At 52.1% G+C, this 139046-nt stretch overlaps 4 protein-coding genes across 5 annotated transcripts; 2 read left to right on the forward strand and 2 right to left on the reverse strand.

The window, feature by feature from the left end:
• Positions 1–1318: 1318 nt before the first annotated feature.
• GM2A (ganglioside GM2 activator) lies at positions 1319–7135 on the forward strand. Its single transcript, XM_054842184.1, has 4 exons — positions 1319–1678; positions 3742–3894; positions 5194–5376; positions 5498–7135. Exons 1-4 carry the CDS (start codon positions 1562–1564, stop codon positions 5651–5653), a joined length of 609 nt encoding a protein of 202 aa, XP_054698159.1. The 5' UTR covers positions 1319–1561; the 3' UTR covers positions 5654–7135.
• Positions 7136–7769: 634 nt separating this feature from the next.
• On the forward strand, positions 7770–31035 carry LOC129212931 (proton-coupled amino acid transporter 1-like). 2 transcript variants are annotated; one of them, XM_054842160.1, is made up of 11 exons: positions 7770–7850; positions 11505–11652; positions 12379–12469; positions 13647–13735; positions 13950–14045; positions 14754–14838; positions 16679–16897; positions 17137–17235; positions 18645–18811; positions 24877–25046; positions 27923–31035. In XM_054842160.1, the coding sequence occupies exons 2-11, from the start codon at positions 11510–11512 to the stop codon at positions 28189–28191; spliced, it is 1428 nt and encodes a 475-aa protein (XP_054698135.1). In that variant the 5' UTR covers positions 7770–7850; positions 11505–11509; the 3' UTR covers positions 28192–31035. The 2 variants fall into 2 exon arrangements, 1 of the variants encoding a protein (XP_054698135.1); XR_008579321.1 differs by lacking the exon at positions 7770–7850 and having other exon boundaries at positions 11491–11652; positions 27923–28752; positions 28975–31035.
• Positions 31036–35055: 4020 nt separating this feature from the next.
• FAT2 (FAT atypical cadherin 2) lies at positions 35056–93392 on the reverse strand. The gene is made up of 24 exons (XM_054842247.1): positions 93267–93392; positions 77731–81016; positions 76967–77281; positions 69963–70024; positions 68811–69122; positions 67945–68155; positions 65371–65528; positions 63336–63611; positions 62671–62881; positions 57638–61690; positions 55220–55416; positions 54437–54590; positions 53452–53685; positions 52260–52649; positions 50701–50915; positions 49942–50079; positions 49138–49281; positions 48231–48428; positions 46311–47118; positions 45309–45454; positions 41519–41960; positions 38908–39061; positions 36396–36988; positions 35056–35588 (listed from the first exon to the last, which is right to left on the reverse strand). The coding sequence occupies exons 2-24, from the start codon at positions 80993–80995 to the stop codon at positions 35056–35058; spliced, it is 13209 nt and encodes a 4402-aa protein (XP_054698222.1). The 5' UTR covers positions 80996–81016; positions 93267–93392.
• A 30317-nt stretch (positions 93393–123709) lies between these two features.
• Positions 123710–134521, reverse strand: SPARC (secreted protein acidic and cysteine rich). The gene is made up of 10 exons (XM_054841586.1): positions 134208–134521; positions 128119–128187; positions 127849–127899; positions 127590–127674; positions 127044–127165; positions 126700–126820; positions 126401–126534; positions 126087–126235; positions 125232–125380; positions 123710–125013 (listed from the first exon to the last, which is right to left on the reverse strand). Exons 2-10 carry the CDS (start codon positions 128173–128175, stop codon positions 124985–124987), a joined length of 897 nt encoding a protein of 298 aa, XP_054697561.1. The 5' UTR covers positions 128176–128187; positions 134208–134521; the 3' UTR covers positions 123710–124984.
• Positions 134522–139046: the final 4525 nt, after the last annotated feature.

The following is a 139046-nucleotide window of genomic DNA, read 5'->3' on the forward strand; positions in this document are numbered from 1 at the left end:
TTGTGAGAAGCAGGAAAGCACGTGGTGCCGGGACCTTGAGGCAAGGGGCTGTGCTCCCCTCCCAGCCCCAAACATGATGCTCTGGCCATGCCCGTGCCTCTCCCCGCACATCCATGTCCCCATCCCCATTTCCCGGCTGCTCCAGGGCCTCAAAGTGAAAACTAATCCCGGGGATAACTTTCCACCCCACTCTCGGGTGGGAGGAACAGGGCTATTTATTCCTTGCCCTTAAGCCTCCGCAGCGGATCAGCGATGCAGTTGTCGCTGTTGATGTGGGGTGAGCAGCAGCACCCATCACAGCCCCTGCCCGCTCCTGCTCCTGCGTCCTGCCTGCCTGCTCCCAGTCGGCCTCGCTGCTAAATAAGGATGAAATGCTAAAAATAGAGCTGAGGCAGGGGTTTGGACAAGCCAGGCAACCCTTCCCAGGGCCGGGAGCGATACAGGGAGCCGGCCAGCGTCAGTGTGTGCGGGAGAGCCAAGCTGCCTGCGGGGAAGGGTCTCACACATGGGTCCTAACTATGCAGTGGGTGGGGGAAGAGGGGAGGGTAAGGTCTGAGACCTGCCACACTCATGTCCTGTGTGCTCAGTTGGCTCAGGCCTTTCCAGCTTTCCACAGGAAAAAAACCACCAAACTTCTGTTCACCAAAATATGTGGGAAAACCCACGCTCCTGTGCCATCCGTGATGGTGGGGTACCGAGGGGCCATTCCAGTGTGATGGGGGGGCCTGGGGCAGCTCTGGCTGGAAGGGTGGAAGAGGGGACATTAAATCTGAAATGTTGGGTGGTAGGAAGTGGGGTGCTGCAAACAGCCCAGCTGGGGACTGCCCAACACGCGAGTGTCCGGTCCCGTGTCCGTGTCCCCCCCCGCCCCCCAGCACACACGGCATCGGGTTCAGGGTCTCAAATTATCTCTGCTCTCCAGCTGCTGCCTGCGCTGTGCCGAGCAAAGGGGGGCGCGGGGGGGGGCGCGGGTGTACCGACCCTTTGCAAGCCCGCAGACCCCTCGGCCAGCAGCCCTGGGGGGCGGCGGGCAGGCGGTGGGGAGATGGTCTGGTCTTACCCACCGAAGCTGGGTGGTGTGGGTGCCCTGCCGTGGTGGGTGCACCTCGGCATCCCGCCCCGGTGCCCCCCTCGCCCCCGCTCCCCGTGCCGGCAGACGGCAGGCCCTGGGTGCCTGGGAAAGCGCAGCTTCCCGTCCCGGCATCCCTGCGACTCCAGTCCTGCGCTTGGAAACAAAACCGGGGAGGTGGGGAGAGAAAAGAGAAAAAAAAAAAAAAAAAAAAAAAATGAGGTTGGGGAAGCCTCCGAGCGTACACACCGAGAGGGAGGGGAATCGGGAGCTGGGCCGGGCGCGCAGCTGCAGGGTGCAGTCCCACCGCACAGCGCGTCCCGGTCTCGCCGCTGCCAGCCCCGTCCCGGCGGGCGCCGCGCTGCGGGAAGCCTCGCTCAGGAAGGCACCGGCTGCCTCCCGCCGGCCTCGCTTCTCGCTTGTCTCTCCCCGGCGCTTTTCTCCGCCGGCCGTCCCGGTTTTCTGCACCGATCCTGCCTGGCTGCCGGAGGGATGCTGGGAGCGGGGCTGGCGCTGGCGCTCTGCGCCCTGCAGCTCTGCCCGGCCGCGCTCGGCGGGTCGCACCCGCAGCTGCTGGTGGAGCGGAGCGGCTCCCGGAGGCTGAGCAAGGTGAGGGGCTCCAAACCCGGCACACCGCTCCCCTTTGGGCAGGGAAAGGGGGCCGAGGAGGCTGCCTGGGGCGGGGGGGGGGGGGGGGGGTGGGGGGCTGGCGGCTCGGCGGAGGGAGCAGCCCGAGCGGTGCTGGCTGTAGGAACGCTTTCGCCATCCTGCTGGGTTTTGTAAGAGATCAAAGCATTTTCTCTCCCAGGAGGACGAATCTTATTCTGGGTGCGTGTCTGCGGCTGGGCTGGGGGGTGAGGTGGGATCCCACAAACCTGACTGCTTCGGGGGAGCACGGCTGCAGGTTTGGGTTCAACCTCCGAGCAGGAGGGGATTTCAGTTTTGACAAACTGTTCTGGACCGAGGAGCCCAGCGGCCTCTCTTCCTTCGGCTGAGCTTTCTCTGCAGCCTCCCAGCGCCTCGGCTTTCATTCCTCCTGTTCATGAGCGTTTTCCAGCTCAGGCTGCTGCCTCTTCGTTCCCACACAGTGCTGGGCCGGGCTCATCAACATGCGCTGATTAAGATACAGCTGATTAAGATGCATGACTCTCACGTGGTGCTGAGGGGAATATCTCTATTTATTTTCCAGGAACACTGATGTTGTCCTGGGCAAGGGGGAGCCAGTTAGGAAGGCCAGAGGGGGCTTTGCAGGGCAGCAGGAGGGTCTACAGCACATAGGCAGCTGACATTTACCTCCCATGGAGCCTCTTTGCCTGCAGACCTGCGAGCGAGGGGCTCCCAGCTCTTGCTAAATGTTGGGGCGCAGCCTGCCCCTTGCCCTGGCTTGCCCTGAGCCCCACGTCCTGCCCTGGGCCACTCCCGGCTGGCGAGCGGGACGGCGGGATGGGCAGCTTGCCTGCGTGGGCAGCGCTGCCCGCTGGGGCTGCCGGCTGGCACCAGGTAATAACAGCCTCCACCGGTTCTGTGGCTGCTGAGCAGGCAGGGAGAGCCCTGCACCCGTGGCATGGGGACACGGGCCGTCCCAGCCAAACCTGCTTGGGGTGCGCAGCCCAGGCATCCTCCCACCTCCCCCCCTGGGAAAAGACCTGCAATTAGGCTGGAGCCTGCTTGGGGAAGGAGCCGGGGCTGGGCTCTCGCCACCAGCTTGTGGCGGGGTCAGGGGTGGCTGTTGCAGGCGAGTGCTGCCATTCCCCTGGCTTTGAACTTGGGATGTGGGAGCAAAGGGCTCCAACGCCATTGCCAGCTCGTGGCTTTGCTGGTGGTGGCTAGGGAGGCTGGTGGGACTCAGAGGAAACATGGGAGATCTCCCAGCATGGCTCCCAGCCCAGCCAGGACACACGAGCGATTTCACCCCCGTCTTGGTGACATCCCCTGCGTGTAGATTTTCATTATCGCGTGGGACAACACTGCTTCCCTGGCTCATTTGAACTGAACCAGCTCAGCATCAGGCCCTTGGGGTGTATCAGCCAGGGGATGAGCCCCGATTGTCTGCCCCTCAAGCATCAGAGGAGATGGAAATGTTAAACTGTGTTTAAAATGCAAAAAGTGAACACGATTCCTGCTCCTGCGTGGGACCTCCAGTGGCCAGAGCCAGCAGATGAGGGCTTGCAGTGGCCAGGCTGGTCATGGCCAAGCCAGGATGCTCTGTTGGCCCCACAGCCCCCCCAGGGCACAGCATCCCCCTGGCCAGTGCGGCCAGTGCAGCCACCGCCACCCTGCTCCAGTCCCTGCTTGCTCTCTCACCTTAGCTCTCACACACCTTGCTCAGTGCTGTTGGCACTGGTGTGAAGGATGCTTCTCACCTTGCTCACGTGCAAAGCGTTCGGAGGCTGAGCTGAGGCAGGTTTGGAAATTGCAGCCTGGGAACCCTCTTTGGGTGAGACGTACATGAAAGGGGGTTATGGCAGTTGCTGTTGGACGGAGAGTTTCTGCAATGTCCTCAGGCTTGGAGAGCTGGAAGTGCGAGGATTGCTGAGGGAAATATTTATTTGGCATTTGAGGGGAGGCTGAAGGTCATTTTCTGTCTGTGTTTGTGAGAAGACGTGTTGCAGGGGAAACCTCCTGCAAACCCAGGGCAAAGCTCGCCATGGCTCTAACTCCTCCCGTTGCAGGTTGGTGGCTTTTCCTGGGAGAACTGCGGTGATGGGAGTGACCCCGTGGTGCTGCAGAGCCTCTCCGTGGCACCCGACCCCATCACCATCCCGGGGAGCCTGCGTGTCAGCGCGGCCGTCAGCGGCAGCAAGGCCATGGTCTCCCCTCTGAAGGTATGTGCTGGAGATGCCTCCATGGGATGAGGGAGGGCAGAGCTTCCCAAAACCACTGGCAGCTGGGAAATGCCCAGCAGTGGGTATGGGAACAGGTAGCCGTTGGGGAATGAGGCACGGAGCGGTGTGGGGCTGAGCGCACCAGGCTCTGTCAGCTAGGATGTGGTGATGGGCACCACCTCCCGCGGTGGGAGCAGACAGCCCAGTGGGAGCCTCCCAACCCTGTCCCAGTGGGAGAAACCACCTGAGCTGTGTCATGTCCTGAGGACGTAATGACTCAGGGAGGGAAATGAAACCGCAAATGCCCTGGGTGTTGCCGGTGGTTCCATTTGCTCTAGTACTTGGTTTTCAGCAGCCAGACCCGGCTGCTCCCTCCAGGGACATGCCACAACACTGCTGCAGGAGCCCTGGGCTGGCCTGGCCATTCTGCACCACTTTTGGGGGACTTTTTGGGATGAGACCAAATGCATCTCTCTGCCCAAGGTGCATGGGCAATGCACGGTGCCTGTTTGGGGCTGGGGCTGCGGAGAGCGTGCCGGGGGAGTGTGGAGGCAGAGCTGCGGGACAGGAGCTGCCGGGCAGTTTTGAGACAGGACACTGAGGAGAGGGAAAGGAATGGGTGTGTGGGGTGCTGGGAGGTGTTTGCTCAAGGGGTCAAGTTCAGGTTGGAGGAAGAGAAACCTGCAGGCAGAGAGGAACCGAAAGCAGGAGGGGTACATGGGAGAACGTGCAGTGGCCTCATGCACCCCAAAGACTTGCATGAGCAGGAACCAAGGGAGGTGATTCAAGGGCTGGAGCACCTCTCCTATGAAGACAGGCTGAGAGAGTTGGGGTTGTTCAGTCTGGAGAAGAGAAAGCTCTGGGGAGACCTTAGAGCACCTTCCAGTACCTAAAGGGGCTACAAGAAAGCTGGAGGGGGGCTGTTTACAAAGGCATGGAGTGACAGGGCAAGGGGGAATGGCCTTAAGCTGAAGGAGGGTAGAGTTAGATATTAGGTAGGAATTCTTAACTGTGAGGGTGGTGAGGCACTGGCACAGGTTGCCCAGAGAAGCTGTGGCTGCCCCTGGATCCCTGGAAGTGTTCGATGCCAGGTTGGATGGGGCTTTGGGCAACCTGGGCTAGTGGAGGGTGTCCCTGCCCATGGCAGTGGGGTTGGAATGAGATGAGCTTTAAGGTCCCTTCCAACCCGAACCATTCTATGATTCTATGAGATGGCTGGGGAGGGTGGTGTGTGGGACAGGCTGGAGGAGCCGTGGGCATCCGTGCCAGCTGTACCAGTGCTTGACACCTTCCCTTCAGGCAGTGCTGGTAGTGGAGAAGGCACTGGGTGACCTCTGGATCCAGCTGCCCTGCATTGACCAGTTGGGCAGCTGCACCTACAATGATGTCTGCACCATCCTTGACAACCTCATCCCGCCCGGCACGACCTGCCCGGAGCCCCTGCTCACCTATGGCATCCCCTGCCACTGCCCCTTCAAAGCGGTACGCCTGGAACCCCTGGCCGGTGTGATGCCGGCAGTGCCGCTGGGTACCACTGTGCCCTTCGGTGCAGGGCTGGAGGGGTTTGGCTGGCATCTTACCAACATGTCCCCTCTCTCCACAGGGCTCCTACTCCCTGCCAGCCAGCGACTTCATCCTGCCCGATGTGGAGCTGCCTTCCTGGATGACCAACGGCAACTACCGTGTCCAGGCAGCCGTCAGCAATGGCGGGGAGGAGCTCGCCTGCGTCAAGCTGGCTTTCTCCCTACAGTCCCAGTGAGGGGCAGGGGACTGTCCCTCCTCTCCCCACCGCCTTGGTCCCCATCCCATGCAGCTGTACCCCCATCCCAACCTGTCCCCGCGAGGTGTATCGGTCCCGCTGCCTGGAGGAGGCAGCCCCTGTACCCCTGCTTGGTACCCACACCCCACACCCCCACTCTCTGCTACACACAGAAAAGCCCCTCTGGCTGTCCTGATGTCCCCAACCCCTTGACCGGAGTGTCCCCTGCCCCAGACAGGGTGACTTTGGAGCCTAACCCCAGGCTTTCAGCGCGACCTGGGGATAGTTATTTTTTACCCAGTTTCTCTTTTTTTTTTTTTTTTTCTTAATCCCATCAGGGTAATTTTAGACAAAAACATTCCAGGGAAAAGCAATATTTCTTGGAGCAGTCCATGGGGAAGAGGCAGTGTTTGGGAGGGCTGGGGGCAGGCTGGAGGGATGCCGAGTTAGCTGTGGAGGGTGTCCCCACTTGCCTCCACCACCTCTGGTCAGATCATGGGGCTATTTTGCAGAAGTGTCCCCAAAGTGGCCACAGGAGACCTGTCCCCCCATGGCAGCTCTGTGTCTGCCTTTAGTGCATCCCTTCCTGTGCGTGGGACCAGCTTGGCGACAGGAGGCACCTGCGAGGGCACCTCCCCGTGCCCTTCCTGTGACAAACGTCACAGGTACAACAGGACTGAGACCGCCCAAACCCCCAATGGACATTCCCACTCACAAGGGACCAAGCGGCTGATGCTGCTCCCAGCAGCAGGAGAGGTGGCCGGACACCGGCTGTGCTCAGTCTGGGGGGACACACGGCTGTGACGGGCAGCTGGGGCACAGCCTGGCCGAGGACAAGTCCCACTCATCTCATTTTGCCACTGGGACTGAGACGAGGCAGGACACTGCACTGGGACCATCCCTGCTGTGCACTGGCAGAAACACCCCACAACATAAAGCAGCATCCTGGAGATGGGATGGACTGGGAGATGGCCATGAAGACCAGCAGCCCGGGTCCTGTTTGGGGGCCCTGCAGCCCATCTCCAGGTTATGGCTGGGGGCCAAGGCGTGGGCAGGCAGCATCCTTCCTGCCTGCAGCTCTGGGCAGGGCATTTGTCTGACATCACCTGCCTAGGCCCGGTCCTCGAAGGGCAGAGGTGCAGGTGACCCAGCAGCCACCCGCATCCCCTGCTCCCTTGCTGCCCCTGCCTGCTTGCGTTATTTAGCCCTCCGTAGGGCTGGTCTTCCTCCAAGCACTTTATACGCCTTAACTACTGCCGGGCTGCCCCAGCGGGAGGTCCTCTGCTGTGCAGATGTGCTCCCATCACCTTTCTGTGCCCTCGACTTGCTCCTGCTGCTGGGTCTGACTCGGGTTTGTTTTGCCTGGAGAAGCACTAACCCTCTCTACGCTCCCCGCCGCCACGCAGTGCCTGTGCTAGGGCGGCATCCTCCTTTTGAGCAGGTACTGCAGGTTCTTAATAAATCTTTTTACCAGGAAGCAGAGCTGGTGCCTCTTGGTGCTGGGGGTGACCTGGGGGTGGCTTTTGTTTCCCTCGAAATAGCAGAGACGTGGTTTTGAGCTGGGGGAAACGAAAGTGGTGGTGGAGCTGGGGTGGAGGCAGTGGTGGAGGATGCTGCGGCCAGAAGAGCTGAGTGTGAGCAGCCCCGAGGCCGGCTCCTGTGCAAGGGGCACAGCGAGGATCTGCAGGCGCTGCTTTCGCAGAAAGGGACACACCACCACCCCCCCCCCGGGGGGGCACAGCCCACGCCGGGGGTCTCTGGGGGTGTCGCTCGTCCCAGCGACTATCTAACTCCCTGACACCTGCCAGCCTGCCTTGCTCTGAAGGCCTTGCCCAAGGAATAGCCCCGCTGGGGGGGATGCTCCTCGTTGCCCACGGGTGGAGGGGTTCAGGGCTCAGCCGTGCCCGCCTTTGCCCCACTCGTGGCAGCAGGAGTTCCCCGCCCCTCCCTCCCCGCAGGCCGCCCGCGGACACCACCGCGTCCGCCAGGTGGCGCCGCAGTGCCGCGCCTCGCCTGCCCCGCCCCTCCGTCTGCCTCGCCCTATTGTTCCTCGCCCCGCCCCACTGCGCTTCGCTCCGCCCCGCGCCTTCACCGCTCTCCGTGCGCAGGCGCGGGCGCCGCCGTCAGCTGAGCTGGCTGTCACGTGACGGCGCGGCCGAGGGAGCGGGCCCGGCGGGGCCGGGCGGCGCGGGGCGAGGTGCGGGGCCGGGGGTGCCGGGGGGCTGGCGGCCCGCGGGGGTGCGGGAGGGGGCTGGCAGCCGGCTGGCAACGTGCGGGGGTGCTCAGGGCTGCCCCGGGATGCCGGCAGCCCGGCGGGGTGAGCGGGGTCCCGGGGATGCTGGCAGCTCGCTGGGGTGACTGGCGGTGCTGTCATCTGAGGGGGGTGCTTAGGGCTGCAGGAGTGTGCTGGCAGCCCGCGTGGGTGCTCGGGGGGGGCGCTGACGGGACTCGGGGGTCCAAGGGGTCGCTAGCAGCCCACGTATGTAGCCGGGTGTGTGGGGGAGCGCTCAAAGCGGGGGGGGTACTGGCAGCTTGCGTCGGTGCCCAGAGGTCCCTGGGGTGCTGGCAACACTGAGGGGTGCCTAGGGGTCCCTGGGGGTCCTGAGAGCCTGCAGCCGTGCCTCAGGGTGCCCAGAGTCCGAGTGAGTGTGTGGGTCTGCCTAGACCCTGCATGGGCACCCAGGGGTGCGTGCTGGTGCTGCCCCGCAGGGGTGCTGGCAGCCCGTGGGGGCCCTGTCACAGTGTTGGGGGTGCAGCTTGCTCCCGTGTGCATCAGGGTGTGAGGCGCTGGTAAGGGTGCGGGGTGCTGTGTGGTGCTGCAAGGAGGGCGAGCTGGGGGGGGGGTAGGGACCCCTGCACTCTGTGGGGTGCAGCTGTGTGGTTGTGTTGGGGTGCAGAGTGGAGGGGGAACGGGGCAGCGTGGCTTGGGGGGAGCTGTGGGGACTGGGGGGGGTTTGTGCTAAGCAGCCTCCCTGTGGGGACAAGCCGGGCAGGGGGGACCAGGCCATGCTGCAAAGCGCTAGGAAGGTGAGTCTGGGGGTGACTGGGGCCGCGGGAGCACCCGCTCCTACAGGGATGAGAGACCCGATGCTCTGGGGATGCAGCCCGTGCGGCTGTTGTGTCTGGGAGGTGTCGTGCCAGTGTGGGCATGGCGGCCGGGGGAGGGGGCTTGGCCGCAGCCTCCCTGCGAGCAGGGGAGTGGGGCAAGGCGAGAGGGGGGTCTGGCAGCGCTGGCTCTCCCTTGTGCTGCGCTGAGATAGGTTACAAGCAGCGCTTTTGAAATAAAGGATTCAACACTCGTGATGGGAAGCGGTGGTGAGTTTTGCTGTGTAGCTCACTTTTCCGGAAGATTTCGTGTTACCCATTCTGCACGTGGCCCCTGCCCAGCTGGGGAGAGCTGTTGGGGTCAGCAGCAAGTTGCATCTTGCTTTTGACTTCTGGCGTGGGGTTGTCACTCTAAAAGACAAATTGCTGTCACACCCCCCCTCCCTACACCCCCCCTCACTCCTCAGCTTTCCTAGGCACTTTGTTCACCGCGATGAAATTGCTTGTGTGCGTAGGGGGGAAAAAGAAATGCACATGAAAGTGGCCGAGGAGTTGGGTTTAAAGTGGAAACCGAATGCGGCTGTTCCTGTCTTTGCTCTTTGTAGTGACGAGGAAATGATGTGAGGTTTTGCTTCGGTTTGAAATATTCATTGTGTGGATGAGACAAGTTTTGCAGCTTCTTGTTGATTGCGGGGGAGTTGAGTGCTTGCTCCCTGCTGCTATGCAACCTTTAATCCAGACACAAAGACGACAAGTCACGATGAACGCATTTCCCTGGCTCTTCAAAGCAAAAAGCAGCTGGGCCTGCTCGGGGAAAACAAATTAAAAAAATCACAGGGAGCAATCAGGCAGACTAATGTAACCGTGTTGTTTTATCTGGAGGACATCACTGTTGGGTACTTCAGATAACGTGCAGGCCATCTTTGGGGAGGGGTATCCATGCGTGGCACCCGCTCTGCCTGCTGTCCTTGCCCACTACCAGCCCTTGGAGCTTGGCAAAGCCTCCTGAGTCTCTCCCCTGCCCCTCAAGTCTGTCACCAATGACAAATAGCTTCTAACGCTTTCCTTGTGTAAACTAATGCCACCGCTCTTCCCAATCCCTGCCCCGCCGGATTGCCCTGCTTGTGACGGAGCCAGTTCAGGGCACGATTACGTGGCCGGGCATGAGTGATGCCTGCGCTGCCTTCAGCCCTGGAGCACCCGTCTGCATCCCAGCTAACCTGGGCTGGGCTCGCCGCTGCTCTGGAGGCTGGTATTGCGCAGGATGGACTTGCCCTGCTTTCTGCTGCTGGTGTTGCCTGGTGCTGCAGGAAATAAAGCAGCGTTGTTGCGGTCTGGGTAACTGCTCCCGAGCAGCCGGGATCTGGAGCAAGCATCCAGAGTTGAGCAAAGTTCTGTACTCCATGCTTCCCTTCTGGTTGCAAGACTGGACCCTACCAGTGATTGCAGCTCTTGGGTTTTTTTTGCACGTAGCAGCCAGGTTTGCAGAGAGTGGTGCTGGAGGGGGGGATGCCTGTGGGGTCTGGGGATGGAGCAGGACCCAAGCAACCTGGGTTGAGCTTTCCCTGCACAACCAAATGTTTAGGTCTGTGCCGGGGCCGCATCCTGTGGGTGCTCGTGTGACCTGGCGGGTGCCCAAGGAGCCCTCTGGCAGGAAACTAGCCTGTTTGCGGTAGCGATATTTCTCTGCTACTTCTGCTCAGCCCCAGGCCGGCTCCCCACCAGCACTGGGGGACAGGATGGGGAGGACTGGGACTGCTGGGTGGGGGTGATGCCTGGGGCAGTGACACCCCAGAGGAGCCTTGGGGCAGGGACTGAATCACCAGGCTGTGTGGCAAGAGCCTGATAGATAATTTCCCTGCCTCTGGTGCTCCTTCCCAACGGGTAGTCAGGGCGCTGGGTGCAGCCGGGGGGCTGGAGGAAGCAAAGGATTTTTTTGGGAAGGGAGTGGCAGGCTGTGCAGAAGCAGCAGGAGCACGTGTGGGAATTAAACCAGCCGACTGCTTTTCAGCTGAAAGCAGGAGGCATGTGTCCTTGTTGAGGACTTGTGCCCATGCTCCTGGCTCGCAGGACCCTGCTGGGGTTTTTGCTGGAGCAAGAGCTCTGGGTGGTGCAGGTGCCTCATCCTGGGAAGCCCCAGGATGAGCCCTGGTCCCTTAGGCACCTTCGTGGGTGTGAAACCTCTGGGGCGGGTGGTTTGCTGTCAGCATGTGGGCTGTGCTCCTGCCTGATGGAGTATAATCAATTTTTTCTTTTATTCTTTTTAATAAAAGGTCTTCAATTTTAAAAAAAAAAAAAAAAAGAGAAGTTAGGAAACTTTCCCTTCCCTGGCAAGAGCACGGTGCTCCCTTGCAGCAAACTGCATGGGATAAAAGCAGTTGCTCTTTCCTGACCATCCTTTCGGCAGCCCCAGTCCCGAGCACCAGGGCTGGGGACATTCCCAGTGTCTGGCTGTGGTGCCACACTTGCCGCCCTCAAGCAGAGATGCACGGGTCCTTCACCCAGCACGAAGTAGGTCACATCCAGGCTCTGCCTGGGGTTCCCGAGCCTGTCCAACCTGGGCGTGCCCGAAACGGGCACCCAAGCCTGCAGGAAGAGGTGGTGGGAATGTGCTGTGCCATGCACCTTTGACCTTAGGACATGCCAGCTCCTTGATTGCTTGGGCGGGAGTGCGCAGCTGTATAAAAACTCTGGAAGAGACCTTGCTCCGGCAGTACGAGACGGTCTCTTTGCATGATGGCTGACCCCACAGAGCCCGAGAGCGGGGGTGTCGAGCTGAGCACCCCTGACACTGCTCCCTCCACAGGGACCATGTCCACCCAGCGCCTCCACAGTGAGGACTACAACGACTACAGCTCCACAGATGTCACGCCAGAGGGGAGCCCGCCCGGCGGCATGAACGGCTTTGCCCACCCCGAGTCCTACCAGCGCTTTGGGGAGTCCAATGGGACAACGTGAGTGACACTTCCCTCCCTCCCGGGCTGACCCAACACCTGGGGAGGGTGGAGGAAGTAACGGTGGCTCCCTGCCGGCTTTGCCGGAGGATAGTGGAGCTGTGGTTTTATGGGGAATCCCTCCTGGGGGTGGTGAGGCCGGAGCTGTGGCCCTGTCTCTGGAGGGTGCTGGCACCAAGTGGTCAGCTGCCCCAGTATGGTTCTCTGCACTCCGGTGAAGCTGGGCTTGCCAGCAGCGGGTGATGTTTTATGCTTTTCCCAATATTCTCCTGCTCCAGCTTGGCTTGATGGAGAGCTGTGGTGAGCAAACAGCATGTCCAGCTTAAGAGGATACGTGGGCACGTTGCAGCCATGCCCTTCCTAGTGCCTTATTCACCCAGGTGGGCAGAGGATGCTGTCCCTGCCTGAGGGAGACCCATCCCTTCAACTCAGAGACTTTCTTGTTGTGCAGCCCCTTGGTGCTGATCTGTGCTCACGCTAGGTTTTGCCTTGAAGATGGTTTTGCAAATGCCTACCCAAAATCTGTTTGTTTGAGTCTTTGCCTCCAGTCCTTCCTCGGTCCCACTGGACTGAGCGTTCAGTGGATGGGGTCCAGACCTCTGTGCCGCTCCGCAGAAGCTCAGAGCAGCGCCTGGACCCTGAGCAGGATGAGCCGAGGGCTGAGACTGTGCGTGGTGTGGGTGCGGGCGTCTGCCAACGGTCATCTCTGCATCTTCTGTCCATCAGGTGGTACCAGACCCTGATCCACCTCCTGAAGGGGAATATTGGCACGGGGCTGCTGGGGCTGCCTCTGGCTGTGAAGAACGCCGGCATCCTGGTAAGGCAGCTCTCAGCCCTGCGGTGGGTGGGCTCGTGGGGCAGAGTGGCTTCAGGGCGTTGGGCAGCTTGCATGGACAGTGTTAGGGCTCCACTCCCTGCTGAGATGCCTCTCAGTGGCTTGCAAGCTTTCGCGCCCTAGGCTCTGTGGTTTGCTTTGCTTGCTGCTGAGACTGTTCTTGCTGCTCCTGCGTTGTGCTGGCTGGTCTCGAGGAGTTCAGAGTGTGAGTCAGGGCTGCAGTTTCCTCTGCTGGGGTCAGGCAGGGTGCTGGGTCTCTGCCTCTGCACCCAGCTGGGTGTTACCTCCCTGGCCCCTGCAGCATCGGCCCCTGCGACATCAGCCCCTTTCTCCCAAAATGCTCTGTGCTGTGCTTGGTGGCATCTCCCCACCCTGGTCATGGCAGGTTCACCACAGCCTTGGTTTGTCCCAGCTGGTCCATGCTGCGTGCCTCCTGAGGGTCCTACGAGCCCAGCACGTGTGTAACGAGCCCCATCGGTCAGCAGTTAAGGCTGGTGACAGGAGACGGCGGCATGCTTCCCTCTGTGGGGTTTCACGTGGGCCGGCCCAGCCTCACAGCTCTGGCCGTATCGAGATCAGTGGATGTGATGCAGCTCTGCTGCCTGAGGGCTGAGGTCACGCTTGGAGGTCCAACAGCAGCCTCTGGCCACTGTCACGTCTCTCCCCCACTTCTGTGCCAATGCTCAGCTCCTCTGTGTATCATGCCCCAGCATCTGCCATCTGTGTGAGAGGTGGGGGCGCCTCGCTGCTCTGCTCTGGGTTTCCTCGCCTAGCAATGCAGTGTTTCCCGTTGCTCAGATTGAAAAATAAAAATAATTGAAAAAGAAAACTAACTTCCTTTGTCCAGACCATGACCTCTTTGTCACTTGTGTAATAGGGATGTGTGAGGTAGTTTGAAAAACAGTCCTGGAAGCGCTTTGCTACGCCCAAACTGCCCTGACTTGTTTCTTTTGCATCATTCCTGCCAAGCTCGTGGCTCTCTGTGGGGTTATTCAGTCCTGGGGGGCTGGTTCCCGGGAGCAGCACCCAAGCTCCGGTTCAGCCTCCAGCAGTGCTTTGGCTTCACCGAGCCCGTGGGGTTTTGTCTGGAAGTAAAACCCATCGTGCAGCGCTGCCTTTGGCCATCAGAGTGCAGCCTTCCCCCTCTCTTCCCCTGCAGCTGGGTCCTCTGAGCCTGCTGGTGATGGGAGTCGTGGCTGTGCACTGCATGGGCATCCTGGTGAAATGTGCCCATCACTTCTGCTACAGGTAAGGAGCGACTCCCCTTCTCGGCACTGTTGCTCCTACGGTTCTTTCTTTTTTCCCAAGCCTCCCAGCAGCAAGTTGCCCGTGTCACGGCCTCATTTGGGAGCTGCTTCTGGGCTTTTTCACAGGACCTGTTTTGCCATTAATGTCATCATTTGCCTTGGGAACCAGTAGACAGGGCTGATGTGATGTCCCTTCTCTCTTCTTCTCTGGACAGGTTCCAGAAGCAGTTTGTGGACTATGGGGGTGCAGTGATGTACGGGTTGGAGTCGACTCCCAGCGCGTGGCTGCGGACACATGCTGTCTGGGGAAGGTACCTCCTCCCCCTTCTGGGCAGGGGACTTGCCCAGCGAATGCTGCCACTGGGACAGAAGAACTGGCTGGTCTCTGAGCTCTGTTGGCAGATGAGCACAAGTGACATAAAATGTTATTTGGCTCACTTACCCTGAGTGCTCGATGTCCCTGGGGCGGGTAATGTCTGGGTCTTTGACCTGGTCCTGTCCCCAACCAATGTGGCTTATACTAATGGGATGGGAGAAGTAAGTCGGTGCAGCATAACAGAGTGGTAAATAAGATGTACTACAGCGCTGGCCCATCTTGCTAGACACCGAGCATGTCTGATGGCTGCTCCCACATCACATAGATGTTGCCCACAGATCACATAGCACATCAGATGCTGGGAACATCCACCTGTTCCTGTGTCTGGGGAGTGTTGTCTCCAGCTGCGACGATTCAACAGCAGATTGGAGATGCTAAACCCAAGGGGGTGACTTTCCTTCTGAGGCTGGTCCTGACCCTATGGAGGGAATGGGAGGGGGAGATCAGAGAGCCTGAGGTCTGCGAGGTTAGATGGAGGTACAGTCCTCTTCCCGTTGAGAAGCGAGCTGGGTGTGCTCTGACCTGCACATCTTAACCCCTGGGGAGAGCAGCGTGGCTGCAGCATTTGAGTGCAGCCCCAAGCAACCCGAGCGGGCTCATTTCTGTATGGCCTGGCTAACAAATGGTCTTTTTTCTTTTCTAGGCGTGTAGTGGGACTCTTCCTGATCATCACTCAGCTGGGTTTCTGCTGTGTGTACTTCGTCTTTTTAGCTGACAATCTGAAACAGGTTAGACTTACTCCCTCCTTCATGAGCAAGGGGAAGGCGAGAGGGGGTGTGGAGACACTTAGGTTGCTCTAAGCTTCTGTGTCACGGCCCTGTTCTCCACCAAAGGTCTGGTTTCCGTAGCTGATGCTGCTCAGGAAGGTACTGCTTCTCTGCCCAGGTATTTTGGAGGATTAGTTTTCCTGTTCAAACAGGGCAGGTTTTTCTGAGAGTCCCTGTGAGTTTGCTCTGCGTGAAGAGGCGCTGGAGCCATCTGTATCACCCAAGGGAAGCGGGAGCTGTTCCTAGTGAGGGAAGGCAGGTGACAGCAGAGGGACTGTACCTTTCGTGTCCTGCCCATCTCGGTTAGTAGGTTTATTGATACTCTGCGTAGATGGTAATGTATAAGGTACTGAGACCTGCCATGAGCTTCTCTTCTCCCTTTCTTGGACCTGTTTGCATTCCAGTTTCTTGCCTCATCCCATGGCTCTGGAGCTTAATTACATCTTTAGGGAAAGAGTTTCCTTCTGCCAGGTGTCAGGAGGAAATAAACAGAAACCCTGAACCACTTGGCTGGCTCCTGCGCCGTAAGAAACTGGGAATAACGAGTCCCTGTTCCCAGCCTCCACCAGGCAACAGCTCCGAGAGCAGGAGCGAGCAGGGTGCGTGCACGGGGCCGGGCTGCTGCTGGCCCCCTGCTCCCCGTGAACAGCCCCTTGCTGCTGTTTCAAGATGGGCTTCTTTCTGCTCAGCCCCTCGCAGTGGAGACTGAAGGCTGGCTCAAGCCGCAAGGAAAATTTTCAAAAACCTGCAAATTCAACCCATTTTAGGCCGCAGCTGGGAAATCCCTTGGCTTCAGTTTTGGAATTCTTTGGGTGGGGAGAGGGCAGTTTTGGTTGTTTCTTTTTTGTGGTGGGGAATAGCATGTTCGATGGGGAGTGATGGTGCAGGTGGTACCTCGGGTGAGGTGCTGCAGCACAGGGCAGAGCTTTGGTTTGGAAAATGGCTTTGTAGCAAGCCGTGGAGAGGAGGCGCAGGCTGGGGCTCGGAGGAACACTGCCCTTGCAAGTGTATGGCTCTGCACATCCCATGGAGGATGCTGATTTGCGCAGAAGCTCTTTAGCCTGTCCTCTGGGGCAGGACTTGCTCTGGAGCAGGTTCAATTAGTTTGCAGGCAGCCCTTTGCTGCCGCGGCAGATGGCACCTGGTACCCAAACTAGCTTGGTTGTGGTTGTACTGGTGCTCCACAGTGTGTCTGTGCTCTTGAGTGGGATGGCTCAGCCACCTGGTTCCTAGGGCAGAACTGTCTCTAGAGGTGAGCACGTGGCCTGGTGTGCCTTTGGGATGAAAGACCTCAAGGAAAGGATGGCTTCCTCTGAAGAAAGTGAAGTTGGGGGCCAGCAGTAGCTTCCAGATGTCCTTGCATGGGACCAGGGCACTGGGTGACTGAAGGGGTGTCTGACGTTGAGTGCTGCATGGTGCAGCAAGGGGAAAATGACCTTTGAGGAAATAGCACTTAAGGCCTCTTTCCTCTCTTCTCAACTGGCCGTGTGGCCAGCGCAAACCAACCTCTGCCCTTGGTGTGCTCAGCTGCTGGGTTTACGTGCTCAGCGCGCCTGGGCTCGGGCAGGTTTTGCTGTCTCAGCTGAGATGCTGTAGCTATCCCACCTCTGCTCCGAGCAAGGTAACAGGGATTTGCTTCAAAACTACCTGAAAGCCTGTGCTGCTTTGATTTTAATCAACTAGCTGTGTTTGAAAGTGAGCTGATGGGGTGGTATTGTGACCCACCTGGGATGGGCTGTTGAGATCCATGGCTGTCAGACCCATGCAATGGGGTTCATCAAGCCTTCCTTTGCCTCCCCAGGTCATATCTGCAGCAAACGGGACCACCAATGACTGCAACTCGAACAGGACGGTGGCAATGACCCCCACCATGGACTCCCGGCTATACATGCTTTCCCTGCTGCCTTTCGTGGTGCTGCTCACGTTCATCCAGAATCTCAAGGTCCTGTCCGTCTTCTCCATGCTGGCCAACGTGGCCATGCTCGTCAGTCTTGTCATGATCTACCAGTACATCGTCAGGGTATGTGTGTACAGCTCCCCTCCGTCGCTTCTGTGATGTCCCATGCTTTGGTGGGTGGGGGGAGCTCAGTGGTGGGATGTTCACATGCTGTGAGGTGCTGCTCACTCCCGTGGCACAGTGGTTACCCTCTGCTCCGCAGGGCTTTCCCTGTGGCGTGGGGCTGCGACAGGGAGCGGTGGGAAAAGGCCAGGTCCTCCCCATCCTCCCGGCATCTGAACTCTGTGTGGGCTTTTTTCCAGGACATTCCTGATCCCAGTGCCCTGCCTCTAGCAGCAGCCTGGAAGACCTACCCTCTGTTTTTTGGCACAGCGATCTTTGCTTTCGAAGGCATCGGGGTGGTAAGTCGGTGTGTGGCAGCGGGGCTGCCTGCACGGGAGGCTCAGCCTGTGCTCGGGCTTGCTGCAGCACCTGCTTGGTGTTGCAGCTGTATTTGCAGGTGAACTTCTCTGACGGTAGCCCAAATTCTGGATGATGCTGTTAGCTTTAGCCTCCAGGCTATCTCCTGGGTCAAACCCTGTCGCTTCCATCTGAGGCTGGAGCAGCACATGCTCCAAACCTCAGGAGGTTGGTTACTGCTTTGAAGGTGGCTGTATCTGGCAGTGGATTGGGTTCTGCTGGGAATTGCATTGGCAGCTGCCTTTGGCTCTGCTGGCTGACCTGCGGATGAGGAATTGTCCTGACTCTTGTTACCAGGCTGGTTCCTGAATTTGCCTAAGTGGGAGGCCAAAAAACATGACACAAAAAAAAAAAAAAGTGATCCGTTCCTTCCCACTCTGCTGGGGAGGCACCGAGATCTCCCTCCGGCAGCCGCATGGCCCCAGCCTGCTGTGGGGCTGGATTTGCATGTGCCTCTCGTATGGGATGCTGTAAATAGACCAACTGTGTCTGTGGAAGAAGGTGGGTGGGTGGAAAGCTTAATGGCTCGCTAAGATGCTGTGGGTTGTTTCCAGGAGCTCCCTTCAAAGGAGGAAAAAATGTTTTCATCTCTTAATATAAGCTGGCTGTGTAAACACAGGGCTGGAGAAGGCCAAATCCATTACAGCAGTGTTTATTGAGTGCTCTTCCCAGGGCAGAGGGCTCTTGCTGGCACGAAGGCACAAATGCTCTCCTTCTTGCACGACTTGGAGGTGGGGAAGCAAATAAAATCTTTTCTGGTCCTGCCTCTCCACCAACCCTGCCACTATATATCTGTCTTTGAAATCCCTGCCACCCAAGGATGGCTATAAAAATGTTTGCTGAAGTTTTATATTTAAAAGCAAGTGTTAGTAGTATAGAGGTGAGGGACTTGCCTCTGTCCTTCCTATTTTTTTATTGTCCTGCGTGGTTGAAATCTGTCTGGACAAACTTGATGGGACAGGAGAAAGTATCTTGGTCTTTCCAGAGTCTGCTTGGGAAAATAAGATAATGTGTCATGATGGGCTTGTCCCAGTGGGCATGGTCGTGTTTCTTCGGGGTGCAGACTGCAATGCAACCAATGTATGGGTGTGCACCATCACCCCAAGAGGCCAGGCTCTGATGGGCACGATTCCTGCCAAGGGGAGGGAGCGGGTCTCTTCATTAAGGCAAGGGCATGAGTGACCCTGCCAGGGACTTGCCATGCCAAGCCCAAAGGTCTCAAATGGGAGCATCCCCCTGCCATGGGGGGCTGTGCTTGGCCATGGGACTGCCCCTCCTGCTGCTGGGGGGGTATAGAAGAATGGGGGCAACCTGCTGCTCTGTCATCCTCTTCCTCCTCCTCCTTTCCTAGGTGCTGCCTCTGGAAAACAAGATGAAGAACCCCCAGCAGTTCCCAGTCATCCTCTATGTGGGGATGACAATCGTCACCATCTTGTACATCAGCCTGAGCGTCCTGGGGTACCTGCGCTTTGGGGCGGACATTCAGGCCAGCATAACACTCAACCTGCCCAACTGCTGGTGAGTCCCAGGGGCGAGGGAGGAGGGTCCCGGCCAGGGATGCAGGAGAGGGGGCAGCGAGGAACATTGCTCCTAGGAGAACTAATCTGGGTGAGCTTGGGGAAGGATCAACCATGCTGTAGACCAAACGGTCCAAAGGAGCTTGTCAAGTGTTGTCTGATGTTCAGGGTGGAGAGAGGCTCGTTGCTGTGGTGTCAGAGCTTCGTCTCGGCTCTGCAGCTCAGGGCTGTTTCCTCAGGGTCCCCAGTGGTCCCTGCCTGGGCGCGTGCTGCTCCTGCCTCTTTCTTGAAGCCTTGCGGCTGCTTTTTGGGGACTAAGCAGTGCTCTGGCTGGCAGTACCTGTGGCTTGTGGCCACGAGATGTTGAACACAACCCCTGTGTGGCAGTATCGGAAGGTCATTGAACAGCACAAACCCGCTTCTCTTCCGCAGATGAAGCACACAGAAAACTAACCCAAAGCTGGGATCTCCCAGAGGGGGTGAGATGTGACGTCTCCGCATGTGGGCTGTGTTCCTTGTTTGGAGCCCTGGAGCTCAAACTCCCACTCGTGGGCTACGCGTTTTGCTTGGATGCGGCTCGTCTCGAGCCGGTGCTTTGCCTGTGAGCGCTGATGCCATGAGGATACCCCTTCCTTCCCATGGGGGCTGAGCTCTGCAGCTCCCCACACCTGTCTGTCCTCTTCTGGGATCTGGCGAGGCCTCTTGAGACGCTGTGGTCGCTGGCTGGAGCCCTGTGGAAATGTGCGTGGCCTGATGCTGTACCTGCTTACCCGGAGGGGTTATTTCTCCTCTTGCCGGGGCTGGTGGCTGTTGCAGCATGCTGGTCTGTCCTGGGGGTGAGTGGTTGCTCACTGTCATGGCTCCATATTCATCCCAAAGGAGAAATGCAAGCAGTTTCTCTTGCCTTTGAGACAAGAAGTGTGGAGCATGCAAATATTGAGAACAAATGCCTTTTCCAGCTTGCTGCACTTGAGGTTATTTGAGGAAGTCCTGAAAAACCCATCTCTGTTGCTTCTTAAGACACACTGCTTTGGGGTGTCTGTGTGGCAGGACGTGGTGCTGACAGGTGAGGAGGAGCTGGAGAGAAGCTCTGCTCTGTGTGCCACAGAGGTACCTATCACACAGCAGCATCTCCTGTGTCTTGGTATGGAGCTGGGGCTGAGGGCTTTGATGCCACCAGGCTTCTTGGAAAGTTGTGCTGTGGCAACACAGTTTATCTGTGTTTGCCTGGGAGCACTCTGGAGTTCAACAGTTTCTCTTTGATGTCTCTGCTGGCTTAAAATCCTGCAAGACACCAGAGTGAGAATTGGAGCTGGGGGTGCCTGTCCCCCTCCCCAACCCATCCTCTCTGCTCTTAGCAGCTACCCAACACTGTGCAGCATGACTTGCTGCCTCTTCCCCACTGTTGAAGTGGATTTGGGCAGGACTCAAATTCTGAGTCCCTGGTGGGCTTCCACATGCTGACCTTGTAGAGCTGTGCAGCTGAGGCTCTGGAGAAAGCCAAAAACCAGAGCCTGTTTTTGCTGTAATTATTGCTATGTGGGTTTCTTTCAATTTGAGTGCATGGACTTTCTTTCACACTGGATCTGTGTAGTGACTGAATTGCTGGATGTTGGCATTGGTGTGGCAGAAGGTCCTGCTTCTGCTAAGAGCCTTATCTTGTCCTCTGCAGGGGCCGGGAGCTCTGCCAGGTCCTTGCTCTCAGCAAGGAGGAACAGGGCTGGTGGAAAAATGTGTCTCTATTGTATTGAGGTTTGAATCCCTCTGTGTGGAGCGCAGTAGGTGTGAATCCCATCTGCTCAGCAAACTAAAGTGAGGTGTGGAGGGGGTGAAATGCTGCTGCTCCTGAAGGTGGAAAGCAGATCAGACCCAGGTCTTGGGCTCTGCAGGGCACCAGGTCATGCCACAGCCTGTAACGATGGCTGCTGACCTGTGACACTGCCCAGGGGCTTCTGCGGGAAATCTCAGCTTTGTTTGCTCTAAAGGATGATGTTCCCTTAGAAGAAGGTAACGGGATTTCTGTGACTCACTAGGATACAGAAATATCCTATTTCAAATGCACGTTTCTAGGAGTATCCACGCTTTCTGTCAAAGTACTTTTCTGGAAAAAAAGCTGTAGGGTTTTTCAGAGAGGGAGAAGAGAGTAGCTGTGTGGAAGCAGTGCCTGGGGAAGCCTGGGCACGTGGCAGGGCTCCCGCAGGCTGCCTCTGGGAAAGGCGTGCTGTGGTCGTTGTGACTCAGCTCGCAAAGTGCTTAGATGTTTGTGCATGTTTCTTCCTGGCAGAACATTCAATGGAAGCTGTAAATATTGGCCTTGGAAATGGGCTATCTAAAGTAAGGGCTGGGATACTTGGGCTAAAGTCTTGACCGCTCTGTTCCCATGCATTAAACTGTAGGTGATGGGTGACGACTTGCTCTTAAAATGAGTGTTTTGCCCATCCTGCTTTGTTTGCAGGTTTTCTCCCCAGCAGTAAAAGGCATTGGGCTGCAGAAGCTGGTCATAAGGGCTGTGGGTGAGAAGTCATGGGGTTTGCCTGCAGTGTGGGAGACAAGGCAAGGGTTGTGGTGGAGATGCTGCATCCTTCCTTGGCTGTAGTCATCACCCAGTGGTCTCTAGAACAGATTCGATGAACGTGTCGGGAATCGTTGAGTTACAAGATGACTAAGGACTTCTCCAGCCTCATTTCTCTATAACCACAGCTTCCTCAAATGAGGAGTGTGTCGGTTCCCAGCGCTCAGGTCTAACCACAGCCTCTGAAATACCGCACTGCTATGCAGAAATCCCTCCTCGCATCCTCGGAAGGGTTGCTTCACCCCACCGTCTGAAGAGTGAAGAAATGCTGTAGTGAGGGGGAAGATGTTTGGTTGCTTATGGCTGGTTGGAGGCAGGGAACGACAGACCTTATGGTCAAAGGAGGGTATACCATTTCTTGCAGCTTGTTAGGATGGCCTGGCATGGCCCTCTGGGTTAAGTAGGTCGTTCCTGTGGTGGCAGAGCAATGCCTCTCCAGGGTCCTGTGTGGACCCATGTTTTCTGTGGGTTAAGGCTCGCGCTTGAGCTCTTCCTCTTCTTGATATTTAAAATGCCCTTTGAACTTATTGTCCTGGTTCCTGACCTGTAAAAGATTGCTACTCAACCTTATTCTGTACTTTTTTTAGTAACATCTCTTAATCATGGATTGCCTTGGAGCACTTTATGGCTTTACAGCATCACTTAACTGAAAATACAGTGATAAGATATGCAGGCCATGGCGTAGGTGGCTTAAGGCTGCCATGCACTGAAGTCACATGTGGATGAGTGGGCACACTCTGGACTCTGTGATAACTTTGTCTTTAGTTTGCCTTTGGAATCACAGGATAATTTAGGTTGGAGAGGGCATCATGAGATTATCAGGTCCACCCACCTGCTTGAAGCAGGGCCAGCTTAAATTTTGAGTATCAGTAAGGAGGGAGGTTTCCCCACCTCTCCAGGCCCTTGTTCTGGTGCTTAACTACCCTTTTCGGATGCAGCTCTGTCCCGTTGCCCCTGCTTCTTCTGCTGTGCAATTCCAAGAAGAGCCTGTCCGTGTCTTCTCCATGCCCTCCTATTAGGTAGCTGTAGACAGTAATCACATCCCCCTTAATCTTCTCTTAATGCTGAACAAGCCCAGGTCTCACAGCGTCTCCTTGTATGTCGTATGCTCCAGCCCCAACTATCTTAGTAGCCTCCTCTCAGCTTGCTCTGGTAGGTCAATGTCTGTCTCGTCCTGGGAGCCCCAGATTGGACACAATATTCAAGATGCAGCTTCACAAGCCCCAAACAGGGGAATAATCCCTACCCTTAACCTGCTGGCCATGGTTTTGCTAACAGAGCCCAGTATGTGATTGACCTTAATCAGTGCAAGGTCCTGCTGCTGGCTCACGCTCAGTTTCCTGCCCACCAAGACCTTCAGGTCTTGTTCTCCCGGTCAAATGGAAAGCCGGCCCTCAGCCCTTCCCATGTTGTGGGATTTTGTGTTTGCATTTTAACTTTGTCTGTGCTACCACGTTGTTTAGGTCCTGCTCCAAGGCATGTCAACCATTCTCTCCAATTTGGTCTTGTGAACTTGCTGCTAGTGTGCTGTGGGTCGCTGAGAGCTCATCCAGGTCACCATTGAGGATATTTCCATGACTGGCCCTTGGCAAATCCTGCTGGCTGTTCACCCTGTCCAACGTGTGCCTGGAAATGGATGTCAGGAGGACTTAGCTCATACTTTTTTGGGGATCGAGGTGAGGCTAATTAGCCTCTAGCTTCCCTCATCCTTGAAGGTGGATATGATTCTTCTTTCCAGGCAGTGGGACCTCTCCCTGATCACCCTGCTTTTTTAAAGATGATAAAGTGGCTTCAGGCTGATGTTGGCCACAACCTTGAATACATCTGATCTGGTCCCGTGCACTTGCATAACGTCCCATTCACTAAGCTAATTCTGACTCCATCCTCTGCTATTGTGGGAAGTGTTTGACTCCACCAGACTCTGCCACTAGTGTTCAAAGTTGTCTTGCATGTGAATACTTGGACTTCCCTGGTTTGAGACTGTTGTAGCAGTTGGATGCTGAGAGCCAACATACAGGGGACACTGGCTCGGGCTCAAAGAAGGTAAACATGTATAGGAAGGTTGGAGGAGCCAGATACCTTCCTCAGCTTGGATCTACTTCTTATTTACCCAAGTGGTGTGGCCAGGACCCATGTTTCCTGCTTGGTCAGCATGTCTCGAGTTGGGGAATGGGTAGGACCATATGTGATGTAACGATATCGCTTCTCTTTGAGAGGCTTGTTCTGCTGTGAGGGAGCTCAGGACAGAGACAGGGATGGGAAGTGGCTTTTTGGCCACCTGCAACAGGCGCTCTCCTTGCCACGCTGCTGCATTGCTGTAGGATCTGGGATGTGGTGAGATCTGACTCGGGGTCAGCCTAAGGTGCCATTTGCAGTCTGTCTGTGCTCTGCCTTCCTTCTGCATAGCTCAAAATAGCTGGTCTTTTTTGTTGCACAGAGGAGGTTGAGTTGCAGTGAGGTTGACGGTGACGTTTGCATCGCATTTGCTTTGTAAGCCCAGATTTATCCCAGTGGTGCTGTCCTCTTGCCCCTCCTCAGAAGCCAAATAGTAATCCAAATCTGAAATATTCATGGCTGCAGCTGATAAGCCTCTTTGAAGCTATTCTTCATCTCCTCTTTCAAGATGGAGAGTATAATCCAGCTGATTACAAATAGGAGAAAAGGAGGTTTGGTTTGGGGTTTTTTTTTTTCCTCCTTCAGCTCAGAGGCTGGATTTCATTGTGAAGGTCAAGGTGAGGAACCTCTGGGATGGGTGATGGATGCAACTTCATTCTGGGTCACTGGCTAAAAGTCAGGATTGCAAGCTTCTGGCAGTACCAGTGCTAGTAGATACTTTGGTGTTGTCTGTTGGGGGCAATCGTGAAGAAGGCCACCCTGTGTCACTGCAGACCTTGCAGAGTCCAGCCTGGTCAAGCGGAGAGGGTAGTAGAGAGTGTCACTCTGTAGGCAGCGAGGTGCCTGGAGGACTTGTTACTTTGTGCGGCCGAGGGCAGCGTGATACACGTGAGCATCTAGAAATGTAGGGAGGTGCCTTGGATTGTTGAGAACAAGTCAGTCTCCTTGGCTAAGGACATCTCAGTTTTCATTCAGGTGCCCCTGAATGAGTGAGGATCAGGACAGTATTTTTTTTTTTCCAAATAGCTCTCAATATTTGTGCCCAAGAGGTTTCCCAAATGGAAGCAGCACTTGAGAAGCTGCTGGTCCAACTTCTGGCCTGATGATTCCTTACCCAAAGCCAGGACTAAAGCCCCTGATTAGGAGTGGGTTGCCCCAGCTTGGAGGTTGCATTGTCTCCTTGCTATCTCTTGCCCAAGAAAGGTCTCTGTGAATTGAGTGCATCATCCCTAATTTTATAGGAGAGCGTTCAGGAGGGTATACTGTTGGGACACAGAAGTCCTTCTTGGCAGAGTGTTCCCCTTCTGCTTTCTGCCATTGCTGCTGCGGGGGCTGGAGCAAGGATGTGTCTCACTGGGTCTCCTCCTTCTCGTTTGCAGGTTGTACCAAGCCGTCAAGCTGCTCTTCTCCATCGGGATTTTCTTCACGTACGCCGTGCAGTTCTATGTGCCCGCTGAGATCGTCATCCCTCCCCTCGTTGCCCGGGTGTCGGAGCGCTGGGGCTTGCTGGTCAACCTGCTCCTTAGGGTGGCCCTGGTCAGCGTGACCTGTGAGTAGAAAGCAGTGTGTCAGAGTTCCCCTATGAGGACATGGCACCCCTATTCCTGCTGTGGGCCAGTGGTGCTGAGACCCTTCGCCCCTCGCTTGCTGCCTCACCCTGCTACTAAAGCCCTTGCAGTAGGGAGTCTGGAGTCCTGTTTTCCACAGACAGTGTGCAGCCAGGCTCCTCCGTGATGGGGCAATGACTGCAAAGGGGTCCCTGACTGCAATGGAACGGGTGTCCTTGTACACACACATTCATTGCAGTGTGTAGCACAGCGGAAGACAACTGACAGTGGTACACGACTCATAACCAAAGCCCCGGGGTGTCTGTGGCCACAGGGCAGGTCTAGCTGGATCAGCCCCAAGTGGTCCCTTTCCCTTGACGGTGTTCGGTGAGGCTCTGGTGGAGCAGGGTGCCAGGCTCAAGCCTGGGGGACCTTCAGGAAAGGTGTGGAGCAAATCAGGTGCAGGAATATCTGATTTTGGCTGGCTTTGGTTCCTGAAGACTAAATCCTTGCTGTTGTCAGCACAACTGAGACGCTTGACTGAGGTCCCAGGCATCATCTGCTGAAAAAGAGCTTTTCTTCATGGCTTGACGCTGCTGATGCACTAGAGTTGAGCATCAGGGACCTGGCCCTGCGTCAGAGCTGGCTTTGGTTTGTGCCTGAGGAGCGTGGTGCTAACTCAAGGGTGGTGGAGCTGACTGAGCGCGGAGCGCTGTCGGTTTCTGGGCTGTGGTTAATGGTGAGCCAGAAATGCTGCGTTAATGCAGGTGGGCGAAGCCTCATCTCCTCCGTGCTGAGTTCCTGACACATGTTCTGCCTTGATGCCCGCAGCTGGAGGGACAGCACAGGGATGAAATCCTGCTGTGTTGGACCGTGTGCTCTGCCCACCTGGGTGCTGTGGTCGGGCTTGGAGCCTGCCTGCAGGATGGGAACCTCTTCCGGAGGGCGTTGGGGTGTGCCTGGCCAGGGCGGCGAAGGCTTGGAGTGGTGGGATGGCTTTAGGTGCCGGCAGTGGCTGTACCCTTCCGTTCGGGGTTAGGGAGGCAGCAGAGGTGTTGGTGGAAGGATGCTGCTTCCTTTGTACCTCCTCCCCTTACCCCTCCACGTAAGAGATCGCTGTGGCTGTTGGCAAGGAAAAAAGCGATTGGAGGGGTGCATGAATATTCATCAGCTGATTGTGTGGCTGCAGAACAAGCCGCATCATGGCTTTGTCTTCCAAAGAGAGGATGCAATTTGGTTTATGGGTGTCTTTTAAGCTTAGACTTCAAAACCAGCACACTTAAAACCCCTTTGAATTAATACCTGTGGAAAGCACAACCGTGTCCCCTGGAGGCTGAGGACTGCAGCTGGTGCTTCAGTTCTGCTTGGTTTAGAGGGGGGTTGATAATTTTGTTTACTTTGAGTCCAAAGAGCAGTGTGGGGTGGGCTGAGGATGCTGTTGGTGGTCGGCTGCTCTGCTCTCCCCACAGGCTGCCAGAACGGGGATTCTGCTTGCAGCAGAGACCTGGCAGAGCGCTCCTTTGGCTCTGTGCAGGGCTGAGCACAGGATAAACTTCCTCCACATCAGCTCAGTGGGGACCTTTGCTGCTGTTCCCCATGGTGGAGGGATGGTTCATCTCTAGTCTTATCCAGATCACAGCAGGGCTGGAGTGGCGGTGATGTGCAGGAGCATCTCCGGTTTGTGTCTTTGCCTGCTGTGAGTCTCCCAAGCCTTCCATCTCCTGCAGTGCTGCGGGTGGTCTTCGGCTCAGGGAGGCTCCAACAGCCTCTCTTGCCTGTAGCTGATTGCCAGGAAGTGAACAAATCCCCCCCAGTAAGGAGCTCTGAGTCATCCCTTCTCCACCGAGGCTGTAGCTGCCTCAGTTCTAGTTGTCTCCTATTTCTAAGCAGAGCTTTCAAGGCAATAAACCAATAGATTTCTCTTGATTGCTTTGATTAAGCGCTGAAGTCTGCTTTGCTTGCAGAGGATGCTCTTCTGTCATACAAAGCTCTGATTGCCTTTTCCTCAGGCTTTGTTTGACCAAAAAGCAGCAGCGATGCTCTCGAGCTAAGGCTGCCGCGGATGGGGAGCTTGCTCAGTGTGTGAGCCTGCTGCAGGGCACTGCTGGGTGCAGAACGGGACCTTGATGATCCTTTATTTTAAATCTGCTCCCCAAACACCGACACTGTGGTGCCTCAAGAGGAGCCCAGAGGCTGTGGCAGCTGTGGGCTGGTTGGAAGGAGAAGGCAGCATCCCTCCATCCTCCACTGGTCCCGAGCAGGAGGAGGGGGAGCAGGAATAAGCCAGAGTTTGCAGCCGCTAAGTGTGAGCTGTCAGAAGTCTCCCAGGGGGATTTTCCTTGGCTGCAGTTTTTACCTAACAAATGTTCTCCCCCGGGCTGTGCTGTAGGTGCTCTGCTGCTGGAGCAGCTCTAAACGCATGCAAACCACACGGATTTATTCAGGGTGGGGGGAAATTGCTTTTTCTTCTTGCTTTTATGGGGTTTCTGAGGCTTTACGGCTCCCCAGGTGTGGGGAGCAGGGGTGCTAGCTCTTGCGGGGGTGCCGGCAGCCGCTCTTGCCAGCGGCGTCTGTTTGCTGCGGCTGAGTCCTGCTCAGCCCTGGAGCTCGCTGCGGCGGTGCCCAGGGTGACAGAAGGGGTTTGATCTGCGTGCTGCGCTTTCTTAACTCAATGCAACGGCTTAATTGCTTGTTGGGGGGAAGTTGCTGGAAAACACGCAGCAACGTCTTCAAAGCTCTTGTGTCAGGGAAAAGGGCAGAGGTATGATTCAAGCAGATGGCTTCCCTGCCGTGGGTTTTTGCTTGGTTTGACTCAGGGGAGGGGGTCTCTGCTGTCCGGGAGCCGGCAGCACTAACGTCGTGTCCGCTCCTTCTCCAGGTGTGCTGGCCATCCTCATCCCGCGCCTGGACATCGTCATCTCACTGGTGGGCTCCGTCAGCAGCAGCGCCCTGGCTCTCATCTTCCCCCCGCTGCTGGAGATTGCCACCTACTACACAGAGGGCATGCACCCCCTCGTCATCGCCAAGGACATCGCCATCAGCCTCTTCGGCTTCGTGGGTTTTGTGGTGGGGACGTACGAGGCGCTGGTGGAGCTGGCTGCGCCCGCTGCCGCTGTGGTGAACACCACCAGTACCATGATGCAGTGACGGTCCCGCTGCCCCGCTGGCTCCTCCGGATGCTGTGCTGGGGGCACACGGGCACTGGGCGCTGCTGGTGACCTGGGGACGGTCTGCCCTCTCCTCCTGGGAAACATGGTGGGTTTGGTCTGCGAGAGGATGGGGCTGCCCCGCGTCATGGCCACCCATCTCTGGATGCAGCAAGGTCCTGTGCTGGGCTCCGGCCGGGGAGGTGGGATCCGGCCCAGGGGTGGGGCAGTGCCTTCCTCGGGGGCTTTTTGGGCAGGTGACACAGCAAAACAGCCCCCCTGGGCACCTCTGTAAATAGTCACGTGGAGAGGTAAGGAATCCTGGAGATGTAGATTTTAATTTAATTTTATTTTTTTTAAATCCCAACCTTTCCATATTTCCCCCTGTCCCTTCAGTCAGGGCGGGGAACAGGACTGCTCTTTTTTGTGCCAGTTTCCGCGCCCCCCCCCCCCCCCCCCCAGCACTTTATTTTTACAGCAACAGAGAAACCTCAGCTCAGGTTGGAGAGCGTGGAGCTGCCTCCTCACCCCAGCCCTGCGGGGATGGCGGATGGAGCCCAAGGTGTGGAGCATCCCGGGGCCCCCCAGCTCTCCTGCGGTGGGATCCCCGGACATGGGCATTGGCTCCTGCTGGGCTCCGGCTGTTTCCAGCCACCTTGGGGGCTGAGCAGGGCCCGGAGCTGGGTACCGGGCATGGCACCTCCTTGCCCTGGGAGGGTTTGCTGAACCCTGGCCCATGCTTTTAGTAGTGACACTTTTTTTTTTTTTTTTTACCCCCATCTAGCGCACATACTGAACGCGTGGCTTTCAGAAGCATTAGGAACCGAGGCGTGCGGATAGCAAATGGGCTCTGCCACACTGAGGGTCTGAGCTGGATGCCTTCAGCTGGGAGCCTCTCCCTGCACGGGACGGGATGTCCCGGGGGTCACCACGTGCTACCCACATGCTGCAAAAATACATCACCGTGTTTACAGTGCCTGAGCTGGCCCTGGCACGCTCCGGCTGCATCTGCAGGCCATTACTGAATGTCAAATCACACAAAAACCCCATAATATTTTTTTTTTACCCTTTCTCTCCTGGTCCCACCAGCTCCTCATCCCCTGGTGGGAGGCAGCTCTCTGGTGCTTCTCCCTGTGCTACTGCTGCTGTTTGCGTTGTGGCTGGTGCATGCCTGGTGGGGACGGTCCCTGCCATGCTGCTGCTTTCCTTCCTCTCGGTGAGCTCAGCTTCCTCCCTGGAGAGTTCCCTTCACTTTCTGCTGGATTCATTTTTTTTAATTTTTTTTTTTAAGATGAGAGCAAATGCATCCTCCATGGGATGTCTTTTCCTAGCGATGTAAAAGCCACCCCTCTGCAACCCCCTGTCTGGGCCGAACTCCTCCCTGCTAACACAGCATCTCCCAAACGCCCGGCAGCACAGTGGCTTCCTTTGGAGAGCCGTTATCCCCGCATCCCGCCGCAGCCGTGTCTCCCTGGGGATGGGCAAAGGCTGCTGGTGGTGGTGGGAAAGGAGCGTGACTATAGTGCTGGTGGGCTGCGTTCCCATCTTTGATGGAGGATGTGTGAGGCTTGGGGTTACTTTTGGTGTTTGACCCGCTTCTGGGAGGAGGAGGCCGTGCAGAGCGGTGTCCCTGCAGTCTGCCTCCTCGATGTGTGGTGTTTCAGTGTCTTGCACTATGTCCCCTTTTCTGGCTCTGCTTTGGGTGCCCCGTGCCACGGCCAGGTGTGGGGTGGGTCTGTGCCACGTCGCTGTTCCTTTCCAGCCCCTCGCCTTCTCACTGCATCCTTGGAGCTCACCTCGTCTCCAACAAGTCTGTGCTGGTGAAGGTTTCAGCATGCTCTGGCATTGCTTGCTTATGGGCAGAGCAAAGCTTTAAGTCATATCCTCCATCTGGAGGACACCGTGGGGGTAGAGAGCAAACACCCGGGTCTGCGAGGGGGAGCAGGCTGGGAGGGGGCTCCAGGGCACTCCGCAGATGGGAAAAGTGCAATATTCACGTCCATCGCTGTGTACTGACCCCAGTGTGGCCCTTGAGCATTGAGTTTGAGTGCAGAAATGTCACCCTTGGCAGAGGAGGGCATGCTGTGAGGAGCAGAGGACATCTGATGCTTGCCCCCAGTTCTGTCAGTACCCAGTGAGAAGGCCGGCCACATTTTGGGGGACAGCTGTGTCCCAGGGCATGTCCCCAGCCTGGTACTGGGCATCAGTGGGTTTGCTGGTGGGGCTCCTGGCATCCAAACTCACTTCACAGTCTGCGGTGAAGACCTCATTTCCAAGGAGCTTGGGATATCACAGCAGCATTAAACGTTTTTTTTTGCAGTTCTTCACTTTATCTGGGTGAGCAGGGGGTGTTTGGAGATGGGGCCAGGCGTGCCGGTGGGGCACACAGCAGGAGGACCTGACAGAGGACCGGGATGGACACAAAAACTTGACACTCGTATATTGTAGGCTGCTCTGTAACCATGGAAATTGTCTGTGTAAATATAGGAATGATTACTGTACACGTCTTGTGCCTATGGATGTTGTCAGCGTACAGCATGTGTAGCTGCCTGGTGGAAGAGCTGGTGTGCTGCACATGAATCATGTATCTTTAATCAATAAATGCGATCTATTTTTTATGTGAAAAGGCTCTGGGGGGTGATGGGACGTTAATGCCAGTGGACATGCTACAACTTTTGGGACTTGTCTCTTTGGGTTTTTTTAAATTTATTCCCCCCCCCCTTTTTTTTTCTTTTTTACATCCAGGTTGGATGGGGCTTTGAGCAACCTGGTCTAGTGGAGCGTGTCCCTGCCCATGGCAGGGGCGTTGGAACTAGATGGTCTTTAAGGTCCCTTTTCCCACCCCTGTAGCAGCGTACATGACCCCCCCCCCGAAGGTTTCAAATAAAAGTGTTTCAGCTTTGCTGCTCTGAAAATTATAATTTTTTTCTTCTGAATGCATTTGTGCAAGTAGGTTGTGGCAGAGCCTTTATTGGCTGGCTGGGCTTGGCTGTCCTCTCTGCCCCACCAAAGCTCCTCCTTGGCTGTGTCTCGGGACCCAGCAGCCTGGTTTATGCCGGCAGTGGGGCTGCAGCTGAAAAAAGAGCCCGGTGTGTGCCGATGGCAGCGGTGCAGTGGATGCCGAGCTGCTGCTGATCCACCCGAGAGATCAAAGGAGCAAAGGCCAGCCCACGCTTGGAGACAGCTGGGCGCCACGCCAGCATCGCTGCTGCTCGCCTTATCCTCACGCCACTGAATAATTCATGCCATTGTGGGGTGTCATTAGCAGGGCTGTTTGGGAAATCAGTGCTAAAAAAAGTTAATCTCTTGAAACGGCAGCAGAAAAGTCTCCTTAAAGTAGGAGTGATGGGGAGCGTGGTTCCTGGAGGGGGAGCCGAGGTCACTTGAAGCCCAGGGCGGGAGGAGCGGCTGAGCACAGGCAGCTCCTGGGGGTCGGGGTATTTCTGACCATGGAGAGTCACCATGGCCGGATCCACGGCCATCCTTTGGTCCAAGGACTGAGCGCTGCAGGGCTGCACCTATTCTGTGAAATGGCTTTGCTGAGGCTGCCTCTTCCCAGGTGTCACGTAGCAAAGCATCGTCTCTGTTGCCCTTGCCCTCCCCTGCGGCTGCCAGCCAAGGCAATCTCAGGGAGTTAAAAGTCAAAAAACCTAAAGGAAAATATTGTCGCTGTTATTTGCGCTGCTTCTGATGCTGGGAAGAATAATTTGGGTTTGCCTTATGGGAAAAGGCAGTGCATGTTGCTGAGAAACTGTGGCACTCTTGGAGCCAGGGTGGGAAGCTGGCAGGGTGACAGCCTGCCCAGACCCCGAGCCAGCAGCAGTGGTGTGTCCTGCTGCGGTACCACTTGTGCCAGGGCTCGTGCCATCCCGCTCTGCTGGAAATGTTGGAGAGTGAAGGCAGAAACTGCGGTTTATGAGCAGGAAACAGGGGCAGAGCAGGTGAACCCCATCTTTTCCTTTGGCCATAAGAAAATGCTGCTCCCCCAGCAAGCCCAGGGGTGGCAACCTGCTCTTCACACCATCCCGTCAGCGTGCGGGGGGATGAGGCTGACAGTGGGGCCTGGCTGCATTTAGGGTTCTGTTAAAAATAGCTGCAGGGAACCGCAAAGCTCGCAAGCCCATCCCAGCAGAGGAAAGCCAAGCTGGGGGCCTGCACAGGTGCAGCCAAGTGGTCCCTCCCCTGGCTTTAATTTGGGATTAACCCCAGCTGGGGTGGGAGGTTTGCCCTCACCAGGTGATATTTGTGCTGCAGTGGGTGATTTGGATAGGTTGTTGTGTTGTCCTCTTCTTGGTCCCTGTGTGATGAGCCCGTCCTCGAGCCAGCAGGTAGGGTGCTGCGGTACCCCTAGGGTGTTTTGGGGAGTGGGGTGAGTCCCTGGCTTGGGACATGGAGCTGGTGGTGAGATTTGCAGCCTGAGGTGCTGGGGCAGCGTCAATGTTGTGTGGTCAGACTTGGGGTTTGGAGCAGCGTGCTGTGAGCATGAGGCCTTGTGTTGTGCTGTGGGCTGCAATAGCAACGGGACAGCAAAGAGGGTTGGGGCAGGTTATCCAGGAGTCAAAACACCTTGTTCCATCTCTGAAAATGGATTTTGTGCTTACAAGCTCCTGTTTCCTTGTGACTGTGCAGGAGGGTCCCTGCCTGTGTCCCAGGGCAGTCCCTGGCTAGCCGAGCTCTGCCACAGTCAGCGGGAGCTCAGTGTTTCTGCGCTGGGGGCAGTTCATTTGCTTTGGGAGCATCTGCTAAACCAGTGCCCTTCACCTGTGGCATCAGGCCTTGCAAAGTGCCCTTCTGCCTCGGCGTGGGGCTTGTCCTGAGGGATCCCTTTTGGGGGTGTGGGTTGCAGAGCCAGGGGCTGCTGGAGCAGCAGCCTGTGGCTGGGGTCCTGCCTTTCCCCCAGGCAGGGGACCCTGAGGCACTGCCATGGGCTGGAACCGTGTCCCCTCCTGCGTCACTGTTGGGGTCAGTTGGCCCTTGGAGGCACTGCTCCCTGGGTCCTGCCTTTGCCGTCGTCGTGGTGATAGCTGATGACATCACTGCTACTCAAAGCTTTAGTGGTGTCATCAGCTGTTGCTGGGGAAACCGAGATGGATCCTGTTGACAGCCAGCCCTTCCAGAGGCGGCTGCCCAGTGTCCTTGGGAAGTGACAGCGGTGACGAGCCTGGGGTTCTTGGTAACAAAAAGTTGTCAAAGTGCATGAGAGCTTTGAGAGGTAGAGCAGGCAGTGCTTCGGGGGCTGGTGGCTGCTGGAGGAGTGGCAAGTGGCCCTGATGCCCAGGGGATGCTCGGGCAGGGGAGTGGGGCTGCGGATATGGTTCATGGGTGCTGGGGCTGGCTGCTGTGTCCCACAGAGCCTCTGCTGGGTATTTTGGGGACCCCTCTGCAGGTACACTCGAGTCAGGTGTGTTTTCCAGGTTAACTGGGTGATAGTCATCTCCTTGGGGGCTGTGGCTTTCAGAAATAAGATGAATTTCTGTTTTCCCAAGTGTGTTTGCTTGGGGAAGGGATTCAAGGCCAGGCTTGGATTTGGGCCTTTCAACCCCCTTGCTCCTGAGCTAACAGTTGTGGGAGGCTCACGCGTTCCCAAAGCGAGGTGGGCTACCGTGAGTCTGCCTCCTTCCTCTGGCCCTTACGGGATCATCAAAGGTGCGTTGAACTTCTCTGCAGGCTCAAGAGGCTGGTGACTAAAACAAGCTGTTATTCCCTGGGCTGCCCTTGGCTGGAGCTAGGCAGGGATGTCCTATTTACAAGGGAATCCCTGACTTATCAAATAAAATCATAATAGTAAAAAAATCCAAACTCTTTTAATACTTTCCAAAAATCAACAACAAAAAAAGTTACATCAAACAACCAACCAAAGAAAACCTCTCACGAAGAAACGATACATTTCCAAGCACAAGGACATACAGGCAAACCCACGCTCGACAGCCTCGCTGCCCCGTCCCGGGTAGGAGATGCCACGCAGTGCTGGCCAGACTTTCTGGGATACAGCGAGGAGCCCCAGCTGCGTGGCAGCACCACGTACTGCTGCGTTCAGCATGGACCATGACAGCCACGGGGACACGGCTGTGCTCGCGTCCTTGGGGCAGGGTCTCCCTTAATCCCAGGAGCGCAGCCCGACTGGGCAGGGGTCTTGCTTTGCTGCTAGCTGCACTGGTTTGAGTCTGTGGGCGGTTCCTGGTGCGATGAAGCTTGTTGCTTGGTTTTTCTACAGAAATGATCTTTTTTTTTTTTTCTTGGACTTTTGTTAGCCAAGTGAGGGACGTGCCGATGGAACCAGCTGCATTCCCTCATCTCTCTCCCTGCATCGGGGAGCAGACATGGAAGAGGGTTTGCACCAGCTGATCCATTCCACCAGGCAAACTATTGGCTTGATGCAAGCCCTCGGAGCCAGAGCTGGGAGCAGGGAGCCTCTGCTATCCCACCTGGGGCACTCCTAGGCTGTGCATTGGTAGTCCTTTCACACCTTCTCCACCACGACTGCTGCCACACCTGCAGCGCTTGCCCTCCTCCTCCTCCTCCCTGTGCCCAGGGAGCCCGGGGTGGGAGGAGGTGGCACGCTGCGGTCCTGCGCAGTGTCGGAGGAAGCCCCCTTGGCAGGGAGGCAGGTTAGTCATTGGCATCCCAGGAGCATCCTCCGTGTCCTGGCAGTGGCTGGAGCATTTCCCCTCTGTTTGCAGCAGGAGCACCGTGGAGGGCAACAGGGGGAAAGACCCAGCCAAATTACAGCCCAGATGTGCAGGGGGAGATGCTGCAAACTGGGACACGCACACATAAGCTTCCCTTCGGTGGCATGTGCCAGCCCCCTGCACACTGTTCTGCGTGGAGATACGCTTCTCTTCTCATCTCAAGGACGAGTCCCCCGCTAAAACATCACCTCCTCGCAACTCCCGTAGTCACTCTCCACCATGTCGGAGCCCTCATAGTTGGGGGGTGGAAGGGGTTGGGCTCGGATGCTGGGCTGGTGGCCCACCTCACAGTCTGCGTAGGAGGGCTGGGCCACACTCAGGCGCATGCTCACCCGCTTGTAGCCGGGGTCGGGCTGGTACGGGATGCCCTCGCCCTGCACCAGCTGGGCTGGGTAGTAGCTGATGGCCGTATATTCGTTCTGGCACTGGGAGGCCCCCATGTCCGCGGGGCTGAGTGGCAAGAAGTCCTCCAGGTTCTGGTTGCTGTAGCGGGGCGGGATGGGGGCCCGCTTGTTGCTCTGGTCCAGCGGGAAGGGAAAGCCCCCGTAAAGAGCGACCGGCTCTGTGTCCACCGGTGGAGGGGGTGGCAGGGGGAGAGGGGGGTGGGAGGAGGACGCAGGGGGGCCTTGAATGACTTCATAGTGGGAATATTCCTGGACGTCTGATGACAGGTACCGGGGGGGCCAGTAGGTTGTTTCTGCTGGGTAGACTGGAATAAAACAGAGTTGTGTTAGCTGCAGTTCAAGCTGTTGTTCTCCCCCTCTTGCCCTCCCGCTGATTCCTTCTGTAGACTCTGAGCCCGCAGGAGATGCAGCAGACCAGGGAGGAGGGGAGACGTGAGGGTAGGGGAGTTGTGGTTGCTGCTTTGGGAATTGAGGGGACCCAAGGGCACCCCTGGCTGTGCTGGGGCAGTGTTCCCACTGGCACATGCCCTCCTCTAGCACCCAAAAGACATGCTTCATCATGCCATTCGGATGCAAGAAGCTTGCACGATGAAGGGATGGGGCAGAGCAAGCGATCTACTGGATCTCTCCCTTACTTTCTCTTGTGAAGTCTCTTCTAACAGTGTACTTTGGTGATAAGAGAAAGCAGTAACCTTCCTGTCCGGAGCCATGCAAGGTGTTTCCCTGAGGGTGTGATCCCTCTGCCTAGGAGCATTAATGCAAATGCCTCCACTAAAACTCATGCTGATTTTTAGGTTCTTGATTTTTTTTTTTTCCCCTTAGCTTCATTATTCTCTTTTACAGGGTCTTTTGACCCAGGATGTGTGGGAATCCAGGCTATGCATTAATGGTTTCCCTGCTGATTGCGTACAAGACTGAGCAGGTTAAAGCTGAAAACTGGGATGTATTGGTGAGCAGGGAGGGAACAGCCAATAAAGGACCTATAGCAGGGATTGGGCAGCATTCGCTTGGCTTTAACCAAAGTTGTTGGACCTTCGAGTTTGCAAACCTTTGATCTGCTTCACAGGGGGAAGAGGGATGTGTAAGAGAAAGAAAAAGCTGTGGCTACTGACCCATCTCCTCCCTGGCCCAGGTGCACTTGATGAAGGACTCATTATCAGAGTTGGAGGGGGGTGCAGCGGGGGGCAGGTTGGGTGCCACGCTGCACACGATGGTGCCCCGGTGCTTTGGAGCATTGGCTGAGTTGAAGGTGATGAACTCGGGGGTGCTGGTGGGTTTGCGCTGCTCTGGCGTGGCTCGGTCCAGGTTGTTGTGTGCAGCATCACTGAGGATGTTGAGTTCGATGGGTGGCACGGCTTGGGTGCCCACACCCACGCTCTTGGAGAACTCGCTCTTGGAGAGCAGGTCAGGGTCCTCCCGGGCCACAGGCTTGTGTGCCTTGGCCCGCTGTCGGTAGCGCTTGCGGATGAGCACAAAGGCCACAGCCAGAATGGCCACCCCCAGCACGCCGGCTACAATCTCCGCGATCTCCTCGGGGCCCACCGCCCATTGTGTGGGCACAATGGCGGGGGTGATGATGGGCTGTGTGCAGTAGTCCCCCTGGTAATCCGATGGGCAGATGCAGTGGATGGAGCCCTGGTTGCTCACGCAGCGCCCGGCATTTCGGCACGGGTTGTCTTGGCACTCCTCAGCCAGCTTCTCGCACCTGTGGGGAGCAAAGGATGGAGACAACCACCATCAGCCTGGGGATGCAGCTAAAACTGCATCATCCTGTTCAGGGCTCTGACTTACACCAGCCAAGGATGCTCCATCATGGTCTGCTCTCCCTCCCTTGCTAGACTCGTGCTACCTGCCTCTCCTGGCAAAGGACCATGATCCTTGAGTATAAAATTATGCTTTTCAGGAAACTGCGTGTTATAGGATGGTCCTATTTTTTGGTCCTATGCAACAAATTAAAATGGGGGGCTTCCTGCCTCAGAGAAGTATTTGGAATTTCTAGGACTAACACTGCATAGAGAGATGCTTCCACCCTGTTAAATTAGGGAGCCCAGGGTCGCTCCGAGATGTGTTAACCTCTTATGAAGTCTCATATGTCCTCCAGGCTCTGTGGGGTCTCAGGATGATCTGTGCATGTCTGCAGGTTGCAGCAAACATTTGGGGAACATCTAGCCTGAGAAGTGGTGAATGGGCATCCTTGTTGAAGAGGCTTTTTTTGGCATTTTATGGAGCATCTGCAGAACTGAGACAGAATTTCTGATTCTCTGTCCTGCTCCACCCCACACAACCTAAATGTTCCCCAACAGTACAAGGGACCTTTCCTTCCAACAGTAATGATCTCCTCATGCTAGGTAGAATATGCAAGGCTTTGTTGGCTTTCCTTCCTTTTTTTTTTTCTTGTTACTGAACAAGCTCTGAGGTTTGGGTACCTCTTGTTTCTTAGTCAGTGTTTTAGGATGTGTGAGCTGGTGCATGCAATGCACACCCACAGGCTCCGGCAGGACGACCGGTGATTTCAGATATTACACTGCCACCTAATGCTCAGCTACTTACTTTTATTCCAAGACCTGCGGAAATAATTTCTGCCTCTGCATTGATTCAAAAGACCAGTGTTCATCCTGGCTAAATGACTACGGCAGAAGGATGAAATGGGTGTGATGCTGCTTGAGCCTGTGCTGGGCATCTCTCATCAGGCTGGGCTGGAGACAGGGCAAGGGTCTGAGCGGAGGTGCGTGGCTGTGGTGGGTAACGCCGAGCAGCCTCTGGGCCTGGGTTAATTCTCCAGCTGCAGATATTTGGCAAACGTGCACTGACGTTTCATATATGGGAAATGTATCCGAGCTGCAACACTGATGGTGACAACTTCAAAGTGATATGAACCACAGGGTTCATGGCCAAAGCCAAATGCTCTGACTGCTTGCGATGATGGGGATCGGTAAGTTATCTGACAGGAGAAGGGGAATGGCATCCTGCACCTGCTTTTCAGCGTAGCCCGCTATCCTGAGCTGAGCTTTGAATTGGATGAATCGTGGCTGTGACCTGGGCCACAAATTCCCCTTGGATGAGCCCTGCAGAGCTGGGCCTGGGCAGAAACAGCCCCTTTAGCACCCAGGGTGGGTGTTCCAGCTACTGAAGGAGAATGCAGCTTGCAACTGTGCTAGCCAGCCTCCCCCCAGCCTCAGGGCACGCTCTTGCCACCCAGCGCAGCGCCTACCTGCGCCCTGCTGCCAGGGTGCCCATCACAGCCAAGCTCAGTGCACACCGTGGGGATGAGCAGCCTGTGGGGACAGACTCTCCCCTTGCAAGGAGAAGCTTTGAACCTGCAACAGGCAGAACGTCTGCAGACATTCAAATCATCTGTGAGGAAAGGAGATTTTTTAAAAAATTTCCTTCCTGCTCAGAGGAGATGGGCACAGAGGGGCAACGACCACGTGATGGCAGAGCTATTTATGCCCCTCCTGCCTTCGGACACTTCCCTGCTGCAATGCTCAGGCACGTGCAATTTGCAATTGATCCCAGAGTGTCTGGATCTGGTGAGCTCCAGAAATGTGCAATGTTTGTTGGTAGAGATCATATTTTCAGCCCAGCAAGGGAGATCACCCGGCTCAAAGCCTTCCCGGACCATACCTTTCGCCCAGGTACCAGTCAGGGCAGTGGCAGGAGTAGCCGGTGGCGGAAAGGGTGCAGGTTCCCCCATGCAGGCAGGGCTTGGACTCGCAGGGACTGTCCCCTAGCTCACAGCGTTCACCAGAAAACAGCCCAGGGCAGATGCAGGTATAACCTGGAGAGGATGAGAGAGTGCCATACAGAGACCGTATCCACGTGGAAGAACTAGGAAGGAGCAGTACCTGATGGCACACAGAGGGCTGGGTATGGCTACCTAAGCACAGGTACTTGCTGCTGCTGCTGGACGTGCTGTGGGGCACCCGAGCCATCCATGGAGGGCTGGTGGGTTGTTACAGGACCTGGAGCAGTTGCTGGAAGCTGGGTGGCCACTCTGGGGCAATGCAATGGCACTAGAGAGCTTTTTAAGCAACAAGCTGAGCCTGTCCTCTCCTGACACAGACCCTCTCCTGGCAGGGACGCATTCGAGGCACAGCTTTATTGCATAGAGAAGCTGGGGAACAAATTCAGGATAAAGGAAGGGGAGCCTGGCTGGCTGATTCACAGCCTCTGACTCTGCTAAGTGCAATCCTCTGTAACTTGTTTTCTGAAATCTTTGGTCCTGCAAGTTCTCGTGGTATGAAGCGCCTGTCTCGACACGTTGGGTTTCTCTTGCCTACAGGAGGTGTCTGGTCGTAGCCAGAGAGAAACCTGGCACACCCGGGGACTCGGAGGGGGCTGCTGCTGTTTGCGTTTTTGGCTGCTCTTTAGTGTAGCCCTAAGCGTGGGAATGTCCCTGGCTGTGCTGAACTCCTGCTAGTCACTTGGCTGGTGGTGCCATGCGGGAAGTTCAGAGTTTCCACCTTGCAGCACGTTTGAAAAGTTTTTGCTACTTGTCCACAAGCTAAACATCCCTGCTTTAGAGCACAGAGGGAACAAACGCAGACCTGTTTCCACATGCGTGTTAGTGGTTGTACAACAAGGATGTGCTGACGCTCGTGCAGCAGGTGCTGGACATTGCCTGTAGGGCTACGTGTGCCCAAACACACATGTTCCTGGATGCAGGGGTTCACATGTGTTTGCACCTGTGGTCCTGAGCACTGCGGTTGATGTGGTGCCTGGTCTGGCTTTGACCCTTTCCACACAGATGCGTTCTCACGCAGCCACGTGGCTTACCCAGGCTCGCTTGCACGGACGTGTCTTTGCCTGTGCACGTAATCCCACGCCTGATATCCATGGGCAGAGCTTTGCATAAACTCGTGCTGCATGCCCGTGGTCTCCAGAACTGAGCCCACAATGCTCAAGGAAGCCAAACCCCCAGGATAACCTCACAAACTACACATCCCTTGAGCAACCCCTGCACCACGGCAGCGTTCTGTGTTTCTGTATGGGACCGTGTCCCACAGGCTTTTTCCTGGGCAGTTGGGCCATTTGTAGGGGAAGTTCATCGCCTTGGAAGGAAACTATGAGAAGGGCACTGGATGATTATTAACGAGGGAGTGACTGTTTTTTCCCCTCCTTTGGAAAAGCAAGCAGGTGACACTTTTGCTTAGACTAGAAATGAGTTTTCACCTCTTGGGTTTCGAGCCCCTTCCAGACCAGCCAGAGGGGTTTTCTGTGCAGAGGGCCTCAAGAGTAAGGCTGAGGCGTGAGTGCCAGCCAGGCTAACTGTTTGGTACAAATGCACCTTGTGTCAAATAAGTTCACCTGAACCAGGCAGCTGCTGAGTCGACAGGGCTGGGAATCTTGCTCCCAGAGGCTGTGGGCAGGGCAGGAGGAGGTCCTTGCTTGCCGGGCAGGGTGTGGGCTTTGGCAACAGCCCCAAAGAGCACAGAGCTGCGGAAGGAGCTCCTGCCCCATGCAGCACCCCTCTGCCCCAAGGAAGGGCCAAAGCGTAGATGGTATCTGTCTTGGTAGATGGGGTATTATGGGGAGCAGCCCCACCGTGCTGGGAGCTGGGACATGGATGCAGGGCAGTGACATAAGGGTGGACGTTGCTTGGAGTGGCTCTTTCCCTCGAGGCCACTGCAAACTAGCCCTGTCCCCGTGATACAGCTCGCTGTGGGGAGACCCTGTGATGGGAGGAACGGGGCAGTGGTGAGACTGTCTTTGGCAAAGTCTGGTACCAAACTTCTGTCAAGCGCACACACCCCATGTTAGCCTGAGTCTCTTGGATTTGAGTTGATGGTTTTCCCATATCCCTTCCCATAGCCTCAGGGAGTCACCGACTGCAGTGGGAATAGACTAAGATCTTGGCTTGTTTCTGCCCAGATACCATCGCTGCATGATCCCATCTTGCCTGATTCTAGTCTTGCTAATAGCTCGTTAAGCAAAGAGGATGCAGAGGGGTGGGTGGAATTTCTATTTGCATTTGAGATTTTGGCAAAGCTGTGCTCTCCTAGGTCATGCTCGCTCCTTAGAAACACCCTCCCACCCTGCTGGCCATGGTCTGCTGGTGAGAGCCAGGATGATGATGTCATACCCCCCCCAGCTGCTGCTGCACTGAGTCAGCTATCACCTGAGGTCCCTTGAGACAGGGGACTTCTGATTCTGCTCTGGTGTAGCTCCTTACATAGGGATGAATGAAGAGGTTCCCTCCCCTCCCTTTATTGCCCTGCGTGGGATATTCACGTACCTCCTCCATGAGTTTCGGAGCACATCCCATTGTTGAGGCATGGGTTGCTGCTGCAGGCACCGGTGGGGGAGCAACACTGCTTTATCCCCACCTCCTCCATGACTTCCTTTGATTGCCCTTTCCCGGGCAGGAGAACCACTTCTCTGCCGTTGATTGCAACCACATCCAGGCAGCCTCTGAACCCCCGCATGACTCTCTGGGACTGGAGCGACTGCCGGAGGCCCCCAAAAAGCAGATCTCGTCTGCCCTGGGAGATGCTACAGGTCGCTGGCAGCTGGAGAGAGGCATTTCCCAGTCCGTCAATGAGCAGGCGGACAGATGTGTTCTTCACCTCCAGGAAGACTGAGTGCCACTCACCATCGCTCACAAAACGTGAGGAGGAGAGGTTCCCAGTGTAGTTTCCCCGGCAGCTGTACCCAAGTTGAGGCACTCCATTAACCATCTGCAAAACACGTCCCAGAAGTCACGGTTAGCTGTTATATAGGTGGCTGCTGTTCATGGAGACTTTCAACACTTCTGCTGCTTGTTCCCCTCTCTCCTTGCCTAATCATTGAGAGTCAAGATACATCCCAGCTTTCAGACTCCAAGAATTACCAGCTAGGCAAATGCGGCCCCTTTCACCCATGTTAAGCTTTGCATGGACCAATTAAAGCCTGTTTAACTGACTGCAACCTCCTTTATTTTGCAAAACACCATCATCTCTCGCACAACTTCCTTCACCCGTGATCCCTCCCTGCAGCCTTTGACCAGCGTGCAGGGAGGGAAGCTCACTGTTCCACACAACAGGGTGCAGAGCCATGTGACTGTACTCCTGCAGCTGCTCATCCCTTCTCCCCGCTTCCTGAGCCTAAAGAGAGCCCTGGCATTCAGACTATCCATAACTCCATCACCAGTCACAGATGGACTCTTGTTCTGTGCCACATGGCCTTTACTCTGTTCTCACTGTGTCCTTAGTGGTGGGGAAGGTGCTGGAGCAGTTCCCCCCTTTGGCATGGGTGAGGGTGGCCAAAGGACCTCAGTGAGGAGAAGCACTGGCAGCTTTCTCTGGAGCAGGCAAGGAAGAGTTGGGAGGCAGAGAAAGGCATTACTGTTGTACCCAGCTCCTAACCAGTGTGCTGGAAAGCCAGGCCAAAGCTGCTGATAGGTGTTGCAATACAGTCCTTGGTCTCTAGCTGATGGAAGGGGGACAAGTTATTGAGCTTCTAAAAGTGAACTATACCAGTGTCTTCTGCATTAAACTAGGATGTCAGAAAAGCCTATTTGTGGCCCAAAGTTCATCTTTAAAATCATATGGAGGAAGGAGAAATGAAAGGTTAGCTGTGTTGTTTCAGGGTGAAGTCAGGGGTAAAGCTCTCTTTCACCTTTTCTCCCCAGTTCTTTGTTGATAAAACCTCTCTCTCATAGAAGCCAAGAGCATATGGAGAAGGAAAAAAGAGATGGAACAGAAAACCTGCAGAGCTTGCTACGTAACACCAGGCAATTCATCCCAGGTAAAAGAGATCTCATGGGGAACATCAGAGACAGTGAGGAGTGGTGATGCTTGGAAGAGGCTAGAAGAGGAGTAATTATAAGTGATACACTGAACTCTAGAGGAACATAAATATAATGTGATGGGGCTACTCTGCAGGGGACAAAAGCAGAGCAGGACAACAGTTGAGTCTTAGAAGTTCATGGTATAAATAAATCCCAGTGGGAGGAGAGAGCAACTGCTGAAGGAAGGAAGAACTAGATGCAGCTGGCACACACTATAGAAGGGCCTCAAGGCAACATGTGTGTAAATCCCTTTGCACAATTGGCAAGTGCACCAGAGAACTTTGTCACTTCATTTTATCTGGAGGAACATGATTTCACTTCAGATGGGTCTGTAGATTTGGCTTATCAATTTCTGGGGCTGGGAGAGAGCTGAGAACTTGATTCCCTGGAGCAAGAGCTGACAGACTGCCAAGTCTTTCCCAGCTTGCTTGGTTTGCCATCCTCTTGCTGCACCCTATTTCTGAACATCAGGAGAGATTAGTAATTGGAAGGGTGATGATATGCGTGCCCTTGGGAGAGCTCATCCTCTTTACCAAATCTGCAAACTATCAGTTATGATTCTTTCAAAGCTTTGGTTCATACCCAGAGTACTGCAGTCCACAAATCTTAAAATCTTGAGGGATTCCTTCATTTTTTCAGGCCAGATGGTCTAGAAAAGGTTTGATCCCTGAGGTATTGTTAATAAAGTGAGTCATGGAAGAAATGGTTCACAGGCAACTTTATGGTGGAGGCTTTATGACTGTTCCCTATTGAAAAGCTTTGGAGACATCTGGGTGCAGGAGGCCATGGGCACATTGAGCTCCATCAATAATGAGTCTTTTCTCCCTTGACTTTGTGTGTTAGGCCTGGCTCAGTAAAGCTTCCCGCCATCTCATCCTTTCTGAGCACCGTCTGGAGTGCTGGACTTCTGCTGAACTACTTGGTGACTCTCCTTCCCAGAGGCAGAGCAGAAAGCTAAAAACCCTTCTTGAGAAGTTTTTCTCATCAACCCTTTACAATGCAGCTTAAAGTCACTCTCTGAGATGGGTACAGGACATAGGGATGATGGTTCTCTGCTTTTTCTTTTAAGCAGCGGTGACTGTGGCAGCAGGAGCTTGCAAGATGTACTATGGGCAGGTCTCTGGGTGTTGACTGCTGTGCCAACCCCCTGTCTGTGTGGGTCTTTTATAACAGCAGAAAGAAAAGTATTTCAAAATAGGAAGATGGGGTTGTGAAACCATGAGAAGGGATGAGGGAGTTCAGGGACAGGATGAACACTTCCAGGTAGGTTTACAGTGTGTAGATCTCAATGCGATTAGTCTCAGGGACACACCTCTGTAAGCTGGTAAGGATGTCCTATGATCTCAGTCTCTAATTAGTCTGAATTTAATTGATGAGGAATATACAAAGCTCCCTATTGTTTAATTATCTGCTGCTTTCCTTCTGTTGCCAAAGTGGAAAAGGGAGATGATCTTTGAATGCTGGATAGATTCAGTGTGCAGCCAGAGGGAGGAGACCCATCAGACTGAAATGTCGCTGGGTCTGCAGGTGTCTTGAACAGTGAAACCACCTGAAGAAAGTGGTTGAAAAGAGTCGGGGGCTAAGAAACAGTATTTAAGACTCTTGTTTTGTCTGTTTTGTCCATTACTGTGAAGGACCTTTAACTGAGGTCCACTTCAGCAGATGTGTGACCTAACTGACATACACTCTGACGCAGGTAAAGGCTGGTGATATCATTCCTAACCTCAGAGCTCACCTGTGCCTTCTTCATCTCTACCCCGTTTCCCCAACCCTCTATAGAGGAGGTGGATGCCTCCTCTGTGTTGGACTGAGCCATAACGTGGTCTGGCAGATGGTTTGTGTGGTCAGTGGGAGTCTGGCTCCACTCCTAAGGGCTGGCGGAAAGTTTGCCCTTTGTTACAGTGGAAGAAGACTGGTCTGGGGAAAATTCCACCTGGTAAATTCTTGGTCCTGAGAGGTGTGATGCAAGAGAGGGAGAAGCAAGCTGTAAGGAAAGTAGATGATGTAGATCTATGATATGGGGGTGTGCTGCCTTCGCACCAGTGACTAGCACATGCATTCACAGACATAAAAAGCTGATTCACTAGTTGTGGCTGCAAGCTGTGCTCGGCTCTCACTTGGTCTTCCCACCTCTTGTATTTTAGCTAGATGAATGACTAAGGGTACATATTATTGCATCTTCTTTCTGTGATTCCTTCCCCAAAAGAGTGAGGTTTTTTTACACTGGAAAGAAATCCCTGTGTGTTGCAATACGTACCTCCAAAGTGGCACGGTCAGTCCCGTTAGCGTAGAACACAACAGCATGCAGCTGGTGGGTCTTCAGGCGAAAGTGCATGTGCCAGGAGCCGATCTGTGAGTGCTGGTACCAAATGTAGCTGTGGCCTCCAAACCTCACAGCTGTTCCTGAAAGGAGAATGTGCAAAAGGTCTCATCTTTGTCATGCTTTGAGACTATGGACTGTATCAAGCCTTGCCTCTTCTCCCAGCGTGACACTGTGCCTGTCCAGGGACTGTCCTATCCACGGCAACCCATGTACCGCTGCACTGCATCTCCCACAGCTCCCATTTGGAGCTCTGAGTATTTCTTCTACATACTCAACTGTAAAACAATCCTGCAATAGCAGCCTGGCTATTTCTGTCTTATAGCACTTTCAAGGTGCCCTTGGTGTGGTCTGCAACACAACAACCTTGAATTTCCTCATCCTTAGAAGTCTTTATTCTATGGTATCCCTCACTATTCCTGCTTAAGTGATGCTAAACTGTATCCCTGCTCTCTCCGTTTATTTCTTGAAGTATTCTAGAGCGAGTATAACAGATAAGCTTTATTTGGCTTTCCTCAAATTTATCAGTTTGTGCTTTGCTGAGTTCAGGATCAAATACAGGAGCTCAGAGATCAAAATTCTGATCACTGAGCTTCATTACCTGTTAGACATGAGTGACTTTTCCCAATGAGATAGATAGATGTTGCTGCTATTAGATGTTACGGGAGATTCATTTAAAAAAAACCCAAAAACCAAAAACCAAAAAAACCCCCAAAAAACCCAAACAAAAAAACCAAAACCCCAAAAACTCTAAAGGAAACAACTATGTGAAACTTTTAAGCTCTAAGAGCCTAGACTTGGCTTTGAAATTGCAGGCAGAGTTGTTGGTCATTGGGCAACCTAATTCCATGGAAAGTCCAAGTGCTTTACAGTATACTGAAGGAAAACACAATATGCCCAGGTTTATAGAGCAGGACACTACCAGGAAGGATTGCTCACCATTGCAAGAACAGATTTGCTCCAAGCTGTGCCGTGGGGTGAGGACGCTGAGTCGGGCAGTGCTGTAAGTAGACATCATGCCTGGATCCAGCTGAATGGTTTCCTTACAGACACGGTGGACACAATCTGACCCATGACATGGCACGTGAATTGCTTTCTTCATCCGGAGACCGACGAGTTGGTCCATCTCCCCAGCTGAAACAGTGATCTTATTTGCGAGGACCCGAGGCTCATACAAGGAGCCGTGTGGCTCTCCAACAGCCAAGAGCAGGTCCACTCCATCAGAAGTAGCTGCAGGCTGTAAGCTGGCCATATGGATGTTTTGGCGCTGGGTGACAAGGATGTTTCCCAGAAATCTCTGCAAGTTGCGCCAATGGTCCCCCACAAATTCCTCAGGGGAGAGGTGGCGAAAGTGTAGCACTACTGCCTTGTCCAGGGCGTCCTGCGTGAAGCACCATACGTGGACATTGACGCTGGTGGTGGCTGTGAACGTACCATCGCTGACTGTCACATTCAGAAGATAGTGGCCATGGGGAAGCTTGTTCCCAGCAATGATCTTCCCGTCGGCAGCTCCAACAGAGAAAAGCCCCTCCTGGGGCACTTGTGCCACCAAAGTGTACACCAGCGTGTCATGGGGGTCTCGGTCTGTGGCATGGATCTTGCCCAGAACACCACCTCGGAAGGCTTCCTCATTGGTGGTGATGAATATTTCCAGGGGAAGGGCTGAGGGGGCATACTGGCTCTGCTCAGTCACTTGGATATTTATAAATGCAGATGAGGACAAGGGAGGGATCCCGCTATCGGAGACCTGTCAAGGAAAACAGAAGGATCTGTTATAGCCACATGTTGACTTACTGTCACCTCACCTGACTGGATGGGCTGATCAGGTCTTGCAAAGGAATGCGCCTGCAGGTAGCAATAGGTGAAAGCTGTCAGGCAGCGGGTTGGGAATGAAGAAGGAATGGGGAAAAATTGGCAGCCGTGTTGGACCTCTGCCTGGAGATGGCCTCAGGGAAATGGCAGCATGCCTTCCAGCATGGAGACTGATGGAGACCTTCTGTTAGCGGTGGGGTCGCACTCATTTCCGTGTGCGCCCATCGGCAGCTGAGGCACACCTGAGTGGCTCTGATTTCCTGAGGATTAATCATCTTTAGAGATGTTGCCAATCTTTGTGGTTCCATGTGTAACTGAGTGTACAAAGATATAAAGCAGTTATGCACATCGACACATTTGCTCATCTTCCGGACTATTTAAGCCCGTGCCCCACCTCTGATAATGCCTGTCTAGTATGAGTCAAGGAACCTCAAAATAGAAAAATGTGAATAATCAGATTATAGTGTAAGTTTCTCCCTAATCTTAGGCAGTTGTGGTTGAGGTTTATAGTTTAATACTACCTAGCTTTTAGAACAACTACCATTACTGAAGAAGTATGTACTTTACATGTTGTTATCCTTTTGTTTGTAACGGACTATCCTTACTGATAACATTGGAAATTAATTAATTCACTCTGCAGCAATAGAAATCCTCTTTGAAGAGGAATTTAAACCACTTCTTAAAGTGGTTTTTCTCCAAGGATACTTGGAGAAGGTTTGTAGGACCAGATCCAGGTCTCACTCTAAACTGGAAGTCACTAGAATGATCCTGGGAAAAGCATCTGTCTAAGGAAACTGCTGACAGAGTATTTCTCATCATCTTATTATCTGATTTTTATCAACGCAGAAGCTGGACCCTAGCTTCTTGTGGGCAGGTGGTGTGGGGAAATGAGCTCTGGAGCTGGCTCCAAGATGCACAATTTGTGCCTGGATTGGATTTCTCCAAAGCCAGAGATGTTTCCATGCAGCTGTGCCATCCTAATCTCATTTTGTTGCTACTTAATCTGGCTGGGGAATTCAGATACCAGGACAGTAAGGCAGCCTCTACCTGGACTTGTAATAGGTACTGTTCTTTCATTCTTCTGTTCAGGATGGATGATGTTACCAGCAGACCATTCTGGGTGACATCAAAAGCCTTCCCATCATTGCCCTGGATGATATGGAATGAATACGGTGGTCCATTTTCTGGGGAGTCTCTGTCGCTCATAATCAGTTCCAGGACGCTTGTACCCACGGGAGCGTTCTCCTGAAATGGGGAAAGATGCTAGTGGAGAAAGGCAAGCAAAGAGAAAAGGCGCAGGGGAACCCACACTGCCCCTAGAACTGCTGGATGAGGAACAGGGAAACAAATCCCACACCCCACGTGTATCTCTTGTACACACAGACTGAGACTCTTGCCAGCAATGGCAGAGACCCAGGGGTAGCAAGGGCCTCCCTTTCATGGCATTACACATGTGGTAGCTAAGCGCAGACAGTTGAGCTGATGCTGTTGCTTTCCCCTTGAGTCATGTCAGCACAAGAGCGGATGAAAGCATGTTTTGTGTATGTTTCTTTCCGAGTACCTCTAGGTGTTATGAGTCCAAGTGATAACTGGGCTGCACCCAGCAGACATGACAATGCTTGACCATGTGCTTGGGTCTGCTCTTTATGTTGTGGTGTAGACATGGACAATTGCAAGGGAGAAAGTGGCTGCAAGTCAGGCTTGGAAAGAGTGAAAAGCTCGGCACTCCCTGCACTGAAAGGACAGGAGGTGCCTGAAGATATTGGAAGGAGAAAATGGCATCTGTTGGCAGACTATCTGCCCCTGCAGATGCTACCAGTTCTTTGTGGAAATGAGCAAAAAAAACAACAGCATGCTTCATCACTGTCTCATCCTTCTGCTCCAACAGCAGCCCATGTATGAGTACCCTAGCACCCTGAGATGGACTGGGAGAACAAACTGCCTCCTGGCTTACCTGCACCACCACGCTGTAGTTGAGCTGGAAGAACCGAGGAGGGTTGTCATTGACATCAGACACATGGACACGCACAGCGACATCACTGAACTGAGCAGGGTGACCGTTGTCTGTGGCTCGAACTGTCAGGGAATAGCTGGGGATCTGGAGGATTTATAGTGCATGATTACTTGGAAAAATGGAGGAATGGTGGCTTTTTCACATTGATATTTTACTCTGCTGCAGCTTGTTAAAATGCTTGAGGCCATGCATTGCACCATAGCAACAGCTTTGCTGTTGGCTAAGACTCTCCATCCATAAAGCTCAAAGCACATTGCTAAAGAAAATTAGCCTCACAATAGTTGAAGAGAAGGGAAACAACTTGCCAAAGAGATCAAGCTGGGCAAACATCTGTTGATAGTGGTTTGAGCTGCTAGTGCTTTATGAATGAGGGATTGTCCAGATGACATTTCCATCTCCTTCCCATACCTGTTTTCTATAATGCTCTGATGCAAAGAAGCAAAAACCAACCATGCTGGTCACCAGTTTGGGGCTGACTCTCACCCAGCCAGTTTGAAGCACCAGTGGAGCAGACTGCAGCCCAGAGTTGGAACCACTGAAGGCTATATTGCCCTCCCTAAAGCCCAGACTTTCTACAGCAGTATCTGTGAGTCTAGAAAACGACTGAATGAAAGATTTACCTTCTGCTTACAGGATTATGAGTAGATCACTCAGAAAACAGGAGGCAGCTGAATATACTGCTCTCCTTCAGTCTTTTGGGGCACATCTGTTTTAGCCTTCCTGTTCCCATTTTCTTGAACTTACCTCCTCCCTGTCCAGATGCTTGGCAATGCTGATCTGTCCACTTTTGGGCTGAATGGCGAAGTGTCCCAGCGGGTTCCCTCCCACGATTGAATATGTGATCTGATTGTTCATTGCTCCATCCAAGTCATCAGCTGACACCTGTTAGGAGAAAAAAAAGCTAGATCCCTGTGCCAAAAAGGCCTTGTCGTGGAGGAATGGGGGCAGGACCTCCTTGTCGTTTAAGGATATTGGTTTGAGCTTGCCTTAAATGAGGAAGGTGGTTTACTTAAGTGTTATCCTTTAGTCTTTTCAAGACAAAACTCAGCAAAGCTACAAGAATGGCTTTCTCCTTGTCTCTTTCCTGACTTTACCACCCCTGTGATGGTAACACTGGCTGGGCAGGAAACTCCACATCGGAATACCTTGGGCTCCACTATTCTGCCCAGGGAAGTGTCTGCCTTCCCCAGGTCACAAGGGTGTTGGCCTTCTGCAGGCATTTTAAGTCTTTTGGGAGGTCCTCAAAGATCCTGAGCCCCTGTTAGGTATCTCAAGCTTTCACTTAAAGATATCTTCTAAGGCAAAGTGTTCTCCCTGTCTATGGACTGTCAGGAATTCTGGCAATCATCCTTTTTTAAGTCATGCCTAAATCTTAGGTGTTGAATGCCACAAACCCACTGAGGTGGCTATGTCTAAGGAAGAGTAAAGTGCAAAGGAAGAATAAATAATGCATAGCACAAGTAAGAGAATAGGTAAAGACAGCTGAGTGGCTCATAATCATACCGTGAGGATGATTTCTCCAACTGCAGCATCCTCCCGGATATCAGCGAAGTAAGGGTCTTGAATGAACTCTGGTGCATGGTCATTGATGTCGGTTATATTGATCACCACCATGGTGACATCGCTGAGGGAAGCTGAGCCCTTCCTTGTGCCTTCAATGGATAAGTAATACTCATGACTTGCTTCAAAGTCCAAGCTCCCATTTATGTATAAGGCGCCTGCATTGGCAGATGGATAGAAAAGGACAGAAGATACTTTGAATGAATGGCTCACGACTTTTCTTGGAATACTGGAGATGTGCTGAGATAATTGCCAAACTACCAGCTGAAAAGGTGCTGTTGACCTAGCTCTGACCTGCTCTGATTAAATCAGAATAATGAAAGTCATGGCATCACATAAAATATAATTGAACTGATTCTGCCATAACCTGCCTCATTCTGGTACCAGGTGTTTGAAGAGATGGAATAAACTCTCATTCTGGAAGGTCTCCAGGAATCTTGATTGGAGGAGATCTGGGACAAAATAGAATGAGAGTCTAACAATGCTATTGAAAGCTGTGACTAAGGCAGTAGTAGAGCATTGCTGAACTGTGTCATAGGCAGGATGAAAAGGTGTGAGATGTAGATGCAGAGTTGTACAGGAGAAAAAGGTGTGTGGCAAGATGCTGTGATTTGTAAGCGAGGCTTGGGATGCAATGTATAAAGAAGGAAGAGGCTGTTAATCTAAAAAAAAAAAAAAGTGCATGAGGAACAGGAACTAAAAGCATAAAGTGAAAGCAAAAGACAAGGGACAGAATGTGCCTGTGTGCTTCAGTGCTTTCCTGGCTTCAGCACTGAAATTGTCACAAAATTACTCCCTGGAAATGACACTGTTCTGTGTCTTTTAAGACATGGAAACTCATAAGAACATTGGTGTGGAAAAATTAGCAAGAGCCTTGAGGATAGAAAAGCTGCGGAAGGAACTGTGGATGAGGATGTTACAGCCAACGGCAGAAGGCCATTGATGACGCAGCCAAGGACTTGTTTCAGGGAGTTAACATTGCCCTTCCAATAACAGCTCTTATCAGATCGCTGTGCAAACAGAGTAGTGCTTTATTTGGCTGGTAAACCTGGCTCAACACCTGCTCATGGTTAATAGATTGGTATTATCCACATTCATTGAATGCTACTAAATAAAGCTGCCTGCTACCCTGGGCTAAAGGTCCCCTGTGGGATGAGGATGGAGATACTTTTTTAAATGAAACCAACTTCTCCTGTGTTTTGAAGTGGAAAAATTCCGAGTTTTATTCTTCATGTATTCCTCATTCCCATGGATCCATCTCAGGTCCCAGACATAACATGAATCTTTCCATTAATTTCAGTAAGATTTGGATCACTCTTTAAGTGACTTGGCTGGCAAAATTTAGAGTGGAAGAGAAGACTCTGTTGGCTACCCTTGTGCTGGCTAAAGATAGAGGAGAGCAGAAGTGCAAGCCAAAAGGAGAAGAACTAGAGAAGATGCATACAAGGTCAGCCTTTGATGTTGGGTCAACCTGGACCTGCTTGGGCACAAGACTATCTTACCTGTGTTTGAATTGAGCTGAAATTTCCCGTGGTCATTGCCATTCACAATTTCATACTTGATCTCTGTGTTTTCTGCATTGTCCCTTGTCAACGCTGACAAGTTGAGGACCTCTGTACCCACAGCCACATCTTCTTTTACCATGGCTACGTATTCAGGGGCCAGGAAAACAGGCAGATATTCATTCAGATCCACAACAGAGACAGTGACAGTGCCAAGAGCAGAGAGGGACTCTGGGGTGCCCCGGTCGGAAGCACAGACTGTCAGCTCAAATGCTGAATGCTGCGAATCCTTCAGAGGCTTTTCCAGACGGATCACCCCTGTGGTTTCCTCAATTGAAAAGTGTCCATTGGCAGAGTCAGAGAGAGAATAGACCACCTCGGCATTGAGACCTGGAAGGATAAGGGGCAGGCTGTATTAATTCATGGGCAGGAATGCTGCTGGGTTTATTCTATTTTTAATCCACTAGGATTATGTGTACCTAAATGCCCTTAAATTTCCAGGGAAAACAGAGGCTATATGAACATCAAGTGTGCTCGTGTCCACCTGCAGGTTCAGACATCTAGCCACCCTCGCCATCATCCATCAGCATCACCTGCTTGTATTTACTAGTGCTTTCCATTTTTAATTCCCTTGTTTTTAAACATAATTTCCCTTCATGTCTGTTTCCAAAACAGACAAATGTGGTCTTGCCCCTCTGTCATTGTAAATTCAGTCTCTGCTGGAGAGGTTTATTGAAAGCTCTTTTCTAAGGAGCCTTACCTATATTTTTGAGAACATTTGTGTCTCCAGAAGCACTTCTCCATCCAAGGCATGTACCCCATCCAGAGCTAAACCTCCTTTTTTCCTTATTATGCTCATTCTTGATCTCTATCTTTGGTAAAATTTCTGTCCAGTTTGGATCCCAGACAAACTGTGTGTCACAGTTTGTGCTGTGCATCATGGTTACAGTTAATGAGCGTGTCCTCAAAGTCTGTCTTTGCATGTTTCTACAGATATTGCACTTCCTACAGGGTCACAAAAATGCTGATGCCAGCCTGCTAGTCAAGAACATGTCAGCGATGAGATCCAGGCACATCTTCGCCAAGATTCAATCATCTATGCCCATCGCTGCAGCCCTTCCCTAGGTTTCAAAGGTTTCTATTCAGGATGAAAGATGAACTCTACTAAAAAGTAAATCCCATTCTGACTCACCTTCATCAAGGTCCCTGGCAGCAACCACGGCAATGGGTGTCTTTGTGGTGGTGTTGTCAAAAACGGCCACGGCGCAGTGGCTGGGGAAGAATCTTGGTGCGTTGTCATTTCTGTCCTCTACGATCAATGTTATATCTGCCTGGCAGGAACGGCCTCCGCCATCAGTTGCTTTGGCAACGAGATGGTACGTAGGTTTCTGTTCGCGATCGAGAGGTGCAGATGTGGTCAGTTCCCCTGTTGGAAAGAATGGGAGATGATCTTGTCTTCTGCAACTACAGCCTCGAAATGCTCAAAGGGGTTCAAGCACGCTGCCTTCCTGGATGAACCGTGGGAGACAACAGACTGGGTTTGAACACCGTTTGTAATCCAGCTAATAGCGGTGATGTGTCCACACCACATTGCTTAGGGCTATTCTCAGATGACTGCCAGCCAGTGCCCTGGCAAGCTTGGCATGGAGAGTCCTGCAAGTTGGGCTGAACTTCATGAGAGGGATGCCGTCATGGGATAGAAGTGCTCATAAATAAATTGTACTTTTAAACACCTTCATAAACCCTGCTGCATTAAGCTTTCTGCAATGTAATGAACCCCAAGTGATCTCTAGAATGATCATCGCATCTGGGCAAAAGTATTGCCCAAGACCCAGTAAGACATTTTTTAGAGTTTAGAAGTTGGGTCTTTGGCCCAAGCCAAATACTTGAGACCTAGCTGTTAGCAATAGTGTCTGCCCTTCATTTTAACAATGCTAATGCCAGTATTTGTAAAGGAGTATTTGTAATTTTTAGCAGGAAGATGCAGAGCTCGCTCTCCTCTATACCATATTGCAATAAGCCTGCCTGTTTGCCATTCCCTCCTAGCTTGGGAGAGGTGGAATGAAAAGTCCTTTCGTTTGCTCAAGACAAGTTAAGTGTTGAGCCGTGCTGGGAGCTGACATTTCTCGGGGGTGGGTGAGGAAGAGGATAAAAGCATCCCATTGCCCAGCTCTCACCTGTATGTGGGCCCAGCCGGAACTCCTCTGCCCCAGGGCCGTGGAGGCTGTACGTTATCTGGGCGTTGCTGCCAACATCGGGGTCAGTTGCTGTTATTTTCAAAATGAAAAGACCTGGCAGAGCATCTTCAGAGACTCTCCCAGTGTAGTATATCTGGCAAGGACAGAAGATGTCACTGGCAACTGAGCAGCCTCCAAAATACCTTCGCTTCGTATGGGGAGGAACGGACTAGCGGAAGCTTCACAGAGAAGGATAAACCATGTGGTTTATAGGGGAACACAGTGTGCCTCACATTGCCAGCTGCTGGGGTGTGGACTGGGACCAGTGAGCTCATTTCACGCAAGCCTTTGAATCTTCTTTGGGAAGCAACCACCTCTGTTCTTTCTCACCATGGGTAACATCCATACCAGCGATCAGCTCTCTACAGTAACAAGCCTCTTGATGGGAATCTCTCAGCTTAGCAGGATATGAGACTCGATAATTTACATGCCTCTACCCAGGAGGCTTCCTGGCATTGTTTATCTCCAAAAATTATCCTGCATAATGCTTAGGTGCTCACTTACTGCTGGCAAACATGCTTGGAGGCTAGATTTAATGTTCTTGCTTGACATGCAGCTTAATTAAAATTGCTAAGCATAATCAAAGCAACAGGATCGTGTGAGAAGAATTATGACAAGCCAAACCCTCTTAACATGCTCTTTCTGTTCTTTCTTCCTTGCTATTGTGTTCACCTTCCCAGACACTCCCCTCGTGCCCCCGATATCCCAGGACAGACTTCTTACCTGGCCGCACTCAGGGCTGTTGTCATTGATATCCAAAACAAAAATTTCCACTTCAGTGGTAGCCTGAAATTTCCCATCAGAAGCCATAACCTTGAGGAGATATTTCTCTGTATCTTCTCTGTCCAAGGGCTTCTTGGAAGAAATAGTCCATTCTCCCTCGATTTGGTTAACTGTGAACTGTCCTAGTACGTCTCCTTCTAGAAGAGGGCAGGAGGCAAGGGAAAAAGGCATTCACTGAGTGCTGAAAATCAGAAGTGATAAGGGAAGGGGATATAGGTGCGTCCAGTGCTGGTCCCTTAGGAACGCTGAAGGACTTGCAGTGGTGATGCAGAGAGGGCACTGGTGTTGTATCAGGCAGGTGAGGAGCATCTGGTCTGCCTCACTGCACAACTGAGAAATACCTTGCCTGTTTCTCTTATGCACTGTCTGCATGTTACACCTGAAGGAGGAAACAACTCCTGATTGCAAAAATGTCTCAGTCATGTTCTGCAGATGTGCATATTCATTGCCTCAAACCCACGTTTTCTCACCTTTCTGAAGTGTGTCAGTCTTTCTTGGTACATGTTGCTAAAGGGATCTGAGAATTGCAAATACCCTGCAGACATTGGTTGGATCTTATAGTTACAGTACCATGTATAATTTCCTTTTAACCTATAGATGTATTTAATATATAGTTGCACTTTCTGGGGCTACTTTTTGATTCTGTAAGCATCAAATGATGAGAGACAGGTAAATCCAGACTAGGCAGGCTCTGCTGTCCACCAGATTCATGTCGTTCCTGCTGATGTTCCACAGAGTAGATTTTAAATGGTGTGGATCATGCCCCTGGAGAATCCCTCTCTTCTGGCAAGGGGCTGAACCCATGCTGTTGGGCAGGAGGAGGGAGAACTTTAGGTAACGGGAGGCAATGAAGAGAGCTGGCTGCAGGGCTTGTTTGCGTTAGACTCTGAAGGGCCTCGCACAGCCGGGTAAATTAAATTCACTCTCTCTCTGTTTTTGTGTGCTCTGCAGTGATGAGGTTGTGAATCTGGAGGCACGAGGCCTCTTCTACCCCTTCTTCTGATGCTGGAAGACTCCAGTCCATGCTCAGATTTAGTTTCTGTGTGTTTGAAATCAATTTGCATGTGAACAACGAGAAGCTGAGCTCTGTGTTCACCTCCTCCTTTCTTTAACTGCAGCACTATACTGCGGTTGTGTTTATATGTTTATGGGTAGAGTTTGACTCGTGCTCGTAAGTACAAGCAGAGAGAACATACGTATTCCCCATTAACATAAGTGTGCATTCTCTCTGGTTTAAAGTAGCTGGAAGTTACTACTACCTTTAAGATGGCAGAAATGCAAATACATAAATGGATTTAATCTTTCCTGCCAAAGGCTTGCAAATACCCAGGCATGCCATAAACCAGTTGATAGTACCTGCATTCCTCCCCTGTTTTGGATGGTTGCAATAATAGGTAACAGGCTGCAGCATGATCTGGCTGAATGTTTTGACCCTGAAGGGTCCTCATTTGAGTTCGAACAAACATTTTAATTTTCCAGGTCTGAGAAAGACCCTTTGGGGTCAAAAAGTACCGTAAAATCAAGTTTCTACATGTGCAGATGCACAACAAACATTCCTGTACAACTTTTTTTGTTGTTTTACAGCAGTGGTTAATTTTAGTTGGCACAACTGATGTTTCAGGGATGCAAGACTCATCTTTCGTGTTTCTCGTTAGCCAAAACCCTCCCTGAGATTGATATGACAGTCTCAAATATCCACCAAAGTGGTTAACTGCAGCCTTGTGAGGTCTAATTATTTGATAAGTCAAAGTGGCTTCATAGCAAACACATTTAATACCAGGAAGTTATACGCATCTTATGTGCATATATATAGTTATTAAAAGGCTAGTCTTATGCGTGATGTATAAACTGAATGCACTGTTTGCAGGAAGAAAAACTGGGTCAAGGACCTTAAATACAGATCACAGTATCTACGTGAGAAAAACCTTCCTTCCTGCTGTACCTCTATTTCTGTCCTTCCAGCAGATATTATAATTACACTGTCCGAATTATTTCTCTATTAAGAAAGTGTAAATAAATATATCTACAGTACTGTATAATTACTTATATATATATAAAATATTATTTCCAAATAATATTTATTTCCAAATAAATTGGACGAATCAGTGGTGAGATAATTGTTATAATCACAATTCCACCCACTGCAGTTAGTTACTAAAGAGTTTTGGATACCCCAGCCTTATTTAACTGAAGAATCCAGCTCATGACGGAGCTCAGGATTCATCTCCTGCCTCTGATAGGACCGCCAGTATAACGCTATTTCTGTATTAGTATTCTATAGGACAAGGTATCAAATCCTCACTTTGAGACGACAGTCTGTTCTTGCCCACTGAAGATTTAAAGTCAGGAGAAACTCACCAGTTATGTAGCATGTGACTCGCCGGTTCTGCTCAGAGATGTCTGCATCGATGGTACTCAGTGTGACAACAACCTGCCCTGGCTCTGCGTTCTCAATTACCGATCCTTTATAGAAATCTGAGGTGAACTGTGGAGCATTATCATTTTCATCAGAGACAGTGACCTCCACCAGGGTTTGGGAAGAGAGCTGGACTTTCCTGCCATGGTCAGTGGCCACCACATAAAACCGATAGATCTCCTGAGATTCGCAGTCCAGCTCTTTTAATGTGGTGATCCACCCACTCTCACCATCAATGGTGAAGAGTCCTCGGAGGTTGCCAGATTCTGCTTCCAGACTGTAGGTCACCTGCCCATCACTTCCTGTGTCCTGGTCGTTTGCTGTCACTTGAATGACTGTGGTTCCTGATGGCATGTTCTCCATGACAAAAGCTTTGTAGGGATCTGCCTCAAAAACAGGTCTGTTGTCATTTACGTCCTGCACTTGGATGTTCACAGAGACCAGGGAGACCAGCTCAGTCTCCTGATGTGAGCAGTGAGCCATAACATCTATCTGGTACCACTTGGTGGTCTCATGATCCACAGCCTTTTTGATTTTCAAAGCCCCTGTTTGTTCATCCAGTGTGAACACTTCGTCCTTGTTACTTTCTGTAGTGGTTCCCTTCACCAGGCTGTATATGATGGGATCCTCTGCAAAAGCTTTGACCGACCCTATTTCTGATCCCTCTGGAAGATCCTCAGATGCAGAGAATGTATAAAGGGGCTCAGAAAATCTTGGCAATGTCACCTCCCTTGGAACAATCTGAAGATTCACTGGGACAAGGGAGTTCCAGTGAGGGGGTCTGCCATCTTCAGCTTTCACCTTGAAGTTAAAGGCTCTGTTTTCTAAACCAACAAGGCTCTCTTTGACCTTAACAACCCCAGTGGCAGCATTGATCTCAACAAGATCTTCTGCCACATCTTCCACAGAGTCAACGGAGTAAATCACATCTGCATTTGCACCTTCATCAGCATCATAAGCCAGTACCTGGATGACAGGGGAGCCTTTGCTTACATTGGACTGGATGGATAGTGTGTATTCAGAGGCTTTGAACTGAGGTGGGTTGTCGTTCTCATCTGTAAGAATTATTTTGACAGTGCAGAACGCAACCTTCCCGCCCCCGTCCTTGGCCATGACTTTAATGGCAATGACTCTCTCTGTTGAATTTTCCCTGTCCAGTTTTTGCAGTGTGGCAATACGGCCTTTATTGTCTATGGAGAACTTCTCATGGGCGAGTTTATTTATGATGGTATAGTCTATGGTGCCATATGGGCCACTGTCTGGGTCAATAGCCAGCAGCTCAATCACTTTGGTACCTATCTCAGCATTTTCTGCCAGCTCTGCCTCGTACATGTTCTGCCGAAAAGAGGGGCTGTATTTGTTGGCATTGGTGGTATTGATATACACAGGCACAGTGCTCTTGAAAACTCCGTCTGAAGCAGAAACTCTGAGATTGTAAGATGACTCCAAGTCCTTTTGGCAGCGGTTGAACATGGATATTATTCCAGAAGTGCTGTTGATAGCGAAATGCCTGTTGTCATTGCCTGAGAGTATTACATATTCCAGTCGGGTGGTGTCTCCGCTATCGGGGTCCAGGGCTTGGACTTTTATCACAATGTGCCCACACGTAGCCATTTCGCTTATCTTGGCTTCATACTGAAGCTGGCTGAACTCAGGGGGATTGTCATTGATGTCTGTCACATCCACAATTACCAGGGCATCGCTGCTAAGCGGAGGCATCCCATGATCTGCAGCTCTTACTTTCATGCGAAACTGTTGATTTTTTTCATAATCAAGTGCTTGAGCCGTTGTTATTTGCCCTGTGCTGGCATCAATATTAAAGAACTTGGTAGCATCTGAACCATCATCCAAGATCTGATAGGAGACCACTTTGTTTCTGCCTGAATCCTTATCAGAAGCAGAGAGCTGGACAACGGGGGTCTGTGCTGGCAAACTCTCCGAGACAGATGCCATATAGATCATCTGAGAAAATATGGGGGGATTGTCGTTAATGTCCTCTACCTCCACCTCTACTCTGGCTTCTGAAAAGGATCCTAGTGCTGTGTCTGTGGCTCTAACAGTAAACGCGTGTTTTGTCTCTACCTCATAGTCCAGCTGGCCTGTGACAGTAAGGACACCAGTTTTGAAGTCGGTGCTGAACAGCTTCAGGGAGTCTTCTTCCACAATGTTGTAGATGAGGCGCAAGCCTTCAGGGCTGCGTGCCTGTATGTGGAGGATAGATGTGTACAGGGGGATGTTTTCTGGCACCTTCACTCGGTAATACAAACTTTGGAACAGAGGGTTGGATTTGTTCCTCACACTGATCACAACCTCCTCTTCAGCACGGAGGGGAGGCTCGCCTTTGTCCTTAGCAATGACTCGGAGGTTGTATTTATTTAAAGCTTGGTGATCGAGAGGCTTCTTAAGTGAGATGTCTCCTAGGTAGGGGTCAATCCAAAAATATTTGTAGTCCTCTGCAAATGAGTACGTAATGGCTCCGTTATCCCCTATGTCTTTGTCTGTTGCTGACACCTGGAAAAGTACGTCACCTGGCTCTGTGCCGTCCTGCACCGAGGTGTAATATGGCACGTTCTCAAACTGCGGTGGATTGTCATTGACATCCTCTACATAAACCTTCACTGTGGCTTGAGACACTCTTGGTGGTTTCCTATTGTCCTTCACTTCCACAGCTACCTCATGCATGTCTTGTGTTTCACGGTCGAATTTCACACCCTTGGTCTGGAGTACTCCAGATGCCTGGATCATTTTGAATCTTTCCTTTCCATTCAAAAGTGAATAGAAAAGTGGTTCATTTAGCTGATATCCTTTGACACCAAGAACAATGAGAGTCTTCTCATCTGTAGAGTTCTCCACCACAGTTGCTGTATACACGTCTTGATCAAATTTTAAGCCAGTTCCTTGTGCTTGAGTTAAATTTAGCTTAACCAGAGCAGTACTCTTATATAAGCCATCACCAGCTCTGACCGTGAGTTCACGATATCTTCCCAGGCCAGTAGCATTAAGAATGGAGATGAGACCTGTGAGTGGATGAATACAGAAAGCATTATCAAGGTTCCCTTCCACAATGCTGTAGGTCACCTCCGAATCCGCATCTTTTGCCTGCACTGACACAAGCTCCATCCCTGGGTGGGCAGGCAGCAAGACAGAAAGTTCGTAAGTGTCTTTGAAAAAGACTGGAGGTGAATCATTCACGTCTTTAACATGGATTGTGACCTTGGCTGGCTTGGATGCAAATAAGCTGGGACTTCCACTGTCACGCGCATGTACACTGAAGTGGAAAACTGGGGTGAGCTCATAGTCTATATCGGCACGACTGGTAAGCGTCCCTGTGCTGGGATCTACTGTAAAATATTTCAGTGCCTCCGGTTCCAAAATCTCATAGACCAGCAGACCATTGGAGTCTTGATCAGCATCTGTTGCATGGGTCACGAGGGGAGCATTGCTTTCATCCAGAACCATGCTTTGTGATGGAGCATTCTCCATGATCCAGCCAACGAAGGAAGGTTTAACAAAGATGGGCACATTGTCATTCTCATCTATGACATAGATTAGTACCATTGTGTCCATAAATACTCCAGCCATGTTGGTGCCACGAACTTTCAACTGGTAAAAAGATACCTGCTCAAAATCTAAGCTCTTCTGAGTGGAAATAAGGCCTGATTGATAGTTCATGGAGAACACACCATCTCCATTTCCATCTTTTATTTCATAGCTGACTGGAGACACACTTGTGGCTGAAACCTGGATCAGAGGAGAGCCAACAGCAGTGGATTCACTGATTTCCGTGATGTATTCAGCCTCTGGAAATTTTGGAGGCGTTCGATCAGAGGGTCTAATGCGGACGTGTACTGTAGCGGAATCTTTAAGCTGGGGGAACCCCTGATCTTCTACCTTTACAATAAGAGTAAATCGCTCCTGTCTGGATGGGTCCAGCTTCTGGGCAACTGTAATAATTCCAGAATATGGGTCGATGCTGAAGAAACCTTCCCCATTACCTGCAAGAAGAAAAATTACAAAGTGAAGAATGCAGACACCCTATTGGTTTTGGTTTTCTTATCCTCTTTTCCATAGATGCCCCTGATTTCAGACCTAACTAACATCTGTTTCTTTCACTGGGAGACAACAATCTTCATTAATTTCTAAACAATTTTCATTCTGAGAACAATGAACCCATTGAAATCTACAAGCTAACTTTTAAATCAATCAAAATTTAAATTAGAGATAAATACCCTTCTAATTTGAGCATATTTAGTGGTGGCAGAGCATCTGCTTGAAGCTTTTGCCTCGTGTGCAGAACATGGTAGCACAGACTGTACTAGTTGCTTCAAGCCCTGTCATGCTTATAATTACCAATACTTCAGGAGCAATTAAATTCCTCAGTCCTTGATCTAAATTGCAGTCAGAAAGATGGAGCAAAGGATGGCTTGACTCCTGCAAAGAATTTACCAGCTTAATAGGTGATGTGGCACAGCCATAAATATTTGTTTTACCCTTTAAAGTGAATTATAAAATATTTGACCACTGAGGTTGTATGATCCAAAAAGACTGTCAACCAAAGCTGAGAGTGTGTTCACCTTTCCTCAAAGATGTATTTCTTGGTGGAACTGGTGGAAGTGATGATGACTGCTGTGGGAATGGGAGTACTTTTGCCTAACAACTGGACAGGGATTCCTCACGCAGTTCCCATAGACGGGAAGAGCAGATTTTAAGTTGATCTAACTTGTCCAATCACATTTTTTCTTAGAACTGACATTGAACTGTCTTCCTCAGGAAGGATGCCTTTTCAATAGTATGGAAATTTTCATAATATCGAAATTACCTGCTTGCTCTAGATTTTCTCTGGATTTTAGCAATGTGCAGCCTTTACTGTTCTTTGCAACAGCTAGAGAAAGCTGGTCAACTGTTTGGCCACCAGCTAGAGAGTGGAAATACAGGCATGTTCATAGCCAAAACCACCTTGTTGCATGGCTCTCACCTGCCTGAAGGGAATAGTGGATTTCAGCATTGGCTCCTTGGTCCTGATCAAGGGCTCTGACTTGCATAACTTCTGTGCTCACTGCTGCTGAGTCCAGCACTTCTGCTTCATAATGGATGCTGCTGAACTGTGGAGGGTGAAGGTTGCAGTTCTCCACATGAATGATGACCCGAACAAAGTTTCTCTTGATGGGGACCTCCTGGTCCCGTACCTGAATGACAGAGGAAGAGCAAGTATGGTCACATCAGGGAGTAGGCAGCTTTTCCTGCACCAGGCTTCCAGTAGCTCACCAGGACTCTTACAGAGTCTGTTTCAGTGGTACCAACCCCTTGGGTGGGAATGAGCCTGTAAGTTTCAGCACCAAAGCTCAGCCTTGGACTTGAAACTAAACATTAATAATTAATAACTGTGCTTTCTTGTATAAGAATCCAGTGGCCCTCCAATGAAATGAGCAGGTGACGGGCTCAGCACATGGTTAGAAGAAAGTAGGGTGTTACCTAGATTTATCCAGGATGGTTATATAGGAAAGGTTAACACCCTGCTTTCTTCTTCCCTGTTGTTCTAGACAAACCCTCCCTCAAAGACTAGAACCAGTCTGAATTTCTCCAGTGACCCATATATCCCAGAGAAGCTGATGGACTCAGCAGGGTTTGGCTAGGACTCACCATTACTGTTAGGGTGTGTTGTGGCATGGGCTGGGAGCTGAAGCCTTCAGCTGTTGTGAGGACCCCACTGCTTGGATCCAACTGGAAAAGTCTTGTGCTTTTGGGGTCCACACTGCCATGGATGGTGTAGATGAGCCCCTTGCCTTTGTCCTTGTCTGTTGCGCTGACTTGAAGGATTTCCCTCCCCGAGGGGGTATCTTCAGGAATCCTCACCTCATAATGGCTCTCCAGGAACTGGGGACGGTGCTGGTTGATATCAATCACATGGATAAAAGCCTGTGGGGGAGACAGCACAGTGAGTGCAGCAGAGATGTGGGAGCAACCTGCCTTATGCAGCCATGTAAAATCTCAGCTATGAACCCCTCTTGGGTGTATCAATGCTCTTAGCCTGTAACCCGCACAGCTCTTCAACTCTTGGGGCTTTGCCATTCATGGTGACTGGCAGCCCTTTTGTCCTTCTCCTTGAGGAACTCCTGCTGTGCCTTCCCTTAGTGATTTTCAGTTTGCTTCCTCTCATTTTTTTTTAATCTCTCCAATCTGGCAAGCCATTCAGACCGAATGTGCCTGCACTTGGCACATGGGAAACCGTCAGAGCCTGCTGTGAAAAGCAGCAGTTGCTCAGCTGTGGTGCCAGCTTCGCTGGCTGGTGCCTCCATACCAGCACTCATTAATTACACACCAGAAAGCTGACAGAGAGAGGATGTTTGGTAAAGGAAGGGAGGGGCTGGCCTATCTCAAGACCAACACATGTATGGAGAAGGTATGCAGAAGCAAAGCTTGTGGTCTACGCTTTTTAGACAAATCTCCTCTGCATTTAAAGGCAAACCCCTGTGAATGGCCTGCCTGAACCCTGCCTGCAAAGTCACCTAGTTTCTTCTGTTTGGACTCCTACCCTGACCATCCTGACCCCCCTACTGATGTGTTGACTGCATCTTAGGAAGTCCCAACCAAGTGTAATGATTTGCTTCCTTTAGCAAACCTGAACATGCCACGGGGGTTTTGCACAAGCAGGTTTTTTTGACATCTGCTAGCAGACTTGAGTGCCAAAATAAATGTAGGGATGAGATGCAAGGTGGCAGAGAATGCACACCAGGCAAGGTGGGGCTTTGTTTGTTTATTTGGAACAATACTTGAAGATAGTTGAGATAGCCGTCTATTAGCATTTTGTTTCACAGGAATGGTAGTGTTCCTCAGCCATCATCCCCCGCAAACCTCCGCAGTGAATTTCCCACGATAAGCGTCACTGACGGGTGACTCACATTCTAGGTCTTCCTGTGCAGTGAGGGCTGGATTTTTGGCTGCTTCTTATGTGCGGAGAAAACAGTTGGTTAAAGACCAAGCCCTGAATGCCCCTCCTGAGGGTAGGTAAGGATGGGCAAATCTCATCAGCCATTTTAACTGGGGCTCAGGGACATGCCTGAGAGCAAAGTGCCTCCTTTCACCAGCGCTTGCTTTTCATGTGGCAACTCAGAGGACACAGCATCTCGGCAGCTGCCCCACTCAGTCCCCTGGACCTCAGTGCTGATACATTATCAATGCTCCACACCCTTGGAGCAGCACAGGGCAGGGCCTGACCTCACCTCTTGCAGATGCATCTGTGGTGGCTTTACATAGGCTAGCAAGTCCCAGGAACACCTTGACATGGTACCATGGACCCAAGCCTGATCTAACGGCATATGCATGTCCCTTATGTCTTAGCTCGTTGTCCCAGCCATGTTGTAGCTCAGCCTGAGCAGCTGAGAGCAAGCTGGGGTCTGAGAGTGTGAACTGCCACCCCACCTTGGCTGGTGGTGTAGATGTGTCCTTGTGTGCTGGCTGTGATCAACAGGAGAGGTCTGGGCTTTCCTAGACCATTTGTGTTTCTAACAACATAAAAAAAAAAATCTTAGCTTGGTACTTAGGAGAGACTTGGGTCACTGTGTAATGTAAGATCACAGTGTAAGGAGATTCTTGTGCCTGGCACCTGATCCAGAGTTCAGTGGAGTCAGAAGAAAGATTCTCTTTGGCATACACTCACTCTAGATGGGGTGTCTACTAAAGAAAACAGCATTACCTGGGTTTTGATGGTAGTGGACCCATCAGTGACTTCTACTGTCAGGTTATAGCTTGACTTCTTCCTTGCATCAAGGGCTCTTGCTATGACCATGCTGCCTGTACTCTTTTCAATGTCAAAATCCATGTCATCATCGCCGCCTGGAGTAAGGGAGAGATGAGAAAAGGAAATGAGGGGGCAGTTACAGTTAGATTTTTGTCTGGAGCAAGCTGCAGGTGCCAGCAGCCTCTGCATGGGAAGGAATTCTAGGAGCTGCCTGAAGATCCAAAGGATCTGCTGTCCAGACAGCATACACAAACTGCACAAGGAGCTCGTGCCCAGCCACAGATACGTGGCATGCCAGGCAATATACCTCGAATGGGGATTGTAGGCATTCACTCTAGCTGTACCTCTTTGATCACAGCTAGGTTGGGGACAGTGCCACAGGTGAGGTTTCCTCTGAATCTGGAAACTAAATACAAAATGTGATAGATGGAGACAGGAGACAGGGAGGACATGGAGAAGCTGGACAAAAAGGTAGTCACAGATGGTGGCAAAGGAGTGTGAGAGGGAAGATGAGGGGAATTAGAGAAAATGAAGGGGAGAAGGGGAAAGGGGAAAGGATGCACATATGCAGTCACATTTGAGCACTGATTTATTTGCACAAGGTCTCCAGCTATGCAGCGTCATAGGCTTAGCATGGATCAGGGACCTGCAGGGCCGAACCATGTTCCTGCTGGCTTCCAATTCAAGGTCACGCTGTGGGTATATCAGCGATGGTCTTCATTGCCACGGTTGGGAGCCTGTGAGCTACCTGAAGAAGCCCAATACTTGAACAGTTGGGGAGGCAGACGGTGCTTCCAGGGTGAGCAGAGCCTGTTGCCTCCAACCCAGATGGCTGCATAGTGCAGGGAACCGCAGGCCTGAGCAGCTCAGCAGCAGAAGGCTGTCCCTCATGCTGTTGATGTTCAGCCCTGGCGTAGCAGCTCCTTTCTCATGCCTCACTTGCTGGTGGCCTGTTAGTTCTCTAAAGCATGTGAAATGCTGCTATGTTGTTCTGAGATATGGACAGGCAGAAGCAGTTTTCTGCAATTTGTCCCAGTTCTCAACTTCTCCCTTCCCAGCTACTGGATGCTATGGATTCTGCTTTATTCTCTTACCAGCTGGGAAAATCTTGGCTGGTGGTTAAATTACACATCATCCCTTGTGGCAGAAATGACAGCCATCTGGACACCACTTTCCTGCTGGGACGGAGAAAGAAGCAGAGACAGAGGAAAAGAGAGACCCATGGATGCTTTTGCCTGAGAAAAGAGAGACGAGCTCCCTTTGCACAGTACCAAAGGGAAAGAGGAAGCCCAGGAAAGGAAAGAGATGAAGAAAGATGCTGCTTTGTCAGAGGTTTTGCAGACACCATGAACCCCAGTGATGGAGCCTTTGTGAACTGGGAAAGGTGAGTTTTTGAATGAGGTGCTGAAGGCTCCTGGATCTCTGCATCACCTGCTTGGTTGCCAGCTACTGTGATGCTTTGTTTCCGTAGCAGTGAACATGAAATCCTGTCCTCTTCCACCAGTAGAGAAACCAAGAGAGTCCTGAGTAGCATTTGGTGCTCTAGAAACTGGTAAAGATGAGGTCAAGCACACAGGGAAGCTCTCAGCAGGGAAATGATTCGGAGGAATATACCGTTAATTCTGCAAAGCCAAGCAGGCACTACTAACGACAGAAAAGCCTTGCACTGATATTGTCTGCTCCTTGTAGCGTTATATCTCTTGTTGCTTAATTGTATTTATACACCATTATCCCTGCCCTAACATAGTAACAGGAAAAACTATTCACTCTCCCAATTAAGGCTTTGTCTGACGAGGGCAAGCCCTGCAGGCGTGTCAGGGAAAGGCTGTGCAAGGCAGATGGGAGCACCACTTCAAAACACCAAATTACATGAGCACAATTGGCCCTTCTTTGTAGGACCAGTTCTGCACACGCGCTGCCTGACAAGTCCCCTGGGGTGACAGCCCACATCCCCTCTGCCCTGCCATCATGTGTCTTAGAGGAGGCCCTAGAGCTTCTTCATGTTTCATGTCTAAGTCATCCCCGGGATGCGTCGAGGTGGAAGGGAGAGCCCCACCAGTTAGGTCAGACCAGCGCTTTGAGGAATCTTTCCCTCTCGGCTCCCTGCCGGGACGATGGGCTCAGCAGAGAGGGACAGACGGGGGTTGTCTGCAAGACCCAGCCTGACACCTGGATCCTCGCAGGCTTTTTTACCACAACCAACAGTGCAACTCGATTCCCAAGAGGAGCTGGTGTTGGCATGCCCTGCCTTTCACGCGACATCGGAGAACACCTCAAACACTGGCAAGTCCCAGAATGTCATTAAAAAAGTGTGTTTGATAATTGCACTTGGCACCGGAGCCCTTGGACTGGCAGCTTTGCCTATTGCTGTTTAAGCCTTTTGGTGTCTGTAGCTCACCTACACCTAAAGCAAACAACTTCATTAGCTCAGGCATGCAAGTACTGAAAGCCAAGGGAGCTGGGGCAAGTGCTCCCAGACATCGCTGCCCTGGTTTAATGTCTGTGTCTCACCTGTGATATTAAACCACACTTGGCTGGGGCCCATTTCGATGCTGATCACTCCCACCATATGGTTTACAGGATCTGTTTCCATCACGGCAAAGTTAAAATGGGGTTCATCGAAAGCTAGTGGCTCCGAGGAAGGGCCAGGCCGGGTGACCCAGCTGATGTGAAGCCGCACATGAGAGGAAAGTGGTGGGCTGCCGCCGTCTGTTGCCTTGACCTGCCGGGAAATGCATGTGCAGTCAGGGAGAAGGCTGGTTTAGCCCATGGGAGCCCCATGGGAAGCTGCTTCTCCCACCCAACAGGAGTTTCAGGTCCGAGTGCACCCAAAATCCCACAAAACAAATCTTGACCGAGTGGTCCGTGCTCAAGCTGCTTACAAGGTAGAGCTGTGCAACCCAAATTCCTCTTGACCATCAAGCAAATCTGCCTAGCTCAATCCACAGCAGAGACCTGGATCACAAGCCTTGTTGCAAGGACACACATAGTGTGGGAGAGCTTTAAATCTGTATCCAAGCCCCATGGTCTGATCAGACTGCCAAGTGGAGGCACTGCTGAAACCCAAAGAATGTTCAGGTTCAGGTCCACACCCATATGGGATAGTGGATCACTGTGTTTGTCTCTGAGAGTGGGTTGGACAGTTAATTTTAAATTTATCCTCCATTTTTAATAGCTTCTTACCTTCTGCATTTCCCATCATTCCCTCCCAGTTTCTCCCCTGTAACCTAAGTGTGTCTCATTCAAGCTCTCCTCCCACTGCTGCATTCCCTCCATCTCTTTCCTTCTTTTATCTTTTCTGTTTCTGCAGCCTTTCCTCTCTTTCCCTCTCCACTCATCCCTTCCCGTCGGCTGTCTCAGTTTCCCTCTCCTCTCACCGTGAGTATGTTGTATTCGGAGGCAGGAAAAGCCTTCCTGGAGAACACCATGCCAGTTGTGGGGTTGATGGTGAATATCCCTTCCTCCTCCTCCTCGATGGTGTAGGTGATCTGGCTGTTCTGGCCCTGGTCACGGTCCGAAGCGATCAGCCTGTAGACTGGTAGCGGCGTCTCCGAGGCCTCTCTCTCGGGGAGCTGCACCATGAAGAGCTTGTGGGGAAAAGTGGGAGGACTGTCGTTGGCATCCAGGACTTGTATCACGACTCTGCTGGTGGACTTCAGGGCTGGCTCTCCGTTGTCAGAAACAGCCACCTGCCAGCAAGCAAAAGGAGTAGGTGACAGAGCTGCTTGTCGTGACCCAAGACACAAGCAGCCAGCGTTCATCCTGATGGGCAATGCGTAAACCAGGCTTTTCGTGTGGATCTGCATTTGTAGCTCAACATCTTTAGAGACATTGCTCCTCTCTGTAGGGTAAAATCTGGTGGCTGTAGCTGGCACTGGGCAAGGCTTGTGCAGGCACAGGGAGACATGCCTCCAGGGCTTCTGCTTGCAGTTGCTCAGGGCAGTGGGTGAGATCAGTGGCTAGATCAGACTGTTGGTCATTTGGGGTCACACAACTGAAAACATTTCTATTGTAATGGCTTAGCAAGACCCATCCTCACTTCGCTGTGCCTGTGCGTGCTCGCAGTGTGTTGCATTTCAGAAAGAAATGTATTATCCTCCATCACCCTGATAGACTGCAACACCTCAAGATCCCTCTAATATAAACATGCATAGCTCGGAGCAGCTAAGGATGAGGGCGACACAGCAGTGTCTGATACAACGAGATAAATGAGGGTGGATTTCTCTGGCTTGCTCTTTCCCCCATAAGTTATTATCCATCCTGCTAGCGGACAATTCCAGTCCTCTTCCTGCATTCCCACAGCTTCCAGAACAGGACTTTTGCTCCAGTCTTCAGTAAGGAAATAATAAACCCCGCAGTACTGCTGCAGCTGTCTCTTAGGGCAACACACACGATTTAATTAAGTTTCCCAGCAGTTGGGAGCTGATGGGATGAGATTCTTTCTCTATGCTCCAACTTGCAAGGAAAGCTCTTTGAGGACTTAATACACTTGTAGGTAAATAAAGCTAATTGCAATCATCATTACCCACCTCTAGGATATGTTCAGCCTTGTATTCTCGATCCAGCTGCCGTGAAGTCGTAGAAATCAGACCTGCCAAGACAGAAACCCTTTGAGCTCCAAGACTCAGCGTCCAAGGAAAGCCAGAGCTGATCAGATCCTTGTGTCCCACATCAGCCTGCCCGCCCATCTTGTTTCAGGTTCCCTTTGTGATCGGAGGAGAAAGACAGATACCTCCAGGGAGCAAGTTGTCCACTTTCAGTGTAAATCCCTGTGCAGAGGTGCTGCTCTCACTCCTCTGATTACAGAGACCACGGATGAAGGGGGACACCTACCAGATGCCTACCTCAGTTGAGGGTTGTCCAAGCCATGCGGCAAGGCATTTGATGAGAAAGGCTGCAGGACCGCGAAAACAAAACTTTTCTTATGCATCTAAGTAAGAAACATTCTGCATGTGCTGGCACAAGTTTGGCCTCTTAGCAAGTCTCAACTCTTATTTTCCCTGTGTTGAACCTTGCTCTTTATAATTTACAGTGTTTTGACAAAAGTTTTGTCTTCTGACTTGGGAAATACCCTCTATTCTACCGCTAGAAGAAATGCATTCAGGCTAAAAATAAGGTACCCAGTTGATAATAATGTTGGCTTGCTGAGAGACAGGGTGAATCCTCTAACAATTGCAAGATTTGAGGGATTTCTAAAAAATACACACTAGTTTAACCACAGGGAATAGGTTGGATGCAGGAAGGAGGAATTGTGGCTATAGTAAACTACAGTTTAAACAAAATCATCATAATTGCCTCTTTTTGGCCTGTCAATGACTAAGCTGATGTGCAAGTGTGGAAAGGATGGAGTTGAGGCTTGTGTTTCCATGTCTGGTTTGATAATAGTCCTCATCAAGTGCCTTGACTCTTCACCTTTGGGGAAAAGCAGCTCTAGATCATTTTCACAACTGCTTTACAGATGATGGAAATTGTATATATAATGCATGATTTTCTGGCAGTCTCAAGTCTGAGGGAGTCTGTGAGTGGTTTTGTCTGTTCCCTGCATCTCCTGCTCCCAGCAGTCACTGTTATCATGGTGTTTATTCCTCGTGAAGGGAATTCCCTCTTCCTCACGCAAATGAAAGCAGGGTGAATTTTCCTGACCACCACAAGCAGTGATACAGGCTTGTGCTACTCTGGGAAATGCTTTGCATGGGAGGCAGTGTGCATTTGCAGTGGTGTGAGCACGTGCACTTGTGCATCCTGAAAGACTTGTAAATCAGTGTTGCGTGAACCCATCTCAACTCTCCTCTCTGGTCCAAAGCCAAAAAGTTTTAATTAACAGTATTGTTTTCAGTTGTATCATACCACTTTGGTGGATTGCTGTCTGAGCATGACAGGCAGGAGAAAATTTGAAATGGCTGCAGGAAACACTGGGCAGCTGAAGGAGGGAGTGCAGAGCAGCTGCTTGGAACAAGACTATTGTTAACCGTTTCCACTTGTTCTCTGGGATTATTCATATTTGGCACCAGCCGCTGCACTAAACATTTATTTGATGCCTTTACAATCATAAATTAACACTCCTTAATGTGTTATGACAAGATGATTTGGAAGACTCTGCATATATGTCATGGATTTTTTTTTTTTCTTTCTCCCTAATCTTCCTTTTGACATCTCGGCAGGTGAAGAGGACTCAGCAGTGGCCTGAGAGCACACCAGCTGAGGAGCTTTTGAATCCCTCCCAGGCTCATGGGAGGCTGTAGGGCTCCAACAGCAGCAGAACTCTTGATATGCATGGAAATACTCTCTTAATGGGGGCCTAAAGAAGGAATTGCAGCTGTGGTTCACTGAGATCTCTGATGCGCCTGTCCACATTGCCAATAGGCTGGATAGGACAGGGGAGCAAAGCCTAAAACTTCAGCTACCTCAGGGGATGGTTCATAATTTCATCTTAACAAGCCTATAGGACACATAGCTAGATATTGACAGTGGAGTCACGCAATACCTGTGTGCACACTGGGGATATTTCTAGTCTGCAGATTGCAAAATTCAGTTGCAACAGACTAATACCTTCTTTGCACTTGGTTACTGCGTGCCAGCTGATGGAAGGTAGCTTAAACCACTCTGAAGTGATTATCTGGATTTGCCTGGCCACACCCTGAAATTCTTTCATGACCTAATGGTAAAAATGCAAGAAAACAGGATCATAGCTGAGCTTTCTAGAGCTGGAGAAGGAGGACTCTAGTGAAGGCAGATGAACTGGAACTTAATGACTGTCTCGAATGTCTGTGCCACAGAAGATGCTCAGATCTCCTGGGGAGTAAGAGCTGACTCTTACAGATCACAGGGATCACAGACCTGTACCGTATCCCAGCTGAGAGTCTTAACAGATGGCATTTTTGGGTTTAGCTTCATATCTGTGAGTCACAAGTCAAAGGGTTGGCTTCTCCTCCTGACCCCAGGCAAACTCCCTCTGTCCCTTACCCTGTGCTCAATCACGGCTCCCAGTTCCCCTCTCCAAAGCCAGTTACCACTCTGCCTTGAGATCAGAAAACTCTCGTGGTTAACGGTTAATTACTGTAATTCCCGTACGGAGCCGTGGTGCTGTGCGGCTGCCAAGATGCACAAACTGCCAGCAGTGTTCACACGGCAGCTGAGCACCCAGAGACAGGGAGACGGGGATCGGACGTGGTGCTCGAGAGAAGCCAGCTGGAATTAATGCATATTTTTATTTGTTGCTACTTGGTTATACACCCTGTGAAGCCAGAGGGCTAAAATAGAAGTGGAAACTGTTATTAAAGGGGAATTGCCATCAGCTTTTGTGGCCTAGGGAAACAGTTCCTCGGTTCTTTCTGCTGCCCCCTACAAGGACCTGGGAAGTGCATGCTTAGTTTTTAACGAGAGTGTTTTGTGTGTGTGTGTGCATGTGTGTGAATTATCAGTCCAGTTCCCATCTCTCTGGATAACACCAGCCAGCCCATCCCACGGGACTTGCGATCGAGTGGGTGTCTTTTATTTGTCTACTTGTATGTGGCCCTGAAGTTTTCTGCCAAGCCCTACAGAGACTGAACAAAACTGTCAAATACCCTAATTGCACTTGGCCTGTTAGCCAAGATCTGCATTCACCTGAAGGTCCAGGAATAATCCCTTCTGTTCCTTGCACACAGACAGGCACAAGCTCTGCTCTTGCAGCCTATCTACGCACAGCAATGGGAAAGGATTGTCTGTAACTCTCCTGCTTGCTGCCTGGAAAGGGGAGAGAGGAAAGCTGGTCGTGTTGCAACAGGAGCAGCAAAATTAACAGCGCATTGTTGTCAGGGAACAAAAAATAATAATAACTTCTGCTGGCAAGAGCAGGGCTGGGGTGGAGGTAGCTGGCCCCCTGCCCTTGCTGCAGGGAGGAAAATCTAAGATAGTTAAAGTAGCCAGAATCAGGTTTGCAGGCACTGGGGCTTTCAAAAGAGCCTGAGAAGGGAAAAGATTGTTCTCTTGAAGTCCTCTTTCTGTTGTTCCACTGTTGCTTCCATTTCATCTTCTCTTTTCTTCTCCTCCCCTCTTGATCTGACCCTGCTTTGCACTACTCCATGCTCAGCTGGAGCTGGTGGTACATTGGCTCGGGGAGCAGCAGTGCAACCATCCCTCAGATCTAAAAAACAGGCTGTGTCTGGATGTCCTTCCATGCAGAGAAATGCAGGGAACCACAAGCATCCTGGGGAAGCCCATGGACACTGACACAGCAGGAGAAGCACCAGAAGAACAAGCACTAGATAAGAGCTGGAGATGAACAGTCCAAGACAAAAGGATTCTCCCAACAGCCTTTCAGCAGGATGAATGGCTTCATCCTGACTCTTCCTGCCACAGCCTCCCAATTCCTCCTGGTCCTGTCTGGACTGGAACCCACTTCACATCAGGGATGGTAATCCCTGCACAAAACCAGCCAAAAACCTTTCCAGAAAAAGAATACCCCAAACCCTACCATCTCCCCATCTCCCCATGTATCTATCTATCTATCTATCTATCTCTCTGTCTCCCACAAACACTGCTCTGCACCAGCTGCCAGGCTGGGCTGGAGAGATTCCATTGCCGATGGCAGAAAGCTTTCATCTCACTGCACAGTTTTATTCCCTCTTCTCATTAGTCTTTCATTTATTTTCCCTCTTTTTTTCTCCACCCTCTTTAGGGAACTGAGAGCTGGAAGAGCTTAGAGATCTTCTGTGGTAGTTTGGGGATGCTGGAGGAGCCAAGTCCTGCTGAGGGACACTTATCATGGCCATTCCTGTCTCCTTGCAAGGCTTCAGGAGGAGAAGTCAAGGGGCCTTGCTGGGTGTCTCCACTGGCCAACCCACCCTTGTGTCAAAATACTGGATCAAACACAGAACAAGCTCGCTCCAGAACCAGAACCAGGTTACTTGCAATAGTGTGGCACTGTGCCCTGAATAATCATCCAGGGCTATTCTGCAGGGTTATTCTGGGTGTAGATGTGCCTGTTGTAACAGTAAATCAGGACCTTAATTCCCAATGAATGAGAACAAGCTTCCTCCTCCTCTCCCTCTGCCAAGGGGCTCCTACCAGGAGTGCCCTGCATAGGAGAGACCCGGGGAGCTCACCACAGACCTCTGGCCCTCTTGTGCTCTGGCTTATTTTAGTGCCGATATGACTTATGTGTCCTTTGATGACAGTGTGGGATGGGCGATGAGGTCTTAATCACAGTCTTCTCCGCATGTAGAAGCCTGACACATGCGGATTATCCTGTCCTTTGCTCAAATCATGCGACTAAGAGCAGCAGCCTCTGTGGCTGCAGGGTGGCAATCTGGATCATATAGATCTCTGGCATTTCAAGAACTGAAATGTTTCGGGGTCTTTTTGTGATCAGTTCCTCTAGGTAGTGAAAGAAGAGATGCAATTATTGCATTTGAAAAACAAAGGACATGTCCTAACTAAAAATCCGGAATAAACATCAGTGGTCTAGTAGCACTATAGTGCTCAGATACTTGCAGTGTTTTCTCTCTTCTCCTGTTCAAATGTAAGAAATTTAATTTACTCTGCACTGGGATAACCCTTTTTTTGAATACAACCCTGCAGTGATGTGAAAACTGAAACCCTGCAGGAACTGGAAGACCAGCAGTTCATCTTCCAATGCTGCACTACCAGGCTGAGACCAAAGATTATATTTTTATTCTACTTAATGGAGCAACTAGCATGCCCTTGTCTGCAGAGTGAAAATATCACAGCGTTTCCAATAAGCTGCCTACAGCCCTGAAATTTAGACAAGCTGTGATATTCTTTCTGGCAGTAGTAACAGATGACTACTCTTTAGATAGTGTAAGCATGAGGATATAAACTGCTCAGTTTATGCCAATGTTTGCAGGTAATTATTTGCTCTTTTGGGTTACATGCAAGTAAAACAATGGGTAACTGAATCCTCATCAGGCTTTGAAACAGGTCCTTAAATGAACTCCAAGCTCAGGGTTTAAAGAGGAGACCTCCAGCAACTGTCCAAGAGATAAGATCAGCTCATTGGTTTCTTACAGGACTGACAAACTTATCACTCTTCACATGCAAATTACCTGACTGTAGAGAGAGATGGATAGCAGATGACTCATACCTGAGAGAGCTTTTTTTGTCTAAGATGGGAATTAAAGGGTTGGCTTAGAGGCGAGGTGTCTCATTAGCAAACGATCAGATTTTGCCAGTGTTGCTTATTTTGCCATAAAACATGACAGCCTTGGAGCATGGCTTTCTAGGGCTGCAGCCACACTGGGGTGAAAGTTTTGCCTGCTGCCTGCGGCATAGAGAAGGCTGAATTTCCTGCAGGGTGCATGGGTGCAAGCTGGAGCTCAGCAGATTGAGGGGAGCTAGCCTGGTGTCCAGATAGCCGTTTCTGGTCCACATCCCATGGAAAAGGCAGTGGTCTTCTAAAATAGGGTCTCTGAGGGTACCTCTCCCTGGAACCCAGCATTTGTGCAAGCTGTCTGTGGGGCTGAGTTGTGCACATATGATTGGACTACGTGGGAAAGTTGGATGCAGAGCAATGCCCTGACGTGGCTAAAAACCTTCTGACAGTGGAGATATAGCTACAACTGGGGGTAGCAGTTAGCTGACATCTCCAGGTGTATCTACATGGTACCACATAGAGGCACCCTAGGAATCTGTTGCAACCAGGATTTCGGTGTTCAGCACAACAATTTCTTCCTAAACGTCCCGCTCCTAGCCACTGTAGAGGACTGCCAGAGAGCCATTACACCACAGGCAACACGTAACTGAGAGCTGCACTAGCCTTTTTCAATACATCCAGCTCCTTTCTCATCTGAGCGCAGGCTTCTATCCCGCTGCAGTAGGTGAACTGCTTTTATCATCCGCAGGAGATCAAAGTCATGCAATTAATCCTCTCCCATATTCAAGCTCTGTGCCCTCCCTTCCCTCTTCTCCCAGGAGCTGATGGCGTGAAGGGCTCGGCACAGCTCTCCTTGCCAGGCTGGCCCAATGTCAGCTCTGCTGGGATAGTTTGAGGAAGCTGTTTACACAAAACATCAGCGGGTTTTTGATGGCTCTGAAACATCTGGTAATTAATCCTCAGATGAAAGATACAGTCTAGGAAGATGGCAGAAGAGGCTTACTACACTTACTACATTAATAGTGCCGGAGAACGGGTGGAGCCTTTAAATGCAGTGGGATTCATTTTTATTAATCCTGCCTTGGTCTGTCTCAGGAACAGATAGTCACCTCCAGAAGGGTGTTTCCTGGCTCAGGCTGTGCAATAGGGCAGTTGTTTATAAGGGGGAAGATTAAAAGCAACTGCTTAGTTGCCCTTAGTTTAGGGCTTTGAAAGAAGCACATTTGTGTCATTCTAAGAGGCATCTGGATGCAAATAGCAGCCCTCAGGTTTAGGGTTTCAACCCTTTGCCTCCCCACACAGTTTGTTTGGAGACTGGGACTTCTGCTGCAGAAGGATGGTGTAACAAAGGCAGCTGTGTGGGCTGTTTATATTGAATATGTAACATCCTCTGGGCACTTGGAAGCTTCAAAAACAGATGCTGAGTTGGGTCACTCTTACCTGTAATGAGGTTAATGGTGAAGAGTCCTTGAGGATTTCCAGTTAGGATGTGAAAAGTCAGTTTTCCCTCTGAGCTAGAGTCTGGATCTAAGGCATCAAGCTGAAGGACAGATGTGTTTGGTGGGGAATTCTCCATCACAGAGGCATAGAAGACAGGCCTGGACATCTGAGGTGGGTTGTCATTGGTGTCGGTGACTTCAAGATAAATTTCAGTCACAGAAGACAGAGGAATTGTTCCCAGGTCAAGAGCTAGCACTGTCAGCCAGTAGTGAGATGTTCCTTCTCGGTCGAGTGGTCCTATGGTCCGGATGGTGCCTAGAAGAATCACAGAAAGTGCTTGTGAGGGATTTAAGGAACTCAGACCACTTTGTCCTTAATGCCAGACCAGTTTGTGTCTCTAGTCTGCTTCCTGGTCTTTGCTGGAGATATAAACTCTGGCACCAACCTTGTATGGCTGTGAGATTGTGTGGAAGGTGAGGGCTTGCTTGTGCTGAGGGTAACTTGGTACACAAGTGAAAGGGAAGACCTCGGTACTTTTTGGGGGGACAGACATTGATTTTCCTTTATTCTAAGGAGACAAACCCTACTTGCTCCTCCCCAGATACAGGGATGCACACTGTACATCACTGCACAAGCAAGAAAGATTTGAATGCATGGAACTTTGCAAATAGAATATAGAAATGTCCTGTTGGGTCAAAAAGTCAGGCCAAACGCATCGTGTAGTTTAAGCCTGTAAGGTACACTATTAACTAAGCTGTCATTACCTGTGTCCTTTTCAATGCGGAAGACAGACAGGCCAGTGCCCTCTCGGAGGAAATATTGAACCTCTCCATCTTTCCCCTTATCGATATCTTTTGCTGTGACCATCATCACTGATGTGCCCTCAGGGCTGTTCTCCTGCACCCAGCCTTTGAAGACAAAGGAGGCAAAGCGTGGTGGGTGCAAGTTCTCGTTGACATCAAGGATGTTCACTTCTAGGTGGCAGAGGGAAGAGCGAGAGAAGGGCTTCCCACCGTCACTGACCTGCACGGTTAGATTGTAAGAGTCCTTCTTCTCATAGTCCAGCTCCTTCTCCAACCGGAGTGCCCCGGTCAGCTTATCCACATGAAACATCATCTCCTCGTCATTAATGAGGCTGTACCTCACCTCACCTCCAGAGCCAGAGTCTGGGTCAAAAGCCTCCAGAAACAGGAGGATGGTTCCCACGGGCAGGTCCTCTGGGACCTTCACACTGTTGAGGGCTGGGAGGCATTGTGGGGTGTTGTCATTTACATCCTCCAGAGTCACAACGAGATCTGTAACAGAGAACAGCTGGTAGCCTGTTTTGGGCTGGTCCCTAGCTTCTATTTTCAGCACATAGCAAGGCCACAATTCTCTATCCAGGGCACCTGTAACTGTCACTTCTCCAGTGACACTGTTAATGGCAAACTTATCGGTGGGGGTTAGGAGAGAATATTTTACTCTCCCATTGTCATCTGTATCAGCATCTTCTGCTTTCAGTTGAGCTATTGTTGTCCCTGTTGCTACATGTTCTGGTATCGCCACCCAGTAGGCACCTTGTGGGAATTTAGGAGTGTTATCATTGGTATCCAACACATTCACAGCCAAGAGTTTCCAAGATGATTTTTGTGGTGTGCCAAGGTCGTACACAGTAATGTTAAGAATGTAGAAGCTGGTTCGTTCATGATCTAGAGGAGAAAGGACTTGAAGGAGACCCAGTTCCAGGTCAATCGTAAAGCAACTGTCATCATTTCCATCTGAGATCACATAGACCAATTTTCCATTAAAACCAGTATCAGGATCAATAGCTGAAAGGTCAGCGACAGTTGAGTTGATGGGAACAGTCTCTATGATATCAATAGATCGTGGAAAGCTGTCATCAAACTTTGGAGCGTTATGGTTTATAAGGTGCAAGTTCAAAGACGTTTCATCATCCTGCCCGTGGCCTTGAGACTGAGACTCAATGGAGTGTATGATAGTTTCTGTCAGTTGTTTCAAGACTCCTGTTTCCTCACACTGCATTTTGACGGGGAGACCTTGGCTGACCACAGTGATATTTACAGATGTTGGCAAAGCGTAGTTCTCTCCATCTGTTGCAGTTATTTTCAAAGAGTAGAAAAGTGGCTGCTCAGAAGGAAGATCTCGCAGAGATATTCTAAGGGATATTACTCCAGAGATGGGATTCAGTTCAAAATGCCGTAACTCATTGCCAGACTTGATTTCGTATTTGATATGCTGCAGCTCATCACTGTCAATTGCAGAGACCGTGGCCACAGGGTTCCCAACAGGAAAGTCCCGTGGGATGGTGCCACTGCAGCTTGCCTTCTCAAACACAGGAGCATTGTCATTGACATTGCTCAGCATGAGGGAGACGTACACCTCCGTTTCATGGCGGAAGGGCGAGCCCCAATCTGATGCCCACACTCGCAGATGATACCATCTCTGCATCAGCTCATAGTCCATTGACTTGGAGGTGGAAATGATGCCAGAATAGGGGTCAATGACAAAGGGAACCGATTTCTGGTTGGCTATGGTGTAGGTGACAAAGCCATTGTCTCCTTCATCTTCATCTGTAGCCCTTACTGTTAAGACACTGGTACCAGGAGGAACATTTTCATCAAAGGCCCCGCGGTATGAAGACTGACTAAAACTTGGAGCGTGATTGTTGCAGTCAGTGATGTCAATGACAACAGTTGTGGATGTGTGACTGTTAATGGTTGTAACTTCAAGTTCAAAATGAGACTGCTCATGGAAGTCCATTGCTCTGACTGTAGTTATCAGTCCAGTGTGAGGATTGATTTTAAAGCTTGTGCTGTCAGGAGTAGGTCTTAAAATATATTTGAGATTTGGGAAGACTGGTGTGATCTTCACCATAACAACTTGGCTTCCAGCTGGGGAAAATTCACTGAGCTGGACCTGGTACACTTCTTTCTCAAACCTGGCAGAGACATACTTGGAAGGAGGTACATGGATAACTCTAACAGGAGAGAACAGTGGCGGCTTGCTCTTGTCCTTGGCTTGCAGACTGAGGTTGAAACCAAATGGGTAAAGTAGCCAGTTGATCTCTTTGGTTGACACAATCATGAATTCAGTGCTCCCAAAGTAGGATTTGATCGCTTTGAAATGTCTTCCTGGATCTCCATCCACAAAATCAACTGAATCTATCCCTGCTTCCGAGTCACCACTTTCTACAGACAGAGTTGCGTAGAGAAAGTCTTCGGCTGAGTCAGGTGGTGTCACCTTCACTGAGGAGATAGAGGGGGGGTTCCTGGCAGATGGCTCCACTTGGATCATGAGATTAGCCAGGTTCCCAAAGCCATTCCCCTCCACGATCTTTCTCATTCTGTCCACAGCCAAAACCTGCAGATGGTGCCTGCCTCGATGGGTGCTGTTCAGCCTACCTGTGGTCATAACTGCTCCTGTGGTGGGGTGGACAGTGAATAGGTCAGACTTGGTGTTGAGGGCGTAGTAGAACTCGGCGTTCTGGCCAGCATCAGCATCAGTGGCACTGAGTGTGCTGACCACCGTTTTCAGAGGAGTGTCTTCTCTGATGGACACTTTGTAGGAGGGGGGTGAAAAGAGAGGTTTCAAGTCATTTCTGTCCAGAATGTGGATCAAGACTTTGGCCCAGGCTTCGTAGGCAAAGGCGCTCTCTGTGGCCTTGATTATTAACATATAACTGTCTTTGACCTCCCGGTTTAAAAGTGCTGTGTTGCTGCTCCTGGTTCTTATTCTCAAGAAGCAGAAATCCCCAATCACGTGCTCCTCTGTTTTAAAGAGACCAGTGGTGTCTCCAGAGGCTATTCTGTATCTGATGTCCCACTCGGGGTCTGTCTTGTAAATACCCATTTTGACATAGCTCTCCACATAGGTCTTGGGGGCTGAATTCTCATAGATGGTGGCATTGTAGAAGTAGTGGGTGAAGTGCAGGGGAGAAGTGTTGCCTTTCTCGCAGCTCGCCTTGCGGACCACACAGTGCATCAGGAAAACAGCAAAACTCAGGAAGTGCCTCTTGATAGTGACTTCCATGGTGTGGTGTCTCCTTGGGTCCTACAGGTGTCAAAGGAAGAACATTGGTAATTTTTATTAAGGCCAGTGTGTTAAAGTCCCCATGGGCTCAGCCTCACCTCCCTTCTCTCTCTACCCTGACCTTTGCTAATGTGGTTGTGAGCTCAGCTCTTCTTCCTTCTGTCCCAGTGAGAGACCTGTCCTCCCACATCCCCATGCTGGCTCAGATCCATTCACTTTCTCTTCTTCAGTTTTTGCCCTTGTAGAGGGCAAAATGTGAAAAGCCATGTAAAATGCTGTGATCAGGCTGACTTCCTACTCTGCAAACTATCTCTCCCTCCCTTCATTCTGCATTCTTCTTTGTCAAACAGCGTATTTGAATTCTCCACCCACAATCCAAACCTCACTTCTGTTTTGTTTCTCCATCCTCCCTTCTCCATCTTAACTTCTCTCTCCATACAAATTGTGGCAAAGTATTTTTAAAAGCCAATATACAAACTGGGATTTGATGTGTCTCCTCTCCCCCTCCTACAGTAATCCGTTCTCCTTCCCCACCAGAGATGCCCTGTTATGTTGTGCAAATTCCTTCTGAATGGCCAGCTCTACAATGTGGCCTTTTTGACAGCTTTAGCTAAGGTCCTAGTCAAGTTGTATCTCAGTTACCACAAAGCTCTTCGAATTTGCAGGTCTGACCCTGGCTGCCTCCTCTGCATTGCTTGAAAGAGTAGATTCCTAGCAGGACACTTTGACCATGTCACCCTCATCCATTGAGTAATGTCTCTGGTTCCTCCCTTCTCACGGCAAAGCCCCAGGGTCAGGATTCTTGTGGAGGATCTGACATCCATGACCACCCGCCATCAACTTCCTTCTCCAACGACTCCTGCACATTTGCGGCTCAGTGATTTATCCCTGTGAACAAGGTGTATCAAAGAAGGAACTGGGGAGCACATATGTGATTAACAAGGATGTAACTTTATTAGTGAGCTTTGCGGAGCTTGTTAAAGGATCAAGGCCTGCTCTTTTCAAAAGCTAAGTGCGTGCTGCTGTGTGCACATTTAGAGGTTGAAACCAGGGATAAGCTAAATATAGGTGCATATATTTCCCCTAGATACCCCGGGAGATCTTTATCTAGAACTGTTTCTTCCTCTTTTAAATTTAAATTATATATCAAGTACCTGCCAGTCATTTGGCACATTCCTAATTTAAACAGGGAAGACTTGTTTTTCCAGACACTTTTTCAAGACTCATCTCTTTAAAAGCCAGAACTAGTTCAATTTATAAGTCAAGTTGAATGTTAGGAACAAATTATCGGAGCCTAACTAACAACATGTGTCATATTCTCTCACTAAGATACCTAATTACTGGTAAATACAAAGCTGTAAATTTGACACTTCCTTCAAATCCCTTTTCCTTGGTAAATAGATGCTGATAATCCAGCAATCTCCCCACTGTGGTCATTCTTTTTTGAAACTAATGGTCTAAAGAGAGATGTCACTAGGAAGTGAAGCTACCAGAATTTACAGAGAAGCCAACACAATTTGAATTTGCCATAACTGACAAAATTCAGATTAATTTTTTTATTACATCATTTCACTTCTAGGAAATATAGCATAGTCCCAAATGCACAGCAAATGAAAGAAAATTTTGAAGGACAGGGCTAGGTGATCCAGAAAGGCATGCGGTTCCTTCTCAGAAGTTGAAAACCACGTTCTTAAAAGCTCTGCTTGTTACTTAACAGCACTAAAGAGTTTTGCAGCATGTAAGGACTTGCCTAGAGCTGCTCCCTTCCAACATTTTCAACTGCTGAACCTGGAAAGAAAATGTATGCATGCTGCATGCCGTGTGTCTATGAGGACTGTGGAGCAGGAAAAGTCACATACAATTGAGTAGAAGAAGACAGCACAATAAACCAACAGCAAACACTAGTGCTGTTCCATGAACAGCAGAATTAATGAAGACAATCGCTTTGTATCTGGGCTAATTGACTTTTTAATTGAATTGTACTGAAATGGCAATGTGAACTCATCTCTTATAAGACATCAGAGAGCCCACAAAGCAGAGACGTTATGAACTCCACAACCACAAGAAAAGCTGGAGCTAGAGCACATGCCTTCTCGGGCACCAACAATTCAATATGGGAGGATAACCTTGAGCAAGGAGTGGGTTTTCTGGCGTTTAGCAAGATGCACACTTTCTTCTGAATCCCTCCTGTAATGTCCTTAATCTCACTCTTGCCTGTAGATTTCCTGACATCTAAGAAGAGCTTCACTTAGATTGGTGTTTTTTCCTCTGTGGGGGCATTAGTAGGGTTTTACTCCTGTGTCCAGCTAATTATTTTGCAAAACCTGTCATGACCTCATATTTCTGAGAGCTTTGCTCTCAATTACAAGCTGGGCTGAAAGCAATCAATGGCTTCAGCAGTTATTATGAGGGATGGAGTGTAACTACACACACGGGGCACGAGGCAGAAGCCTCATTTCCACTGGAAATGATCTGAAACATTGAAAGGCACAGCCAAAACTTAAGGATAATTTTCTAGGAGGCATCACTATCAGATTAGGAAGTTTAATAGCTTCTCTTTGGGGCAGGACCCATGCCCAAAGCCCCAACATTAGTAGAGAGCCTGTCATGTCCCCTGACAGCAACTGCCTGTGCTCTGAGATGTGCTATTTCATCACCTTTATTACTGCACGTGCGTCTGCTAGGACAATTTCTATACCAGTATTGCTGGGAAATCCCATCACTGTTTGAGCAGTTCCACACAGGCCCATGTTTGCCCTCTCTTAGTTTATCCTTTGGTAATAAATGAGATGGAGAGGGCTGGTGACACTAGTGTCCTTCAAGAGTTGGTCTATTCCAGTTGAGGCTGGGGCTCCCAGGACAGCTCACAACTTCCCACCCTGGCACAGGAAACCATCACCTACTACATGTAGCCTGGAGTTTCTTCTTCAGTAGGTTGCACTGTGAAACAATGACACACTGGATGTAATTTCTCTTTCTCCAGCATGGTTTTAATGTAATTTGAAGAGTAATAGATCTCCCAGGAGATAACTGTGCAGCCCCTGCTCTGTCTCCTGCTTCTAGGGCCATTTACACTGCATTCACAATGGAAGACCATCCAGAAGTGGGACCGGGATGTTTCCAAAGGCTGTGGTGAAGCTCAACAGAAAAATGTGGCACAGTGCTCTGAACAGAGGGCAAATGTGGCTAACTACTGCCTTGGCTCAGCTCCAGGGAAAGCCCCATTGGAACTGTCCCTGGAAGGTGTCAGTAACGAAGCAGCAGAAACGAGGTGGGTTTCTGTGACTCTTGTACTGTGGGTGGGAAAGCTGTGTATAACATGAAAATGGCATGCAGGCAATTTGCTAGCCCTTAAAATCCCAGATGTAGGTGGCTGCCAAGGAGGGGCAGGGCTACCAAGCTCAAGGGTCCTTGCAACAGAGTTCAAGGATCTCCATGTTGAAACCAGGCGAAATAAACCGCACCTGCAACAGATTTTCCTGTAGATTAGGAAAAACATTTTTCCTGTTTTTCTGAGCTGTGCTACACCATGTCCTTGTGCTCACAGGAATTAGTGCATGATCCATGGGACCCATGGCAAAGGACCTATCCACTTCAGGGCTGCCAGATCAGCTGCAAGCACTAAACACTTAAACAACCTCACCTGCCTCTGGTCCCTCATCTCATGGGATCAGTTATTTCTACTCCTGAAAGCTCTGTTTCTCTCTTTTATGGCTCCCCTGGGCACAGAGGCCCTCCTGGAGCCGGCTGAACATGGCAAAGCAGATGTGTTGGAGAAAGACCATCGGTGGGATGGAGTGAGGAAGCTAAAGCATGCTCCTGACTGAGGGAAATACCAGGGCATCATTATGTGGTGATTCAGCCTCTTCTCCTAATCACCAGACAAGGATCAGAGAGCCTCAAGGGGCTTCACCCTCAGCCCTGTAGATGCAAACTCCCTGCAGAGCGAGTAAACACTCGGTGTATCTCTAATCAGAGCCTGAGCGTGCGTCTAAATTTAACATCCAAATTGTGATCCTCTGTCAAAGGCATGCCCAAATCTGTTGGTTTGAAATGAAGGAACAAACACAGCACTGAGGTTCAAAGTGCATGCGTGGGGAGGCTGTGGAGATGGGTGATTTGGGGGGATCTGTGCAGGGCACAGCTACTCTGGGTGGCTGGGGCATGGCTGGGGGGGTGTCCTCAGGGGGGTTCTCCCAGGGGTCTCCTGCGATGTGCAGGCTGCTGTGTTTGTTGGCCATATTGCAGAGAAGTGCCGCAGACTGCCAGGAAGCAGGTGTGGCCCCAGCCCCACCTTTTGATTCCCTTCAAGAGGAGCATTTAAAAGCAATAAAAACCCAAAACACAAAACAAGGCGAGTGCTGAGTGCACCAAGAGCAGCATTCCCCTCGCTAGCTGTGGTGGGGGCTTGGCCCAGAGTTTTGAGATCAGACGATTAGAGAAAAATCATCCTTTTCATGGGAAACTAAGGACAACTCTTTCATTATTGCTCTTTTGCCAGCACGTATCCCAAACTCCCTTTCTTCCTCTTTCTCTCTTGCTTTCCTTCTACTCCCCTGCCCCATTTCCCATTTTCTCTCCCTTTTTTCCTTCACTACAGGAAACAGTCTCTCCCCCAGCATAGGTACTGATCAAAACCATCCCCAAGCACATCAAGGTCTTTGTTGGAGGCTACGAGCACTAAGAGCTGGAGAGGACAAGGGAGATGCACTTGGTTGGTGAAATAATCAATGATGGAGCAGTTTAATGGTGGGTCTGGATTTCAATGGTCACTGGGGAATAGAGAGAGCGAGCAAAGGAAGTAAATCATATAAGATGGTGGGTACGAGGCTTTGGGAAAATGAATAGGAGTTGGGACTCATCTTCTCCTGGCCTGGGGGGTAGCTGAGCAGAAGGGGTCCAGCTACAGTTGGGGCAACATCCTTCCAGCTGTCTGCCAAATAGGATTGACCAGAAAGCAGTCCTTGGATTTTGAACGTTGGAAAGTCACAGATTAAAAACTATGCTTCTACCCTGCGCGGGGGCTGGGCTGCTTGGTTAATATTTGCCCTCTCCTCTGCCGCAGCAATGCTGATGGGAATTAGATCCTTTTCCATTTGGTGCCTTGCTGAGTTTGGGTGAGTTCCCTGCCGGTCGCTCACAAAGCTGGGCCTGTGGGGTTTCAGTTCTGCGAGGAGACAGGTATTTTTGGACTGTTTTCTCTGACTTTGAAAAACAAACCAACCCATCCCTTCCCAAGCCATGGCATGGAGCCATGATCTCATCAGTGTTTCTCTGAATGGGATGTTGAATCCAGGCTAGCGGCTGGTGCTGTCCTTAGAGATCCTGCTCCTGCATTCAGTTGTGAGGTCTCTGCTTGGTTTCGCAGCAAAGCAGAAGACCTACATCCTGGAGGTACTACACAAAGCCAGAAAACTAATGAAAAGAGCCCTTGAAGTTATGGTGTTTCCTTCCTCAATGTATCTCAGGGTTTTTCAGTGCCTGTGGATGGCTTTCTTAGGGCTGGTGTTTGCAGAACTGTGTTTTGCACCAGTCTGTTTGGGGGCTGTGTTAGTATGGGTACACCTTTTTGCTGGACTTGCAGATTCCACCAGGGCACAATTGGGCTATTCCTTCCTCATCTTGACTTTCCAATCTCTGAATAGCTTGGATAGACCTTTGGAAATTGTTTTCAGACTGCTAGACAGCCTGGAGCAAGGCGGCTGATCATTTAAAACCTGCTGCACATGCCTTTTACAGCCGAGGTCTGCCCTTGCTCGGAGTGACCTGTGAAACGCTGCTTCTGTTGTGCAGCGAGTGGCCCGTGGGCAGTGCCCGGACCCTGTGCTGTAACAATTTCATGGTTCAGCTCTGTTCCTGGTGGTAAAGTGGCTGTGTGCTGATGGGGTGGGCTGTACTGGGGGCTTCTCAGCTGCAGAGCCACAGAAAGCCATGGGATTAACGAGTGTCATGCTGGTGTGCAGAGCGCTGATTCTTGCTTGGACTGCTCAGCATGGCGGAGGGGTTGCACACAAGTCCCTGAGCAGAACAGATACAGTCCTACAAGCACCATGGAGATGTTCTTCCCATCATCTGCTGGCTGGGCCAGGAGGGTGCTTTTACCCTGGGGAGTTTGGGTACCCTGTGGAGTTTGGACTGGCAGCCTCTAAGGGGTACTGGAGGAACAGAGACTCTCTTGAAGGAATTTTGGGGAAGCTTGTGAGTCATTGACCTGCGTGGGGCAATCTGAGCCCCAGGTTGGTAGACCTAGCATGGTGCTGGGACACCTTTTTCCTCTAGCCAGGCTGCATTGCTGCGGGGGTTGGTAAAAAATGCTTTGTTCTGAGACAGCGCTGCCTTCCCTGGCTCTAGTCTGCTGCAGCCAGTGGACCTGCCAGGGGTCCTGCTGGGATCATCGTTCTGGGCTGACAGCAGGAACGTGGTGGGATGCTGTCCCTGGAGCAGTGAAGGCAGATGTGCAAGATGGGTTAGTTGTGCAGGAGAGGAGAGAGCAGGATGGTCTCCACATGGGAAGGGTGGCTGGGAAGTGTTTGGTTACTCTGATGTCCAACACCTCCTGCCCCCATAGAGCTGAATGCCTTTGCCACCTTTGTCACCATGCCAGTTGTTCACAAGTTGGATGCTCAGATCCAGACTGGCTCTAAAGACACCTTCCTCCATGACATCTTACTGTGACCTCCTCCAGCCAGCCGCTCACCCTCTCCCCCCTTGGACATCTCACCCATTGCCCCATCCCTGTGGCTTCGGCTGTGCCCTGCTGCTCTACCTGCTGCCCTGGTTTGCTCCTCCACTGGAGCAAGCAGGAAATATGTGTCTGTGCATCCAGGCCATCCTCTGTCCATGGACAAGGCACCACCCTGTACGTGAAGCCAAAGGCTTTCTCTTGCCACCTTTCCACCTGCAATGAGCATTTCTGTCCAATGCTCTGTGAGGAACCCAGGGAGAGCCTGACTTTGTACTGCTGCCAACACCTAAGCCTGGCTCAGATACGTCACATAGCTGAGGTTTCTTCGTCATTGTCGTAAGCCTCCAGGAGCTCATCCGTTAGGCACAGGAGAATCTGAACAGGGTTGAACTCCCGATAGAGTTATAAGGGTCAGTGATCTTTATCTGTCTCGGCATCACAACATCATTCTAGAGCAAGAGTTAATCATGCAGCTCCAGAGCTGTGGAGCCCTCAGTGGGGGTCTGGGGTCACTGGGGGAACCTTGCAGTGCCAACTGCTTTGCTGATGGCTCCTGTCCCAGAGAAAACGTGACATCAGGGAGGTCGGCTTGCTTGTGCCAAGGGCAGGGGGAAGCATCCTTATGCATTATTCCTAATCCCCTTCCTCTGCTCTCCCCCGAAAAGATCAGCTGGTTTTCCCTCCTCACTGCTCACTTCCTGCCCTTCCCAGTTACTGGCAGCAGGGGGGTAAATCCTGCCTGTGGTCCAGAAGCTGTCATTGCACAGATAACCAAGTGGGTGTTGGGGATGGTGCCTGTCTCCTTGGCCAAGAATGGCAGCTGGGACAGCCAGGAGACAGGGAGGAAACAGCAGATCCCGCTGGTGGCTTTGATGGGAACGGGGTACCTGTTGCCTATGAAAAGAAACAGCCCTGGGGGCTGGAGACGTGCCGTGCCGGTGGGAAGGGGGCTCGGTGGGAGCTGCTCACCAGGCAGGGCGTGAGGGGCCCAGGGGCTGGGCACTGTGGGGCAGCAGCCCAAACGTGTTGGCACAAGAGCCAGCTGCAGCATGCCAGCTATTCGCGTGAGTGTGCCCCAGCTCTGCTGCTGCTGGGACTGTGCACCTTCCTCTCCAGGATTCAGCTCCCATGGAGGCTGTTAGTGCCAAGGGCCACATACCTCCATCACTGCAAACCAGCTGGCCCAGCAGGCATGCCGTGACCATCAGCATAAGCTGCGAGAGCCCACAAGGGATCCTGGGCTCTTTCTTGATTGCTTTCTCCTTCCAAAACTCATACTGAGCCTTTCACATTTTCTTCATGTTTGGGATGCAAATTATCTTGCACTGATAATCATTCCTGTGTCTGCAGACTGCTGAGGGAAGTGGGTGTGTGGGACCACATTGTCAGTCCTCCCTTCTACTTTTTGGATCCACTGGCCAGTTTCAGCCAAATTTAACTGGATAGGTAAAGACTTGAAAGGCATTAGGTTTGCACAAGCTTGTGAAAAGCAGCAGGAGAGAGGAGAGAAATCCAAATTAGGACTCCCAGCTGGAAGAAAAGGCTCTAATGTGAGCCCAACCTGATTATTAGACATCAGAGAATCCACACAAGAGAGAGCGCCCCAGGCAACCAAGCTTCATGAATTCTGCTGCTCACAAAACAGCTGTTTATTTAGGTGCTGCAAAGCCTGTGAGATCCTTTCTGCGATCCCATCACGCAACTCCCATCTGACCCACCAGAGCTGTGAAGCCAGGCTGGGCTCGGCTCCCACCCCAGCCCAGAGAGAGGAGGAGCTCTGCCCAGTGTTTGAAGGGACTCTAACCCTGAGCTGTTTGACCCTGTGAGTCCTCATCCGCACCTTAACTCAACCTGAATGTTTGCAACGAGGACACTGGCTACATCACCCGAGTGCCGGTAGTCCTCCCATGCCCTTTCTGTGATTCCCTGTGGGGAACATACAAGTTATTTGATGATCAGTAAAATTTGTTGGGAAGGAGTCCAAGAGCATCTTGGCATGAAGAGCTAGGCGAGGGACCATGTGCTCCACTGGATGCAGGTGAGGAGCCCCAGCGCTTGGCGGGATGTGGACTGCTCGACTCGTCTCTGCCCTGCAGCACAGCCCTGGCCACCGTGCCTCCTCCCTCACCTTTTTCTCTCCTACCAGGCAATTCTCATTCACCCACAGGCCTGTCCCTGCACAGATATGAAGATCTTCTCATTCTCCTGTCCAGAACCCTGCCGGTCTTTCCCTTCTGCTGCCTGAAGGTGAGCACGGAGAGCAGCTTTCCGCTCTGCCTGCAGCCTCTTTCACTCTGTTGCCATCTGTCTGCCTTGTGCTGCTCCTTCCCATCCCTCTCCTGTGTTCGGAGGCAGCGTAAGGACACAGAGGACAGAGAATGAATGAGATGATCAGGGCATGATCCTCCCTCTTAAAAGGATGGCTGGCCAGGATACCGGTAGCTGTGTTGCAGAAATTCCCTGCAGCAGACATTTATTGACTGCAAGGAGATACCTGCAAGCTGATAGAAAACTTTCAGCTCCCAGACCTGCCTGCCCTGGGGAAACCTGCCTGCAGCAGCCCCCCTCCTCTCCTGTATCCACAGTGCTGCACAAGCTGATGCAAAGCCAACCCACAGCCTGGGGAGCTCAGGGTTTCACCCAGGAAAAGATTAACCCCTGAGACAGGCATGTTTGCCCAGGCTAGCCTCATTGCCACAGCGTGTCCTTGTCAGGGTGCTACCTCCCACTCTGGACTGTCTGCTGGAAACAGATTTCTGAAAGCTCTTGCCATTGCAACACCTTTGCGGAGCAGGCAGCCGTGTGTGGATGCTGCTCGCGGCACCTGTGACAACCCGATACCAGGCTGGGCACACAGTGTCCCTGTCAACCTGAGCCATATGGAGCATCTATTCATGGCATAACCAGCCCATCCTGGGTCACAGCATCTATCCAAGTACAACCTGGTCAGTGCGATACAGTCCCACAACATAAGAACACGTAGATAGCCACACTTGGCCATCTCTCTAATATCTCTCCCAAAATGGCCAGATTTGATTGCTTAGCGGAGGAGCACAAGAAACAAGGCAGATGTAACATGCTCCTTCTCCTGCTTTCCAGCACCAGTGCAAGTACGTGGTTGCTCTTGGGCTGTTGCGTTTAATAACCTCCACTAGAGCTATCCATCCCAAATGGATCGAAACCTTGTTTAAAGCCAAGTACACTTTTGGCCTCTGCAATATCCTGTGGCAATGTGTTCCAGAATTTAATTATGACTTCTGTGTGGAAAAACAAAACAAAACTTCCTTTGGTTTGTTTCAAACTTGCTGCTTGTTCATTTCTGAGCTACAAACCTTCCTAACAGCCCTTTCAGCCTGCCCCTCCCTGGAGCTCCTTCTTCCAAGAATTAGGAAAGAAAGTTTCTTTGCTAATAAACCAGTACCTGCCCCATTGCCAAGGAAAAAGTGTGGTTGAGAAAAAAATTGCTTGCTCAGCAAATCAGCTTGCTAATAGACAATGGAGCATCGGTGTTGCCAACCCATTTAAAAAAAAAAAAAAAGGCCGAGGGTATTTAATCCTCTTATGCTTGTGCATGATACAGAAGAAAGCCCACTACTGCTCAAGGTGCAGCTGCACTTGCATACTCCACATGTGGCAAAAAACAAAGCAAGGTGCACAGAGCAGGGAATGCCATTTCTGCAGCATGGAGGTAGCTGGAACAATCCTCTAGGACTTGCCTTGGAGCAGTTGGCAGGAGCGTAGGATGCAAAATGCATTAGCTTCTAACAGATGTTTGATTCCAGGTGTTAACGCCTCCTTTGAACTCTCCCTTCGTACATGAATGATGCTTGTTTGTTTGGAGGGCTGGGAGACACACTGGTTTCTGAGAGCATTAGGATTTGAAATACATTCATGGTGCAAGCTGTAGCTAAGGGAAAGGCTCAGAAGAGGAGCAGACTTCCCCTCCGTGCAGTTTGGCTCACTTCTGCAGTTACAGAGTACATTAAAGCACAACAAGCAGACAGGGAGAAGCAGAGACCGAAGCCCCTGGCTGGGTTAGAAACCTCTTGCCTGCTCAGTCCCTCAGGAACCCCCAACCACTTATCAGACAGGCGGATGTCCCTGAACTGCTCCTGATAAGGTGAGGTGCACTGCATATTAGGAGATGATAAGGGCGCACAATACCAAGCCCGGTGATTTTGCCTCCCCGAATACCGAGACAGCCCAACCTTCCTCAGGAGCCTGATACAGCCTATTTGCTTTCCGTCCTGAGGCTCCGATAACCTCCCAGGTCTCTCTAGCTGACAGCCTGGAGAGCCGTGGCAGCTCCCTATGCTTCCCATGCCCGCTCTTTGTCCCCACGAGTGCCAGGGCAGAGGACGCAGCAGGTTCCATGCCCTCCTGCCTGGATCTGGGGCACCCTGGATGAAGCAGGAGCCCATCGGCCGCAGCCCTGCCTGCCCTGGCAAAGCCACCCAGCCCTGGCCACCGCACAGCCCGAGTTTCCACAGCGTCCTGGGAGCTCTCAGCCCTTTGCAGCAGCAGACCCAAGTGAGCACCAGCTTTTTTAAGAGTTTTGTCCGAAGCAACCCCTGTCGTGTGACAGCCCATCTTTGCCCCTCTGGAGTGCTGCACTCCACCAAGTGTGCCTTTAATTCCCCCAGAGGCTGATCAGCCGATAACTGCTGTTTGCCTCAAGCGCCAGGGCCTCCCTCCCTGTATTTTCACCTCTTTTCTCAGCACTGCACATGTACAGGCGAAAAAATTCCTGCATGTCCTGAACAGGGACCGGATTTGCTCTGAGATTTCATCTCATTGTGCCATCAGGCACCTGATAGTGAACAAAGCTGCATCAATGCGAACATGCACACATTAACATACGCGCTCCCGTGCGAAGCAGGGACAGTGGCTCTCGCTTCAGGTCCCCGGCTCTGCTGCCTGTCGTGGAGGAGGACCAGGGCAAGCAAGGAGCTCTTGCCCGGCCGTACGGGGAGGCAGGGCTAGGAAACGCCAGCGCCACATCTACTTACAGGGATACCCAAGGCACAGCTGATTTTGAGCTGACAATGGAAGTGGCTTAATGGCGAACACGGAGCCAGAGATTGATGTGGTACCACCTTGCCCCGGTTAGCGAGGTTATATACAGCCAACAAGCGAGCCTGCAGCAGCACATCCATTTATTCCAGCACAAGCATGCTCCTTGCAGGAATCCTGCCCTGTGCAGACACCTGGAGTGCTTCTCTGTTCAGTCCCTCCTCGCCTGCTTAGCTCAGCAGCGTGGTATTGGCATTTGCTACCCAGAGCCCACCTGCTTGCACTGGCTGCAGTGTGATTAAGTTTCCCTGCTAAGACCAGATACAAACTCCACGCAAACACAGCTGAAGCTTCTCCTGGCTCCTTGCATAACCCCCCATGCTAGGGCAAAAAGATGAAAGGCATCCCCAAACCCTATCTTTAGGGTAAGGCTGTTTCCAGCAAAAGTTACTCACATGCAAAAGCAGTTTCATAACTAAATCTCTCCATCCTCCATGCCTTCCTCCATCCATGCTGTACAGGCTGCTCCCTGAGTCATTTCAACTTCCCACACCAGCAAGCAGCGTGCCTTACCTGTTGCAACAGGAGAGAGACCTCTCCTGAAGTTTACTGCCTCTCTGCTCTCACCGCTGAAAATCCTCTCCAGCAGCAGCACCTCGCTGGCTGCCGGGGGTCCATGGTGCTTGCAAATCAGATGAGAGGGCTCAGAGAAATTCCTGCAAGAAGGGCTTTTGCTGGCTGAAACTCCGGCAGCACAGGTTGAGAGCAGCAAGGGAGAAAGTTGCAGGAGGTGGAACTCTCTCGCTGAAGAGCCAGCCCTTCCGTGACGGACTGGAGGAGGAGGAAGAGGAGAGGCATCGCCCGCTCCCTCGCTGGAGAAGTGAACTTGTGTGTGTGTGTGTATGTCAGAGCTGGGCAAGGACCCAAGCCTTAGAGCCAAATAATTGCAGAGCTTTTTACTGTTAGATTAACTAGTATTGCCATGAAATCCAGGACCTCAACTGCAATGGGGGGGGATGAGTGGGGGGTGTACAGAATATGTCAGGTAAATCCCTCCAACACACCTGAAAAACCCAAAGATTGTTTTTAACTAGCTGCCAGGTGGGTGTTGCAAGGAGAGATGGGGAGAAGAGGGTGGGGGAAACCTGAATCTGCCCTCAGAGCAGCTGCATGTGGAGAGGCGCTTTGAAGGTTGTTGTTGTTTGTGTTGGGGGAGCCCCCAGAAACCCCAGCTGCCGCCAATAAGCCCCAGGGTGTTCGGCACTGTATAAGCAGAGGATGAAAAGATGGTCCCTGTCCTGAAAAGGCAGAGAAAAGAGAGGGAGGTAGTGAGGATAGACAGCAGCACAGGGAGACCAAACATCATACCAGAGCTTTGGGGGATTTTTCTTGGCAAAGAAAGAGCATCCCAACTCCAGGGATGTTGTTCAGGGCTGCACTGAGGGGAAGGGGTGCAGACTCTTCTGTGGGTGTTCTTTGTCAGATTGGCTAGAGCATGGGCTGGCTGTGGGCAGCTTCAGTCCTCTTTGTCCTAGTGCCCCCCCCCCGTAAGTACTAATGTACCCCCTTTAGATTGCAACGGGGCTTGAACAGATACAGGGGTAAGTCTCAATGGGGGAAGTCAATGTTCAAGTTTAGGTGAAGTTTTTCCCCCCTGTGGTGCTTTTGCAGAGGAAATTACCGGAAAGCTTTCTTTACAGTTTTAGGAAAACAAAAACAAATAAAGAATATGAAAACTGGACAAGTTTAAATTTAAACAGTCTAAATAGGTACCTAACTGCTCCTTTTGAGGCTTCGTGCAGAGGACAATGATGGAAGTGAGCACAGAAGTGGGTAGAGAGACAGACCCTGTTAGCATCCCGCTTGAGGAGGAGCAGTTGGTGCAAACTTGCACCTTACTAGTCACCAGCAAATCCCCCAGGATAGCAGGTCATGAATCCTCCCGCCACATATACAGCTTTGACTGTAACTTGTCTCAAACTACACACTGTCGAATTAAATCACGGGACACCAATCCATGGAAAAATCCATGTGATTTCATGGTGCAAATCTAAAAAGATGTGAAGAGGTTGACCTGTGATATATTGGACTATTTGGGGTTGTCAGTGGAGGTGGGTGAGGGTAATCTGGTAAATTCATCAGAAAATGAAGTTTTGAGGGAAATAAAATTGTTCAGCATTTTAGGCTAAATCTAGACCAGATTTGGACCAAGTATGAGAGAGGAAATTTGCTCGGCATGGTGAGACTGAGTGATCTCCCTAGGCTCACCCTGGGTCGGTGCTGAGTTGGGAACTGATTTGTTAGCTTTTGTGCTACAAATGTTCATGTTGGGTGCTCTCCTCGCAGCATTCACTGTGTGGACTCTGATTTCAAGCTCATCATGGCCTTTCAGAAATAGTTTGCACTGAATGAGAAGAGGGTATACATCCAGTTGGATTTACATGTGCAGCTTGTCCATTTTTCCAGCTGTTTTAGTCAGATTACTTGTAGGGGAAATTGCAGGGAAGTTTTGAGGAACATAAAAGTGATAGTAGAAGTAATAGTACCTTGAAATTGCAAATCAGGTCCTCTTTAAGATGTCTCATGAGAGGAGGCCAGGTGATGAGTAATGGCAATGGGAGGTGCATTTGGGAGGAATGAAAGGAAAAGTTCCTTCACGCAGCTGCATCTCTCACAGCCGTGGAAGGCGAGAAAATCAGGTATTGGTGGCTGGATTTCAATGGGGCTGAGGCAGGGCTCAGAACAATACTTGCATTATATTTAGACATACCAAGATACAAGTGAGCAAACCTCTGGCTTCAGGGCATCAGCTGATTGCTATAAGAACCAGCGTTTCCCTGTGTTTGGAGCCTTTCACAACTGGCCAGGTGCCTTGCTCCTTTCGCCTGCATCTGGAGCAGGGGGTAACCCTGGAGACATTGGACCTGGGGACTTGGTCTCATCTAGCGTAGCAAGGTGTGAACTGTCAGCTAGCAGAGCTAGCAGTGCTGATCTTCAGCAAGGCAAGAGACTATCATGCCACCAAGACAGCTCTTCTTTTTGCACCGTCTCATTGCTCTTCCAGGTGGTCACAGAGGCCATCTTCAGTCCCTTTCCTGTGCCGTGCTTTGCTGATGAAATGCTGTTTGAGGAAGCTGGTGCTCATGGAAGAGCCATGTATCAGGCAGACCCTGCAGAAAGGCTGGGCATACACTAGGAGTTTTTTATTACCTGATCTCCTTACAAAACACGTAAAAATGCCCAGTGAGTGCAAAAGTAGCTGACAACTCCACCTTATTGCCAGCAGATTGGTGACACCAGGTCTTCCTTTCCACAGCAGTGGCAGAGCATGGTACCAGTCTTGTTGGGTGCAGGGGGCTGCAGGGGACTTAGTTTCAGTTCTCAGAGAAGACTTTTCTCCCTGGCTATGGAGCAGAGAAACATCATATTAGCCAAACAGGTGTAGTTGGAAAAAAAAAATAGACAGGCTTTTTGGGGAGACGAGTGAAGGAGGACTTGATTGTCCAAAAGTCTGTCTATTTTTCAAAATGTACCAAATGGTTTAATAAGAAATATTGCCTTTCCTAGTTAAATCACGGCATCAGGGTGAGCAGCACTCTAGCTATGGAGAAGACACCCCAAAATCCTCAGATTATAGTTGGCTAGGGCACTAAGATGAACTCTTGCCTTCCATACAAAGGCAAACATGGGCTGTTAGAGCCCATTTGGATCGGTTACCATGCCAGTGATCCAGGAAGGGAAAGGAGCACAGGAGAACTTCTCCTACGGTCCAGCTGTTAATTCTCTATCAGTGGTGGGTGAGAGCCTGGGACTGGTGAAAACTGTCTGGCTCTGCCTTCTCAGCTCTCCTATTCGTCTTGAAGTCAGGTGGGGTTGGGAAGAAAAGTGTTATGTTTGTCCCAAGGAGCAACTCCTGCTCCTGCGGAAAGGAGTGAGTTGCAGAATTACCTGTGGTTGCAAACAGAGAGGATTGGCCTGGCTGGGGGAGCTGCGCCAGGACAAAGAAAGAAGGAAGATAGAGCCGTGCATGATGCCTGGCTTTGCCCTGAGTGCTGCTTCACACCACTCGGATAGTCAATCAAACAAGCCAACAAAAGCTCCATAAACTGGTGTCAACATTGCATGCGGCCACGTCCCGCTGCGGGGATCTCGCCCTGTCAGATGCAACGGGCCCTTTTTCAGGGCGTGGGGAACGTCAGAGCTCCATCGCTTGGCTGGCAAAGACGCTCCTTTCTCCCTAATCACGGGGAGAGATTTCATTTCCTGGTTCCGCCCAAGATCTCCATTTGATAAAGCCAAGACGTTCTGCTGTGGGTTAGCTGAACGCAGAGTTTTGCAGAGAAGCAGCATGTTCTGGCTAGGGTAGGGAAATCACACGAGCCTCTCTGGACTGACAAGAAACACTTATAGGGGCCTTGCTGCCAATGGCTATACCTACTCACTGCCCTGGGGACCAGACCTGCCTGCCTCAACGCATGCCTGCAGGCCCATCTTCCAGCTCATCCTCCTAAACATGTTCCCTTCCTGGCCAACCCTTGCAACTGTCCCCACCGGAGCACTGCCTCCATGGATCTGGAGGTCAGGGCAGTGCTGTTGAGATGTGGCACTGGGGTGTTTCTCCAAACCCTCCTGCCCTCAGAAATAGATATGGTGGTGCAAGACCCTTTATCGTCCCTGCTGAGGGTCTGGCACTCTTTAAGCGAGCTGGCCCAGCTGGGGACTGAAATGCTCCAGCTGCTGTGGGGAGGGTGGGCAGCCGGTCTCGTGGCGGGCACTTCCCAAACAGTCCCAGCTCCTGTTGCTCTCCCATGATGCCTGACCTGATTTATCAGGGCACTTCCAAATCTACAGCAAATGTCCGCTCACTGGCGTGCCGGGATCTGACGGGCCCTGAGGCAGAGCCGAGGCAGACAGAGAGTTACCTCCCCGAGGGACAAACAACTTTTGTTTCCCCTTTGCAAAAAGGAGAGCTGGTCTGTGGGTCTGGCCTTTGAGCCTCAGCTTCTGCTGTGCTGAAATGCTCTGTGGGTATGTTTGCACTGGAGCGTGCAGGGACTTGCAAGGGAAGGGGCGATTATCTGCCTGGAACAACAGCAGCATTTTCCCCAACAAGCGGGAGCGTGTGTGCTGGGGGAGGGGAGGATCCAGCCCTGCGCAGGAACCGGCTCCCTGTGCTTGTGCGTGCAAGGTAACCTCGTTGACCAGCGCTGATAATAACCCTCCATCAAGCTGCTCTGATGAGTCAGGATCGTTCCCGTGGAGCTGCAAACCACCGTGCAGCTCCCAGCCGGTCAGAGCATGCCGGGGAGTAACCTGGGTGCTGGTGGGTGCTGGCTGCAGAGAGGGACAGGCAGGTTGCATCTCTCTCATCTTCTTGAAGCCTCCCAAGGGGCACAGGGTGGATCCATCTCTCCCTTTGCAGCGGACCCTCCAAGTGGTAACCAAAGGCCCTGAACCACATCTCTGTGTGCAAGCCTGATTCTCACTCTGAGACTCACCCTTTCTACCCAATAGAAATTTGAACTGGGATTTCCTTAGAGCAGGTCCAGGTTATCCTGGCCTGAGGTCCAAGAGGAATCCATTGATGGGTGGGTTTGAGGCTGGTGCACTGCAAACCACTCTTTCTGGTCTCCCCAGCATCCTGTGCAGGCTCTACTAAGACATCTTTAGCTTTTGAGGCTGAATGCTGAGTAGTTGCTGCCATTACATGCGCAGGAGGACATCACCACAGAGCGCATGCCGGAATCAGGCCCCCTGCTCTCTATGGTGTTCACAAGGCTATTGGAACAAACAGTGGATTGCTAAGGGTGAAGGACACAACGTTGTTGACAGCGTTGGACTGGAATCCAATTCTCTTTGGGCCCTTTGTGGGGTCATAACCACTACTGTGCTATGCTCCCCTCGTTGGCTTCCCCACCGAGGATGATGCACACTGATTCCTACAGGGCACTGCTGACAGATCCCTCGCCCCTTTAAAAGAGATGAAGTCATCTGCCTTCGAAGCCATCTGGCACCAGGACATAGAGTCAGAAGCTCAGCACAACAGAAGGCTGGGATGCCAGCCTGCAGAGGGGATGTCATCGCTCTACAGACAGATGGGACCCTGATGGGATGGGGCGAGACGCTGTGCAAGACCCCGGGAGAAGGTTTGGTGTTGCAGGGAAGGCAAGAAAGACCTGCTGGCAGGGAGTATCGGGATGTGCCACAGCCCTGCTTCCATTGTCCGTGTGGAGTGGAGCCCCATCGGGAGGCGGGAGCTGCGCACTGTCCTCCTGGGACAGCACGGGCTGGACCACGGCTCTCGTCATGGGATGAGCTAGCGAGTCAGCGTGTCTCCTCCTCCCCCTCCATCCGTCGGCGCGGAGCAGGCATTAGCTCATCTCAAGCCAATCGGTCTCCACCGCGTGCCGGATGGCTGATCTCATCGTTGGCTGGGGTGGCGGTGACTGTATCCGGAGCGGCGTGTGACTGCAGTCTCCACGGGGCGGCCGTCGGGGCAGCGCGGGGAGAGGAGCCACCGTGTCCCTGCGAGGCACGGGGAAGTGACCTCAAGCAAAACTGTCCACCAGACCTGAGTGGGTGATTTCATCAGAGCGTGCTGGGGAACAAGGCGAAGTCCTTGCTGGCGTGCCCAGGGAACAGCCTCTCACTTCCAGGTCTGGCAGGAGGTTTCTCTCTCAGTTTCTGAGGTAGTATCACTGCCCTTACATTCCCAGACTGCCTACACAGCCAGTGTCTCTTGTATCATGGACTCAACCCTCCTAGCTTAATTAGTTAAGGAGCTGACGCTCTTCACTGGGTTGTGCCATCAGCCACCAGGAATGTCCCAGGCCACCATAAGTCTTTCTGAAGTTACTGCACTGGAGCCCCTTCTCCCCACCAGGCACTGCCGGGCATGGTGCCCTCCGGCCAAGGCAGGGCCCCAGCAAGTCCCGCCTCATGGCCCCGTGGCTCAGGAAGGAACTGGGGCTGTGGTGGATGGATTAATGCAGACATGCCTTTGCATCGTCCTGGCTGAGAAACCAAGCTTCAGCTTGGTGTTTGTGCAGAAGAAAGAGGTTGGTGGGGGTGGCACTGAAGAAGGGTGGAGGGGAGACCATGGGAAATGGGTTTTTACTGGGGAGTGGGGAAAGAGGACGGCAAGTTAATTTATCTGAAGGGCAGAGCAGGGATGAGACGTTAAATTACGACCCCAGAAGTTCAGGTGTCTGTCCAGGGGGAATGAGCTGTTCCCAGGAGATGCCTCTCTCCCCTCACTGGCCCCACACAACTGGCTTAGACTGGATGTTTAACTTTTAGTCCAGTGCACTGGAGCACATGTTGGGGATTGCACAGGCACCGGGAGATCAGGCACGGGCAGAGCAGGGACTGCCCGCTCTCTTGCTTCACTCAGAGGTCTCCTTTTTGCCCTGCTCAAGCAGAAATCCTTTCAAAGCGGAGGTTAACTTTCAAGTAGGGAAATAACTTGTGTTTGTTTTGTTCTGGTCTGGCCTGAAAAATCCTGGACCACTAATTCTTTCCCTAGGAAAGACCACTCCTCTCCCGCTTTGTCTTGCTTTGGGAAAAAAATTCTGTTCTACTCCAGCCCAGATCCTTTGTACCCTCTTGTCCTTTGCATAGCGGTCTGTAAATGTTTCTCTATTAATCACTTGCCTCAACCCCTGATTTTCCTGCTTCCCTTTCAGATCCTCACTGTCTACTACTTCTCCTTCGGCTTGGTGCTGAGACCTGACGCCCAGTCATGCCTGGCGGAGAAGCCAGTCTGAAACTTCCTTGCTCCAAGGGCATTATAAAGAGGTGTCATTGTGCAATGGAGCCTTCCACCAGGAATACAATCCCCATGATGATTATCTCGATACCATCCTCACTGAACCAGGGGAGCCTGAGCCAAAAGCAGAATTTAGAGCTAAACAGCTCTTGTTTACAGGAAACCAGAGCACAGTGTCTGGGCTTGTACCAGTGTAGCAGGAGATGTTGCTATTGTCTCAGACTGCAAAATATTGATGGATGGCGTGTCCCTGAGATTTCCCAGGGACGTTGTGGGAGCAATCTCCCTCATTTCTGAAGCATCTTGCACAGCAGCCCAAGGGGAAAAGTGTTTGCTTTGGCTGAACTGGGCAGTCAAGCAAGGGTCATCAGCTTTATTGACTGTTATGTTTGGCCATGATCACTGCAGGCTTTGCAACCTATGCAGCAGTCTGTGTGTGTTGGTATGGAGAAAGGTTGGGTCTCAGCCATGTTGTACAGGGTGGTGGCCACCAGTGGACACAGTACCAGTCACCCAAATCTCTGTGAACTTGTGCTACTGAACAAATCCACTATCTGAACTCCCGCTGATTTCTCATAGAGTATCACAGGAGGGGATAAAAACTTATTTTCCAGCAGTGAAACTACTTCCAGGGCTGTTATTACCTTCCTTCCACATTTGCAAAACTGTGGTCCTACAGACAAAAAGTTGGTAGACTGCTCTGCAGAAATGGGTCAAGAGTGTCATCTCCAAGGCTTGTCCTGCTGTAGGACAAGGCAAAAAACAACTGAGAGAGAAAATCAAAATGGCTGACTGCTATCCAGATGTGGGGGAAGGCTTGCCCACATCTGGCAGGGAGTGTTTCGCAATGGAAACAACCTTCCTCAGCCCTCTGCACACTGCTGGGGGCAGCTGTTGCACCCACAAACAGGATGGTCCAGTTCCCGTGGAGGCAGAAGATCTGTTTGGCCAGTTTGATGAGTCAGAGAACATTTACCAAGACCTTTTTGTATCAGGAAATGCATTTTGATCAAAACAGGAAGAAGTTAAAAAAAAAAAAAAGAGTGAAAAGTGAGAGAGTTGTGGATTGCAGAGGCATTTCCCCAACCCAAAGCAGCAAATCTTAGTGCTGAGGGATACCATCCAGCCCAGCGGGGACAGTCAGTTTGGGATTCACCGGTGACCCACTGCCTGCTTTCAAGTGAGCCACATTTGCTAACTGCCCATGGGAGTTACAGGTAGGACTTTGCCCACCTTTGAAACACTTTGCCCAAGCATTCAGAGAAGTGTCCCAGCGGTTTCCCCTGGTCCTTGTGCTGCTGGTTTTTATCAGTCCCAGGCTCCTTCCCATCGTTGCTGGGGTGGGGAGGATGAGGACATCTGTATGGCTGACAGTCTTCTTGCTGAAGGGTGAAACACCTGTGAGAGAGCAGGAGGGGAAGAGCACCTCTAGGTGTTGACCTGGGCCTGTGACATCTCCCAGATGTTTGCCATCTCCCAGTGCCTGCATCCTCCAAGGGAGGCAGGGGGATCTGCAAACCTCCTTTTCATTGGCAGGGAAACTGAGGCACTGAGATGTTCAACCAAACTTACAAATACTTAAACCCAAACAGGGATGAGGTGGGTGAGGGCAAGCAGAGGAATGGAGAAGGGGCCTGAGGACTAGGAGGTTTGGTGGGGCCAGGAGATACAGGCTACCAAAAGGCTGCCTTGGGAAGGCGAGCCTGCCCAGCCTCCTTTGCAGAGCCAAACCCTCTGTTTTGTCAGGGCTGGTGACGGTGCTTACCTTGTCACCCTGTCCAGCAGATCCTTCCCCAGTGAGCCGGGCATGAGGAATCAACTCAGCCGCTTGAGACAAAGGCTGGATACATTGCTGGACAGAAGTACAGTGTCTCTTCAGCATCTGTTCTAAACACAGATTTCCTGGTTTGCCCTGAATGTGTGAAAGATGTGTGCAGTAAGGACATGCATGGGAAGTGGATGAAGGCAGCAGGCATCTCTTCTTTGCCCGTAACACCAGGCAACATGGCCCTGAGAGGGCTGCAGAGGAGCCCCATGGTGCCAGGGCTTCGCTTACCATGCTGACTCTGCCCTGAAGCTGTGGTGCCCTCTGATTTCCCCCAGAAAGGAGGTTTCTCCATTTTCTGCTGTGACCGTTGATGCTGGGTTGGGGCTTTTGCTCTGAAGCAGCTTAGAGTCTCCACCCTTCCCTCCTCTCCCTGTCTCCGTGCAGTTTGAGTATAGCGTGAGCAAGAGGAAGGGTCGACCTTCATTAGAATAAATATGGGAGGCAGTCTGCCAGAAAGATAAACAGAAAAAGGGCTGGGTGAGAGGTGTGGAGAATCCCTAATGCTGAGGGGCTTTGCATTAATTATCATATTAAGCGTTTGAACAGCAAAAATACCCATCTGCATTTTCATGCGCGTTCACTTAAAAAAAAAATAAAAATCCTGCTTAATTGCTCCACTTAATTCATTAAAGGATTATAGCAAAGACTAAAAGAAAAAAAGTGAAGTATGATGGGTGGTTCTGGCATCCTGCTCCAAACCATCCATGAGTGTTTGGAGGGAACACAAGGCGTGAGTGTGACTCCTCTGCCCGGTGCTCCTGCTCCGTTCCCAGCAGTGCAGGGTGAACCTTGGTGCCCAGGAGCCTGAGCAACCTGGACCACTGGTAACCGATGGGCATCAGGAGGGCAGCCCCAGGCACTCCTCCTTGCTCAGCAGATACAAATCCTCCCCAGCACTTTGATAGCGCCGAGTCCTTTGCAGGAGGCTTTGCTGAGACCTCCAAGCTACTCTCCCACCTCTTTACTTGGCTGCACATTTGACAGATGCTCCTGACCCAGAAGCAAACTGTCCCATAAAACATGGTTTGCTTTTTGTTTTATAACAGAGCTGAAACGCTGCAGCAGGAGGCAATGTTGATTTTTGCAAAATGTCCTCTGTTCTCATTTGCATTCAGCTTTAAAAGTAAACCTGGGAGCCTGGTTTATCTCTCAGGCCCATTTTTATTTGAATTCCCAAAGTTTAGAGGTCAGGTTGATGTATGCTGTGCTGATGCGGGCCTGCCTGCATTGCCTCTGGGCAGGGACAGTGCTGGCAGAGAAAGGGTTAGGGGAAATGGTGCTGGTGGCTGGTACAGGTGGGGAGTCTGCTGCCTGATAAAGGGGAGGGGAGCGGTTGGCAGGAGGTTAAGTTTAAGGGAGATTGCCTGTCACCTCTGTGGGAGTGCTTTGGTGTGAGCGAGGTCAGGCTGGAGTGGTGGCTTTACAGCAGAGGAAGGATAAGGTAAGTCCACCTCCTCGGTGGGACTAGCTGTCCTGAGGCATGGAGGAAGGAGCTGCTGGGAGCACGGGGTGTGGGGGATCTTGCAGGGCAAAGAGAAGCAGGAATGGAGCTCTGTGGCTGCAGCGTGGCTGTGAAACCAGCTGTAAGCTATTCCCTGGGGCAGGCTGGTGGCTAAGCAGCCCTGAGAGACTGTGTTTGGGATGAGGCATTTGGGGTGCTGTTGAACGGCCCCTGAAATCAGCTCGCACTCCACTGAGCAGTTTATTTGCTGGAAGGAGGTGGAGGCTGCCTTCTGTCCTGCTCCTTGTGGCTCAGCAAAGGGCTTGGTTGCACGAAGTGACCCTGTGCATGAGGAGGCCAGGACAGCATGGCAGCCCTCGATGTGGGCTTCCTGTGCTGCCTGAAGTGTGTTGCCTTCCCAAAATCAAGCTCCTGCAGAGCCTGAAGTGACCATTTCAACACAGCCTCTTCCCAAGCCAGGATGGGCTGGGGAGGGGGGGCGAGCTATTGCAACCTGTTCCCCCCAGCCATGACTGCGTACGCGTGGCTCCTGAGCAATAGTGGGGGCTATTTGGAAGCCAGGGTTTGGCCCGAAAGGGGAGCTCCCCGCTGCTCTGGGGTGCCCTCAAATCAATGTGCAACACCTGGAGCAGCTGGCTGAGCTCAGGCAGTGCTGAACACCCGGGCAGGGCTCAGCCCCTCTGCAGAGCATCCCCGGTTCTGCCAACCCGCCAGGCTTTCACTCCCTTCTTCCCTTGATTGTCCCTCTCTGATCTTATCACTGACAGTGGGTGGTAGCAGGCGCCTCACAAAAAGGCCAGATTGGAGCTACAGGCTTGTGTGTGTGAGGGGGAAATGGCAAATCATCCTTGAAACAATGTCCCTTTTCAGAGAGTTGGCTCCTGGCAGGAATAATCAGCCCTCCCGGGGCGGCTCAGCCTGGCAGCAGCTCTGCCTAATCCAGCCCAAGTCAGGGCAAATCTGTGGATTGCTCAGCTGTGCGGTGACACGGGATGCTGCTGTAGCCTGTTGGAGCTCCTGCGGCTTGCCGTGGCTCTGGAGGAGGCTGGGAGGAAAGGGCAGGCGCTGTGTTTGCACGGGCAGGCACATCTGTGCAGGCAGGAGTGCTTGGGAGGGGTGGGTCGTGCTCTGCTCTGAGGGCAGCCCCCGTGGGGGATGCTGAGGGCTGATCCAGTGTGGGGATCAGGGTGCAGTGAGGAATCAAGCTTGATGGTCATCCATTGCCAGGTCAGAAGAGGGCTAGTAACTCATCCATGGGTCAGTCTTGGTTCCCTGGAGCTGGAAGCAAGGCAGAGACCCCGACCTTGGTGTGCTGCAGCAGCTGGTTGCAAGCAACCCCGTGCCCTGGACATAGCTATTGTCTGCAGAACGGCTACCCTCACCCACGGGTGAAAAATAAGGGCTCTTTGAAGGGTCTCAGGGTCTGAATAACCCTGTTTCCCCTGAGCATAGGAAGAGACAGCATAGCTTGATGGTGCTCTCTGCAGCTGTTTGCAATAGTGCTACTCAGATTACGGGGGGGTGGGGTGGGGGGGGTGTGCATGCAGAGATTTAATTTCAGAGGTTGTCAGCAATGCATGTTCACTGAGGACTTCTTTTTGCAAGTGAATCTTGTGCTGGTTTGGATGTAATATTCATTGTTTGAAATGCCCTCCTGGAGTTTTTCCCCCTACCGACTTTTATCTGTCTCCGCCATCATAAATATTGTCTCATTTTCTCTTTTAAATGGGTCCTGGAATGAATGCTGTGGGCTGTCTTGTACCCCACACTGGGGAATTCAGATTTTATTTGCAACATGCCAGGGAATTTTATTTTCCAGTAACGACTTGTGCTGTAATTGTGAACTTCCTTTTACAATAGAGATCTATCTCCTTGCTTTCCTGGCGAACCCTCACTTTGAGAACGGAGGCTGGAGCAGTGCTGGTGTTTTTCAGTGGGTTTTCTATAGTTCCCTTAAAATTCCCAGAGTTTTAGCAAAGCTGCTGCAGGAGGACAGGGACTTGGACACCTTTTGCTGCACAACATCTGGAGGGGCAGATGCAGGAAGGGCCATCGCAGCTGGATGTGCCCTGCAGGGAGGATGGAGGGAAGAAGAGTCCGCTTTTACCTCCTCCACCTTCTGCCTTCCCTCCCCAGCTCCTGTTTTCCGCTTCCTTTGCCTCCTCTCAGCAAGCTCTGACCCACAGCCTGGCCCAGGGTCACCCCCTCCTAGTCGGGGATCAAAGCTGAGCTCACACTGACGGCACTGGCAGGGAGGGCAGCGCTGCCCTGTCACCTGCCCAGCACGCTGCCTGCCCGACTTGTGCCTGCCAGTGTCGTCTGCCGGCTGCAATTAGGGCAGGAGAGGAGAGTTTACTTTGCCTGCTCCTGCCAGACCCCAGGGTGATGAAAGTTGGTTTTTAAAGGCAGCGAGATAGGGCTGGGGAGGGGATCAAAGGCACCCTGCCTACAGAAGCAGTTGGTGATGCAAAGCGCAGGGCTGTGCTCTCCAAGGCGATGCTCAGCCCTGCACACCTCACCCTCCCAGCCCTGCTCGTGGTTCCCCCCGACCGCAGCGCTGGCTCCAGACCTGCGGCTCCCAGTGCCGCTCCCTGGGGAGGGCAGGGAGCTCTGGGCTCTGCTGAGGACAGACATCCCTTTGCCACCAACCCCTTCTCCTGCATCAGGGCTCACAGAGAGGTGGCTGTGGACCCTGGCATCGGGGGGGGCTCTTTGGACCCTCCTGGGAACACATGGCACCCTGGTGCACTGCTTCCAGGGGCAGAGCTGCAGAAATTGCATTACCATTGAAATGCAGCTTGCGCTGCCTGGCAAGCGCGGAGCAGCCTCTGTTCCCACGGACTCATTTACCTGCTTGGAAGTGGAAAGTGTTCAGTACCTGGCGGGCCCTGCTGAGCTAATTAATTTATTTAATAATGATGCTTAGTTGCTCTCCAGGCCTAGCTGCTTTGCATCCCAAAGGGTGATGATATTTTAGAAACTCCCAGTGGAGATGTACCTGGTTTATTTATATAGATATATTTTTTTTGTTGTTGTTGATCTCCATTTTGAACAGCATCTTGCACAACAGGGCTCTGGCTCCGTACCCCTGCTCTGACATGCTGTTGTCATACACATGAGCACTCCCTGTGGTCTGGGGACACTCCTGCTCAACTGCTCCGTGAATGCTGTGGGCTCTGCCCTCTGGGAGAACAAGTCCTAGGGCCTCCGTGAACCAGAGGAGATGCAGCTTGAGCTAACGAGCCTGCCTAATTAACCCGAAATCTTCCGAAGGCTGCAGTCGCTAGAGGGAGACAGGGGAGCCCCTGCTGCTAGCCTGGGTGTGAGTGATTCATGGGCACCCTGTTTCCCTTCCTCTGCAGTCCCCGGGAAGAAATCCAACTGGCTCGGAGGGGTGCGGGAGGATGCCCTGCCAGCCTTCCATCATGACTGTTGTCATCTCGGCATTGATGCTCCCAGCTGACACCTTCCCCTCAGCTGCAGCTAGCTGGAAGTAGGGACCAGGCTGTGCCCCAGACTAGGGACCTGCATTTCCTAGCAGGGATTAGGAAAGCCTTGTTACCTTACTGGGAACCTCTGCATGTTTTTCCTGCTGCCCCTGGCAAAGCTGTTGGGACAGTTGACTTCAGGGAGCTTGTGTCTTGTTGCAACACAAAATGGAAATGCTGATCAAGGCTGCCTTGCCTTCAGGGACAAGCAAGAAAACATGGGTGTGGGAAAAAGTCTGTTATCCTGTAGGGCAGGTGCAGGGCATGCAACTGGAATTACCCAAAGCAGTGCCCATGGAGGCATCCAGGTGCTGGGGACATTGGCTTGCTGCTGGGGCATGGGTGCAGATCTTGCCCTTGCTGCCCCAGGGACCGGGGAGGAGAGGAAGAACACGCTATGGGCTGATTTGCCCAGAGCCTGGCAGTGCCGTTGTCTGGTACGGGTGCATTTCTGCCAGAGCCTGGCTCCGCAGCAGAGTTCAGCAAGATGCACCCTGGCATCATCCAGCCCAAACTTTAGGTGACCATCCTGCTCACATGGGGACTTCTGTGGGTAGATCCCACCCTGAAAGAGAAAAAAAAGCTCCCAGCACTGTGGCTGGATGAGGATCTTTTCTACTTGAGCTCAGCTGGGGCTGGGACACACTAGCCTCATCAGTGTCACAAGGTGCCCGTCACTCCCAGGACGGGCTTGCTCACCCGATGCCGTTCCCCACGCTTTCTCACTGCTCTGCACACGTTTGCTCTCCTCTTCATCCTGAGACAGACCTGGGTGTTTCCGTGACTTGCACCCCACTTTGTGCCCCAGCGGGTTGCTCTCCTTCTTGCGTTCCTGATTCCTACCCCAAATTGCATTTTTCTCTGCCGGTGAGTCACGCGTTGTACTGTTGCAATACTCACCTTGCCGCGACCTCTGTGGGAGCCGTGTCCCTGCATGCAGGAGCTCATTCAGGGCGCAGTGATTCAGCTCGGATCAGAGGACTTGTGCCTCTTCCCTGTGCCCAGCTGTGTGTATCCAAGAAAGCATTTCTGCCTGGTGGCGAGTGAATCACCCAGGAGTGGCTTACCCAGCCCTGCTTGTAGCGAGCAGGAAGGGGAACGGGAGGAGAGGACGAAGGGAACGCGGCTGGGAATTCACTGGCAGGGAAACCTTCCTCCCGCGCTTGGGACCGGGGCCATTTTGCAATGCAACGCTCAGGTTTTGGGTTGCAGAGGAAGAAGAGTCAAGTGGAGATGTAGCGTTTGGTTGCTCGTGTATAGGCTTGCAGGCCACCCCGGCGTCTGTCCTCCTGGAGCAGAGAGCGGCCGGTGCCTGCCCCGCTCTGACTGCATAGGCTGCAGCTTGTCTGCAGCCCAGTGGCTTGTTCTCTGCTAATGCTTCAGGCAAGCTGGGACATGGCCACTGCGGAGAGGACGTCCGCTTTGTCATGTGTTGGGCTGATGCTGGCCTGATCTCTCTGCTGATTCCCACAGCCGCTCTCTGGAGCTAGAGGCTGGGGATTTTCCAAGTGGGGGAGCTGGTATGGGGCCATCCTGCCTGCTTGGCTGTCACCTCTGACAGGCAGTGGGTGGCATTCTGAGTGGAGGGAATGAGCTTTCATTGTGTTCTTTCTGCTGTGTTCTTTCATTTGCTGTGGTTTGCATTTGCTGTACGGTGGCCCAGAGCAGTTAAGGCCATATAATTTAAGAACTACTTGAATACATATAAGTTGTGGCAATGACATCAGTTTTAAAAGAAAGCCACTTGGTGAGTCTTCCCCTTTGACCTGTCCGTTTTGGTGCACTCTGTAGCATGGTGAGCATTACTCACTTGGAGCAAAATAATTTTTGCGCTACTGGGTCCTGGCAGAAGGGAGCCAGGAGCTGAGGGTAAGGCTGCCTTGGTCTCCCCGAAAGTCTGATGGGATGGATGAGTCTGGTGAGCATGTGTTTGGATGAGATTTGAAGGAAAAAAAAAAGTCCCTATCAGGTCGGAGCAGCCTTATAGCCAGTAATTGAACAGCCTCCTGCCCCGGGAGCACTCGGAGAAAAGGCAGGGCTGGTGCATGGACCCAGGTGTTGGGGACCACAGTCAGCCTGCCCGCGGGTTGCCCCACGAGGAGCTGTGCTTGAGGTGCCTCCCAGGCTCCATGCTTGGCTGTGGGTCTGACTTGTGTTTTGCAGTAGGAATACTGGCCAGGATCGCTGAGCCTCACTGCTGGCTCCATTCAGTTTTCCCAGGGAGTGATGTGGGTGACAGCAAAGCTGTGTCTGATCTGGAAACAGGTCCCTAAAGGACAGTGTTGATGTGCTTGCCTGTCTGTCTCCACCCTGTCACATCAGACTCAGCTCATTGCCTTCATTTTCAAGATGCATTATGGCTTATCCCACCCAGCCAAGCATCCCTTATTTGATACGAAGCAATGGGCTATTGCCTCCTGGGCTTGGGAAGAAGGCTCTTAACCTCCTCCCACGTGGTGGCACCATCCTTCAGGCACCTTCTTTGTGCTGTTACTGCTGGTAGACACATGCACATGCATGCAGCTGGTGCTGAGGTGTCCCAGGACAAGGGCTGCGAGGTGCTGTGGTGATACACGTGATCAATAACTGCAGGGGATGAATCTCAGATACACATCTCTGGGGCAAGGGACCTGCAGCTCATGTGTTTCTGGCACAGGAATCGAGTGTCCCAATAAAATCCCAGCCCCTGAAAGTTAAGTGATAAATTTGACACTGATAGGTGTGGGTAGGGAATTTCCTGCAAGCTGCTGACTATAAACATGGCCATTACTATTACTCTGAGAGGATCTTGTTTATGATTTATTAAACCTGTGTAGGACAGGCCCATAGAAGACACATGAAATAAATCAGGTGAAACCCTGAAATGCCCTTGAGCTGGTTCAACCCCTGCTACCGCAGCGAGGGCGACGGGAGCACGGCAGCCTGCGGATAGGCTTTCCATGGGCACGCTGCGGTGCTGGCCAGGATGGGGTCTGCGGTCTGCTGATGGGACCTGGGATTAAGAGAGGCTATGAGAGAGGGAGTTGCAAGGAGCTCGGTCCTTCCCGGGACCCGAAACAGCCGGGCTGTGGCAGCGTGCAGCTTCGTGCCCTGCACTGCCGAGGGAGGATGGGGGGCGGGAGGCAGGCAGGCAGGCATGTTGCTACAGTTCTGCCATTACCACATCCAAAATTATCGTTCATATAAACAAGGTGAGCAAGCAAACCTCAGGACAAACTGGGACTCGTCTGGGGGAAGCGGGGAAAATGCAGGAGCCACCAGGCAAGGGGGAGCAGGGTTGTATGGGACACTGCTCCTTCAGGCAGTGGGCTCCTCTTGCTGGCACTGCAGTTTAACCCATCTTGCCTGACTGTGCTCTGAGGCTGCTGGACACTCTTGCAACGATCGCATGATGTGTCCGAATTTCCCCCGGTGCAGTTTGGAAGGGGAAGTTGTGGATGCAAAGGAGCCAGGGGGTACCTGGGGAGCAGCTCCGCTGTGCTGATGTAGGAACTTCTCCTTAGCCCCAGGCAATTATCCAGCAGCAATTATCTCCTGTGGGTGCCACCCAGAGCGAAGCTCTCGCTGTGTTTTATTTCCCAGACATCTAACGACTTGCCTGAAGAAAGCTCGGCTGCAAAGCCTGCATCACCCCACTCGGTGCATTAGTACCAGGCTTGTGCCTGGCTGACTGGCACTCGGATGGGTGCCAGCAAACGGGCTCTGCAGAGGGCACTGAAGCAGCAAAGGGATCATCTGCCTGGGCTCCTCACTCTAGGCTGGGCTTTAAAGCTTAGGCCTGTATGTTGGCATAAATTATCTTCTCATTCAGCATCTCTACCCTCTCCAGGCTCTGGTGGGTTTTTTCTGTCTGTGGTTGTATAGGGAGGGTCTAGCTCTGTGGGGCCCAGTGCTGCACTTAAAAATGAATATTCTGCTCCATCACTGCCCTGGTTGAGCTGAGGGTGGAGATTTGCCACTGAGATTTAGGAGAGTTCATCAAGTATTAGGGTGACTTTTAACAGGGAATTAACCTAAGGGCTTACACACCATGGCTCTGGAGGGGGTGTCTGTGCTTCAGGTGGCTGAGCTGACCACTGAGGTCTTTCTGCCCTCTGAGAGGCTTTCCCTGGTACCTGGGGAGCATCTCCTTTCAAATGCGTTTTCTTGCTGTTGGTTTCTCTTAACACAAAATAAGTAATTCTGGGAACATGCTGACTTGGAAAGGAAGACAAAATCTGGGGTTTGCTCTCATGACAAATCCTGTAGGGTCACGTGCATCCTCAGAGCATGAGGTTATTTCTCACCACCAGTGTCTGAACTTGTCTTTGGTAAGGAGGTAAATGACATCTTTATTGGACATGTATCTATCAGTGCTGCAGGCAAACAGCTTGAACATCCTGGGTATAAAATCAGAGGCATAAAGTCCTTGAAATGAGGAATTCCAAGCACCAGGAGAGCAGGAACTGAGAAATAACCAGTTCCTTGACTGACCATGGGAAACCCAGCCTTCTGGTTAGCTTCAGCACAAGCTTCGCAGCCATGTAGGCAGGCAGATGGATGGTTGAGATCTTCTAATACATATTGGCCAATACTGACATGGTTTGGCATATGTGTATGTAGGATGACTGCGAGTAGCCTAAATATGATTGTTAGGCAATAGTTTGCTGTTATACAAATAACACAGATGTTGCACAACCAGGGAGGGGTAATTCTTCAGGTGTCCCAGTGCCTCGGCTGTGGCTCTGCTCAGCTGAGAGTCCCACTTGAGCAATTCTGTGGGAGGACAACACAGGGTGCATGGTGCTCCTTTATGTCATGCCCTGTTCAAGGCACAGGGGACAGATCCTGCACCCTACTTTTTCTTTTGCACTGCTGTCACAGGTAGAAGGGAGGGGTGTCCTTGGCTACACAACCCACTGCTGGTGGAGATGCCTGTCCTCTGTACATCAGCCACCCCTTGTCCCTTCATTTAGCATCGGTTGGAGCTGTGCAAGTGCACAGGTGCTGTGGCTGTCCTATCAACAGACATAGGACTGCTCTCGGATAAGCTTGGGGCCAAGGTTTTTTTATTCAGTTTTAAGTCTGGAGAACCTCACGGTTACAGCCCCAGGGTGCAAGGAGCCCAGACTGGCTGCAGTTAGGAACACACCCCATCGTGTTGATGTGCTTTAGCTCTGCTGCTTGCTGCTGCTGGGTAGTCTGGCAACATGAGGTGTTCAGATGTGGATCAGCACTGGCTGATCCTTAAAAATAGCCCCGACTGCTATTGTTGTCCTCTTAATACTCCCTAAGCTGGTTATAGAGGAAATTCTACTTTAGACACTACTGTGCATTCCCTGCCAGTCCTTAGCACAGCTCATCATAGTACCAGTTTCAGCAACATGCAGGATTCCCAAATGAATAGAAAATTACGGAGCATAGCTTTGTTAGGCACTTGGAAAGGTTTTCCCTCTGCAAAAGCAGAACTCTGTCTTAATGGGAGAAATTACAAAGGGATTAGGAGTGAATGCACCTCTGCGGCACAAAGGGCAGCAGGGCGGTACAGGAGAAGGCAGTGGAGTTGGACTGTGTGTCTGTGTGGGCATCTCTGCAAGCTCCCTGGGCTGGGGTACAGGCAAGCCCAGGGGTCCCCAGAGGCTGGAAGAGGGAGAGCTGAGCATCCTGGCTTTGTGAAGTTTTCTCTGTGCCCTCGGGAGCCCACCCCAGGGCAGATCAGCCTTTGCAGCTCCTGGGACTGAGGAAAGCTGGGACCTGTGGGACATGGCTGGCTGTGACTTATAAACCCTCAGGTGAGGAGAAGAGCCATCAGCCCACCACTTATTTTGACTGCATCCCCGAGGGGTCTGATTCAGCTTTAAACCACTAATTCTAATGGGCTTAAGGCAGACAGAAACTACCTGCTGGGGCGCACCCCCAGATGTGGTTTCAGGGGTGAACTAGGTGCTTGATGACTGTGCTGGGCATGCACTGCAGATCTGGGTGTGAATCCTGGGAAGCAGGACTTCCACCAGGGCAAGTGCCTTGGGAAAAGGCTGGTATAAAGTGAGGGACAGGGTCTAGTTCCCAAAACAGCATGCGTTGAGCCGAAGCTTGTGGGTGCTAGTCGAGAGCAGGAGGCTTTCTGCAGCGGCTGGCTGGCCAGGCTCAGCTCCGAAGCCCCATCTGAACGAGGTCTGGCACGTCCGTGTGTGCATGGACATCAGCCCCCCAGCACGCAGGGGACACGCGTTTGCTTCTCGGCTACAGGATTTTAAATTCTGCTGTTTGTTTGCTGGCAGAACAGGAGAATGTGTGGATCCTCGCGAGCTCTGATATCGCTGATGTATCTCCTTCCTCTAAATGCCTGAGATCATTAAGGACGGGGAAAAGAAAGCCTCTTATCTGACTGCCAGCAGCACTGAAAGGACCCTCTATCTTACCTTGGGGTTTATAATTTCCAAAGTATTTCTGTCCAAATTTACCAGAGGACAGAAAGGCTGCAGGGAACACATAAACCACAACAGCATGGACACAGCTTGCTCTTGCTTATGCAGGAATGGAGCAGCATTCATAAAGGCAATTAGAGCACGGGTTTTCAGCAGGCACGTGAGCACCAGATGGACAAATACCCTGTAAACTCTTAATGTGGACGTACCTGGCCAAAGTCTCTTTCTGCTGTGGATTTACGCGTGTATGAACTGCGTAAACAGTGTAAAGGCAAAGTGGCAGCAGGCCATGGTGTTACACAGAAGAGCTGACCTTTCTGAGTGTGTGAGGAAGCTTTTACTCCTAGAGAGACGTGTGGACGCGTGTGAGGTTCAGGAGACAGTGAAGTGAAGGTGGGGGAAAGTCTGTTCTCTGCCAGGGCCTTTGGTGAGAGCAAATTCTGAAGGCAGAGTTAATTCCATGGGAAAGAACATAGATGTTTGGGTGGTTTGAGGATCAAGGGATTGCCTTCAAAGCTGATCGGGCATCTTGTCTTAACCTAGGGTAGGTGGTGTAAATAAAATAAGTGACCTGGAAAATAGACCAGGACTTTACATCTCTGCTTTCTCCTCTGCTAAGCTCATGCAGAGGCTCAGGCATCTGCTGTCGGTTGGCAGGGGAACAGTACTGATGTGAGCATATGACACCAATGATAGAGAAAGCAATGCCAAAGTTGTGCGTGTACAGAAATGAATGTGTTTAGGTACATAGAATAAATACATGAGCACACACATATGTCAAAACATCTTTGTAAGGTGCTAAAGCAGAAGTTTATGCAGAATGTATTTATGTGGAAATACATCTGGAGTTAGTAAACACCAGTTTATGCTCTTCTCCATGTATGAGCATAGATGCCTTTCATGGCATAGTATGAACGTGACTAAGGGGGAGTACTCCTGCTAATTGAGATGAAAAAAGATATGGAAGCACATAAAAGAGGGAGATTACACATTCTTGTAAAGCCTTCAAAGATTAATTCATGCACTGCTATACAAATATATGGGGTGGGGGTGAAGAGATGTACCCAAACACATCAACAGGGAATTATACCCACGGAGAGATGAGCAGTCCCCCTCTCTTTTTGGATGTACGTTTAATACTTTTGTGATGATAATTAAAGCCCCTTTTGGGTGTTACGTCTTGCGGTTTACTGTGGTCTTATAAATCTTTCAGCAATTTGAAATCTGCAGTGAACAAAGGTATTGCAAAGGTTTGGAATAAAAACAAAGAGAAGGAGCTGCACTGCATTCAGCAGAGGGTACCTTGGTCTGTCTGTAAAGAGCGGCTGATAGGCAGGGAGAGTAGGAGGTCCCACAGGGCTTTCCAGCCCAGAAGACAAAAAGCTGTTGCCTGTGGACCCCAATTCCTCCCACTGAAGGGAGGCACCCATCTCAAGTACTTCACCCCTCTGGGTGGCTCTTACACCCATGGAAGGGGATCTTGGGCAGGCTGATCTTCCTCTGTAGGGGTAGACCTTTTCCGGTGGCTCCACGCCTTCCTGGAGAGCCTGAAGATGGGAGGGATGAACGTGGGCCTGGAAAGCCACCTGTGAGGTAGGCAGTGTTGTCGGAAGCTGGAGGTGGAGGTGGGCAGAGAGTGCAGCTGGGAGCAGACAGAAGGGGTGTGGAGGTGTTTTTTGGGGTGGAACTGGAAAGGGAAATGGAGCTGGTGAGGGATATGCCTGTGAATGACAGAGAAATGGAGCAAAAATAATTAGATGTGTGAAATGGGTGGCTGTGGCAAGAGGCATGGGAACAGAGAAGAAAACCAGACAATGTGGAACAGAGTCTGGAAGGAAGAGCTAGAGGTCTGGAGGACTGGATGGAGGCACAGAGAAGAGGGGGGAAAAAAAGAGGTCACAAGGATTCTGAGAACAAAGAAGAGATCTCTAGGAGGATGAACAAGTGTAAGAGGCAGGTGGGTCAGGAAGGCTCCACTCCACCGTGGAGCATTCCTGCTGTGGGTGCAACCAGGCAACAGATTCGGGAGGACCTTGAGGAGCAATCTCTTCCCAAGCAGTGATTCCCAACTCAGCTTCTGACCTGCTGGCAGTGAGAGCATTGCAATGGGTGTCTGTGGACATGTACAAACCACATCTCTTCCCTACCCTCTCCGTGACCCTGGCAGGGTGTTCTCACTCACTACTTCCAGGAGGTCAATAGGCTGCATCAGCAAGAAAAAAGTTCAGGGCTTGGTCTAATGTAGAGCTGTGGCTGCAGTGTGATGGAGGCTGCATGACCATCATAAGACCTGGATGACTCCTAAGTTAAAACTCCTCTTTGGAAAACACAGCCGGGAGGCAGTCAGGCATGGTCTTGGAGGCAGGATGGGACTCAGGTGAGAAATTAAACCAGTGCATGGTGTGCAGGAAAGATCAGTCATTGCATTGCCACCCTGCTCCCAAAGGGCTGAGAAGGGACATCTTGAGAACAATTGGCTTCACAAGAGACATGGTACCTCAGCGTGCTCCCATTGATGTGCTACTGCCTGAGCAGGCAACAAGAAAGTCTTACTGATAGTCCCATGGCTAAGGAAAGAAGGGGTGACTGGAACGATACCTGGGGTGCAGAACAGCACCCAGCTCTGTGGGTGATGGCCAGGCTGCCCTGCCACCATGAGCGCAGGGAGATGAGGAAGGGACAGCGCAGGGATGGGACTGTTGCAGAGATACATGATCTGCTTCTAGCCCAGCAGTATCCACCACATCACACGTGCAGTCAGACTGCTTGCTAGTGCTACCCCCTTTGGGGTTTGTTTTACTACTCCAACACTGAACTGGTTTTCTTCTACTTTTTGGCCAGTTTGCCTGATGTCCAGTTGGTGGTTAGTGGTACAGTGGCTCTGATAGTAATCACAGTGGTGACAGCAGTCCTGACTACTCCTGCCAAGAAATCAAAGCTGAAGAACGTGGAGGTGGGACTGAGGGGTGGAGAGGCACCACAGACCATCTGCAGAGAGCATGGGGCTGGCTGTGCACTTGACAGTGAACACCATGATTTGCCCAGTGGAGATGGTGATTTCTGGCTTCCTTTCTAGGATGAGATCATTCATTGGATTCCCACCAAGAAATCAGCACTCCCTCCCGCAAATGGTTCAACCCTGCTGAGGGCATCTGTGCTGATTATTGCTGTACATGAGTCTCCAAGAAGGCCAAGGGGCTGATTCTTCAGAGAATCGGAGCCTGGCCTCTTGTGGGTGCATGAGAAAGTAAATAAAAGGATGAAAATCCTGATCAATCAGTGCCTCGCTGTGCTGGAATGACTGTTGTCTTCACCAGGGTCAGGAGAAATGGGAGGCACTGGAAACGAGCAACATGAGCAAAACTAGAAATGAGTAAAAGCCGGTGGGATGTTTTGATTTTTTTTTTTTGCAACTGATCACCTGTGTGATCATCATTTCACCACTTCCAAAGCAGCATGTGGTTTAATTCTGGGTTCTGCAAAGAAGAAAAAAATTTGTTGCCAGGCTACTTCTGATCCCCTAAATAACCTACAAGAAATCCACCCATATCTTCTGAGGCAACTCAGGATTAAACTAAAAGTACTTAGATAAGAGCTCTGACCCCACAGCTAATACCATTCCTGGGGTGCCTGCATATAAACCAACTCAGGCAAGCAGCTGAGACCCTTTGATTTGTGCTTGTGTTTTTCACCTTTGCTCCTCTGCAGGTCTTTAGGGAGAGTCAGGGAGAAGTCACAGGCGGGCTCCTAGTAGGAGAAAGCCCCAAGAGATCAGTGCCTGCTCCTTCCCAGCACCTGTGGCTGAGCGGGGAAGGAGAGACTGATGGAGCCAGGAGAACGAAGGCTGATATTAGCCTGTGGGTGAGTAACGGGCTTGCCAAAGAGGTGGGAAGCAGAGTCTCCTGTTTAGCTCTGGGGGAAGGCTGACTTCACTCCAGAGAGATGGGGGTAGAGCTGGAGTGGCTACTGGCTGTGGCACATCTCTGGTGATTTAGATCTGGAGATACGGGGGAGGTTGCTCTGGCTCCTGAAAACCCTAGCAGAGGCAGGCAGAAAATCCCTTCCAGCGTTTCCTGGGAAGCTTGCGGGTTCTGGGAAGTGGGCAGGAGAGATGAATGTCCAACCCCACGGAGCCTGAGGCACTCGGAGAAGCTCTCCAGCCCTGTGCAGAGAGCAGTCTGGGGGCAGCTGCCTCCCCGAGCCCTGTGCAGCCGGCTCAGCAGGGCAATCAGATGGGAGGGAGGTGGGCAGGCAGGGAGAGGGTGTGCAGAAACGGGCATGGGTTTTGGTTGGCAGCAGGGTTTGCACAGGCACCCACGGGGTTGTGGCTCAGGTTAACAAGCCCAGCTCCTATTCTCTGTGGGGCTGGTGGGGAGCCTGGAAGAGTCACAACCGCCTGGACTCAGCTTTACTGCGGCCTCACAGTAATTGGGATGGAAGGGGCTGTGCAGGGATGAGCTGAGCCCAGGGAGAAGCAAGAGAGGGGACAGAGCAAGGAAGAAGAGGAAACTTTTCAGAAAACCCAAGAAACCCTGTTTGTATGTGTGCACACGTGTGTTAAGCACAGCTCTGCCATGCAGTATCTATTCTGTCTGCACGGAAGGGGAAGATCTTTGCTCTCCCACCTGGCAGGAAAAACAAGACGTTTAGAAAGAAGAAACTGCAGGAATGCTAAGGGGGGTTCTTTTGGACTTTTTGCAGATCCTTTGGCACCCTCATAGAAGGAATCTTTTGCAGCAGGGGTCTTGCCTCATCCCCACCTTGTTCCCTGTGTCTGCCAGGCAGAGCCGATCCCTCACTGGCTCCTCCCTGGGTCCACTCACAATCCTCCCCAGACGTGGCTGGACCGGGAAGCCAGGTCTCTCCCAGCTTTGGCAGCCCAAGGCTGGCCTTTCCCCAACAATTCAACCATTCCTCCTCTGCCCAACGGAACGTGCCCTGACACCTTTGCCTTGAACCAAATTGCATTCAAGAGCCTGGGTTTGCCCACACATGTTAAAGGTACGGCTGGAGGCGAAAAGCAAGGAAAGCCAGCCACAGCTCCAGTGTGGAGGAAAAGGGGAGCCATCAGCAGAGCCCAGAGCTCAGTGCTTGCACCCAGTGATGACTGTGGAAGGGGGCTGGCTGCTGGTGCAGCTGGGCCAGCAATGCATACCCTGGCTTCCCATCACAGCTCCTTTCCAGAAGAGTTCCTCCTCATCTAACGTTTGGCTTTTCAAGCCAAGATTGAGCATCCTTGGGGAGATGAACCATCCAGAGGAGGAGGAGGGCTTGATCTGCCAGGGGTTCATTGCCATGGCACTGCAGCTGCATGGTGGCGATGGGGGTCTGAAGGCAGGGGTGGAGGGAGCGGGAGAAGGGATGGGCACAGCAGCGTGGGCGTGCTGGGCTGAGCCCAGCAGTGCTGGGGGCTGCAGAGGCTGCTTGGCACTTGCCGGCGTGCTCCTCCCCAGAGGGCTTGCCCGTGTGGGCAGCAGCATGGGCAGGCGTTTGCAGGTGTGAGCTGTTTGCAGAGCACTTTCACCCTTGCCAGTTTTTAGGTAGAGGCAGCCAAGGAGAATAGTACGGTCTTCTCCTCCCCTTCTCTTTTTGCTCTTTGCATATGGAGGGGGAATATTATCTTTGTGTTCCTTCCAGTCTGTCCAGCATGCCAGGATCTCCAGGGGAAGTGAGCTTCCATGGTTGGGGGTCGAAGTTTGCCAGCACTGGCTTGAGAACATCTGTATGTGCAGGCCCTGTGTTATGGTTAATGTGCAAGGGATATGGGCATCTGCCTCTGAGGAGGAGTGAACCAGAGCCTTCCAGATTTCCCCTCTGATTATTACAGCATGTTTTTTCCTGCCACAAGTAGTTCATCAGATGCCAGCTGCTGGGCTAAAGAGAAGGATGCAAACAAGACATGTTAAGTAAAATATTCCAGCATCCAACCTGGATGAGCAAGCTGTAAAGGAAAAGGAAATTATTCCTGTGGAGCAGGATAAAGGCTTACTAAACAGACTGCATGTGGGCAGTGCTCAGAATAGGGAATGACTCTTTGAAGGGCACGAAAATCTGCACCAGACCTAAAACCTGGAGCTGACTTCCAAGTGATGGGAGAATCATCTGATGGTAGATAAGGTAAGGATTTCACTAGGGGCACCACGACCAAGAGGAAACAACAGGAATTCTGCAGGATGCATCCTGCTGCTCAAGACAGGGCATGATTGCAGAAGTGATTAGTGCAGAAGAGCAGCAGGGCTGGGTCAGACCAAAGATCTGCCTTGACTCATCTCTGCACCCAACAGCAGATGCTTCAGGAAGAGGGAGCATAGCAAACGTGGTGATATTTGCCCCAGATATTAACCCAGCTTCCAGCCAGTGTCCAGTTCAGGCACTCCCTCTTCTGGGGACATTAGTGTTGGGGATAAAGAGCTTTTAGTTTCCAGGAGACACCTGATTTCATGGGAGGGAAATGTACCATGTGGTTAGTCAGCACTGGATGCTCATTCTAGGAGTTCTGTGTTGTTTTTACGCTCCTGAAATGTCCTACAAGTGGCTGGTACAGCCACCGGGGATTGTCCCACTGGGCAGGGCTGTGGCTGCCTGGGGCAGACTGCAGATGGCCGCCATCGTGCTGCGGTCAGGCTTGGCTTTGCGCGTGGGGAATTTTGGCCCTGTAGCTGATGGCTGCAAAGTCTCCAAAACCCAGGCAGTAAAGGTGATCAGCGAGGTGTTTGGACAAGAAATAACAAGAGACGTGTATAGTCTGTCAGGTCCAAATGAAGCAGTGATCAAAAGGAATATGATATTAAGAAAAATGTAGGGAATGCACATAAAAATGTGTCCTGGGGCGAGTAATTTCCCAAGAATCACAGAATCAGAGTTTCTGTGATTCTTAGGAGCACAATACCAAGCCTGACAAAAAGTGGGCTTAATTGGGAAATGGCCATGGTTTATGTGGAAGGCCATGAAATAGAAAGTGATGTAACTTATCCATAGCCAATGCAGATATTGGATAGTCCATGACACAAATAATTAACGACTGTGCAATTCACTGTGCAGCAAAGTACCTGTCCGTATGTGTGTGTCCTCGCTCTGTCTTAATGCTACCCAGAGGAATGTGGTGTCTTTGCAGTTTTATCAAGTGAAAATTAGCCAGTAGGTTCAAAAATTAGAGGGAAGGGTACTGAGACAGGCAGATTGATCCCCAAAACACAAAGCATGGGATCATATAAGCCATGTGTCCTTCAGACTAAAAAGTGGTCTGTGCTCCAGAAAGGCTGGGGAGGGCTTGGGCACCTTTGAGGGGGATGGGGATGGGATGGGATGGCCAAGTGTGGCGGGGAAGTAGCCCTGAAAGGGACGAGGGCTGCATTTTGAGAGGCCGCATCTCGCTGCTGCTGAGGTGCCCCGCTGCGAGGGGCAAAGCCCTGGGCTGGGAGATGCGCCCGCGGGAGCGGGTCCCTCCTGGCTTCTGTGTCCGGGCAGCCCCTGCCCCAGCAGCGCTGCTACAAACCCGGCCCGCCCCGGCACAGCCTCCCCGCGCCGCCGGGCTCCGTCCCTTGCCCTGCCGCTCCCCCCGCCGGCCGCTCCGCGCCGCTGCCGCCGCACCGCGGGATGGAGAGAGATGGGCCTGGGGACGGAGATCGGCCTGGGGACGGAGGAGAAGGCGCCTCTCACAATTTGCGGGGGAGGGCAGAGGGATGGAGGTGGTCTTGGCGTGGTCCCTGCCAAGCACCATGGGACCCACCCTGTGCCAGAACCAGCAGGTTGTGATGAGATCCCCCACCTCCAGCGGGTCTGGATGTGCTTGAACTGCTGTGAGAGATAACAAACTCCTGGGAACAGTAACTCGATCAACCCCACCATCACGGGCCAGCTGAATATGGGTCAAAGCCCTTGGTTATATGGCTCTATCTTCCTTTGCAGAACTGATTTTAGCTAATGAGGCTTGAACCTGTGTGAAATACCAGCCTTCACACATTTGCAGGATGGGTTTAACCCTGTGGGTTTCCGGTGGCACCATCACCTAGAGCAGCAGCGTCTCTGGGTGCAACTACACCTTGCAAACAGTGAGCCTGGGAGTCCAGGCTGTCTCCAGGCCTGTGACTGGAGCAGTCACAGTGATCCTGGCTTGTCACCTTTGTGCATCACCTGCATTTTGAATGTTTAAGCCACAAATCTTAGTGCAGAATTTATGCCACAGTTTGTTCCTTTTGTAAAAGTAAGGGTCAGGAAAACACACAGGAAAGCACTAATCCCTACGTGAATCTTTGTCTTTTCCGTCTTTTCCATCTTTTCTCTGTTGAATCAGGTCAATGCTCAGTGAGCCGCTCTGCGGTGCTGCTCCGAGTAACTACAGCAAAATTAACCCCCTCTGCCTGCGAACGCACTGTAGTGCTCACGCAGGTTGTGCTAGTGTCAGGCTGGTTTTGGATCCAGATGTCTCTGTTATTTTTCTATTTTCTTTTTTTTTTTCGAGTTGGCAAACTGTGTCCTCAGTCAGCACTAACCACAGAGAGAATTTCCACTTGGAAAGTACAGGCGAGTTTCTTTACTGCTGTGCCGGCACTGGAAGGCTCGATTTCGGCTGTAACAGGGAAGGGGCTGTTCTGTTCCACCCTTGCTGACCGTCTAGGTCTCAATGCTTAAAAAGGCCAGCTTATTCCTCAAGTCCTGATGTAACCCCATGTATGGTGTTTGCCCCAAGGCAGTGAAATTCCAGCAGCTTGATACTTCAGGCTGTGACCTTTGAAGGGTTAAGGGAAGCCCAGCTGCAACCTCCTGAGCTCGCTTTGATGCTCAGTTAAAGCCAGGACAGCTGCACTTGTAGCAGCACTGAGTTGGGTCCTTCGGGCTCTGCCAGACTGTTGGGACAAAAGTGTCGTCCCCTGGGATGGGACATGGCCGTAGAGATGGATCCCTTCACCTTCCTGAGCCCCGATAACCATCTCTCCTGGTGGAGCCTGCTGACTTTCCTGAGCCTGCTGTGATTTAAAACCGATTCCTGCACAAGAGGGGGAGGCGGAGGAGAGGAGGGCTGGAAAGCCTTCCCTTGCACGGGAGCGAAGCTGCCCAAGTCTGTCCGGTGGGGAGGGCTGGAGCTGGAAGGAATGCGGCTGCGTCTTGGCGGAGGAGTGCAAGCAGGAGTTTCTGGCTGAGAGGGAGCGACTGGAAAGCAGGTTTGCACAGGGCAGCTGATCTCCTCCGGTCCCCGCCTGTCTTCCTGTCCTCCCCCCTGCCCAAATCCTCTCTTGCCAACTCTCCTGGCCCGGAGGTGGTTCAGCAGCTGACGACTGCTGCAGCCAGCTGGTTCTCGCAGGTGGGAGTCGTGGGCAGTGGTGCCAGGCCTGCCAAATCGCAACGGCAGCCCCCCGATGTGCGGAGGCATTTGCTGTGTCTCCATCAAGGACACCCACCCCCCCCCCCACCCCCCGGCTAAAGCAGTGTGGCAGGGTGGAATGAGCCCTGGGGTTCAAGGCAGGGGTGAAAAACCTTTGCCTCGTCCCTCAGGACACCAGCTCTCCCACTGGGTTCAAACAGCTTGGCAAAGCACCCACAAAGTGACCATCCCCGAGGGGACCTGCCCAGGGCTCTGCAGCCAGGAGCCACCCTGTGCAGGGGCTGATCCTGCAGCTCCGTCTGGAGCACAGCACATCCAGCGAGGGGCTGTTAACATGGGGACCTCACAGCTTAAGAGCTCTTGCTAAAAATGCTCGTGCAAACGGCAGTGTTTATTTTCTACTGCTGTGCCTTTTCGCCTTTCCCAGGGATTTTATTGCTCGTGAAAGCAAGGGCCTTAGAGCTGTGCAAGTGTCTGCGCTGGCTGCTGCAGTGACCCTGTCTGCCTTCATCGCTCCAGCTCCATCTGCCCCTGCATTACCCATCTGATGTCCCCCAACGAGCCCGTTTACAGTGAGGTGATGGGCTGTGAGTGGCAGAAGCACCTTGGCTGACCTTGGCCCAGACCTTTTCCTGGGGCTGGGGTGCCTGTGTGACACCCTGACTGCGCGCATGGGGTTGGCGATGCGTGTGCCATCCTCCTCATCGGGATGGGACGAAACAGAGGAACATTGCAAGCTCATTTATTGTCAGTGTTTCAAATCAGTATTTTTTTATTACAGAGACTTATCAGGTTGCTCACACTGTGGCAGGAATTTAATAATACAAGGCACAGGGAACATTCAGAGGTAAAAAAAGAGTTCTCAGCCTGTGAGATTTAACCATCCCTTCACTCCTGTCAGGACCCTCTCTATAAAGCAAAATCCAAATACCTTCTCCCTTCCCTCCCGCCCATCCCTTAAACCCCAAAATCCACAACAGGAAAAAAATATTACAGCCTTTCCCATGAGCATGTGGCAAGCATGCCTCTTTCTGAGCAGAAATATCCCTTCCAAGCCTGACACGGCTTCCCTGGGAGAGCAGGGCTGGAATTTAAGCACGACCAAGGCAGAGGTGGGACGTGCTCAAGGGCACCGTGATTTGGGGAGAGCCAAGAGCTTTATCTCAGCTACAGCAGAATCGCAACAGCAAGGTCAGCCACGCACACCCCGGGGGAACAGGCGGCCTCTCCCAATCTCCCTTTGCAGCACAGAAAACACAACAGCAGTATGATGATCAAGTAATGGTAAAGCATGTAGCACTTTCAAACCTTTATTTTTTGAGGGGATTTTACAGGATGGGATGTGTTTCATTTTATTTGTTTTAAATTTTGTGTGCTTTCCTATTCATTCGCTTGATTAGTGGCGCCCCCCCCCCTTTTTTTTTGTGGCCAATGATTGTTAAATTCAAGCCCTGGGAATGAAAAAAAAAACCAAAACCAAAAACAAAATCCTGCTACTCTGTCTTTCTCACCCATCTCCATCCCTATGATCTGGGTGACTGCAATGTCACCCACAGCTGCTCTGCTCGAAAAGCCCAATCCTCCTACATCCTCTGGCTCTGCCTTCCCTCGCTGGCGATCTGTAACTGGGGCGGTGAATCAGCTGAGAGGTCTTTGCATCTACGCTGACGTGTCCAAGAACGTGCTGTTAGTAAGAAGTTAAGAGAAGTCGATCCGAGAGCGGATGCCGAGACAGAGCAGATATTTAGGACAGGAACAGGGTCGGTCAATGGTAAAGACACGTTGGAGAGAAAAAGAGCTGGTAAGATCGTGTGGAAACAGCCGAGTGAGTAATCTAGTGGTAATAGATTAGGCTATGAACGAGAACTGTTATTTCTCTTAGCACCGTTACTACATATGTTTAGATCTATATTAGCACCTTGTTCCCAGGGAAAAACAAAACAAAAGCGGTTTAAAAACCGAAGGAAGTGGGAAGGTTAAAACAGGACAAAGTTGGCAGCAGAGAAGGAAGCAGGTTTAGATCACAAGATCCTTGTCTATGTCCTCTGTGGAAGGAAAAGGGAGAGATGAGGTTAGGAGGCGGATGCTGCCTGGACCCGGATGCTCCCAGGGTCCCAATGCTCCTGTGATCCCCGCTCCCCGCTCTCCTCTGCTTTTCCCTCCCCAGGACTGGCTGTCATGCATTGCTTCATCCCGAGCTGGGGCTTTGGGGGTGCTTTCCAGTGTCCCCTCCACCCCCATTCCCTCCCTACTCAGTACTTACGCTCCTTAATGCCGAAGCAGCTGGCCCACTCCTCCAGGGCGATGTACTTGTCGTTGTCCAGGTCGCAAGCCTCGAAGAAGCGGGTGGTGCAGTGCTCCATGGGGATGAGGGGGGCACGGAGCGGGGCCAGCTCGGTGTGGGACAGGTACCTGCCGAGGTGACCGCACGGTCAACGTGCTGCCCAGCACCGCCAGCTGCCCTCCCGCGGGAGGGGGGATGCTGTGCCGGGTGTGGGAGACAGCATGGGGCAAGATGCTGGTCCCAGCCCTCCATCTGGTTTGAGCTGCTGTCCCAGTGCCCTCCCAGTATCCACCACTGAGTGTCATGAACGGGAAGGACTGGTGTCTGCTTTTGCAACTGGCTGCGCTAGTCATAAACCAGCCAGCAGCTGGGGGTCCTCACCGGCTGCCCCCACCCTGTGTGTGTGTGTGTGTGATCCCTCTCACACCCATCTCCAGCTCACAGCTAAGCCAGCAGCTGCTGTTTCAGCTGCTGAAGCTATGCCGGGGCCTTTGTACTCAGATATTTTAGGGAACTATCACACGACAGTAAATCTGAGAAGACAGAAACTCCACACAAGGGAGATGGGAGCAGCTGGGGCTGGGGGGGGGCCCTCTTTCTGCAGAAGAGCTGTTTGCAGAAAGTCAAACTGCCTCTACCCCAGCCTGGTTTGCCCCAGCCCCTGCCAGATATGTGCAGGAGTTGTCCCTCTACAGGGCTTTGCCTGTGCTTCTGCCATCAGCCACCCATTTGTGTCACATCTCCAGCCTTGACACCTTCTGCCACCAAACCATCCCGGTCCTGGGGCAGGAAGGGTCCCGGCGGGGGCCTCCGTCCTGCTCTGCCGACACTCACCCATCGATGGGGTGCTGGTCCAGCTGCCCGAACTGCCAGTGCACAGGGAAGATGTACATGTTGTAGTTCTTCTCAAAGTCACGGGCCAGCAGCTCCACGCTGTGGTCACCGGCCTCCAGGCGCTTCTCGTTCTCGTGGATCTTCTTCACCTATCATAGGAGAGGCCAGGGAGACCTTGTCAGCAGAGGAGCAGGGTGCAAGGCAGGACCCTGGGCTTTACAAGGGGTGCCCACAGGTCATTCTGGATGGGCTCCCCATGTGTGCTGGGCTCTGTTGGCAGGGTGAGCTCCCAGGCTCCCTCCCCAACCCCTCACCTTGAGCTTCTGCTTCTCGGTCAGCAGATTGTTGTCCTCATCGCGCTCGTACAGGGTGATCAGCACGTTCTTGAGCCAGTCCCGCATGCGCAGGGGGAACTCAGTCAGCTCTGTGTCCAGGCAGGCGGGGATGACTGGAAGCCGTACACGGTGGTCAGTGCAGTGTCTGGACATGCAGCCCCAGTGCCCTCCCACCTCAGGCCTGAGCCTGCCGGACCCCTTGCTCTCCCTCAGCCCATGGGTAAGGGGGCTGTGCTGAGGTTAGGGGTCCCCTTGTCTAAGGGAATGGCTCCGCTTACATTTGCAAGGCCCGATGTAGTCCAGGTGCAGCTTGTGTCCCTTCTTGGTTCCCTCCAAGGTGCACTTGGTGGCAAAGAAATGGCAGGAGGAGTCATAGGTCTTGTTGTCGGTGCCGCAGACCTGCACAGGATGGGGAGATGCTGCGTGAGGGACAGCGAAGCCCAGCCCTGCTCGGTGGGTCAGCAGGGAGATGTTTAACTTGTTTCCTCGGGTGGACAACAGCTTTGTCACCACCAGATGGGGACCTGCCACCCTGACTCTGACTGCCTCCCCCACCATCTCTGGCAATGTCCCACGTGAGGTCCCTCCCTGCTCCAGTCCATCAAGCAGCTTCTGCCCTCACCTTCTCAAAGACGCCGGTGGTGGCTGGGCAGCTGGAGGGGTCCTGGCACACACACATGGGCGAGTTGTTGTCATCCACCTCACACACCTTGCCGTGCTTGCAGTGGTGGTTCTGGCAGGGGTCTGAGAGAGGGCAGGGAGCAAAGTCAGAACCTGCCCCATCCTCACCTCCCACGAGCTGCACGGGGCATCTCAGCACAGAGAGAAGACAGAGACTTCACCAGGGACAGCCCCGAGCATCTCTTCCTGCACTGGGAACATGTGAGTGTTTCCAAAGTCCACATTAGCCTTCAGGCTAATCCTGGGCTCCTTTCTGTAGCCACACAATGCAATGGCTTTTCTGTTGCAAAAAATGGCTCACAGAGAATCCAGTGCTCGAAAGAGGCCATGCACCTCTCTTGCTTTTAAGCACGCATGTAGGTTGGCATTGTCCTTGTGCTACAGCCCTTCCCAGAGAAGTCCTCACTGTTTGGGGTGGCTAAAACTCCCCGATCCAGGGAAGGGATGGTGTCTCTGCCTGCTGAAGGGCAGGGGAAAAGCGACTTACTCTCTGCGACAATCTCCTCTACATCCTCTGTGGGTTCCTCGAACTCTCCCACCTCCACCTGGACAGGGTTAGCCCCCACGGGCTCCTGCAAAAGAGGTCAGTGTTTCTGGTGGGATGTAAAAAGAGCTGGGTGCCATTCCTGGGGGGGGGGGCTGCTTTGCCCCCCTATTGCTCCCGCTCCCCTGTGCTTTGGAGTTGCTCTTCCCGGGGCGGTGGGTGCTGCCAGGGATGGGTGACAAGGAGGAACAGAGTGACCTACCTCTGTGGTGGGGTCTTCGATGACCTCTGTCTCATCGGGCAGAGCCTCCTGCTGCAGGGGAAAAGGACCATGAGCCAGGGTCCGTGGGGAGGACGGTCCCAAGGAGGGGGTGACCCGTCGGGGCAGGCGGCAGTGCCACCCTTGGGTTTTCTCTCCCCCCACAGCCCCTCCATACTTCAGGGATTTATTCTTTATAGAAGAAAATCCCCGTCAAGTACATCGGATGGACAACCCCGACAGCAGAGAGGCTCCGTTGTCTCCCATACTTACCGGAGCTGCCAGGGCTTTGCCTGCCAGGCAGAGAAGGAAAAAAATCCAGGTCCTCATCTTTCAGCAAACCTGAATAAAGGAGAGGAAAAGGAGGGATGAGGAAGGAGGCCGCCGCGTGCTGCTCAGCTCCAAGCTGAGCTCACGGTTGGCAGTCTGACACTTACAAAAGGGCGTTCTTTTCATTTCCTGCCTCATCTGTTCAATATTACAGCCCCACATGCTGGCTTTTCTAGTCAAAACCTTAAGCCAAATCATGTTTCCAAGACAAATTCTTTTGATTTTGCAAAATGGGACGGTGGGGGTTTAGATTTCTGTTGCTTCCTGGATGCCTCTAGAAAAATTGCAGTCAAAATGGCAGGTCCCCTGTCCACAGGATTTTTTTTGTCTGCAGGATAAAAAAACTCCAACATTTTTCATCTTAAAAGCCCCTGACACGAGCCACAGGTACCGGCAGTGAAACTCTCTACTGTTTTATTTGTCAGTCAGAGGAAAAATGGAAGTGGAGGAAGGAAAAAGAGAACAGAGAGACAGTGAGATGGGGCACTTGAGAATTAAATCCTATACAAAAACCCTTCCCACATGGACACAGACATCTCTAGGGGTATCAGGGACCCATGCCCCATCCCCGGCACCCCCAAATGTTGGGGTCTCTGGTATAGTTTTTCCCATTCATGTTCAGACCTGAAGGTCCCCAAACTGAGTTTAAGGGATCCAGGATGCTTTGGGGTTGTGTCCTGCTGGGAGATGAGCTCCAGGACGATGAGCCCTTTGCACCCTCCTGATTTGGGCTGTTGCAGGGACTCTGTAGGATGAGTGAGCCAGGCAGCCCAGCTAACACTGGCCACAATGCGAGCCAGAAGGACAGCGCAGCTGGTGAAATCGCCCTGTCCTTGTGTGTCCCCCCCCCTGGTTCCTGTTTGGCAGGATTGAGCCCCTCTGTGTGAGGGCAGAGAGGAGCTCAGCTGGCCGCTTAATATGCTGGTGGCATCCCACTCCTGACAGTGAGGGCTGCCCGCTCCCTTCCGCCCGCCGGGAGAGCGAAACACCCCCCATTTGTCTCCTGCCAGCGAGGGGACTTGTCCCCCTGCCAAGGCTTCCGCTGCCTCCCTTCCGCTCGCCCTCCTCCGCTCCACCTGCGTGGCCGGGGCATCGCAGCCCACCGGCTCCCTGGGGCTGGGATGGCTTTGCTGGGACAGAAAGTGTTGGACAAGGTGTCTTCTTCTCTCCCAGCGAGCATGGCTGGATAGCTAATTTGCCAGTGCATCCTTTCTCTTCCTGCCAATGCATGGCAGCTCTCTGGGTATAAAACTGCGCCAGCGCTGTGCTGCCAGGGCACCAGCCAGGCTGGGCTGTGCTTCCTAATTTAGCAAGGTTCTGCCACGCGGAGGCTGGAATCCTCCTTCCAATCTCAGCGCCTCACCCAGCCCCGGCAGGGTGCCCATGCAAAATAGGCATCAGGGCATGGAGGGCAGCTTCCCAGGGACATCGGCGGGCTGGGAGCACGGGGCGGTGGGGATGGCAGCCGTGGTGAGGCAGAGGACTTGTGGGAGGGGGGCTGTGGGTGAGGGTGGATGAGCCCGTTTGCTCTGGTGAGGCTGCAGCTCAGCAGCTCCTTTCTCTCCCGCTCGGTACACGCTGTCCCTTCCCCTCGCCTTTATTTGCTCTGGAGGCTGCTGAGAGCTCTCCCGGCGTTTGCCAGGAGAGATCTCTGGTTCTTTGCTTCTGGAGGGGTGGTTGGGGGGGGGGGGGGGAGTGGAAAAGTACTGGTGAATCTGGCCATCTCCTCCCTTGCTGCCATCCCCTGACTTGTAGAGGCTCCTCCTGGGCTTCTCCCAAGGGGCTTGTTTGCTTTGGAAGATGCTCTGAGGTTCAGTGATGCTTGTTGGGCAGAAACACAGCAGTGCCCAGCCTGGAGGAGAGGGCAATGCATGTACACGTGGAAGATGGCATTAAGAAGAACCCAACCCCAGACCAAGGCCCTCTCAGATCATTTCCCCAAGCCCCAAAATCTGAACTTCAAAGTCTGGGCATGCAGTGAGCTGGGGTCAGAGAATTACATGCTTGCTAGAAGCCAGCAGACAGTCAGAGCTGCCAGTGTTGTGTTTGGAGGAAGAAGGAGTATGAAAGAGTCTGAGCAAACAAGCTCTGCAGAGCTGTCTCACGCTGGAGATAGGAAAACAAGTTTATTTGTAAAGCATCTTTCTGGAGGCAGAGCTGTTTTGCAAAGGCATGGGTTTTCCTGAATGTCTGGTGGCCAAAAGTCCTGAAATAACGGCTTGGGAGCCCTGCACACAGAGCTGCTCCCCCAGAAGAGCCTGGCCCACAGCGCAAGTCACTGGTGCCAGTCTCCCTGTGGACCTACCGTGGTCCTGCTGTCCAAGCGGATGCTCTTTGGAGCTGACAGCTGAGCCATACCACGAGCTCAGCATCCATCCCCCAGCCAGAGGGGCTTGGGGGATCCCTGCGAGGGGCCCTGCACTGGGAATGCCTGATACAGCTCTGCAAGAGCCCTGCGGAGGGCAGAGGGCAGCGTGAGGGGCAGAGCAATGGGGCACAGCAGGGCATCATTTTGGACAGAGCAAAACAGGACTGGGAAAGAGGTTTTAGCAAGCAGGGACTTACACCCTTCTGTATCCTAAAGGAATTAACAGAAGCCAGCACTTTGCAAGACATGCTGGAAACCAGCACATCATGTGCAAATGAGGGCTGCTGAATATAAAATAAGAGAAGTCTCCATGGTCACCACCCTGACTGCTGGTGATGGAGGAGAGCGCCTGGCACCCATGGGCTGCAGGACCCATGGCCTGCACTGCCTTTTTAATGTGTGACCACATTTGCATCCTAAGTGGGGACTTCAGGTCCAAGTCGCTGTCTAAACACAGTCTTGTGGCTCCCATACACCCCCTGAACGGTTTGCCTTTCTAGCGTGGTCCAGGCTGTCCCTCAGCGCCAGCTGCTCGTTGCGTTTTGCAGCCGTGTCCCTAACAAGAGAGCCACGGGGCGCGGAGAGGTCCGAGACTGACCCTCAGCACCTCTGTAAATTCAAAGCAGGCTGCTCTGGCAAACTCTTTACCTCCTTCCCCCCCCATCCTGTAGCACCATCATAAATTTCTCCTGCTGAGGAAAATACCCCGCAGTCATTCATGGAGGAGAGTCTGTGCCACTGGGGTCTGTTTGGTCCCTCTTGTCTCCTCCTGCCCAGCCTGGGGACCTTTGCGGGCTGGGGGAGGACAAGGGCCAGGTGGGTGCAGCCTCCGGAGGAGGTTCCGTGGATGGTGGAGCGTGGCCCATGTGGCGCTAGCCCTGGCCAGGGTTGCATAAGCCCTTTGGGATGCCACGTTAGCGTGGGGAGGAGTCTCTGCCTGGCTACTTTGACAGCCCCTCGCTGAGGCCACTGGAATAACCCCAGCTGCCTCCACCGCTAACCCGGGCGAGAAGTCCTCCTGCCACCTCCCACCGCCAGCAGCCGAGAGCAGGCGTGGGTAATCGTGGGGCAAAAACCCTCCCATGACTCAGCTCCTCACCTGCACCCCAGCCACGCAGGAGGCAGCCAGCCCCGAGCGGCAGGGCCTCCTGCACCCACCCACCCTCCAGGAGCTCATTGCTCTTCCAGGGCTCTGCAGGGTCTGACATGCCCCAGCAGCTCAGACTGAATGTAAAGGCAGGACCGGCCCAGAAGAAGCTTCTGCCTACAAACCCCACCGTGGGCCATAGTGTTCAAGGTGCAGATGGGTGCCCGAGTGTGGCCACCACAGAGACCCACCGTCTGGCCCTGACCTGGCTATGCAAGCAAGACCCTCTAAGCTTTACTCAGCCAGCCAGTCCCGGGCTCAAATTTAGTTTGAAGTCAGAGCTGGTTGCGTGAGTCCCCAGAAAGCTCCCTGCTGAACAGGTCCCTGCCTGTCCGGGCCGTGCTGCTGGGGGTGCCGGCTCACCCGGGCGTGCTGCAGCAGCACTGGGTCCCAGGGGAGGGGGCAGGAGCAGGGGGCTGGGGAGAAGCCAGGCTGGCTCCTGCCCCCTGCGCGGTCCCCTCACATGTGCAGGCTCAGAAAGCCAAGATAGGTTTAGATAGAAGTAAAATTCCCTTTAGCTCATGCACACACTTACACACTGCTGGGAAAACACGGGAAACAAAAAAATCTATCTGCCACATCTGTCCATGCAGAGTCACTAAAGACACGTCTACACCACGCCACTGTATTAACCCATTCCCCTTGCAGGGAGCTGAGCAGCTCTGATTGCACTTACAAATCCTGCAGATCTTACAGGGCTTATTGATATAAGGGCAAGAGCCCACGTCCCACTCTAGTTCTGGGCTGGCTTGAAGCTGTCACAGTTTGTCTAGGTTGCAAATTGCATCCGTAATGGGAAACAAATTGCCACCAAGGGAAGTGCATGGATGGGACCTGGGCTGCAAGCAGCGGTGTGTCGCTGAGCTCTTTGCAGACCTCAGACAGAAGGGCAGGCGATACAGCATTTTGCTGTCCTGACTGAGCTTTTTCTTTTGTTTGGACTGGACATGGAGCAGTGCCAAAAGCAGTTTGGATACCTCTGTGCCAGGTGCAAGCGGTCCCTCTGGCTCCCGGGGGATAGAGAAAGCTGATCTTGCACAGCTCCACAAACGAGAGAGAGAGAGAAGAAACTGTCCCCTAAATATTCTGCAAAAATGCAAACCACCCTCAAAGCACTCCCTTGGCTCGCTCTGCCACAGCCGCTCCAGCGATAACAGCCCTGACATCCCTCCGACCAGAGGACCCAGAAAGGGTTTCCATGGGAGCCGACATTCCTCTGGGGCTGAGTCATGGAAGAGCAGAGGGTTGTGGAAGGAGGGGCTTGAAAAAAGTTTCAAAAGTTTATTTCTCCTCTTCCCCCTCCCAACACCACCCGCATCCCTGCTCCTGCCTATGTGGCAGACAATAGCTCGGCTTTAACGGCTGCCAGAACGCGACAGCCTTTTATTTCCACTTAAAACTCGCCTGATCGACCCTAACGAACGGCTGCGATTGACTTTTGTGGGGTTGCGGAGTTTTTGGGCTGTTTCAAGTTGGTAGTAACCGAGCGCTGGAAGCACTGGCGACCTTCCCGGTGCCCTGCGATTTCACTCCAACTTGAAACTGTTGTCTTTCGGTTTGGGTGGGAATTCGGCCCCCATCCTGTTAAGTTTCCTTTTCTTGGCTGGATGCGACAGAGCGGAGCTTTCTCTGAGCAGGGACACAAAGAGCAGAGCTAGACTGCCACGCACGTCACCGGGACGGGAAGGACAGCGGCTGCCTTTAAAGGAAACAAACCCGCGGCTCTTCCGGACCTAAAATTGTCTCTGGCTGAGCCCAAGTTCTTAAAACTTTAAAAAAAAAAATGAAAAAGAGCTTTGTTCCTCCTCTCCTGCGACCTCCGTCTCTCTAACAGTTGATCAGCTGGAGTTAAGCAAACCAGGGCAGCAGGACTTGAAATGGTTTCAAAGTCTGCTTGGAACAAAAGGACGAGTGTCTGTTTTTTTTTTTTTTTTAGGAGAAATATGAGTGGCTGTATCAAAAAAAAGCTGAGATGAAGTCGAGAGCTCTTTTGTTCTTCTCTAGACATTCTGGTGAGTAAAACATCACCTGCCAATGCACCTCAGGCTGGGTGCAATCGGGACTGGTTTGTAACTAGATCTAATTTGCTCTGCAGGTTGGTTTGATGTGCCCAGACATTGGTCTTGCACTTCTCACTAAGGAAATACCCCAGAACTAAAATCCCAGAGGGGAAAAAAGGGAGGAGAGAGAAAAATTAGGGCAGGTTAAAGCTCTACAGTCAGATGTCACCAAAGTGTTAAAGCTGGCAAGCGGGCAGTGAAATACAGTAACAGACTCAGTTTAGGAGCAGAGATGCTGCAAAGAGGAGAGAGAGAAGAAGTCAGGAGAGATCTCTAAATGCATCACTCGGGGTGGGGAGGTGGATTCCGTGGGACCCCGAGTGATGCATTACCGAGCACCAGATGCACCCCATGGGCTGGCGGAGCAGCTCCCAGGCCAGGGACCCCACGAGTGGGGCTGTCGGGACCCCCATGCTGGGAAAAACAGCATAGCAAACACGAAGGTCTCGGGCCATACCTCGCAGTCCCGGCAGCAGGGCTGAGGAAACTTCAGGCGCTCGGACGGGCTGGAGGAATCTGCAGGTTTTACAAGGAGGCAGGAGGAAGCCAAAGGGTGGGCTGGGTTTCCCGCTGCCTCTCCTCCTCCTCCTCACTGTCTTTCCAAATCAGTCTTTCCTCTCCCTCTCTCCCTGGTGGGCAGTCCCACCCGCCCGAAAGACGGGCTGAGACACAACCTGGGTCCAAAGGATAGACCAGAGAAATCAAGCGAGGCTGGAGATCAAGGGGGTCCCTCACAGGGACAGATCAGCCCCCAGTGCAACCTTCCCGGTGGAGTTGTCATCACAGCAGCTGCCTGCACTGCTGCAACGAGTTTGTCAGTTCTCAGGCTCTCTCGGACTACCAGCACTGGGGGAGCAGGGAGTAATACCTTCTCTCTGCTTGGTTGGTGCACCTCCTGGCACCCTGGCCTACTGCAATTAAAATGTTGAATGCTGTCGTTTCACAAGCGGGTAGTTCAGTCCCTGAGCTGGTGTTTCCCATACTCAGGGGGATGCAGAGGAGGGCAGGAGAGTCCTCGCTCCTCCATCCTCTCTCCTAACATTGCTGCCATCTGGGACTGCCTTGCGCTGAGGGAGAGGAAAGAATGATCCAGAAAATGTGGAGAGTTATGACGTCTGAAATATTCTCCAAGCAGGCAGAGAAGTGCTGGGCTGGGAGATGTGACCCTCCGCAGATCAATCTCTCTGCTCTGGTTATTGTCCAGAGCAAAAACCCACAGTGAAAATTGCTGGCCAGTTGAAGCCGATGGTCTCTTCAGACATCACTAAGTATTCTGACCTTATAGATCATAACTCAGCTGGAGCAGCTGCCCAGGCAGAGGCAGCCAGACAGCAAAGCTGTTTGGAGTTAACTTTTCCCATCTGTTCCTCTTGATGCTCAGGGTGAAAACCCAGCTCCTCTCTCCTTGCATCTCACCATGAGTGAGAGGATTTAAGGTTCATCTGCTCCTCTGGAAGAACCACAGTACGCCTTTATGCACCAGCATGGCCATGGCGCTGCATTACAAAGTAAAACCAGCAGCCAGAAAGAGAGGCTGTCACCTTGCTGGAATTATATATATGGGACATACAGGGCTTTCCTGAGCACTGCACGTAGTCCAGCTCTTTGCAGCTTGTGATCCACCTGTGGCACCAATCGTCACCCCGGCCAGGGTGATGCAAGGTTGCTCTCAGGGGCTGCTGGAAAGTTGGTGGCTTGTGTAGCCTGCAGGGATGAGGACAAGTCATCTGTGCACCAGCAGTCTGATTGCGGATGCTGGGTGAAGGACATCCAAGACCATAACAAAATGCAAAATGGTGTTTTGTCTTGGCTGGCTGGGGTTTGGGTTCATTCCTCATGATTACACGCTATCTTTGAGGGGCTGAGGCACCAGTCTGGGTGCTTAACTCTTCCCATTGAAGTTGCTGAGGATTTAGATGTCAACATAGGAACTGGCCTGTCCCAACGTGCCGGGCTGTGCTGGCTCCTTGCTCTGTAGGACAACTGTTACTTTGTGATTTGGGATTCTTTATCAGCTCCCTCCTCGTCCGGCACTTCTGCTGCATGTGGAAGAAACATTTGTAAGACTAAACATCCATATGGCCAACAAGAAACAAAAAATAAACAAAACAGAAAGGGAAAGGGGAGGGGAAAGATAGGGAAGGGGGCCATGCGAAACCATCATCACTTCCCAGTGAGACAGTCGATCTCTGTGATCAGGCAGCTCAGGAGGCTGGTGGCAAAGAACAAGAGAAGAAAGTCTTCTTCACCCATTTCTTTACTTAGCTACACACCACTCAAAAGCCATCCCTGGGTGCTGATATGTGGATATTGACATCACTCACAGAGACATCCATAAATACCCCGTGTGACCCTCTCGGGTCCATGTGGAGGCCAGCTTTGTGATGGGATCTAAGACCGCGTGGGTCCTTCTAACGCAGACAACCACCTGTGGCATCTGAAGCATCTTCTCCCACCACAAGTGCCCGCAGCCCCCATGTGCAGCTCAGTGCCACTCGTAGGTCCAGTTTGGCTCCAGAGGTCTCACATCCCCTAAGCCCAAGTTTCATTTGCTTGATTCACACCCTGAGGAGTTGAATGCTCTCTGCGCTGGATTAGTCACGGCTCGCATTGAAATCGTACAGCTGCTGGTAGTTCTCCTATGGAAAAAAAAAAGACATCTGGAAAAAATTTTAGGGAGGAAAAAAAAAAAAGAGAAAAGAAACCATGTCTTTTCTAACTGACAACGTGGCAATTGCTTAGTGTTCTTCACCGTAGCCTGAAGCTAAGCCCTCTTCTAAGGGCTTAGAAAATGACAGTGCCAGGAAGATAATTATAACAAGGATTTCTTTATATACGTGGCGGCTTAAACCCTGGTTTTGAGCGAAAGCAAAAAGCAGCCTGCTGCACTGATGCCGTCACATCTGGAAATGGCCCCTGAGCCCCGGGTGGGTGGGAGTGAGGGGTCCTCACGGTCCTCCGTGCACATGGTGGGGACAGCTGGGCCCTGCATCTTGTGAGGGGCACGCTGCCAGGCCCGGGGGTGTGTTGTCAGCCGTGGGATGGAGGGGGATGGCGCGGAGAGGGAAACAACAGCCTGGAGCAACTGGCTTGGCTCTTTAATCTGAGTGGCTTTAAGAAGCTCCAGAAATGACTGAGCGCTTGCAGAGGAAGTCCTGAAAAGTCCTCTCCACGCTTAGAAGGCGTAGCGGGGCCGTCAAAGAGGTGTCAGGCTGCCAGGAGGAAAGCTGGACCTCACACGTGCTGGAAGGTCATCTTCTGCCATCTGGGGCACTGGGTGAGCAGAAGATGGCTCAAGGGGCCTCATCAGCCCAGGAGCCCTCGCTGGGCTGGTGGTGCTGTGCAGCACGATCTGACCTCGCAGGTCCAGCTCGGGCTCTCAGGCCACGTGCCAGCAGGGTGGTTTGGGCACAGCTGATGCACCCCAGGGCTCCTGGCGCTCCCTTCCAGCTCCAGTGACCGCACAAACTCCGATGGAAGCAGCAAACAGGACAAGACCCCTGGAGGCTTGAGCTCAGCTTACAGCAAAGCCAAGAGGTTTGCAGGGCTGAGGTTTGAACTCCAGTTAACCCCAGTTCGAAATCCAAATTTCTTCATCCCGTTTTAAGCCAGGTCGGGCAGATCTGGGCTGGCGCAGCTGAGAAAACCCCGGTGCACTCCAAGACGGGAACAATTCTGCTGCAGGAGGAGAGAAACGCAAGTGAGCAGCTTGGTGGAAGCGATACAAGCGGGGATTAATAGTCCTGCTGTGTGCTACTCACAAATCTGTCAAAGGAGCCTTTCCTTCTCTCTGCTCTGGGAGGGATTCTCTAATGAGTTTTTCTGGAGAGGATGTTTCTGAATTAATTGCTGGTGGGTGCTGCTGCAAAACAATGAACCCAAAGTGCGTATAAATAAACAGGATGCCCTGGAACCACTGCGGGAATGTCATTTACTAAGTTTTCAGTGCTGGTGTGCGGCTGGAGGCCGAGCTCCTCACAGGCACAGTGTGTGTGGGAAAGGCAACGGCTGCTGGGGTGGGAACCCAGCACCCAGCTCAGGAAAAGGCAAGTGAGACGAGTAAGCACAGAGCAGACAGGAATCTGCTTATCCCAGGAATGTCACAGCTCTCCTGCCATCTGCAAGTGTGTCAGCAGGTCCTGCAGGAGGGTTTCTGTTTTTCTCCATTTCAGAAGCGGATCAGAGGCAGAAAGGCTGTGCCCTTCGACTGGCACTAAGCAGATGCACGGCCACTGGAAGCACCAGCTGCACAAGGCAGGATGAACCCAAACTGTCCTGGGAACTTGCTCGAGGGTGGCTGTCTTTGTCCTACATGGCGCAGGGACTTCTCCACAGTGGGATGGGACTGTGCCTCTGTGCTCAGCAATACTGATCAGGACTGATGCCTGGTGCAGATGGGACAGACTGACACCCAGCCAAGGTCCCTTCCAGTGCCTGGTCTGGGAGAGCCTGAGCCTCAGTGCTCTGCAGACGGACGGGGGGTGAGCTGGCAGTGCAGGCAAGTGGGGTGCCGGCTCTGTCAGAAGCAGATGGAGAAGGAGCAGTGGATGTCATTGCAGATTTTCAGCTGCAAGCCAAGAGGTCTGCAGGGCAGGGATGGGGAGAAACCCAGCTGTGCATGGCTCTGCAGTGAGTCACGACCTGTGGAGCCTGGAGGCAGGACATGCTTGCTGTGGGATGGCTTGCTCTTTCCATGGTGTGCGTGGGCTCTCACAGCTGTCCCCTGGGGTCTCCTTTGGAAGGCAATTCCCATTCCCCGTGGGAAGGATCTCTTCCCCCACCTCTTTCAAACTACCCTTGCAATGATCATTTCACTTGCTTGGAAGTGTGTGGGGCTGCAAGCTCCCGAAACCAAACTGAGCCCAAAGAAGCAGGGGAAAAAAAAAAAAAATCCTTCACCTTCCTCAGCCATGGTGCAAGCAGGGAGCTCTGTGTGCCGCAGTTACACCTACACCGCCCTGGATGCCTCTCACGGGCATCAGGTCTGAACATCGCAGCTGTGCCTGCCCCCAGCTACACCCAGAATGGGTGGTCAATATAACCCCTCCGGCCATAGCCCCCCACCGTGTCCCTGCGGCAGAGTCCCCACAGCGCTGCCTGGGGCCGTCACGCCAGGCACCAGCAGATGGGACAGGTCTGCAGCCGCTTTGAAGCTCCCATGCGCGGTCTGGGCACATCCAGCCTGGCTGAGCGTGGTCCCAGTCCAATACCTCCAACATCCAAAGGACATTGTTGCCTTTCCTAAAAGGACTTCTCCTTTGCTGAAGGAGACTGTTCTGTATTAATCCTGAACACG

This window comes from Grus americana, chromosome 14 (assembly GCF_028858705.1).
Source record: "Grus americana isolate bGruAme1 chromosome 14, bGruAme1.mat, whole genome shotgun sequence".
Taxonomy (NCBI): Eukaryota; Metazoa; Chordata; class Aves; order Gruiformes; family Gruidae; genus Grus; species Grus americana.

Excerpts from the sequence above, each read along its gene's own strand:
- GM2A (XM_054842184.1), top strand. The coding sequence starts at position 1,562 with ATGCTGGGAGCGGGGCTGGCGCTGGCGCTCTGCGCCCTGCAGCTCTGC. Across the intron at positions 1,679-3,741 it reads GCTCCCGGAGGCTGAGCAAG|GTTGGTGGCTTTTCCTGGGA; the intron begins GTGAGGGGCTCC and ends CTCCCGTTGCAG. Across the intron at positions 3,895-5,193 it reads CCATGGTCTCCCCTCTGAAG|GCAGTGCTGGTAGTGGAGAA; the intron begins GTATGTGCTGGA and ends CCTTCCCTTCAG.
- LOC129212931 (XM_054842160.1), top strand. The coding sequence starts at position 11,510 with ATGTCCACCCAGCGCCTCCACAGTGAGGACTACAACGACTACAGCTCC. Across the intron at positions 14,839-16,678 it reads TAGCTGACAATCTGAAACAG|GTCATATCTGCAGCAAACGG; the intron begins GTTAGACTTACT and ends TTGCCTCCCCAG. Across the intron at positions 16,898-17,136 it reads TCTACCAGTACATCGTCAGG|GACATTCCTGATCCCAGTGC; the intron begins GTATGTGTGTAC and ends GCTTTTTTCCAG.
- FAT2 (XM_054842247.1), bottom strand. The coding sequence starts at position 80,995 with ATGGAAGTCACTATCAAGAGGCACTTCCTGAGTTTTGCTGTTTTCCTG. Across the intron at positions 70,025-76,966 it reads CACCATTAACCTCATTACAG|GTCTGATTTCTACGACTTCA; the intron begins GTAAGAGTGACC and ends CTGTCTTGGCAG. Across the intron at positions 54,591-55,219 it reads ACAGCCCTGAGTGCGGCCAG|ATATACTACACTGGGAGAGT; the intron begins GTAAGAAGTCTG and ends TGTCCTTGCCAG.
- SPARC (XM_054841586.1), bottom strand. The coding sequence starts at position 128,175 with ATGAGGACCTGGATTTTTTTCCTTCTCTGCCTGGCAGGCAAAGCCCTG. Across the intron at positions 126,821-127,043 it reads CCACCGGCGTCTTTGAGAAG|GTCTGCGGCACCGACAACAA; the intron begins GTGAGGGCAGAA and ends CATCCTGTGCAG. Across the intron at positions 125,014-125,231 it reads CTGCTTCGGCATTAAGGAGC|AGGACATAGACAAGGATCTT; the intron begins GTAAGTACTGAG and ends TTCCTTCCACAG.